The 144,179-nt window shown below is 40.4% G+C and overlaps 1 protein-coding gene across 4 annotated transcripts; it reads left to right on the forward strand.

Annotated features, from left to right (window-relative positions):
• Positions 1-4,906: 4,906 nt before the first annotated feature.
• Pcmtd1 (protein-L-isoaspartate (D-aspartate) O-methyltransferase domain containing 1) lies at positions 4,907-76,622 on the forward strand. 4 transcript variants are annotated; one of them, XM_087897095.1, is made up of 7 exons: positions 4,907-5,038; positions 38,777-38,890; positions 39,117-39,539; positions 54,366-54,468; positions 66,912-67,083; positions 67,713-67,836; positions 73,504-76,622. In XM_087897095.1, exons 3-7 carry the CDS (start codon positions 39,233-39,235, stop codon positions 73,869-73,871), a joined length of 1,074 nt encoding a protein of 357 aa, XP_087753221.1. In that variant the 5' UTR covers positions 4,907-5,038; positions 38,777-38,890; positions 39,117-39,232; the 3' UTR covers positions 73,872-76,622. The 4 variants fall into 4 exon arrangements, with proteins under 4 accessions (XP_087753221.1, XP_087753224.1, XP_087753223.1 ...); XM_087897097.1 differs by lacking the exon at positions 4,907-5,038 and adding an exon at positions 12,230-12,479; XM_087897096.1 differs by lacking the exon at positions 4,907-5,038 and adding an exon at positions 23,222-23,486.
• The last annotated feature ends 67,557 nt before the right edge of the window (positions 76,623-144,179 follow it).

Here is a 144,179-nt window from a genome sequence, read left to right on the forward strand (position 1 = left end):
GTTGGGAACAAGAGGAACAGAAGTTATGGTCATAATCAGACATTAGAGGTCAAAGTCAGTTTGGGTTATATGAGATTTTGTTTTTAAAATCAAAAAACAAAAACAAAACCAATACATAAATGGTAACACTTTCTAAAATGTGATGGTAAATCTTGGATCTGGGGGATCAAAACACTGGGGATATATTTCCCAGGTCTACTTCTATGTTCCCCCACCCCCACCACAAGACAGGGTTTCTCTGTATAGCCCTAGGGTCCTGGAACATGCTCTGTAGACCAGATTGGCCTCGAACTCAAGAGATCTGCCTGCCTCTGCCTTCTAAGTGCTGGGACTAAAGGCCTGTGCCACCACCACCTGGCTCCCAGGTCTACTTCTAATGTAGAAAATATCAGTATTCTGGGTTGAATGTGTGAGCCCCTCAGAACTCACATGAACCTGTAGACAGGGGGTTTATGTCCCACCAGGTCCTGCAGTCATTCCATCCCAAAGAAATACACAGAGGTCTATATTAATTATAAACTGATTGGCCTAGTAGCTCAGGCTTCTTATTTACTCTTATAACTTTTATTAACCCATAATTCTTGTCTGTGTTAGACACATAGAATGATACCTTTTTCGGCAAGGCAGTCTCATCTTGCTCTGTGTCTGGGTGATGACTGCAGACTTAATTTTTCTACTTCCTAGAATTCTCCTGTTCTCCTTGCCCTGCCTCTATTTCCTGCCTGGTCATCTCACCTATACTTCCAGGCTACTGGCCAATCAGCATTTACTTAAATACAAGTGACAGGGTACAGACCATGGTTCCACATGAACCTTCATTTTAGGGTCTGTGAAGGTAGATCCATAGGGAGCTCCATCAAGCAAGAACTGCTCTGCTCCTGTAACTGTCATGGACGAAGCAGGAGATGAGCCCACCCCAGACTCTTCATCTAATCATGGTACGATCTTGAACTCCCAGCTTTAGCATGACGAGAAGTAAGTTTTGTCTTCATCGGGTATAGTTTATGGTACTTTATTGTAGTAGCTCTATTGGACTAAGACAATTATTATCTTCCCAACAAACTATACTTATGTCCTTGAAAATCAGGAAGAAAACGATTGCATTTATCAAACACTGATAAATAAAACAGAACAAAAAAAGTTTCTTTAGAGGGAAAGTGTGTTTATCATGGGTTTGGAGTTGGGGTAGAGAGGGAAAGAGTAAAATAGAGCAAGGAAACAAAACGACAGAACAAAACCATTCCAGACTTAGTAGGGTTCTAGTTCGCGCCTTTCCCAGGCTTTGACTGTGCAATGATGAATATGAGCAAATTTTTCAGGCTTTAGGGTAGATTTGGTCCATAAACCATTACCTCGGGCTACTGTGTAACAGTGGTACTGGAATAAACTTGGCACCAGAAGGAAGCCTCCAACTTTGAGGCTGGAGAAAACACATGATAATATCAAGGTCATGCCTGCATCAAATATGAGCCACCAGGAGGATGAGACTAGTTTGTACTTTGAGTATAATACATTTTGCTGAATGCCTTATCAGTTAAATGACAGAACATTTCCTTTTTCTTTTTCTGGGAGGATGGGGTGGAGTGTTTTAAGCTGAGTCTCGAGGAGCTCATGCTGCTTTGAATTCGTTATCTAGCCAGGGATGGCTTTGCGTCCTTTCAAAAGATATTTTTGAGATTTTATTGTAATGTGTTTTTGAGTGTTTGCCTGAATGTATGTCTGTATACTGTACACCTTCCATGTCTGTAGAGGTCAGAAGAGGTTGTCAGATCCCCTGGGACTGGAGTTATAGATGGTTGTGAGCACCCACGTCGGTGCTGGGAATTGAACCCTGGTCACATGGAAGAGTAGCCAGTGCTCTATACCACTAAGTTATTTCTCCACCTCCTGGCCTTGCACAGTTTTTCTTTTTCCTTTGGGAATCTCTCTCTGCAGCCCCAGCTGTCCTGGAACTCAATATCTAGACAAGGCTGTTCTTTTTGAACTCCCGGAGATCCACCGGCCACTGCTTCCACACAGATCACGCTGCATTCACTGCGCTAGTGCTAGGATTAGAAGAAGTCTTCACACTGGTGGAGACCGGAAAATGTCAGCCTATTTCCACTTTGAACAAAGGTTGGAGAGTAGGAATTTAGCTCTAGTTCCTTCAAGGTTAGTCTGCTTCCACCTCAAACAAAGGTCCCACCTGGCATTCCGCTCTCTATTGTCACCAGGTGTGGCTAACAGCCAGACCTTGTGTTCCAGGAATAGAGAAGTAGATCTGTTCCTAACAAAAATAAAAGTCTAAGAACCCAAATAAGTTCATTTCCCATAAGGAGATAACACTGGATTCCGCCCAGGGAGTGGTTTGCCTTCAGAATGTTTTGGTCTTGGAAGTGAGCTTGAATTATTTTGTTCTAGCAACAGAATGCTTAACTGTGGGCGTAGCCCGTGACCTTCAATTCGCAAGTCTATTTCCTTGTATCATGTTAATGCAGTCTTTTGTCTTACTCCTACCTTTTGGGTCAGGGGTATTTCAAGCACTCGGCTATCAAATGTGGACAAATTTCAGTGCTCACTGGAATACTCTCCCGGTACTATGTTCTATGTTTCTCCGTTTTATTATTTTCATATTCTTTACTAATGTTTTTTTTTAAACCCCACGCCTCTACCCTGGCAAGAGGTATTTTTGTTGAGGCTGGTCCCCGACACATACCAGGGTGAACATTTGCGATATTAGAAGGCTTCTGCCTATATGGTTTTGTGACCAGAGTGCCATGCCATATACTATCCTGTGGTATTTCCTGCTGAGTAATAAAGGTAAAGCCACCTGGTATAAACAATGAAATCATTACAGCAAGTGTTACTCCTATTCCCAAGACCAGGCTTTCTCCAAAGATAGATCAAGGATGCCAAGAACAAACTGCCTGTAGGCTATGTAAATTCTAAAATCTTTAAATAAATTTAGATGATGAAAGAATTTAAAAATTGACCAATATAACAGTTTTGGAACCAGCCTGGCACCCACAGCACTCAGCCTTCCTAGATTACAAATCTGTGGGGACACACATACAAACATAATAAATAATAAACAAAAAAAGCAAGACACGGTACATGATTAAAAACACGGGTGGGCATCATGTGTAGACACAGAAAGTTATTGCGTGATGATGGCAGCTCAACACAGCAGAGCAGGCCCTGGTCCTTTTAGAAACAGAGTACATATTTTCCTCTTGATAAACATGACCACTGGCACACACCTATAATCTCAGCACTTGGAAGGTGGAGGGAAGAAAAAAAAAGTTGTCCAACTGTAATTCAATAGAAAAAAAAAAGGCCTATTTAAAAAACAATTCCCACAGGGACTGAGAGGAAAGGTAGAAAAATAAGAAAGTTTTCTAGTTTGTTATTTTAGAACAGGTGGCATGGAACACATCTGTAATTTCTCCCAAGGCCGAGGCTTGGCATGGTGGATTTCAAGTTTGAGGCCTGCCTGGAGACTGTTAAAGGAACTTCTTCGTATTTATATTATCATATGAATTTAATTTGTTTATGGTACAATTCTATTTATTTATTTGAGGCAGTCTCATATTACGCAAGTTGGCCTTAAATGAACTATGTATTTGAGGGTGACTTTGGACTCCTGATCTGCTTTCATCTGTGGAGCTGCTGGGATTACATGGCATGAGACATTATACCCACTTGGTAAGTGCTCAATTTTCTGTCTGGAGTATAGGAAAACTAATCCTGAAAGACTGTGATCCCATCACGATGAGGTGTGCTTTCATTCCAGGCAAAAGTTCCAAAGATGGGACTAAGGACTCTAACCCACAGTCTTGGACAAAAGAACAGAATAATGCTTTCCAGTTCAGAGCTAAAAACTCACTGAACAGACCGTTGTGATTTAAACGCAAATACAGAGACGCTGTTAAGTTCAAAGTCAAGTCACCGCAGCAGCAACTTCACTGTTTTCTTCTGATCATTTCGTGATCGCATGCTGACTTTACCAGTTTGTTCTTTCTAAACACTGGACACTTTGTAAACACTGTACACTTGTAACCGAGGCGTCAAGACAATTTTGTTTTTGGGTAGGGACCTGATGTCTGTCTGCAGCCAGACAGGCCTTGACCATCCCAAGTGCTAGGATTACAAGCAGATGCCACGACACCAGGCATCCAATGGTGTTCTATTTTCTTTAGGAACCCCATTAAGGTTTTGAATCATCGCAATGGTTTGGAGGGAAACACATGATGGAAATAAATTACAGCATTTGAGAGACCATGTCTTTTATGCGCTGGAAACGAAAAGAAAAAAAATCCACAAAACCACTAAGTCTCATAGTTGGAAGAGATGTGTTTACGCGGAGGCCCATCGGCGGCGGGGTTCCCCTGCTTCTGATCCTTCCCGTAGAGGCGACACCAGCGTCTGCCGAGGGGACCGCACCAGATGGGCAGGCATAGGCTCTGTCAGCCGCCACAGAGACACTGAGAGGAGAGGGGTGAGAAGCCCTGGTACATGCAGCCCGTGCATCACCCCACACTGTGGGGAACACGATCACGGGGCTGTCAGACGCACCGGACCGGACAGACGCAGCAAAACAAACCTTGGCAAAACCCAGAGCGGGAGTTCTCGCGGGATTTGCGTGTGCGGCCGGCCGCCTCGGCAAGTCTCGCGTTGTTTGGTCAAGGGGCGGGGCGGTCACCGAGGGGGCGGAGTCCACCCGGACTGAGGGTGGGTGAGGGGGCGTTCCCGGCCGTGTTGACACTGGTGCCTGTCGGGGGGGGGGCGCCCCGCGCATGCGCAGCTCCCTGGCGGTCCTGGAGGCCGGGACAGTCCGGCTGCCCCGGTCCGCGGGTCGCCGGGTCGGGCCCCGCCCTCCGCGCGGGCACTGGCGGATGCCGTGCCCGGCCCTGCCGGCTCTGTCTGCGGCGCTCCGCCCGCCGCCGGCCTGCTGCTGCTTTGGCCTGGAGGGTTCCCGCCTACGCAGGTCGTGACGCCGGGACTGGGCTCCGCGGCCGGAGCGGGCGCTGCTGCTGTCTGAGCGTCTCCTGCGTCCAAGGTAAGTGCCCTGCGCGTCTGCTGCTTTGGCATTTTAGACCCCGGCGGGGAGAAAAACGGGAGAAGCAGGGCGAGCTGTCTTGCAGAGAGGCAAGGTGTTTTTCAGCTTATTTCGTTTATGCTTGTCTTTTGAAAATCGTGAAACCACAGCTGTACCTTTACAGTTCTGAAGAATTTGGGCTCGGAGGAGGAGGAGGAATCCTCTTAGCAATGGAGTTTTTTCATTACTAAAGTACTGCGTGCTCTGTAAGAAAAAAGAAAAAGCTGCCAAACAATGAAGACCCACGACTCCTGCCCTGTTTCAGGCTTCTGCTCCCCAGTCCCAGTGTTTATTCTCCTTCTGCTCAGGGTAACCCAGTTCCAAGTGTATGCAGTCAGCCATTCAGGATTTTGCCGGTGCGTGTGGAGAGTGTATTTATTGACAACATTGGAGTCGTACATAGAATATCGATTTTTGGGCCAACAGTGTAGGACCCCTCCACTTTTTTTTTTTTTCAATACTTTATTTTTAAATGCCACTATTTAAAATGGGCTTCACACTTTCAATAGCAAGTCCCTTAAAAACTGATTGTGTATTTTGTGATTTGAGACTTTGTCTTGTAGCTCAGGGTGATCTAGAACCTCCTGTGTAGGGGAAGCTGACCTTGAACTCCTGGCTTCTGCAGCCTTCGCCTCCGAAGTGCCCGGATCAAACACGAACTTGCCTGGCCTGGCCTATGAGCCTGCAAGCCCGTGTTTTGAAACTTAGTATGCTGAGACTGCCACAAAATCTAAGGCCACATGTGATAACTTTCTAATGAAGCAGGTCGAATAGTGTTTACATAGAGCTCCGTCAGTGTTTACATGAGGGGTTGCCTGCCTAAAGATTACATAAAGCTTACTTTTTCTTTATTGCATGTTTTAAAGTTTTAATACCATATGGCAGCTTTTAATTCTTTAAACTTGAGGTTGCTTTTGATGAAGTATGATACAAAATCAGTGCCTAGAAGTCTGTACTGAAATAAGAAAAGAAATCGCGGATGAAATGTTTTGCTAGGTGACCCCTAGGGAGAAGTCTGAAAGTGGAAGAATATCGGTTCTGCACGACTTGCTAGTAATAACACTGTAAGGGAACAGGTTCATGCTGCAACTAACTTTATTAACAATGTATTGCTTATGCTAATCTTGATAGCTTCCAAGGAAAACGCTACTAAAGTAATCACAGGCAACCATCTTGTTCTTAACGTGCCTTTCCTTAGACCATAGCCTTAGTTGTGAGCGTTTTATTTAGAAACTGGGTTTAAAAGACACGAAGAGGTGGTTCTATGGTGCCTTAGTTATTTCTGGCAACAATATGCTGGTGCTGTTTTTCATAAAGGCTTAAGTAGTGTCTTCCTGATTCTGTGGTCAGTCAGAGGAGGCCCGGAGCGCCTGCCTCTGGCCTTTCTGGGGCTGCTTTGCTTTTGTGGGTGCGCTGAGTACTAGAACTGCATTTTTTTGGGTTCTGCCTTGTTCTCCTGAATGGAACGACCTTATCAGAAGTTTCTGGAGAGGTGTAGGAAACTATCATGGTGTTGTTGTAGATGAGGTTTCTGGTGGTTTCTTATTAAAATAGTTGAACCTCTGTAAGTTGAAAAGCATACAAAGTAGAAATTAAATTTTGCTTCTTTCATGGGTGTTAAAAATACATAACTCTCTTGTGGTATATTAATCTTTATTTACAGCAGGTGCAACTGCTGTAGTTTAAGGAAATATAGCCAATAGTAAGATGTAAATAAAGTATAATTGTTATGTATCTGATGCGCAATCCACGTATAGTCAAAGATTTGAGCTGTTCTTCCCCGTGAAGGATGACAAGTTATGAGCGGAATATTTCAGCCTAGGAAAATACTTTTAGTGGCACATAAAATCCATTCGCTTTTAGTTATTGAAGCAGGGAGGATCGGGAATGTACTGAGTGTGTTTTCAGAAATTGAGAGTAATGGCTGAAGTTGGAGCTTAGTAGTTGTCTGAGGCCCTCCAAGATTCCTACCACCAGAAACAGGGCAGTCCTATGGCTGATGGGAAAGCTTGCTTTATAGTTTAACCTGGACACATTCCTTCCACTGAGTAGTCAGAAATAAACAACTCTGTTTTGGATCTTGTGCGTTTTTCCCCCCTTCTTTTTCTTTTTTTTTTAAACAAAAAGCACAAGGGATTAGATTATATCACCAATTTAAATTATTGTTAGCCCTCTCTCTCTCTTTTTTTTTTTTTCATTTGTTTTCTGTGTTTTGTTTGTTTGACTTTGGTTTTGTCTTGTTTTGGCCAGGGTAAAGAACACAAAACTTACTACATACCAAAAATGTGAGAGTACTAAAATCCCAATTAGGGATTTAAGAATAGTCGTTTCAGATTTTGCCAGGAGTTCTTCCAGAACTGGGATTAGAGAGAGAAGGCAAAGTGCGAGGAGTAGACATGAAATTGAGAATTGACTGTCAGTAAACAAAGGGAGAATAAAGAGATTCCCTGAAGTCAGCTGTGTGGGTTCAGAAGAAGATGAACTCAGTTCTCCTAGTTTTGAGATACTGGAAAAATATCTAATTATAAGTATTCTTTATTAGTTGTATCCTGTTGGGAATTGAATTAGAATAATCAGTAGCTTTCAACACCTTGCGAGTTTTGCATACTTTGTACAGCAATCTCTTGTGAGTTCAATTCATAATTGGAAGTTATTCTGCATGGGAAGGGCTGTCCCATGTGAAGGACTGTGGTTTCTTCCTGCTCTGAGCCAGCACCCCAGTGCTCCTGCCTGGCTTGGGTCTTCGTGGTTTCTAGCTGTGCCTGCCCGCTCTCCCCTCTGTTCTGGTCTTGCATTACCAGCTCATGTTCTTTAACCTTGAGACTTGCTGCTGCTTTTCTCTCTGATCAGTTCTTACTGGCTGCCATTCTGTTATTTTGAATCGCTGTTCCCCTCTCTTTATCCTAATAACCTTAATATTTTCTTAATCACATAGGCACCAAATTAAAAGGTCACCCCAAATTTTCCACTGTTACTCTCAATGGTATTTTCTGTCACCATGCCTTTTTTCCTTGTTCTTCTAGCAGCCGTGTACGCAGTAAGATCCTCTAATCCAGGGTTTCCTTTTCATCCAGTTTACTGATATTTGTTGTCGTAGAAAACCCGGATTGTGTTGTCAGGTGACAAGTAAAAACCCAAAACACTTTGTGTGTGTGTGTGAGAGAGAGAGAGAGAGAAGAAAGCACCATTGAATGCTTTCTTCTCAACTGATCCTTGTGATGTATGTTAGGTGCGGCTAGTATGTTGGAGGGGCTGGGATTGATGCTCCAGGCATCATTCCTCTGTGTCATCTCTATTAAATGGCCCCAGTGCTTTTTTAAAAAACATAAATTTATATAGTTATAGACTTTAGCATTGGCCACTGGCTAAAGAAAACTTCTTTTCTCATGCATTGTTCATTTCTTGGGATCTTTTTCCTGTTTTCATCTTCATCTTTAAAAGTAAGTCCTGTGTAAAGACAGCTCTGACCCTCTTCCTGGTCAGTGTGGTAGTGGATTCTGCCTGTTCACGCTTCAGGATGATGTGATGCTGTCTCCTCCCAACGCTCTAGCCGCTGTAATTGGCGTGCGACGTTCTTGGAGCATAGCCAAGTCCTGTGTTATGTCAGAGTTCAGAATTGACCAGTGATGGAAAAACTCCTCTGCTTCAACATGTAAGAAATACTTCATTTTAGCTGTGGCATCTTTGATTCTGTTTGCTGTTCTGTATCTCTTTCTCTTTCTGGCACATAGACACACATTGCAACAGTGAGTTTTATGTATCAAACAACCTGATTTTCTTGTTCTAGATCATGTGAAATCTTTATTTAAATGATTAGGAAATGGTAAAGTGCTTATATAAAAGTCAGTTTATTTACATATTTGGTTTCTTGATATTGTATCTATATTTGTAAGACATCAATGTTTTGGAATTTGAATTACACCCACTTTACAGTTTCTTCTGTGTGTATGCAGATAGAAAAGATGGAGCCAGATCATGTGTGTTCCATTGTTTTCACTTTGTTATATCTGGAAGCTCCAGTTGTCTGGATACCAACACAGATTGGATGCTGCATCAGGCTCTGGGTTCAATCCTTAGGACTGCTCTCGCCACCAAAACAACACCCAAACCCAGTAGATGAACTTTTTTTTACTGGAGTGGGGGGAACAAATTTAAAAACTAAAATAGAGCAGGTTGGTGGTAGCACAGCCTTTAATCCCAGCACTTGGGAGGCTGAGGCGGGCGACCTCTTGCATTCATGGCCAGTCTGATCTACAAACCAAGTTCCAGGAAACAGTGATACATTAGTAAAACCCTATCTCAATCCCGTCCCCTCAGAAGGAAAAAAAAGGTGAAATAGACATGTGGGAGCGAAACTCCTCTTTGCATGTGATACCCTACAGGAGAAAAGCGTAGTGCACGTATGGATTAGTGTAGTAGATTGTATGACACAGGAGGTGTGTGGATTCAGAGGGTTTGAAGAATGGCTAGCCCTATAGAAGTGTAATTAGACAAGAGGTGTGGCCAGGTGCGGTGGTGGAAGGGCAAAGCCAAGCAAACTTGTCTGCAAAGATTCTTCCTGGTGTCTCTGTGCCTTCCACTTGGTACAGGTCAGTATGCCTGAATGAGAGCGATTGGATCCTTCAGAAAAGGTTGGTCAGAGTTTCATTACTGGCTCTGAGTACAAGAGTTAAAAAAAATGCCAGATTTTCTGGCTCACGTTTGTGGGTGGGAACTATAATTTCTATAACCTGCTTTAGAGAAGAGGAGTACTGATTTTGGAGTCCAGCTGTGGAGGGAAATGGAGCAGGAGAAATAAGGTAGGCACTCAGAGGGCCAGCTTCTGAGGCTTTTCCAGTACGTTCTCCACGTTCAAAGTAGCCAGCGTCCTGGAGCCCCATGCTTTGGGGAACTGTGGTTTGAACCAGAGCAAATGTTTCTTGTTTCTTTTTCTGCTGACCTGATGGTTCCTGGCTGGTGAGTGAACAGTAATGGATCATGTGCCTCTACTTGCTAGAGTTCGTAGGAATTGGGAGAATGGGATGCTAAGAGCTTCCACACCAGCTTTTCACTCTGAATGTGTTTAGTAGTTGAACGTTTAGACACGCTTCACACCTAGAAACTAGTCAGTGTTCTAAGACTGGTACCCAGTGTGGCAGTGCAAGAGGTGGTAGGGAGGTCTTAGGAAGGTCTTTGGGTTTGTTGGGTTCAGACCCTGGGGAGTCATTAAAATAAATGGTGCTCATTCCCAGGTAATTCTCTAGCTAGAGGCAGTTCTAAAAGGGAGCCTGCCCACCCAGCTCTCTGTACTCCAACACTGACCCTCTTCTTTGCCATCCACTACCACGTGCTACAAACAAGAGGGCTGATTTGAAAACTGAGAACATGGTGTGGCATAGCTTTAACTTTTCCAAGTATGCAAGGAATAAACCTTTTGTTCTTAGATAGTTTGCCTCTGATAGCTTGATAAAAAACTGGCAAATGCAGCAAATTGTAATATATTTAACAGAAAACCTGTTTATGGAGCAAATGAGGATTCCCCAGTAGTATCACTAACGAGAAAATGCCGTGACCTCTAGGACCATCTGGTCTTTTTGTTTGTTTGTGTTTTTCCAGACAAGGTTTCTTTGTGTAGCCCTGACTGTCCTGGGCTGGCCTTGAATTCAGAGATCCACCTGCCGTTGCCTTCCACGTGTTGGGATTAAAGGCGTGTGCTACCACCACCCAGCTCCATGTGGTTTTTTTTTTATTGTGATCATTAATGTAAATTGCATATTCAAATGGGAGGTTTAAACTACTGAAATCAGTGAAGTTAAAGAAATTTCTCCTTCAGTGGGCCTTTCTCTGCTCCTGGGTTGCTAGTCATTGCTCAGGCTTTGATGTTTAAACAAATTTGTGCACCTTAAGAATTTGAGAGGGGCTGCAAAGACAACTCATTTGGCAAAGTGCTGGTTGCACAAGCAGGAAGTAAATTTAGATTCTCAACACCCATGTGAAAACCCAGGGGCAGTAGTAGCATGCCTGGGATTTAGCAGGGGAGGGGTGGAGCGGGATGGGAGGGTCCCAGGGACTAGCTGGCCAGCCAGTTTAGCTGAATTGGTGAGCACCAGGGTCAGTGAGAGACCCTGTCTCAATAGGGTGGATTGATGAAGACACTCCAAATTTACCTTTTTGGCCATCTTATTCATGCATGTGCATGCACACCTCCACATGCATGCTCATAAATACATGCATATACACATGTACACCGCACATCTGAAACACACATCATATCAGGATACTCTTGAATGTCAAGGCAGTGAAGAACAGTGAATATCCATATCTTATAAATACATGATAAAAGTGGAGCCTGTAATTCTGGTATTTGGGACGTAGAGGTAGAAGGATTCAGAGTTCGGAGTCATCCTCTCATATATAATGAGTTTAAGACCAGCCTAGGCTCCATGAGATCCTATTTCAGTGATGTAAACTCCCAAACAAGTGGTTACAGCGATGCTGTGGCAAAGAAAATAGTGAGTGAGTAGTCTTTGATTCCTTTAGACTTAAGGGGCTAGAAATGTAGCATTATGTAAATCATAGCAGCTTCTTAGAGTCTGTGTCTGCAAGAATAGGTTCCCCAGCCTATGTATTTGTACATATTTATTCATACATATTTTTATACATACTTGTTTGATTTTTTTAAACAAGGATTATGGATTATTTTCTCTCATTTTTTTAATAAATAGAGATCTGCAGGTTTTTCTGGTAGATATAAAAAATTAACTTTTTTACTTTTTCTTGAGACAGGGTATCAGGTGTCTCAGGCTGGCCTCAAACTCCCCACCTAGTAAAGAATGACCTTGAACTTGTGATCTCCCTCTGCCACCTGGTGTGTTACATTCCACGTGTGCCCCTCCACTACTTTGTAGTGTTGGGAATTGAACTCAGGGCTTCATACAAGTACTTTACCAACTGAGCTGTCTCTCAGCCCAGAAAATCTGTTTGTAAAGTTTGTTGATTATGCCATTTTGTTTTAGACTGCACTGTGTGTGTTTCTAAATTTGGTTTGAGATGTGGTTCATTTGTGTTTGCGCATGTTGAACCAATATTCTTTCATTTCTTCTTTTCATGCAGTGCCCGCTGAAGTTCTTTTTGGCCTGGAGCTCCCTGTGTAGGTCAGGCTGGCTTCTTCCTCAGAGGGATCACCTACCTTTCTCTCAAATGCTAGTAGGAGGCAGATGCCACACCATGCCTGGCTTCTTTGCTCTTCTTATAGTCACTGTTCTTCATAAGACATTGTAAATAACATAATAAACCAAAAGGCATTTTGTTTAATTTTGCTTCTGCGTAGTATGCGCATGGGGAGTCTTTGAAGAAGTATGAGAAAGTGTAAGGAAGTTCACAGTGATTGGAGCAGTGTTACTGTCCGGGACCATCATGCCAGGTAATTGTGAGGGGTCTCTTCATAAAAAGCTCAGCTTGATATTAGCTCCCATGTCACAGATAGTGATGATAGAGCTGTGGACAGTGAGCGCTCAGATTCTCTTTGAAGTGGAACTGTGTCATGAGGACATGGTGCGTTCAGAGTCCAAGCTGCCCTGAGGCCGTAACTGACATCAGGAGATTTTCTCTGCATGCATGGTCAGCCAGTTGGTGACTTCATTGTGGAGCTGTTGGCTATGGAGCCGCAGGTAGGTGGATCACCCAGCGCTCTGCTGTTGTTACCTGTGTCTTGCCATAAGTCTAGTAGAAGGAAATAGACATTCTTCAATTCCATGGTTTGTGATAGTTGTGAGGACAGTTTATTTTATCCTGTGACTCCTGACTCCTGGTATGTTCAGTTTTCATTAGTATTCTCTCTCTCTCTCTCTCTCTCTCTCTCTCTCTCTCTCTCTCTGTGTGTGTGTGTGTGTGTGTGTACAGTCTTACTCTGTAGCCTAGGCTTGCAACTCTAACACTCAGACTCACTGTTTTTCTGCCTTATGGTCTAAGTGCTGAGATTACTGCTGTGTACCACCATGCCGAGCTCATCACTGTTTCTTGGTGACTAGATTGTATGTATGTATGTATGCATGCATGCGTACATGCATGCATGCTTTGTGTTTTTGAGACAGTCTTATGTAGCCCAAGCTGGCATTAATGGACTATGAAGCTGAACATAATTTTCACCTTATCTTGCTGACTCTTTCCACTTCTTGAGTGCTGGGGTTATAGGCATGGCTTATATGACAGAATTTCCCTCCGGCCTTAGGCCAGCTAGGAGAGTTTGACTACATCTCTAATTCCTAGAGTCAATTTAAAAATTGTAGTTAGTAAAAAAAAAATGTAGTAGTTTTCATATTCACACATAGGAGCAAATTTTGGAAAACAAAAATAATCAGTTGGATTTTAGTGTCAAGAAAAGCATTCTGTGGTTTCTGCTGGTTCAACATGCATTGTAAATCCTCTCCTAAAAGAGTAACTTTTAAGTCATTTTAATGGAGTTGATTTGATTAGAATGATTTAAACACGTTCTTTCGGGAATCAAATTAAAAATGAGATGTTATCTGTTCATCATAATTGGTTATTAAATTATTTTGGCTCTTAAAAGGATGAAATGCGTCGTTACTTACAATGAGAGAGAAGCTTGCTTTTCCTGTACTAAGAACTTGTGTTACCAATATTTAGCAGTCATTGGTTTTATTGATTCACAAAAGCATTTAACAAAGTAGATGTAGTTGGTACTAATTAAATGTGTGTACACATGTGTACATACACACACTACACACCAGGTATGGTGGAAATAGCCTCCCCCCATGTGCTTCAGGAAAATGACAATTTTTATGTGAGGGCAGTGCCCGGAATTGGGACCCTGATATTTTTGGTATTGTTTCCCTGGTGACACTTTGATCTTACTCTAGGGAAACCAGTGTCAGACTTGTGACTTCCACAATTACAAAATAACAGACTTGGTGGTTCATTAAGGCAGTGGTAGAAAACTGTCATTACTGAGTATATTCTAAACATTACATCCCTTCGGAAAGTGAATGGTCCAGGATGCTTTAAATATATATTATCATAACCTAGCAAAAATTGTTATAGGTAGTGATGGAGACTTTTATCAAAGCCACTGGGGAGAATTGCAGAGAAAAGATGATTTGAAAGGTGAGGGGCTAGGTAGGACAATTTGGTTTTAAATGTATTAAATTTGAAGTGCATAGTGGGATCCACCTTCCCTGTGAATTAATCTAGAAATTTACTAGCTACAATGGAATTTTTGTTCAATCAATAAAGCAGAAGAAATAGTTATTCTGCCCTAAAACCTTTCAGACCAGTGGTTCTCAACCTCCTTAATGCTGCAACCCTTCAATCCAGTGGTTCTCAGCCTCCCTAACACTGAGACCTTTAATACAGTGGTCCTGAGCCTTTTTAATGCTGCAACCCTTTAATATAGTTCCTTGTGTTCTGGTGAACCCAAAGATAATATTATTTTGTTGTTACTTCAAAAGGATAATTTAGGTACTGTTATAAATCATAATGTAAATATTTTTGAAGATAGAGGTTTGCCAAAGGGGTTGAGATCCACAGATTGAGAACCACCATCCCAGACTGTGTTGGAGGTTAAACAACAACAAAAAATTAACCAGCTAACCAACCAGCAAAACAAAACAAAACAACAAAAACCCCACAGCTGCTTAAATTGCCCTTCTGGCAGATGGAAGCCACAGTTCTTGTATATTTCCTGTAAGGAGTCGTCTCAGTTTGTACTGGAAGAAATTGTTTGTACTGGAAGAAATTGTGCATATTTACTGTTCTTAGAGAAAAACCTGTCTTGTGAGCTCTAGGCATGTGACAATACATTTCTACCCTGGACCAGCCAGCTGTTTAAAAAAAGTTAACTAGTTTGCAGCAGTGATGTTGAATATCACAAGTTACTAAAAAGTGTCATTTTTTTTAACGTTATTATTCTTAAGCCTGTTGTTTTAGTCAGGAAGGGTAGTTTCTGCCTGTAATCTCAGCACCGGGAGAGCAAAGAGGAAGACTGTCACAGTTTGAAGGTTGAGGCCAGCCTGGTTTACACAGTGCTTTTAGGGAGTGGGGGCTGTAAAACGGACCTGTTTCAGAAACAAAAACAAAAATCCCCAAACTTCCTATGTTTGGTTCCTGTAAAACTTTTTTTTTTTTTTTTCACTGAGAACAAACAGCAGAACAGCCCTGTGTGTGGTAATAGACTTTCTGGCACTTAGCACACGTCTGTGGAGTGCGTTTTTTTTTCTGTTCATCTGTCAACTTGAAATGTCACAGGAAACGTTCTCAGGTCACAGTAGATGTTACTGTTGTTTATGATTGACATTTGTGTCATCAAATTCTTTGTTCCCTTACTCCTTTGAGATTTCTATATTTTGCTTATTGTTCTGTTTGCCCATATATAGTTGTGTTAATGATTATGGAGGTCTGTAGAGGAGAAAGGGAGTAGAAAAATCATGTGCTTCAGTTAACACTGTTCAAGCTGTCACTTGATGAAAGCCCTCAGGTGCTTTTCTAGAATCTGACAGTGTGCTTTCTGATTAGAGCTTCGCCACTCAGTGGGAGACTGGTGCTCTAGTACCCTCAGTAACTCTGGGCATCTGCCTTTCTAAGATCAGAGTAGATCGAGAGCTCTTTGAAAATGGAAGCTGGTAACTCTTCCTGGACCTGAGGGAAACCCCTGAGTACTAAAGTTTAAACCAGACAAAAGGAATGTTTGTGTTTAGTAATGAAATCAAACTGGGTGTTGTGGATGCTTTGTCTGGGCAGGTGTTAAGCCAGGTGTTAGTTGCATCCTAGGTTCTTGAAAACCCTGAACACTGCCCCCATAGTTACCATTCTGGCTTTAGGGTTCTGTTTCTCTGACCCCAGACAAAGAGGAGAAATTATAGTAATTCGAGCAAAGAATATTTGGAGAATTTCTTAGTTTAAGAAGTTGGCTAATCTGAGAGCAGGGACACACATGTGAGGTGGAGGCAGGAGGATCAGGAGCAGAAGGCAGTCCTTGTCATTGGAGAGTTGTAGCTCTCCTGAATTGCATGGAGCTCAGTCAGGGTGAGTGGGGCCTAAAGCAGCAAGAGAGAGAGATGTTGGCACAGCCGTAACCATGCCTTGTTTTGTTTTTTGGGACATAATGCTATGTAACCTAGGCTGGCTTCATCCTCCAATGCTATGTAACCTAGGCTGGCTTCATCCTCCTGGCGATCCTCCAGATGACAAGCAGGTGCAGCCATATCTAGCTCAAATCTGCACAAGTTGAGGGTTGTGGTTGAGCAGCACCCAAGCAAGAAGCAAACCTGGGGCCTGAGCTCCAGGCCTTGGAGACATTGTGTCTTTGGCTGATGGGATAAGTTCTCAGTAGAATTTGCCAGGAATCTACCTATAGTAGCAGCAGAAACAGTTGTTCTTGTAGATAATTTGTTGAAGACTTCCTTCTCCATAATTCACAGGGGAAGCCTGTGGGCTTTGGTGCACTGTGGGAGGCTGGTGTTTGAAAAGCCTGCCAAGACTGCTGCTCCAACGAAGAAACAGAGCCTTTTGCCTCCTGCGGTATCTTTAGTGTCATCTGTTAAACATTAACTACTAGTTGACATCAGTATAGGAAATAGTCTATTCTTCCTTTGTCTGATCCACTGGTTCTTAACCTTCCTAATGCTGTGATCCTCATGTGATCCTCATGTTGTGGTGACCCCCAACCATAAATTTATTTTTGTTGGTATTTTGTAACTATTATGTTTTGGTACTGTTATGACTCATAATGTGAATATTTTTGGAGATACAGGTTTGCCAAAGGGGGCTGAGCCACAAGTTGAGAACCACTGATCTAGTTCCCAGTTCCTTAAAATGAGGTAACATGCTCCTGCTCTAGGCTCTCCTTGAAACATGTCTCCATAGCTTTTGTCCCGTTTGCTTCTGGGTAGAATTACGCTGAACTCTTTTTGATTTAGCGACTAGTTTCTCCTTTACACAAGGTTCTTCCCATTCACCTTAGATACAGCTTATTTTCTGTTTGCCTCCTGTATGCCCACACATAAAAGTGTGAAAATAGTCACAGTCTTGGGGCATTATTATTTTTTTTTATAGATTTATCTGTTGTTTGCATGTGTGCCTGCACGTCAGAAGAGGGCACCAGATCGCATTATAGATGACTGTGAGCCACCATGTGGCTGCTGGGAATTGAACTCAGGACCTCTGGAAGAACAACCAGTGCTCTTAACCTCTGAGCCATCTCTCCAGTCCCAGGACATTACTTTTTATCATTTCCCCCACATCAGTAAGATTAAAGGCTCTCCCTGAATCAGCAGAAGGTACTACACTATCCTTGAGTTATTTTTAACAAGAAGTGTTTTATTTTATAAACAACACACGGAAAGCATTTCATCTCTCAGTACCACTTCTTGTGGCTTTCATTTTACAGTGAATTGAAAAGAAAACCAAGATCCTGTAGCCAGTTGGTTCTGTCACTGTGACCCTGAGTGAGTAGCTTTACCTGAAGAGAGGGCCAGCTTTTACAGTTAAAGCATTTATATGTGTATGGATGTATGTGTGTCTCTGTACCATGTGTGTGCTTGGTGTCTACCGAGGCCAGAATCGGGTGTCAGATTCCCTAGAACAGGAGTTGCAGATGGTTGTAAGCCATCCTGTGGGTGTTGGGAATGAAACCTGGGTCCTCTGGAAGAGCAGTCAGTGCTTGTAACCTCTGAGCCCTCTCTTCCATCCCAATTATGTTTCCCCCTTTGTGATTATTTTTCTTGATCTGCTTTTCAGAATGTTAAAGTACTCTATTTTGGTTTGCACACACAAAGAAGTAAAATAGGTCGTAGCTTTTCCTTTGTGCTGCAGTTGATTTCAAAGTTCAAGAGAACAGTTTCAAATGTCAGTAATGACTGTTTTTGACGTAGTAGTCTCACTTTATTGTCATTGTCACCATAATTCAGCAACACAGAATTCATGTGCTGGAAAAAGCTCTTGGGACCTTAGGCAAGAAGGCGAGAGGATTGGTTTCTGAACGTGCTTTAAATCTGTGTGCTGTCCCTAAGTTTTGTGTACTCTTTCTGCTTAGAGTGGTTTATAGAACTCCACTGTTGTTCTGTGAAGTCTCTGGAATTTCTTTTCTCTTGTACTTCTGTGTGTCTCTGTGTGCACCTTTTTCTGCTAATAATGATCAGCTTGTGAGCTCGAGGACACAGAGCTGCTGTTTCCTCTGCCTGTACTGGGTGTTCTTGCCTGTCCACGGCAACCTTTCATAAGAACCCTGAAAATTACCTACGACTCTAACTGTGATGTAAGCACTGCTTTTGCTTCCAAGGAACTGTAGCGTGTTTATTCTGAGCCAAATCTGAGTGATGTTGCTCATAAGTGTGTATTTGAGCAGTGTACTCCACTGTAGAATGCTGTTCAGTTCTGTATTAACTAAATACGATGGTGAGGGGAATTGGGTTTAGTAGATGGAGAGAATCTTACGTTCTTAGTGTTTTGGTGGAAGCTAGTGGGCTGCTAAGTGTTGGAGCCCACAAGACTAGACAGTGAATGCACAGCTGACGGACCAAGAGGTAGATCCACGGGAAGTGCATGCGTCCACAAGTGCATGCATCCACGTCCACATGGAGCAACCTGTTTTGCAGAGCTGCGGGAACACTTGTCTTTTGGAAGAGTCACTGTCATATCTGTAAAAATCTTGTGAAGTCCTGATTCTTTCCTTTGAAATGGGATTTGTTCCCAAAGTACCTCAGCAATTTGACTTCTGTGCTAGCAACAGAATGACCTTGCTCCTTTTCCCCTCACCAAGAGGCCTGGAGCGATGGCATTCACTCTTTGTTCTAGCAGTCAAATTTACATAGAGTCAATCCCACAAAATTACCTGCTAACAGACCTCATAGAAATTTCTGTAGAAGATAGGCACAGAGCAGGAAAACAGCATGCCCCTCCTTTACTAATAAACAAATACTGGACATCCCTAAAGTTGGTTATCACCAAAGAGATTAAGATGAGCAGGGGTGAATCCAGGGAGTTTAGTAGCTTTATCTAATGGTCTGGAATGTCAGGTACTTTCTCTTGGATGCTGGTTCTTTCCTGGGTTGGGTCACCTGTTCCTGAGTACTGCTTTGTCAGATTCTACCTGCCCCTTTTTTTGTGATTTTAATATGCATATTGTCATTGTCCTTGCCTATGGAATTTTCCAACTTTGTCTATAAAAACTAGAAACCTCGCTGAGGTGGGCCCTTCCATCTCAGGCAGCAGGCAGGCCCTCGAGTTTCTGTTGAAGCTGAGGAAAGCGGCCATCTCCTGGTCACTGGAAATCAAAGACCTGATGAAAGTTCTTGTGTATGTGTGCTGGTGTCACAGACTTGGGGATCACCACCACATTCCACTGGATGTGGAACCGAATCAGAACCTGGGCTGAGGTTTCCTTGTGCTTTGCAGCAATCTCTATTTAGTCTTGGGGTCCTCTAGTAGTGAAAGGTCTTCTGATTTGGCCCAAGGCCGCCTGGAGAGCCCAGGGGGCTGTAGGCTGTGACAGTGATACCCTTGGAGTGACAGTACTGGATCAGTTTTTCCTGAGTGAGGTATGGGTGGCACTCGACTTGATTGGTCACTGGTTCATGTTTCAGTCCAGGCTTGTTCAGGATCCTTTCAATCTGGAAGTGGTTGAAGTTGGAGAACCCAGGGCTTTCACTAACCCTTCATCCTCCAGTTCCTCCATGACCTCCCAGGCATCCAAAAAGGTTATTTTACTGGTGAGGAGTTTGCCTTGATCATCTTTGCCTTTCCGGGCTGAAGTCCCTGTGACCAGTGAATAAGATAGAGGTCCAAGTAGTCCATTTTCAGATCCGTCAGGGTCTTTTGAAAGGCTTCCTTCCCATAGCAGTTTTCTCTCAAAGCAGGTGGGCCACAACTGCTAAGTTTAACAGTTGATTCAGTTTTCCGTAGTGTCAGGAGAATGTTAAGTTGAATGCAGAGCTTGAAGGCTGCCTTAGAGATTCTACTGCTGTGATGAAACACCATGGCCAGAAGCAGCTTGGGGGCAGAAGGCTTTATTTTAATCTTTCATATAATAGTTCATCATTAAAATCAGGAACTTATGTAGGGTAGGAACTGGGAGACTAGAGCTGATGCCGAGACCATGGAGGGGTGCTACTTATTGGCTTGCTCCTTATGGCTTGCTCAGCCCAGGGATGGCACCACCCACAGTGGCCTGGGCTCGCCCCCATCAATCACCAGGTGACTTTGTATCATCTTGACAAAGAAGTAACCAGCTTATGTGTGGACACAGCTGAGTTTGCTAAGTGGGGATGGCTATTGTTATTAATACAATGCTTTTCTTTTTTCTGTTTTTTCAGGAGAAGTCTATGAAATGTAAATTGTTTCCTAAATTTGGCCATCTAGCAAGTTGTGGAATCAGCTCTAAGTTAGATACACATTACATAATTACTATTGTTATTTAAATGTTTGTTTTTATTTATGTAGAATTGAGTGCTTTCTGTTAGAGCATAACTCATAATGTATAGAAAACACAATAGGAAGTTATAATCTGATACACTTATTCATTTAATACAGCAGTTCTCAACCCTTGGGAGTCAAATGATCCTGTTACAGGGGTTGACTAAGATAATCAGAAAACAGATTATTGTGATTCATAATGAAAGACCCCCGTGTGGGGAGACTCTCACTCAAGTCTCGGGATAATGCGACACCCCCCCCCCCCCCCCCAGTAACTCACGAGAGACCGCCCTTGCTGCAATCACACGAGGTTTATTTGGCAGGACAGGAACTAGTGCACTGGGGCCGAGATTCATAACCCACCCAGGGGAGGAGTTCTACCTGAGTAACTGGGAGAAGGGTTTTTAAGGGAAGAAACCACAACCCAGTAATCCAAAGTGGGTAGGGAGGGCGTCATTGAAAATTCCGAAAATACCAGTGATAATCACAAGGGGGTAACTCCCTGTTTCTCAAGATTATTCTCAAGATTATAATCAGCTTGTTCCTGAAACAGTATTCCAAAAAATACTAGTGATAATCACAAGGGGCTAACTCCCTTTTTCTCAAGATTATTCTCAAGATTATAATCTAACTTTATCTTCAGCTGGTTCCTGAAACAGAGACACTGAATCTAGATTTTTGGCTCTATCCAGAGGGGTCTGGATTCATCCAGGTCTTTCAATAACAATAGCAAAATTACAGTTATGAAGTAGCAACAGAAATATTTCATGGTTGGGGTCATCACCACACGAGGACCTGTATTAAAGAGTGGTGGCATTAGGAAGGTTGAGAACCACTGGTCAAACAGGACTAGCAAATTATTAAGGTTGCATTCCTATCGACATAAATCTTACCAAATTCTTACCAGACTTTTACATTTGCTAAGTGTTGTAACTCTATCATAACCTGTGTAGGTTCAGTTGAGATACCATTTTTTTGGAGCTTGATAATTCAGAAACTTTTTGTACAATAATTTTAACAGAATTTAAAAAGCAGTAGGAAAAGTGGTTTCCTGTTCAGGTTTTGCAATAACACACACACACACACACACAAACACACACACACACACACACACACACACACACACACACACACACACAGAGTTTTAAGAAATTAAAAGAGTAGGTAGGGCTTGTCTCCTTACATTCCTATTGTCTACCGTTTGACTCGGCCTTCTTACGCTATGATGCCTTCTAATGACTCGCAAAGATTGGATTTTTTATTTTCTACCTAAAAACCTCTTCCTAACTGTCGTCTCGGAGAAGGCAACTGCTAGTTAGCTCAGTTTGGTTCTGACCTTTGAGGACTCTTGGAATTGAGCTCAGCTTTGGGTGTGTGCTCTCTGAGTCTTTACCGGGCATTGTTCTTGAAGCATAAATAGGAAGTCAGTTTTGTTAGGTTAAAAAAAAAAAAGTGAACTTTTTCTTTGCAGAACGGCTCAACTATCCAAATAGGCAAAGTTTAATATCTTATTTATTTATTCAAAAATTTTCTTTTTTAAAATTATATTCTTTTAGAAACTGTTTTAAATCACTTTCATTGATGGCACGTTCAGAATTTTAAGGTGCACCATGAAGAGTAATTTTGTCCACAGCGTATTGTTGATGTGAAGACCAGTCAAATTCATACAAAATAGTTTTGGGTTTTTTGGTTTTTGTTTTTTTTTTTTTTTTGACCAAAAAGGGTTTCTCTTTAGCTTTGGAACATATCCTGGACTAGCTCTTGTAGACCAGGCTGGCCTTAAACTCACAGAGATCCGCCTGCCTCTGCCTCCCGAGTGCTGAGATTAAAGGCGTGCACCACCACTACCCGGAACAAAATAGTTTTTTTTTTTTTTTAACATGGATACTAATTTTCTAGAACAAGGACCTGAAATCATCTGAAGTTCTTTCCTTAAAGAGTTTGTTTCTACTGAATGCGCTGTACCGGTCTTGTAGAAGATCTAAGTGCCGGTGCTGAAAGCTTTGGCAGCATTGGGTGGTGTGCTGTCACATGCCCTCAGTGATCACAGCCCCTGGAGCTAGAGGCAGAAAGACGTGTTAGTCTCGAGGTCAGCCTGGTCTGCATACTGAGTTCTAGGACAGCCAGGGCTACATGAGACCCTGCCTCAAAAATAAACAAGCTCACAAATAAACAAACACAAATAAATAGCTTTGAGAAACATTTTGATTGTTTGGTGAGGGTTTTCTAAATGAATATGATTTCAGCAGAGGCATTAAACTACTGATGACAGATTGATCCTGTTAGATGACCCTAATTAGCAGTTAGCTTTAAGGCCTGAAGCATTATTACTGTCTGATACCATGTTGAGCTCCTAACCATCTGTAATTCCAGGAAAATCCAATGTTCTTCCAGCCTCTAGGTACCTGTATTACTCATGTGTCCTGAGTACATACATCATTTGTGTTTATCATTGAATATCAAGTTAATTTGATGTTTTTTGTAAGCCAGTTGTGAAATAGCCTAGTCTTTGCTTTCCTTCTTAACTCTTTATAATTTGCCTATCTTAGGAAGAAAATAGTTTTCTCTGATGCAGTTGTCACCAAACTCAAAGCCGCCTTGATCCTCGATGCCAGGGACAGTAGCTCTCTGGGTGTTAGAGTGTTCTGTTTATCTCTTCAAACGTTGTGTTCTCTTGGGTTACATTCTCTTGGATTACATTGCACTGGGGCCTGCTGAACTTTGTTTCCTTTTTTGCAGAAAAGGAGCAGCTAGGAGCAGTCATTGGCTCCTCCTTCCAGGGTTCTCAGGGAGGAAAGTGGGTCAGCATTCATTCTCTTCCCCTGCCCTGCTGCATCTACTCTCCACCTCCTGGACTTGTCAGCACTAACCCTCCAGGTCATCCCCAAGCCGTCCCAGACGCCCTCATGCTGTGTGGACCCTCAGCTGTTCTCCTGTAGTTCAGGTGCATTCAGTCCACGAGTCTAAATTGGGAAGACTAGCAAGTCTTCCCTAATCCCTTCAGGTGAGAATGTGTGAACAGCAGCTTTGATTCCCACCCTCCCAAAACTGGAGAGAAAACCAGCATTGCTGTGGCTTGTAAATGGTGATGTTCTCATCAGACTCAACTGCTAGGTGCTTCAGCTGTTGAGTCCTTCGTTCTGTCACTCCTTTCCTTTTCTTTGCTTTTTTTTTATTATTTAATTGGATTTAAAACCTTCTAAAAGTTTTTCTTCTCTGTGGATGAGGAAAAAAAGGCATGGATAATGCAAGTTGTGACCAAAGTAATAGAAATACCAAGGTTGGGCAGAGGAGACCCAACTGTGATAACTGGGAAATTAGAGCCAGGAGAGTCCTGGGAAATAGTGCCCCACTCACAGGTACAGAAATGACACCATAGGGACTCGGGGAGTTATCAGTGTCCTCAGACAAGTGTCTCTTTTAAGGTATATTTGACATGTTTTCTTTTGAGATGATTAGTATAGAATTAACAAATAATCCTTTTATAGTACTGACTTATAGTGCTATTTAATACTGTTCAAGTTAGAGGATTATTATTGAAACATCAAAATAGTCTTTTTAATACAGACAGAACGAGCTTTGGTGTAATCAGTTCATGGTCTGGTTCTCTAGCAGTTGGATTTTATGTCCTGCTATGTATGCATGTGATGGAGCGTGATGCCTTTGGACTTTGGAAGAATGAAATGACTTTGGTATGAAAAAATGTTTTATTAAGTGAAAATACTAGATGATATTGTTAGTGAGCTGATCTTGGCTTCTCTCTTAATAAGATAACTTAAAAATGAACTTGGAAGCTTGGGGACCATTTTACTAGTGTTTGAGGTAAAACAGCAGTACAGATGAGCTGCAGATCTGTGGAAAGGAAGGAGGTGGAAAAAGAGAGAAAGTCATGACTTTTGAGTTAGGATCCAAGACAGCAGGGGTGGCATGTTCTAGTGCTTAGCACGAGGTGGGAGAGTGAGTAAGACAACCGAGAGCGTCAGGAAAAACATGCTCTGGCTTTTAGAAAAAAGCGTAGAAAGAAAGAGAAGGAAAAATTACGTTTTCTGGATTCAGAATTCAAAATGTGGGCAAATTTATCAGTGACTATGGCATCAGAGGGGCTTTTCGGAAGCCCCTGGTCATTTCATTATGAGGCTAGTTACCCCCACCCCATTTTTTCATCTCCTTAGCATATCTTCAGATGAGCCGACTGTCCTGGGGGCAGGTAGACTCCTGGCTAGGTGATTAACAGGTTCAGTCAAGATTAAATTTTGTTTTGTTTTGTTTTGTTTTTAGAACTCAGTCTATAGACCAGGCTGGTCTGCCTACCAACCTCTGCCTTGAGTGCTGGGATTAAAGGAAGGAGTACACCAGCTCCCACAGTTTGAGATTAAATCTTTTTTTCTTTCCTTTTTTTTTTTGTTTTTGTTTTTGTTTTTGTTTTCCTAGACAGGGTTTCTCTTTAGCTTTTGCTGTCTTGAAACTCACTTTGTAGACTAGACTGTTCTCACGCTTGCCTCTGCCTCCGGAGTGCTGGGATTAAAGGCCTTTTCCACAATGCTTGCTTTACTGGATTAATTCTTAAGGGAGGACACAATACTATATAATGCTCAAAGCCTATGATGGGGGTAACATCATCAGTGACTTCCGGGATTGCCAATCCCTGTCCAGCTCTGGCGGTACGGGCAGTGCTGTCAGTGCTGTGTTTAAACAGCAGATAGTGTGCCCAGCCAGACTGTGCAACAGGAAGAGTGTCTGGCCCTGAAAGCCTTTCAGCCTGAGTTTGGTCCCTGGATTCCATAGGTTGATGGAGAGAACCTGCTCTCAAAGTTGTCCTCCGATCTCCCAAACATGTCCCGTGTCACACTGGCATCCACATATGTAATAACAACAACAGTAAAGTAAAGCATGTAGGTGCCTAGGAAGTCAACAGAAGTGGCTTTGGAGCACTGCTGTTCGCCTCTCTGTAGAAATGCTGGTAGAGCCAGGTCAGTCAATATTATACAAGTGTTTACATTCACTGTTTCAGGAACTGTAATGATACACATTAATAGTGTAAAAAGAACATTACTGAAGTTCTAGTGTTACTCGTGTGATCTCTGTTTTGTTTTGCACTAGATTCTTGTTAAAGATGCATTTATTCCTAAAGAAGTTATTCTCCACATGACTTTATCATGTCCCTGTAGTTTCTTCATGTGACCTTCAACCTACCAATTTCATTTCAATGCTTCATATAAACCCTTTAGGAGCTAAAGACGTAGCCTGGAGCTCTCTGGCTTCTTCATGTTTGTATCTTTTGATTCACACACTAGAGGGAACTTGAGTTTACCTGTTTTATAGGTATTTCTTCAACACCGATAATGAACATGCTTCTGCTTTTGCTCTGGCTGTTATTTTTGGATGGTATTTCCCGTCTGTGGTCGTTGATGAAGTTTCAGTTTCCAATAGAGCTTCTCGCCTCTGCTCTCCTCCTACCCTTGTGCTGAGAAGACTGTCACATTAAATCAGGTGCTGGCTTTCCTCAGTTTCCCTACATGAGCAGTGCCACTGCTGCCCCCTCCTACAAGGAACACAGCAAAATTGTTGAACTTGTCTTTGACCGTTCTGTTTTTTCTTAACTGTTTTTTTTATTAAATATTTTTATTTGTAATCAACAAGCAGTAGTTCTGTATGTCTATGGGTTGTTCTGCTTTGAATGTGAAATGTCCCCAACAGGTTCCTGTTCTTAGACATTGGGTCCACAGCTGGTGATTCTGTTTAGAGGCTTTGGAACCTCCAGGAAGTAGGGCCTACGTGGAGGGAGTGGGTTGTTGGGAATGAAGTACATTTTAGAGGTGATAGCTTGATTGCTTGTCTTCCTCTAGCTCCTGCGTCTTGTCAGCCCAGTGTAGCGGCCTCCTCTTGCTGCTCCGGCACCATGGTTGGCCGCGATGGCCTGCACTTCCTTAGACTGTGTAGTTGTTTAGTCACAGCTCTAAGAAAAGATATTAATAACAGTTATAATATGCTATTTTTTATTTAAAGCCAGGCTATTTAATAGATCTGTCACTTCATATACTTAGTACAGAATGTATGTTCACTATATTATGATTCTCTCTCTCTCTCTCTCTCTCTCTCTCGTGTGTGTGTCTGTGTGTGTGTGTCTGTGTGTATGTAGACAAAGGATAATTTTCAGGAGTCAGTCGTCCCCCCATCTTGGGGCAGAGTCTTGTTTTTACGTACTGGGTTCTATGGACTGACTGGCCAGTGAGGGTATGGGCAGTTCTCCGATGCCTGTCTCCTATCGTTGTAGGAGCACTGGGTACAGATGTGCATCAGCACTTCTGACTTCTTTTCCATGGATTCTGGAGACTGAACTCAAGTTTTTAGGCTTCCACAGCAAGTTTTTTGTTTTTTGGGTTTTTTTTTAATTGTTTTTTTTTTTTTTTTACTTGCTGAGCCATCTTACTGACCTACATTGTTTTTAATAGTACATATCATTTTATGCAATGGCATTACCATTATGTCAAATTCTTTGGTCAACATTTTCCCTTTTCCCACGGACTTCCTTCTTAGCTCTAGTAATAATCATTTAGCTTATTGCTGGAACATCATATTTGTAAATTCCATGTAGTGTAAGACCTTGCAGCATTTCTTTTCCTGTGTCTGACTTACTTAGATTGCACAATGTCCTCCATGCTTACATGTGTGTGAACAGTATTTTGTTTTGAGACAAGATCTCATGTAGCCTAGGCTACCCTCAGATTTACAATGTAATTGTGCTATGAACTTCTAATCACCCTGCCCCTGCCTGCCAACTGGTGGCATTGCAGGTATGTACCGCTACACTCAGGTGGACACATTTGTGTATCACTTACCTAAGGACACACATACCCCGTAGACCCTTTGAATACTGTAGTAGTGACTGAGAGTGCAGATACCTACTCGGTTATTGATTGCAGTTCTTTTGAATGTATATCTGTAAGGGGGATCACAGGACCATTTGGTAATTCTGTTTTCTAAGGAGCCACTACAGTTTTTCTGAAATGACTGTATTATCGTTCCTACCAGCAGTGAGTGCTAGGGCTCCTATTTCCCCATACTCTCATCAGCACTTTTTATCTCTTTGAAAAAATAATAGTCATTCTTACAAAGGTGAGGTGATATCTTCCTATATGTGTTTGTATATGTTCCTGTGCGTGTGTGTGCGTGTGTATGTGTGTTCTGGGTGTGTTTTGAATAGGGTCTGGCCAAGTAGCCCAGGCTGACCTTAAACTTGTGTTCCTTTCACGTCAGCCTCCCTAGTGTTGAGATTACAGGTCTACATGGCCTTGCAGTAGTTTTGAGTTTTTCTGGGGAGTCATAGTGAACATGTACCTCTTGGACATATTTGTGTGTTCTTCTAAGAAGGCTCAGTTTGGCTCCTGTTTCCTGGCTGGGTTCTTTCTTGCTCCTGAGTTGCATTCCTGGCTGTTAGTCTCTTCTCAGATGGATGGTTTGAAATATTCTCTTTTAGTGTGTCATTTGTCTTTTCATTATCATTTCCTTTGCTCTGTAAAACTTTTCAGTGAACTCTTACTGTGTAGCTCTTGGTGGCAGGGAATATTAGCTATGTAGACCAGGTTAGATCAAACTTATAGTAACCCTCCTGCCTCTGTGCCCTGAATGCTGGGACTGTAGTTGGAGCCCCTATGTTCTATTCCTCCATTTTCTTCTGGTAATTTTACGGTTTGTCAGTCTCATGTTTAAATCTTTGATTTTACATACATTTATGTATGTCCTCGTGTGAGTATTCCATGTATATGTTGGTTCCTCAGAGGCCATATGAGCATGTTAGATCCCTTGGAGCTAGAGTAACAAGCAGTTGGAAGCCTTGTGGGTGCTTGAACGGAACTCAGCAAACTCTTAATTATGGAACCATCTCTGTAGCCCCTTATGGTTAAACTTTTAATCCACTTGGAAGAGACCTTTGAATGTAGTGTAAAATAAGGACTTGATTTAAATTTTTGTGTGGATACCCACTTTTCACAACACAGTTTACTGAAGAGATTGTACTTCAGTGTGGTGGCGTTGACACGTTCATTAAAAAATAGTGCATGTTTATTTCTTGGGCCCCTATGTTCCTCTGCTTGTTCTATGTCAGTGCCTTTCGATTTTGCCTACTGAAGCTACTGGAGTATGTTTCGAAATCAGGTCATGTGGTGCCTTCTGGACTGCTCTTTCTGCTTAGCATTGCTTTCTTTGGCTATTTGCCATCTTGTGGTTCCATTTGCGCTTTAGGATTGCTCTTGTTTTGTGTGTGTGAGAATGGCTTGGGATTTGGTAGAAGTTGCACTGAAGCTGGACATTCCACCCATATAATCTACGATCAGAACTCCATTCCTTTATTTTATGGTACAGTTTCTCTGAGTTTGTAGACTTTCCTTCTTGCTACTGAACATCTGCCTGAGACCCTTTTCTGCACCTGGGTAGAAACTGTGTTGGGGGGGGGAGCTCTTCAGGTGCTAATTATGCATTCTTGTATTCCTGGGCTTTTGACAGAAATGCGTGGTGGTTGCAGGTGGGTGCTCTCTTGTGCAGTCCTTGTGTTGTGAGATTCTCGTGTCTACATACATGACAGCTCCTGCACAGGCCTAGAATGTTTGCATTCCTTACATCCTAGCAGCTGTAGTAGTCAAGGCCTGGGGTCCTCTGAAGGCCTCTGTCCTTCAGACCTCAGCTCTGCATCCTGTTCCTCTTCTTCTTACCATAGCCCCTTCTGAACTCTTCAGCTCGCTCTTAGGCTGTCAGGTACGGCCTGCTCCTTGCTTCACTGCACCGCTCGCTGCTCTGCTGTCTGAGATGCCGCTTTCTTTATACCAGCCCACACAGCTAAGAAAGTAGGTAAGAGGTGGCCCCTGAAGAGAAATCATTTATAGGGCCTCATGTTGCAACAGGAGGAAAGGCTCAGGAGGGTGGCCCCCAGCCAACTCTTTTAGGTCAGCCTGAGTGGCTGGCTTGTTTCTGCAGCCAGAGGAAGGATATTTGCACTAATTACAGCAGATCTCACATGCAAATGAAGTTTTGTGTTCCTATCTTCAATAACAGTGATAGTAATCCTTTGGACAGCTCACCAGGGGAAGTGCTTCCCATCAGGCCTATGTGGGAATGGTTGTAGGATCATCTAGGACTCACCAATGCTTGTGGTAGTGAAAAGTTTGGTATAAACTATTTGAAATGGTGCAGGCTGAGGAGCTGTAGCAGTATGTTTTATGCTATGATGGTTTGAATGAGAATGACCCCCATAGGCTTGCATGTCAGAATGCTTGGTTCTGAGTAAACAGAATTATTTGGGAAGGGTTAGGAGGTGTGGCCTTCTTGGAGATGTGTCACTGGGAATGGGCTTTAAGTTTTCCAAAGCCCATGCTAGGCTCAGTCTGTCCTTGTCTCTGCCTCTGTCTCTCTTTCAGATGTGCTTCCAGATGGTATGCAGCAAGGAGCCACTTGTTGGTTCCTGGCTGCTCAGCCCCAAAATAATCACACAGAAACCATATTATTTAAAACACTGCTTGGCTCATTAAAACACTGCTTGGCTTCTTATTGGCTAACTCTTACATGTTAATTTAACTTATTTCTATTAATCTGTGTATCGCCATGAGACTGTGGCTTACTGGGAAAAGTTCCGGCATCTGTCTCCTGTGGGGCTGCATGGCTTCTCTCTGACTCAGTCTCCTTTCTCCCAGCATTCAGCTTAGTTTTCCCCGCCTACCTAAGTTCTGCCCTATCAACAGGTCAAGGCAGTTTCTTTATTAATGAATGGTATTCACAGCATACAGAGGGGAACCCCACATCATTAGTATATCTGTACCATGAACTACCTTTCTGAAACTAAGCTAGCCCCCTATTAAATGCTTTATTTTATAAATTGCCTTGGTCGTGGTGTCTCCTTACAGCAATAGAACAGTAACTAAGACATACACAACATGTTCAGAGCAGCTGGTGTTGGCATAAAGTCTGGCAGACTAACAGTCCGTTTGCTCAGGCAGCCAGGGCAGTTCTAATAGCTACTAATTAGGGAGTCAGATTGTCCCATGCCCCAGAGTCTCTGCTTCTTTACAGAAAAAATGAATACCACAAGATCCCTTTTGTTGTCATTAGTGGGTGCTTCATGCCAGGGGCCTTTGTCCAGGGTTAACATTTGGTATCTAGGCCAGGCTGCCATGAGCTGGACAGTCCCTAGTCTTTCTTTTATGAACTGCACCAGCCTGTTTAAAATGCAAAGGTGAGCAACAAGACCAAGATTAACAGAGGTCCTAAGAGGGAGGAAATTCAGATAGTTAGTCAGGGGGAAGAATTAAACCAAGACTCAAACCAGCTTTGATTTGTTCCTCGTTCTCTTTTTTATTTAGCCAGTCCTTCATAGACTTTGGCCATTGAGTCTTTAACGACTTCTGAATGGTCCACATAGAAAAGCAAGGTCTAAACACGTTGGTTTTGTAGGACTACTTCAGCTAGTGAGGTTAAGAAGTCCTGTAAAAAAATAAAAATACACTGTGAAACATTAAAAAAAAAAAGAAGTCCTGTAAATGGGAAGTGGCATTTTTCATTCTCTCTATGTTTAGGTCTATGGTTGCACTCAAATCAGAGTATTGTCTTCTTTAGGTGACCAAAGCAGCTGTCTCTGTCCCTATTCCAGCCTAGTTAATGCCTCACAATATACTCAAGGTCAGGGAGGTGATGTGTTCCTTCTTAACAAGCCTGGAAGGTGGTTGTCCTAACTTGGTGAGCATCTCAGTGTCTGTGCCTGGGGACTGATCTTACAAACACACAGAAACCTTTAGTGCAATCAAGACTCCCTAGATGTGTACAAGGGATGAGTCCTGTGAAGCAAGCCCACAAAGTATCATTTTGAGGAATTAAGTAATCTTGGGTATTAGGCATGTTTAAAGTCTGATTGCAAAGTACCTGCTGTTTTTTCTGGTACGCACCCCAGGCAGACCCCTTTCCAGTAACATATTGAAGAGTTAGTTGGGCCTTAGACTGCCAACGACATAGACTGGGTTCAGCGGTGTTAGTATAAGTTCCTGACACTGTGGCCCCCTCATAGTATGGATGGACTGTGTCATAACAACGCCAGCAAACAGTGGTCAATTTGGACCTGGAAGCGTTCAATAGGAGAAAGCTTGGTCTAGGAGAGTGAGGGGGCTGAATTTCTTTGGGTAGTCTGGGGTAAGGTAAGGGCCTGCAACTGGGTTGGTTAGCAGAGTTGCAATGGGAGGGGCCATAGTGGGAGGATGTACAATAGAAGGGATTGTGACTGGAGGAGGTTTAGTAACTGTGTCAGCACTCAGTTGGACCCCACTGCTGGACGTTTTGAGGTGACCACCTGCAACCAGATACCCCAGAGCTTTCCCATATCTCTATGAGTGAGCTGGCTGCTTTTGTCATAAAGCTTAGTGCCCCAAATTAATCCCTCTTGCCAGTGTTTGGTAAGAGTCATTTTGATCAGGTTACAATGACCATGGGTTCCTTGAGGGTATAAGGGTGAGAAAACTTTTTTTTTTTGACAGGGTTTCTCTGTAGCTTTGGGGCAAAGAAATTCTTTTTATTGAAATTAGGTCATCTGATCTTGCAGTTGGCCATTAGATGTGTCCGGTGGACACACGGTCCCAGGACTTACAGTAAAAATCCTTGGTCCCTTCGCAATTTGTTTGCTGTTGGGTCCTCTCTTTGTGACCAGGATATACATAGAAGTAAAATCTTTGAAGAATTGCATTTACATGGTTGCTTGGATTCATGGCTAATAAGGGGAACGTGTGACAAACAGGTCATAGAGTATACCCAGGTCAGAATACAAATCTGGGAACCAGGACCAAAGGGGAGCAACTCTGGGACTTGAGCTCAAAGCCCTCCCAGTGACCAGGTCATAAACTTGCCAGTTCTGATTCACTGAACGGGAAGGGTTTGAGGGGGATGCCGCACTGACCGACAGAAGCAGGGTGATTGTTAACAGGGTCCGAGAAAGCAGAGTCACTTGCGGTCTTATCCGGGGCCCTTGATGCCTCCCATCCTTCACCCTGATATCCTCATTGAGAGTGTAGAGATCAGCAAGTCGAGCATGGGTGTAGTGGGTTCACCTGGCGTCTCAGTCAGCCTTGATGGTGGTGGGCGAGGTCAGTAGAATAACATAGGGTCCCTCTTACCGAGCTTCTAGAAACTTTGGGTTGTCCTCTTGACATAGACCCAGTCTCTTGGGCGGAACCAATGAGGTTTAGAGGGTGCGGGGACACCAGAGCCTTAAAGTGCTCTAAGCTTAGGCCAGATTTGCTTGTGAACCAAGGCATCCGAAAGATTCTGGTCATTCAGTTCAGCCAGGATTTCTTCCTGTAAAGATGGGATGATAGTAAGTGAGGGTTCCCATACAGGATGTCAAAGGGGTTAGTCCCATTTGGTATGGGGGATTTCTCACTCAGAATAGGGCAAAGGGAAGGAGCCCCACACCCAGTCTGCGCCAGCCTCTGAGATTGATCTTTCTGTCTGTCTGTCTGTCTATCTATCTATCTTTATCTATCTGTCATCTATTCTGAGCTCTGGGCTTGGTATGCACGATGTAATTTTCAGTCAATTCCCAGAAAGGTGGGTAAGCACTGATGTACCTGGGACACGAAAGCTGGATCATTGTCTTGTCTGACCTTATTCTAGTAGGGAATCCATAACTGAACAGAACTTCCTCTATCAGTTTCTTGGCCACCACCTGTGCCATTTTGTGCTTAGTTGATAAGACCTTGATCTATTCTAAAAAAGTGTCAATAAAGACGAGATACTTATAGCCATCCTTGCCAGGTTTGCTCTCAGTAAGTCTGTTCCCTAATAGGCTCCAGGTTTCTTGCCCCGAGGACGGTTCCAGGAATTGTGGATGGTGTTGGTGAGCTGGCAGGCCTTGCATTACTCAGCCTTCAGTGGGGGGCTGTTTAAAGACTTGAGTGCATGACGGGTGGTTGTGATGAGATTTTGCTCCAGGATCAACTTGTCAGCGTCCTTGATCAGCTGATGAGCCACTGCCACTATTATGGGGAGGCAGGGTGACCAGCGACCAGCCAGCTGATAGGGGTTCCAATTTCTTTGACATGTAAGCCCCAGGCCACTGCCAGGGGCCTAAGGTCTGAGTCAGAGCTTCTTTAGCTCCTCCTGTGCTTTCATCTGTGTGTTGTGGGATGATTTCTACACATCTGGCAGGCCCAGTGCCAGGGCTGAGAGCAGGCTCTGTTTCAGTTTCTTAAAAGCAAACTGGTGATCCTTAGTCCAAGTAAAATCTCATTATTCCTGGTACAGTGGTTTAGCCAGTTCGGCAAAGCCTGGGATCCATAGACAACAGAAGCTTGTGAAGCGCAAATATTCTCTCACCTGTCTAGGGAACCACTCTTCAATAAGAGCAGGAATATTGGTGGGTTCTTCTGTGGGGCCTGGAACCAATTTTTCCTCCTCCAACTGGATTCTTTCCTTCTCTTCAGTTGTGAAGAGGAACTGGAGGAGGTTTTGACAGTCATACCAAGTGGGCTGGTGGGTAAATAGAACAGTACTGAGAAGGTTACTGAGGTCTCGGGAGTTTTTAGAAAAGGGCTAGTTTTGTGCTTGCCGGTTATAAAGATCACTGGTGGCATGTGGAGAATAGAGCCGGGAGACCCAGCTGGTTGGAGGGACAGGGCCGCCGACTGTGCCTGTTCAAAGTCAGGGGTGTTGGACCCGTGACTGTGGGTGCCTAGGGCTGGGCTGGTGCCCTGAGTCCCAGGCAGAGGAGCAGCTGGTTGTGGGGCAAATGGGCCAGATGGTCCTGTGGGTGAATATGGTGGGGTGAAGTGTCTTCTTCTGAATGACCACCCTGGAAGACCTTGGTTTCAGTGCCAGAGGGGTCTTTGGTCTTTTCTCGGCAGAGATAACAAGAATCTTGACCAGTCAGATAGAAGGGCCTTAACCCAGGGGAGAGAGATTCCTCCAAACAACTAACTAGAAGAAAACTAATTGGTCAGGGTAACCAATTCAGGGACAACAGATAGCGATTCCAACCACCCTGATGATGTTGAGATCAAAGGTTCCCTCGGAGCGCGGGGGTGGAGGGCATCCTACATTGAGGGTTGGCTATTCAGAGCTGCAAATTTTGACAAATTTCTTTTGGTTTTAATATTAACAGATTTATTGTGGTACAAGTGACCACGTCCTTTCAGTGAGTCAGGCAGGTCTAGGGGAGAAGAGGAGGACTGTCCCATTGTGTCCCTCACATTCAGATACATATTACAGAGAATAGAAACAAAAAGAGAAGACCCCAGAGAACAGACAAGGTTTTTGACATTATGCAAAACAGAGTTTCTTTCTCAAGGTCTTCTTGTGGGCTCAGCTCTCTCGCTGTGGACATGCCCAAAGTCTGTCAGTTTCTGAGGCATTTTGTCATCCTCAAGCAAAATTTGGAACACTTGCCAGAAAATTATGAGACTCATCCAGGATTTGAGGCACTCCACCCTCAAGTACAAACGTAGGGCTCCTCCACCCACAAGGTGCAGAACGTCTCCTGGACCTTTGCAATCAACAGCTTCCTAGTGCATCTACTCTAGCCATAATTTGACTGCTCACAGACCGACCTAGGCACATCTTTAAAAAGGAAGCGAATAGATAGACAGCAGGTAAATTCACAGTGCACAGAGTTCAAGAAAATTTAAGTCGAATTCCTTGCTTAACCATTTCCTCATTCAGGTGATTCCCTTCATCCCCAGCTCTTAGGATGCGTCTCTCAACTGGCCCATGGTTTTAGGGTGGTTGGTAATCTTCAGATACTCCAGCACCTTTAGGGAGGGTGGCTGTTTCCCTTGTGCCAGTTGATCTGGCTCCTCCTGCTTTTGCTGCGTCCAAGTGGGGACTGGAATCTTCCACTCTGGGCACTGTTGGCTTCATGGTGTACCAGACTGCTTCACCCTTCTGAGTGCCTAAGTCAGCAAGTAGGCTGGTTTATTGGCAGAGCAGACAGACAGACAAAGAAGATCTCTTACTGGTTAGCTGTGAGCCCTGTGATTTAAGGGTCCAGGAGTTTGCTGGGGATCCCGAATGAGCCCCCAGATGTTATGCCTGTGTCATGAAACTCCCTTGAAGACGGCCATTCAGAATTTGAATCCAATACAAACACAACAGGGACTTTATTGAAGCAGGTCTGGACCTGGACCACATCTCAGCAACCAGCACAGTGGGAATAAGAGCAGGGTTAATAAAGGGAAAGAACTGCAAGCAGGATGAGATATCTAAAAGGACAGCTGGAACAGTCAGGTTGCTTACGAAAGCTGAATGGTCTATGCCCAAGGTAAGGCTCCGGGCCTCCATACAGGCACAGTTTTTGGTTTTTCTAGGATCTGAGCTGTATAGAGTGAAAGGCGACTCTCTAGTCACTGGCTTTCTATAAGGTGCTGTTTAACAAAATGGAGTTAGTCTAATTTTATTCTTACAACTCAGTGTTGCCTATAGTAGATTTTTCAAATTAGAAGTGCCTCTCCTGGGTGTTGAGGTGGTTTGAGAGTCTTGTTAAGTTGTATGTAAAAAATTTTGATTTCTTTGCGTTTTCAGTAGGAGTTTCATAAATTTGCTGAGACCATGGAAAAGGGTTCATTGCCAAAAATGGGAAAGGAAATCACTAGTCTACAGAGAAAGATTGTTAAGGCTCTAGAAAGTGCCAGGTGTGAGTCATTTTTCACCATATGCCATTAGCGAAGCTGTTCACAGTTCTACTTTGGGTCCAGGTCTCATTTTGTGTTCTGCCAGACTCCTTTGCAGTACAACACTCTATCCTTTAATGAATGATTTTGTTCTAAAATGTGAACATAGTCATAGATGGCCTTCCTTCCTTGTTGACTTATTGTGATATTTAGTAATAAAACATGAAAGAGTTCTGCCAGTAAATAGTGGTAGTTGTTTATTTATTGATACTCGCCGCTCTAACCAAGAGGGGCTGGAGATGGCGCAACAGACCCAGCAGGTTACAGGTACTGAGTGCTCTGGCTGAGATCCTAGGGGTTTGCATTCCATGGAGGCACACAGCCATCTATAACTCCAGGCCCAGGCCCCTGCATGTACATGTACACACACGTACACACAGAGTTGTGGAATATTAGCTTAAAATGTGTTATATTTGAATGTTTATGCTGTCAAATATTTGTTTAATGATGCAAAGATGTGTTGCATTTTTTTAATTCTGAAACTGTTTTACTTTGCCTTCCTAAAACACCTGATTTGTCTTTAAAAAGAGCCATATGGCCAATAGCTGGGCAGGAGAAAGACAGTTTAGGCGGGGCTGCCAGACAGAGTGAATAAATAGGAGAAGAATGAGAAGAGGGAGGAGTGAGAAAAGGAGAGGAGGACACCAGGGGCTAGCTTTCCAGCCTCGAAGCCAGCTAGGAAGTATAAAGGAAAGAGGTGTATAGAACAGAGAAAGATCAAAGCCCAAATGCAAAAGGAAGATGGGATAATTTCACTCCCCTGATACTTCCAGTTTTGCATAGCAAGAAGGGATATGGAACAGTGCACAACCAAAAAGTCACGTACATCCCATCACTTAAAAGTTAACTCAGCTCACATCAGTTGCTGGTCATGAGTGGTCAGGGGGTTTGCAGAAGGCCGCTTGAGCTATGCAGACAGAACTATGGGTTGTAAATCAAAGTAAGTCACTGTTAATAATTAATCCTTCAGCTGCTGAGAAAGCTGCTGACAGTCTGCTCTCATTCTCTAGGCTTACAACGTTATATTTATTTCTACATTCCTATTTCTGGAACCTACATTTCTGTATTATTCTTGGGCTCTTCAGATGTACTTAGAGATTAAATAACCCTGGGAACTGGAGAGATGGCTCAGTGTTGAAGACACTTTCTATTCCTCCTAAGGACTCAAGTTTTGTACCCGTGTCAGGTGGCTCACATCTGCCTGTAACTCCAGCTGCAGGGGATCTGGCTTCCCCAGGTAGTTAGGTGTTTTAGTTAGGGTTTCTTTTGCTATGAAGAGACACAATGACAATGACAAATTTTATAAAAGAAAACATTGAAAACATTTAATTGGGACTGGCTTATAGTTCAGATGTTTACTCCATTATCAGCATGGTGGGATGCAGGCAGACATAGCTGGAGAGGTAGCTGAGAGTTCTACACCTGGATGGGCAGGATATCTGGAAGAGAGAGACGCTGGGCCTGGCTTGAGCATCTGAGACCTCAAAGCCCATTCCCAGTGGCACACTTCCTCTAACTAGGCCACACTCCCAGTAGTTCCAGTCTTTGTGAATCTGTGTGGGACATTTTCATTCAAACACTAGCATCTTTGAGTGGAAATCTGAGTTGATCTTGATAGAGAATCGTACTAAACATACTATGTAAGTTGTATACAGTCATGAGTATATTCAATTCAGAGATACTCGTGGGTCAGTTTCTGAATTGTGAATGCCAAGGAGGGAAGTGAAAATGAAAAACTGTGTTCCCAAAGAAATGATGCCAGCCAAACCTGGTAATATTGACCCCCTATTCTTGTTAAAGTAGGAAATCAATCTGGGGCTTCTGTGCCCTTAGAGTCACTAAGGAACCCTCTCACCCTACATGGTGTCCTCATTGTTCAAAAGATGTTGAAGTATTTCATTCAGCTGTCATTTATTCAAATTCATGATGAGATGAGTGGTCCTTGCCCCACCTTTATCTCCCTAATGAAAAGAGTATACTGCGTTTACAGTATCCTTTTCCACAGAGATTATTTTGTGTAGTGTTATTGCAATGAAGAGATGTCAGTCTGCTGTTAACTTCCAGAAGTCTCATTCTGGAAACCTTTATATCTTAAGCATCTAGACATTCCTTTCAAGAGGTTTTTTTTTTTTAATATTTACTTTTAAGCATTTGTGTGCATGGTGTTCCAGTGCTAAACATTAAACTTGTTAATAAAAACTAATAGTGTCAATATTTATTATAACAAAATTATCAGAGTAGTTATTATGTTTGTGCATGTGTTAAAACAGTGAATCTGGCTTTTTTTAAATTTCGGAGTCTAGGCTGGCCTTGAGCTCATGAACCTTTATCTTTTGCTTTCTTAGTGGTGTCATTACAGAAATGCATTGTCACTATGCCTGGCTCCTTTTTGTTTTTGTATTTTATGTTTAGTGTTTAGGTAATATACATATATATTATTATTGTATTAAATATTTAAAATGAATACCATGTAAAATTATTAGATCAGGAATTTTAGTCGTTAAATTAGGGTTACTCTTATTAGAAATGTGACTAAGTGATTTAGAGCCATACTTTGAATCAGAAAGGCCTGATACTGAAATGCTACCGTCTCATTCTCCAGATCATCACTATCCTATAAAGCCAGCCACCTGTCAGCTGCCTGTAAGAGCTGCCGCAGGTAGCTGTTAAGCACATGGACTCTGACTAAGTTGACTAATTGAATTTTAAATTGCATGTAAGTATGATCATTTAATCTCTGGATATGTGATCATGGTCACCATGTAGGACCAGTACTAGTTAATTTAAATTCCCAGCCCCAGTTTTCTAACTTCCATGGTTACAAGAATTAAGTGAAATAGTATATTTAGATTGTTTTAACACTATGACTGGAACAGAATATATTCATGGAAAATATCATAATACATATTAATTTAAACTTGTTTATTTTTACTCTTTTCCAGGTTTAATTTATTTTTGGAAATCAAGTCCAATATTAAAAAGAAAAAGCACACATTATTGGAAGCCATTTCTACTAATTCCGATACATTTTAACTTATGATTTGATTTGAATACTGTCATGGGAGGAGCTGTGAGTGCTGGGGAAGATAATGATGACTTAATTGATAACCTTAAAGAAGCGCAGTACATCCGCACTGAAAGAGTAGAGCAAGCCTTCAGAGCCATTGACCGTGGAGATTACTATCTGGAAGGCTACAGAGACAATGCTTACAAAGACTTAGCCTGGAAGCACGGGAACATACACTTGTCCGCACCTTGCATTTATTCTGAAGTTATGGAAGCTTTGAAACTTCAACCAGGATTATCTTTTCTTAACCTGGGAAGTGGAACCGGATATTTGAGTACAATGGTGGGCTTAATTTTAGGTAATTTTATTTTTGTAAATTTCTATTTATAAAGTGAGCTGAGTTTGCATGGCTCTTAATGACCTACAGTGTTTGTAACTGTACCTAGTATGTCTGAATGTGTCTGTTTAAAGCAATGTAGTTCTTACTTAGGTGTGGAAACACACAGCTGTAGTCTTCTCTTTCTCAGCCCTGAACCTAATGGTTGGTCAGCTCTCATACTTTTCTGTCTAGTTATAGTAGATATAGCAGTATGTCAGTATTTGAAATCAAGCAACTGAGCCTGGGTCTATAGCTCCGTTGGTTAGATACTTACGTACCTGGCATGCACAAAGCCCTGGTTTTGACCCAGTACTTCACATACTAACACAGCAGTGGAAGAATCAGAAATCAAAGTCATCCTTAGTAACTTACTGCATAGTGAGTTTGAGGCCAGCCTAAGAAACATGAGACACCTGCCACCCCAAGAAAACAGCTGGTATTTCAGAAGCTCAGGAGTACTGGGAGATGTAACGTGTTCTTTCTAGTGATACTCAAGTTTTGACCGTTTTATCAGTGTTCCACTTTAAATGGAAAGGTGATTGTGTCAGTCTTATAGACAGGAGTGTGGGAGTTACACATGTGGCCTGGTGAGTCCAAGCAAGAGACTGGGGAAATAGCAGAGAAAGCAGCTGTGGCATATTTTGGGTCTGTTGTTCCAGCCACTGGTGTAGGTATAGAGCACGGATCAAAAGGGACCAAGATTTTTGCCTCTGAAGAGCTTAGTGGACACTCAGAGTGAGTGCTAGCGCTTTACAAGGCTCTGCAATTCATTCAGTGTTCCCAAGAGTCCTTAGAAGAATATATTACTAATCTTCTTATATGGGTGAGTGAACTGAAGTACAGAGAAGTTAAATCTGAAATCACTAGTGAAGAAACTGGAAATCCAGATAACTAGTTGTGGCATGAATAATAAAAAATGGGAGACAGATACTGGGGTTCAAGTTGAAGATCAGAAAAGCAAAACAGCCAAGCCACTAGAAAAGTTGTAACCTCTGTCAAGACTGGGCCACTGCAGACTGATCCTTGAGCCTTCGTCTTCGCCAGTCTTATATTTTTCTTTAGTGCAGGGATTAAAGGCGTCAGCCACCACCACCTGAATCTCCTTCTGCATTGATCTTGTATATCCCAGATATTATGAAACCACAGAGATCCATCTGCCTCTGTCTCCCAAATCTTGGGATTAAAGGCAGTGTGTAACACCACTGCTTGGCCTCCAGTGGCTTAGTTTTACCCTCTGATTTTCAGGCAAGCTTTATTCATTAAAACATGAATAAAATATCACTATAACTAGTCAGATTTGTGGATAATATGTATAAGACATACTGAATAGAAAAGGAGCATCCGTGAAGTCACTAACCTATTCATTCACATAACCTCCATCACACTGACCGCGCTGTGTGGTAGCACTTGAGGTGTACAGCATTAAGATGCATAGCATAAACCTTTCCTCCGTGGCTGGGACTGGTGGACAAGAAAGAAAGGGAATAGTTCTCATCTACTGTGATGGGTGCAGTAGTTGTTAGAGGGCTAAGACTCATGTTACAGTTACCCTGCAGTAGTGGGTGACACACATTATCACAGGGTGGCTCTGTCCACTGTGCTCAGGGACATACAGTTTCTCACTGTCAGGCATTTGCAGGCTAAAATCTCATTTCTTAGGCAGTTGGCTTGTTCCATGCTTTCCTAGTCACTTGATTTAGTCATGGAATCTGATTTGTTTCATTAAAACATGTGTGAGCTTTTCTACAACTGAATTACTTTTTGATAATGAGTTGGTCAAAGGATGGCATCAAATCACTATTTTTTTTCCACAAAAGAGAAACTTAGACCCTTATATTGGTTTGATGTTCTTTTCTGTCCTCTGATAGGAACAGTCTATTCTGTTTAGTAGAGACTCATTGAGAAGAGGATCTCTAGGTTTTGAGACAATTGATATGTTTCCCCCATGTTCTATCGTTCTGACACCTGATGGGGAAACTGTCCGATGAGAGGCAATATGAGGTGTGTTTCATAGCAGGCTGATGAGCCCCAGCACCTGAAACAATTATGTTCTATGGCTCTATGGCCAGTTGTACTTTTAAACAGACCTCAAACTATGTTATCTTGTTTTAAAATTCATGGTCAGGGACTTGTGTGGAGGAAACAGACACTTGTGTTCCACAGTGCGTTAGATATTTTCCTCTTGGTATCCAGCAAGCTATGGACCTGTAGCTTACTACATGATCACAGCATAGTGTAGTGATCACACTACAGATCACATGGATACTGTCTCATGATGTATTTGTCATTCTGTATTATTAAAACCAAAGTATCTTTTTATTAGAACTGTACAGTTGGGGAAAACAGTAATACTAAAATGGAAGACAGAGCATGTGTGAAGCATGTGTTTGGTTCTGCCTTGCGCAGCGGCCACATTTACAGAAGCCCTCCCCTCGGTTTGTGCTTGCCATGGTTCTGTTACAAGGATCCAGGCAGAAGCTGGGAGAGCAGGGCATCTTTAGTGTGGTAATATGCAGCAAGGGAAAAGATATTGCCTCTTGGGGAATTCCTGTCTCACTTCTGAATCTGGAATATAGAACATTTTGTTTAATGAGGGAAAGTTAGAGTTTTGTGATTTTTTTTTTCAGAATCTTTTTTTACAATTAAAATATACTTGAAACAGTTATTTAAATTTAATTTTGCCCCAGATTTGGAGAGTAGATTACCTCAAATCCTAATATGTTGCATCATTTCCAGTTTCAAATTAGAATAAATTCCGTTCTGGTCACTGGATTTTTCTTAGTCCCGTGACCAATTCTCTAGTTAGCAGAAGTGACTGAGGAGATTCCCAGAACCATTCCAGTCCTGTGGATACTGACCATGGTGTTTGCTACAGCATGCACTTCTAAAGGTGAAGTAGACCATAAGCTGGCAACTCACTGCCAGCTTGTCAGAGGATTTGCTTAGTTAAGGTGTGTGCTGCCATTTTGTTTGGTTTACATCCTCTCATCACAGGATGCTGACTGATCCTAGTTCAGAATGCTTATGTTGTCTTTGCCCTCAGATGGTCACACGTTCTCTCTCTGCGTTTATGTCTGTGCGTGCTCTCTCCCAGTTCCTCTTGCTTTAATCAATTATGGTTTATGTACTAGAAAGCTTACCATTTTTCCCTTTTATTTTTATTTTATGAGTGTTTTGCCTGCATATATGTCTGTGCATCACATGTTTGCTTTTGGAGCCCAGAAGAGGGCGGTGGATCCCCTGGGACTGGTGTTAGGGAAGGTTATGAGCTGCCAGTGGGTGCTGGGAAGGAATTGGAAGAGCATCCAGTACTCTCACCCAGGCCTTCTCTCCAGCCTCAGTTGTTTACACATTTTTAGGTCGCTAACTTGAGTTTTCAAAAAAACTGTAGAGTCTGTAAACTTTGTCACGATCTAAACTTTAAGAACCTTTGTTATATTCACTTGAATCTACTCTTGGCTCCTCCCATAACCTTGGCACTCAGTTGCTCCTACAGACTGCCTTTCTGGACCTTTAATAGCAGTGGGATCACACAGTGTTCTTTTGCATCTTGTTTCTGTCACTTATCTGTAGCTTCACAATACACATGCTGGAGTCTGACTAGATAATAAATGTAACTGCATTCACAATTGACTGCTGTTTTAGCTACTGGTTTTGGTTATTTGGAGTACTGTCATGGTAATCCTGTAGCAACTGCATGCGGGTTACTTTTTTCTCCGGAGTAGATCTTAGAACTGGAATTGTTGGGCTGAAGGTAAAATTATATTTACCTTTTTAAGACATTACCAAACTTGTGTGGCCTGAGTGTTTTGATTTTTACATTCCTGCCTACATGGTAGAAGGGTTTGGTCTTCCACATCCTCACTGACACTCAGTGCTATATCTGTGTCAATGGGTGTGTATTTCCATCGCTGCTAGGTGCGGCTTAAACTTAGGGCCTTGGGTATGCTATCCATGCATTTACTCAACCACCAAGCTACACCTCCCTTCTGAGAATCTGAACCTGGGCTGGAGAGATGGCTCAGAGATTCAGAGCACTGACTGCTCTTCCAGAGGTTTTGAGTTCAATTCCCAGCCACCACATGGTGTGGCTCACGACTATAATGAGATGGTGCCCTTTTTTGGTGTGAAGGCAAACATGCAAACAGAACACTATGTATAATAAATCTTAAAAACAAAATTAAGTCTTGTTTTTTGCTCTAAACTAAATGTCTTGCTTAAATGTCTTATTTAAAAAGCAAAACAAAACCATGTTTTAGTTGGTCATGGTGGCACATGCCTATCCTCCCAGTACTCAGTATTCAAGAGACTGAATGATGCATAGGGATGTTAGAGATCAATGATTGAAGTCAGGCTGGTCTATACAGTCAAATACAGTCTCAAAGTGGGAAGGAGGTCTATTGGTAGAATGGTTGCCTACTATGCAAGAAGCCCTGGACTCCATTCTTAGCATCCTATAATCTAGACATGGTGTTGAAAGCCTAAAGTTTAACACTTGGGAGGGTGAGACAGAGAGATCAGAAATTCGAGGTCATCCTTGACTACACAACAAATTCCAAGCCTGCCCTTGATACATGAGACATTGTTGTCCCTCCTCCCCCAAGAATCTGAGCCTCTTTATCTTTTAGTGGCCATCTAAGTGAATGTAAATTGTCATCTCATTGGAGTTTCAGTTTGACACTTCCCTAATTAGTGAAGTGAGCATTTCTTCAGTACTAGTTGGTTATTTAGTTGCTTGTTTGCATAGCTTTGCAATGTCTGTGCAGAGTTTTCCCATTTGTTGCATGCTGTTATTGTTTGTATTTCTTTCTGCTTTGAGTGTAAGCATTTATTAGTATAGAATTTTATCTTCATCTTTTTATAAGGGGTTCTCTAAAGTGGTCCCAGTTCCTGGTGAGATAGAACATGTTCTGTATATGCCATGTTTCATGCTAATGGAAATTCTATTTCCTACATTAAGCATTAATTTTAGCCTTGATCCTCTACCCTGTGTTTTAAGAAAAGATTTCTGGGGGACTGGAAAGATGGCCAGGTGGTTATGAGCACTGACTGCTCTTCCAGAGGACCCAGGTTTGATTTCCAGCACCCACATGGCAACTGTGTGTAACTCCAAGATCTAACACCCTCACACAGACATACATGCAGGCAAAACATCAATGCACATAAATTAAAAATAAATAAATTATTATTTTTTAAAGTAAAGTCTAATTAGTCATTGTGAAGATCATTCCTGATAAGTGACTTGCTTTTGGTTGTTCAAAAATCCCCTGAGGATGTTGTCTCTTAGACTTATTACACTTAAGCTGCCTAAGTGACTTGCTGTCCACACTTTACTCTTCAGATACCTATGGTATCTGTGCATCTTGTTTTCCCTCCTAACACCCTTTATTGCATTATTAGCATGGTTCTTTTTTTAAGTTTAAAAGTTAGTTTTTAAAATAATGGACTTCTTTCTGGCATTTTCATACCTACTTTGTTTGGGTTGATTTTGCTCCTGCCATTTCTTTCCCCACTGCTCTGTTGCCATCAACATTCTCTTGTCAGTTTAGTATCTCATGTGTTCTACTGCCTTTTCTACTCCCCTCTTAAAACCGCCTATTTCCTGTCTCATGGGCCCCTTTTCTGGTTTTGGAGCCTATATTCTACCTAGACGCATAGGTTTAGCACTAGAAGTTAAGAGCCACGTATATAAGAGAACACAGCGTTTCTTTCTGATCCTGGGCTACCTTGCTTTACACTTTCCATCCATTTTTCTGCAGATTTTATTTTTCTGTGCAGTTGGATAATTGTCCACTGTGTATCTTGATTTTGTTATTTGTTGGTCTGTTGATGGATGTCTAGACTTGTTCGATTTGCCTGCTTTAGTGACTAGAGCATCAATGAACATGACTGTCTAAGTGTCTCTGGTAGCATATTGAGTCATCCATGCGTTTTATTGCTGCTGCCTCTAAAGGTTGGTATGCTGGTGATTTCTTAATGGTTATTACTACTGTCATTTACAGTAATAATAATAGCAAAGAGTATGCGGATCACATACCATCCAATAATTCATTTTCACAGTATTTGCTTCTAGTTTTATTACATTAAGCATTGTTACAAAGTGTGTGGAAATCTCAGTGATAGGAAAGTTTTCTAAATGGCTCACTTGAGTATCTTTAGAATTGACATCTTTCCAAGATGGATCATCTGTATAGCAAATGGTCCTTTCTTGCTTTTTGTGAATTCTATGAGGATTTCTTTGATTAAATTTAGTTATAAGCCAGATGAGTGCACTCCTTTTGGGTTTCCCCATACCCTATGAATGCAGTGTTTTTGTAGCCCCATAAATGTAATGCTTGGTTTTTTGAAACAGGTTTTTTTTTTTTTTTCCTATCTAACAGCCCTGGCTTTCTTGGAACTTGTTTTGTAGACCAGGTTGCTCTCAAATGCACAGAGCCTTCCTAGTGCTAAAATTTAAGGCTTGTGCCACCACAGCCTGGCGAATGCAATGCTTTTCTAGCCTCACGAGGGCAGCAGTGCTTTTGTAGCCCCTATGAGAGCAGCATCTTTTGACCTCACAAGTGCACTGCTGCTTTTGGTGTCATTTGTGCATAGGAGCAGAGATAGTGAGTCCCTGTTGTGTGTTCCTAGCAGGAGTATAGTAGGTTTGACCTCTCTTCCCTTGCTTGTGCTGGGCAAGAAACTGCATTGTACTGAGGCCAGTGAGCAAAGCTTCAGTCTTAAGTCTGGCAGCACTCCCTGGGGCTCTTAGGCACATCACAGTCTGTGCTCCTGTTAGATGTAAAGTTAAGTGAATTCTACCAGCATGAGTTTTAATATGTTAAGATTATATATTCTCTCTCTCTCTCTCTCTCTCTCTCTCTCTCTCTCTCTCTCTCTCACACACACACACACACACACACCCCTAGGGACAGTGGTTTGGTGTTTATCTGTACCTGCTGAATTTTACAAAATATAACTACCAGTAGATTAGAATAGATACTTTTAGAAATTTTTGTTATTTTTTTCCCTGTGTGTGAAAGAATTTATGAACCAGTCTTGTAGTATCAAAGCTCACAACTGTAGAATTGTTTCTTCCCTTGTGGTACAGTTGTCTTTAGGCTGGATTCAGTGTTGGGCTGAATGAATAGGTCAAGTAGAGGCAGAGTTTATTCTACAGGGAGGTTTTTGTCTACTCTGGAACTGGTCTACACATTCTGTTTGAGTCTACCTTCTGACCGAGTTAGCATGTTCCATTCTTGGAATTTGTGTGTGTGTGTGTGTGTGTGTGTGTGTATGTATGTGTTTGAGAGAGATTCATGCAATCTATTGTATTCATATTCATTCCTTCACTGCCCTCCCTTCTGCTTTTGTTGAGTCCTTTCTTTTCATTAGTTTTCCCTTCTTTGTCTTTCTTTGTTTCTTTCCCCCTCCACCACTGATTTTAAGTGTGGAAGCTTCTGGGTTAAGTATGTGAGCACAGTAGGATCAGATACATGGGCAACTTTGCAGTGGCTACACCAATGAAGAAAACAACAACAACCGGTTCCTGATAATAGCTCATCGGGGAGGGTTGGGGCCTCAGGTGCACCCCTCCCCCATAACATAATGGTAACAGGAGCCGTCGTATATAGATCTTGTGCCTGCATGTCCACAGCTGCTGTGTTAATGATTGTCAGGCCAGAACATGTCATATCCTGAAGTCAGTGTGTCATGGCACACCTTCCCCCTCTGCTTTAGTTTCTAATTTCCAGATCTTCTGTTGTTCTGTAATTGCCTTGTCTGTCCATTTTGTGTTTTCTTTGACTTTAGCCTATAGTGAAGGGTAGAGGTCTCTTTTGAGTATCCTCGAATTTCCACAGCTTTACGGTGTACCTACCAGGTCTGGGCGTGGACTTTGGAGAGTACTTCTGTCTTCATTCTAAACATTCCATACCCTATTTCTTTAGTGTATATAAAAATTTACCCCGTCTTCAACTTAATCTTTCTCTCGGTTTTTTCCACGCAATACAAGAGTTTTGTCATATTCTTTTTTCCTGTTTCTCTTCTTGGTGAGAGATGGAGTTTTCTTCTAAACTACTCAAGGTACAGAATTGAGTATCAGCTTCTTTAATCTTAAGCTGTTGAAGAGGTAGCAGACTCATTTCCAGGGCTCAAAACTTCAAAGTATCAAAAAGCATGCTTTTAAAAAGCTTTTTTTTTTTTTTTTTAAAAAAAGAGATTTTCACTTACCTCTCCACTTCCACAGTAACATAAAACCCCAAGGACACCTTGATTTTTCAAATAATATTTATGTGATGGATGTGTTGGCTTAAAGCAAGAAGAGAAATTGTTTCACAGATGAAAAAAATATTTAATATGCTGCAAAAATTTTATATTAAATTAGTTTTGAGTCTAATACATTGATTTGTAAGATTTGCTTACTCTAATATTTTATCATAATTTGCAATTTCTGTCATCATTTTCATGAAGTATTTACTTTAGATCTTATACCAACTGCTGAGACTGCCCAGTAGAGAACCATAAGAATGCTTTCATTAGCTCTTCTTCCTTCTGCTCAGTAAATCCACATTCCACTTGAGTCGGTCATTGCTGGCCATGGTTGCCTTCAGGTGCAGTAAATGTAAGGTAGGCATTGTAGTGGTTCCTGTAATCCCAGCACAGATCAGAAGGATTAAAGTTCAAGACAAGCCTGAACTACATTACAAGAGCTTGTCTCACAAAAAAAAATGAAGAAAAAAAAAACCAAAGAAAATGAATTCTTGGAAAATAGATTTTGTTAAAAATAATTTGGGTTCACATCTGAAGCTGTGCATATTGTATATGTGAGGTAGAGACAGGAGAATCATTAATTTAAGAATTCTCAGTTACATAGCAAGTTCAAGATATCAAAGCCAGCCTGGACTACAATGAGATGCTGCCTAATAAAACCAATAACAACAATAACAGAAAACCTCATGAGGCACTGTCTCAACTAACAATAACTAAAAGGAAGTAGTGGTTATATCAATAGACTTAAAAAGAGTCTAGTGCCTTTCAAGATGTTACTGGGAAATTCTAGAACCTTTTCATGAAACTTCGCAAACCTAGAGAAGAGAGAAAATTAGTTTTCTTAACTTTAGAATCACTAAAGCAAGACTTAGGAAGAATTGGGCAGTAGTTGTCTTTAATCTGTATTAGATAGTATGTGAGGGGAGGACCTTTGAGAAACACACACACACACACTCACACACATACCTATACATATGTCTACATTTATTTGGAACATGTAGCCCGTTTAGTTTAGATTGGTTTTTAGTGTAGCAAGCTCTCTCATCAGACTTTCTTTGGATCATCAACCTGCAAATAATGACACAGACAACATATTAATTATGAAAGCTTGGCCTTTAGCTTAGGCTTTTTCCCAACTAGCTCTTAAATTAACCTGTGTTGTAGGAGGCTGCTTGTTTGTTCCCTGCTGCTCAGCCCCGAAATTATTACACAGAAACTGTATTAATTAAATCACTGCTTGGCCTATGAATTCTAGTTTCTTATCTGCTATATCTTACATCTTAATTTAACCCATTTCTGTTAATCTATGTATCACCATGTAGCTGTGGCTCACCAGCAAGGTTCCGGCATCGGTCTCCAGTGGGACTATATGACTTCTCACTGACTCTGTCTTCTTTATCCCAGTATCGTTTAGTTTTCCCCGCCTACCTCTATTCTGCCCTGTGCAGGCATAAGACAGTTTCTTTATTCATTAACCAATAAAAGGAACACATTTACAGAATAACTTCCTGTACCAAACCTTTTTCTATTAATCTGCGTTCTTTCACATTGCTTTTTATCTCTTCTCCATTCTATATGTGTGACTTCTCTGTCTCACGGGCATCTCCCTTGCATACTGAGATTCATCTGAGTTCTTCTCTATGCCTGCAAGTCCTACCTTACCTCTCCTGCCTCGCTATTGGCTATTCAATGCTTTATTACACCACTTAGGTGCCTTAGGCAGGCAAGGTTAATCAGCAGTATATCTTTACACAGTTCAAATATCACAATGAGACATTTCCCTCTCTATGTCTAAATAAAATTTTAATTCTAACACAGTACAACTATATACAGTAAGAACAATTATCATGTAAAGATTATATTCACAATGTCCACTCTATTTATATTTCACTAATTTGGAGAAACTATTCTCTATCCTGTCTTGATGAGTTCAGAGATTTATACCTACACCACTTTGTATCATGACTTGTATTACCAGATTAAAAATAGCCTTTTAGACCTTATTTATTTTAAGCTTTTATGTTTCTCAACCTTAAAAACTTGATACTTCTTTTGTAAGTTTCTTTTCTAAATTTAGTAACAAAGAAGTGGTATAATTGTCTAGTCTTCAACCCCATCAGAGACTTGAAGGATAAAATAGTAACTGAGTAAATAGAAAGCACAGAACAACTTTCCAAACTATAGAAATGCTAGAGACATCTGGCTGCTAGGACAGTCACCCAAAATTCCACTGCAATGTTGGTGCATTCATTTTTGGCCTACAGGCCTAAACTATCCAATATACTTTTTTTGTGAAGCAGGAATTTTGAAAGACAGTCCTACCTTGCCTTGGCAAAGTTCAGCAGTCACCTTTTGTGTCCGGTTTGGACAACATACTGTCAGCCATCAAGAAAGCCAACTCGACTTTCATTGCCATCATCTTCTCTGCAGTAGATTGGTGCTGTCAGAAGCAGATGTATCTCATTGTCACGAAAAGCCTTATGTTATTAAAACACCTTAAATGCCATATTTTGTAGATTTTCTGAAGTGTTTGAAGGCTACCTATGTATCTAGAATATATCTGTTCGACCCTGAAAAAATACCTAACGTGACTGCAAGTTTGTTATAGATGATTAACTACTATTTTACATTTCTTAATTTTTTTTCTAAACATTTTGCAATAATAACTTTCAAGGACTAGAACTTCACATTAAAATTTTAAATTAGTTGCCTAGGTACAATACCTTAAACTAGAGTAGAAACATATACACTATGTTCCAACAGAGATAGCCTCAGTTTTTTTTAATCAATGTACAAAAATCCCTTAAGAATAGAAACATATATAGTTAAAACAGAAATAGCCTTAAATTTGTGTCAAATACAAAAATCCATACCAATGTAAAATACTTGAGATTATTAGTTCCCTTTTAGTTTAAAAGTAGATTCAATAATCTAACCTTTTATCCTGTCATTCCTATATTCCCCTTTTTAAAATCTTTTCAGAAAGAGATCCCTAACTCTAACCATCTTTACCTAGTCTTCTTTCCTTCATCTTGACCAGTAGCAACTTTCACCCAATCCCCCAAAAGGTGATAAGCATCCATAATTCATGGAATGACTAAATACCAATCACCCCACCTCTTGGGAATGTGAACATCGTGTTCTTAAAAGAACTTCCTGTTGCCTGGGAGCAACAACATCCTTTGGGGACACTGAGAAAATTAAGACAATGGTCAAGTCTTGGGAGAGCTAGCTGTTGTCCAGTCTCAGTGTGATGGGATTTACACTACTGGAGTAGTCTGTGAGGCTGTACTATCTCAGCTAACCTGTTTGAAGTTTTTCAGGATATGGAATTTTGAGGAAGCTATAGCAGAGGCATTCTGAAAAACTGGATCACTTGGGCTACATGTCTGTATTGGTGTCTCTTCCTTTTTTTTTCTTTCTGAAAACATAAACTTTTAAAGGATGCACACATGCCTGCATTAACACAAGTTAGACTAATCCAGAGTTTCTTCTCTGCCCAGAAGTTCTGTCTAACTTCTGCTTAGTTATGGGCTATTCATAAATCAGTTGGGTGCCTTTGGCAGGTAAGGTAAAACAGCAACACATCTTTACACAGTTTGCTCAAATATCCTGCTGCTTAGCCAAGAGTGACCTTGACCTCCTGCTCCTCTTGCCATCACTTTCTAGGTACTAGAATTATGTGCATGTGCTACCAAACCTGACTGGTTATGTTTTGATAGATTATTGCTTTTCATAGTTCACTTTTTACCTGTTGTGATCTACAAGTTGAGTTATTTACACTTCCTAAAATCTTATCTTACATAACTAGAGTTATTAATAACTTTTTAAAACATATTTTAATGTATACTTTAATATCATTTACTTTATATTTGTTTCATAGAAACCAAGTAACCAATTCAGGTATCCCTGTTGTGGTAAATATTAGGTTTAGCCAAAAATGCTTTTGTGTTAATAGTTGTTAACTCTTGGAATTACTTTACAAATGAGCATGGAGATTTGAATGGTCCAGATCATTTTTAAGAATCACTCAAACTGAGCTGGGCATGTTCTCCCATATTTATAGACAGATCAGGAGAACAAGGTGAAGATTACTTTTAAACAACTTCACTTACTGTTGACTGCTGGTGTGGGACAATTCTGTATTCTGTCAGTTATGTTTTAAATAAATGCTGATTGGCCAGTAGCCAGGCAGGAGGTACAGGCGGGACAACCAGACAGGAAGTAGAAGTGGGTCAGTGAGAACAGAAGAGTTCTGGGAAGGACGAAGCCCATTCCTCCACAGTCCTGTCCAGACACCGAAGAAGCAGGATGTAACCTGCCCTACTGAAAAAGATACTGAGCCATATGGCTAACATAGATAAGAATAATGGGTTAATATAAGTTATAAGAGTTAATAAGAAGCCTGAACTAATGGGCCAATCAGTTTATAACATATGTAGACCTCTATGTGATTTTCTTTGGGGCTAAGCAGCTCTGGGACCTGACAGACAGGACAGAAACCCCAACGAGCAGGCCCTCATGTTACAGACTGCCATTTTAAAAGTGCCATTTTCTGACAGGTAGAGGAGAACACCAGCCCAGAGTTTTCTACTCACCAGCTTCCATTATAGGTGACTGTCTGCAAGGCAGCTTTAACTTGAACAACGTTTAAAGCAAATACTTGTATTATTATTATCTTATTGTTTAGATTGCACACGGCCATTTTTATGCCTTATAATATACTTTTAGCATAGTCTTTCCTTTATCTACATTTACTTTCCTCTGAACTTTTATGCTGAACTTTCTCCCACATGTATTTGTTTCTTTGGAAACTGAAATTTTCAAGATGCTCAGATTGAGTATGTGTTAAAGAGTAACATTACCATGTAGAGTATTTTTTATGTAATTTTGGGAGGAGGTATTTTTTGTTTGTTTTTTAATGATTTGTCAGCTTACTGTTTATAATATTAGGAAGTACTAAATGATGAGGAACTGAAGTCTTACTTGTCAGTTGGAAGCTGACCAGTGTATAAGTAAGGAAACAAAAGAAGTACTTAGGATCATTTCACTTTGTCCACTTTTAAAAACATAATATTTTAAGTTAGTTGGCATGGTGATGTAATCCCATTACTTGAGAGGTCATGACAGGACCAGACCATGAGATCATTCTCCATTGCGTACTAGTTCAGTGCCAGCTTGGGCTTTCCGTACAACCTTGTCTCAGCACCATGCCCAACCCCTAAAACAAAACAAAACAAAACTCTACCAAACTGGAAAAAAAATTAATCTGTATTATGTTTGCTGAGTCAGATTCTCTTTCCTTAAGATACTTGTCTAATTACATTCTCTAGGTAGAAATCAGTTTTCTGTTTTTTAAAACAACTAAAAAGCATGAGAAAACATTATATACATTTGATATTTGGGTTGAAGACTGTATGAGTATTTTGTTTTAGTTTTTTGTACTCTTGAAACATCTAAATTTGATCATTTGTAATTGACTGTTTTCTGTGACTTTAAAGTTAGAGGTTAGTAGAAACAAGTCTGATGGGCATTGTATCGTGATAGACCATAGAGGACACAGCTAGTTACAGATTCCTTAAGGAAAATTAATAATCTGGGCATAGTAGCACATGCCTTTAATGCCAGCATTGCAGAGGCAGAGACAGAGACAGGAGAATCTTCAAGGATAGTTGGGTACTACATAGACTCTGTCACCAAAACAACAACAAAAAAGCACAACCTAAGAGACTGTAGAGCACAGCACATTGATTCCATTTCAGACGGTGAGAGCTTGTATTGTGAGCTGCAATCAAGTATGGCCTTTGTGAGGACAGTGGGCACACAGCATGTGCTGTAGGAATGTTAGAAAATGTCAAGTCCTGCATTTCAGTAAGCGTCGTCTGCCAGTTATAGGGAGCACTGAGAAATCCCTCTCCTCCAGCCTTTTTTTTGGGGAGGTCCCCCCAGCTATCATCATCTGTAAAAAGAAGTATGGTGTGAAAAGCATGTGGTTTGCTGGACCTCTTATTTGCATGTCTGAGAACCATCAGATTTTGATTAAATGATAAGTGAAGATTTTGGTAAAGACTCAAACTTCAGCAGCATGCGTATTTTCCCTTGCTATGCAGGAAGTGGAGGCAGGAGAATCTGACTTCAGTAAGCTGATTAGTAGCAAAACAGTGGGCCGGAGGTACAGAGTGCTGATTAGGACAAGGTCTGGCTCTAGTTTCAGAACCGCAAAGCAACACCACCACTCCTTAAACCTGGGGATATGTGATTATTTTGATTGTAGTGTCCTGCCCAAAAAACTGTCTTTGGAGACCTGTAGTTTCCGCCTTATAATCGCTCTCGCTTTTGTGCTTGCTCCCTCTTCCCCTTCACAGAAAAGGTGAATTCTACCCCCCACATTACTATACCAAAGCAGGTTTCCATTCGACTTATAAATATAACTAGTACATGTTTGCATATTTCTTACACTCTCTTCATGTTACTTGATAGATAAGTGCACAGAAATTAGGACTTGGGGGGGGACACATCTTTGATATTTTTGTAAAAATACTACTACAATTACAGGTCCTTTTGGAATAAATCATGGGATTGAACTTCATTCAGATGTGGTGGAATATGCCAAGGAAAAACTGGAGAGCTTCATCAAAAATAGTGATAGCTTTGATAAGTAAGTATTTATACTTGTAGTTTTGATGTGAGAACGATTAGTGGACATGTGTAGTGTGCCTGTTCTTGACCAGTATCAGCTTTTTGATACTGGTTAAGTGAATATTGCAGAAGTCTGTATACTATGAGAAAAAAAAATAGGTGTTACCATGTAATTTTTTTATTAAATTACAGATAGATAGTATGTGTTTACTTTCACATATTAAATGTCATATGGGTATCCTCTGGAGAGAAAACACAATGTTTGTGCTCACAGTGTGTTGCTGTAACTGTTCTTAAACCTTGTGCATAGTAGTTTAACAGTCTGCCCTCTGTTTGTACCTTAATTTGTATGTCAGTATTTAAAGGTTCCTCTTTACAGTATTCTGTTACTTTCTTTAATTTAGTAGAAATTACTGTAGAAATACATCTTTGTGAGTCATTGTGGGGTCATGTTTGAGAAAGCCATTTTATTGAACTGTTTTCTTCCCAGGTTTCCCTTTCTAAGATATATTACATAGCCATTGATACTTGGCCAGCAGTGAAAGTGAAGATTTGGAGTATAACCACATTGAAATTCTCCCTATGGAACAAGGGCTCTTATGCTTGAGTTAGAGTAAAGCCCATTAATTGAAATATCCTACTACAGTATAGAGCTTTGGCATGTCATTTTTCTGTGTGTGTCATAGATTCCAATATAGAAAGGCTTAAAAGGTGTAGGAAGCATCTGCTTAGATAAACACAGTCACTATACAGGGTTTCAATGTAGAAACTGACCCAGACTTCAAACTTGGCTTATTGGCAGGGGTCTCTCACGCACCCCATCCCTGGCTGTAACTGCCAGTGTGAAAAACTGTGTGCATGTGTGTGTGTGTGGGGGGGGCGGTTTCTGGGCCACCACAAGGGGTTTCATCTTGAGAGAGCACACCTGAAGGAGAGATCCAGAAGCCAAGAACACCTGGACTGTCATCCAGGACTGTATTTTCTCTTTCTTCCCCACTTTTGCTCCTCTTCCTCTTCTCCTTGTCCTTTCATTTTTACCTCCTTCACGGTTGTGGGATTTTTGTTTTCCCTGGTGTGAATGATGCTTGAACTGGTTCAAGAACACAAAACTCAGAATCCATAGCAAAATCCACAGCCCCTGGAGTCCAGGCAAGCTTGTGCAACACAGGTGTGACTGTAGTCAGATTATTCAGCACTTGTGCAACACAGGTGTGACTATAGTCGGATTGTTCAGCTCTTCAGGCAGGATTGAGGGTGTGCAGATACTCAGGTTTTGTTTTTTTCATAATAAACACAACAGATTTAAGTCAGCCAGTTAAATGATCAGTTTGCTGACAAAACTGTTGCAGATTTATTTTATATGTATGAGTGTTTTGCCTACATATCTGTGTGTGCACCATATGCATGCCTGGGGCACAGAGAGTTCAGGAAAGGTGTCAGATCCCTTGGCACTGGAGTTACAGACAGTTGTAGCTGCCATGAGGATGCTGGGGGTCCAACCCCAAGAGCAGCAAGTGCACTAAATCACTGAGCTATCTCTCCAACCCTCAAACTATTCTTTATAAATAATTAACACTTGATTCATACTCTCAGCCATTTTCAGTTATCTACTGCATTCCAAAAAAAGAAACATATTTAACAGAAACTGAAGTTTTTAGCCCAAGTTATTTAATAAGAAATTGCAGTTAAACTTTAGAATCTATTTATGTCTTCATTGTTTTCCTTATATCTAATGACTAATGTGGTCGCTGAGTTTTGAGATGTGGACAAGATGAATTTTTATTTAGTTATGGGATTTTTTTTGTATTGTTTGATTGCCTGCAAAATACGGCTTTTGATATTGAAAATTAATCTGGCCATAAGAACTTTTTGAATATATTTTAACTTAGAAAGTGTGAAGGTAATGTTAACAAATGCTCAAAGTCTATAGCAAGATCTGTTACATATTGCTAATACATTTCATCTGCTGATACATGAAGGTTCAGTTCCTAATCATTAAGCAGAACAGGCTTAAGGAAGACAAGTCACTAAACAAGTAGTTCTAGATAACAGTAAAACATGCAATGATTTTTATTTTGTATATTTTAGTTCATAACAAATCATTTTGAATGCTATTTGGTGTGTGTGTGTGTGTGTGTGTGTGTGTGCGCGCGCGCGCGCGCGCGCGCGCGTGTGTAGTCTATATATTTGTTTGCTAGTTTGGGCATGGAGGTGTATATGCATGGGTATATGTGTAGAGGCCAGAGATTGATGTAGGGTCTCCTTCCTTCGTTGCTCCTTATCTGTATGTTTTAGATAGGATCTCTCAAGTTGAAGCTCATCTACTAAACTAAGTGCCTGCTGCTATGCCAGGTTTCTTACATGGTTTTTGGGGGTACAAACTTAAGTCCTTACTTGATTGCAGGCATCTTATCCACTGGGATATCTATTCAGCTCTTCTCTGGCACACACACACACACTCCCACACACACACAAAATTGTTACTGTTACACGTTTTTAAACCAATTCCTGAACTTATGATCATTCAGTGAAGAATCATCTAAACAACATTGGGACGTTGGATGTCTTTGCTAGGCCATTGATAACCGTTAACTAGGTGCTTACAGCTTGTTTTGGAAACTTTTTTATATTAATCCATTCAAAAGAAGACAGTATGATCAATTTTATTTTACTTCTTAGGCACTGGTTTTGTAGTCAGGTTTCTATTGCTGTGATAAACTCTGACCAAAACCAACCTGGTGAGTAAGGGCGTATTTCTGCTTACAGTCCATCACTGAAAGTAGTCAGGGCAGGAACTGAAGGGAGGGCTGCTTACTAACTTGCTCCCTGTGGCTTGCTCAGCCTGATTTCTTATACAACCGAGGACCACCAGCCTCATGGTGACAATTCCCACAGTAGTAGGCCAGTCAATCAAAAATCAAGAAAATGCCTCACAGCCTTGCCTACCTGTCAGTCTGCTGGAAATATTTTTTTTTCACTTGAGGTTCCCTCTTCCCTGATGGCCCTAGCTCATGCCAAGTTGACAAACTAATCAGAACTGGTATGAATTAATACTTACTGTTCAATATCTTAATTCCAAATGGGTCTCATATTCAAAAAGTGGCTAGTACTAGGAAACTGTTTCTTTTTGCATCAAGTACAACTGGTGGAAAGTTAAGAAATCAAAGTTGATTCGTTGGGCCAGTGCTTTATTCTTTTTACATAGTTTGGTTTTGCTAACCTGTTAGAGGATATATTTTTCTTTCTGTCATTTGTATTTTATGATCTTTTAGGTTTTTTTTTTAATGTTGGGCATATTGTTGCAGCTTTGTTTCAACTAAAAAATAAAGCATTTATAAAATGCAAAGTTCTCCTAAGCAATTTTATATTTAATTGTATATAGAGGTATAAAGACATTAATAAGTAACAGTAGATATCAAGGAAAATGGGTCATTAATTTTGTATTGGTATCTTGTCATCTCTAGAACTTAACATGGAAAGAACAAGTGTTTAAAATCAGTTCTGTTCTTCACTCAGGGAGTCCAGAGCCTTCTTATCAGCTCCTTCCTCCAAAAATATTGCAATGTTTTATGTGTTTAAATCTACACTCCGAAGGTTTTCTTACATATATCTGCTTCAGGACAGGGTGAACTCTCACATATGAGAGGGTGAGAGGTCTGTTAGATAACCAGTGTTAGAATATGTAATGCATGATGTAGTATGTGTGCTTGTGTGAGTGTTTTTTATGTACAAACTTGGATCTTTCGTGTCTTAAATCATGTTTTTTGAATAGAAGCGTTCTTAGTGTCTGTTGAACTACGTCAGCACTGCATGAACAAGTGCATTGCTCAAAGCAACTTCTCAGAGTTCGTTGTACTTGGACATGGGAGCTGGAGTGAAGGACTTTCCCTTAGTGATAGTGTTCACTGAACTTCCTTATGAGCTAGTCCGATTTCACGTCTTTCTAAATACAAATGACCACATGGTACTTTAGGATTCCTGGGCTAAAAGATCTCTTACAGCAGCCAGCAATTTTTACCCCTGCAGGAAAAGGTGGCTCTGCTACCAGGAAAACGATTGGACTCGACGTGTTCTCGTCGCATGGTTCTGCTGTTGCTAGTTTATTAACCTCAAGCAGTCTTTACAAACCACAAAATGTTATTTTCATTTATTGAACATTTTCATTACATGTATTTATAGGAGTTTATTCTTACCTCCCACTGCGTGGGTCCTGAGGGTCAAACTCCAGTTGTCAAATGTAGCAGTGAGCAACTTTACTCATGGAGCAAAGAGTTCATTTGACAGTCCCAAAGATTTTTTGTTGTTGTTGTTTATTTTTTATTTTTATTTATTTTTTGAGACCCGGGTTTCTCTGTAGCCTTGGAACCTATCCTGAAACTAACTCTTATAGACCAGGCTGGCCCTGAACTGAAGAGATCTGCCTGCCTCTTCCTCCTGAGTGCTGAGATTAAAGGTGTTAGATCTAGACTAGTCTTGGGGCCTTCATTGGTGAGGTTTTTTTTTTTTGTTTTGTTTTGTTTTTTTGAGAAGATTGGGTGTTTAGTTGGGGGAGGGGTCTCTGCAAACAACAAGAGTGGCAGAGTAATGATCTGTGTGAGGCAGAAGGAAAGCAGGTTCTGTACAGTGCAGTAGCTGGTGTTGGGTCAGCCTTTCAGAGTCTGACACCAGGTGGTTTATTTTAGGCATATTTAAGCGCAACACATTTTTGGAAAGTTTTCTGGTGTAACTAATTCAATCTCATGTGTACAACAAAAACTTAAGACATGTTTACATTGAAAATCTTTACAAAATACATGTGACCTTTCTCATGAAGATGGGCTCTATTCACTGAGAAATAATGCTTAATATCAACATCTAGGGAGAGTGAGATAAATGTAAAAGTTTGTGGGAGCCAAGTGAGGCCTGGCAGTAGGGATAACATAACCCCCCAGGCTGTTAACTACCTCGGTTCCCAGTTTCCTGGGATAAAAGGAGGTTTCCGTCATTCTGTTGAAGAGACAACCTGTGTATTTAACATTCCTGGTTTCCCTAGTGCTTGTCTGTGAGCATCAGGACCTCATGCCCTCTACATTTAGTCAACAGAGGAGGAGGAGGAGGAGGGTGAGGAAGTCAAATTACCTTAATTCAGTAATTATGCAGTAAACAAAATACATCTCCCCAGCTGTGAATACTTGGGTGAGTATCTTAGCTAAAGAAGCTTGAATTATAAACTTTGACCTCATGGAAAAGCTTGTCGTTAGTAACACATTTACTCATTTGTGCATATGAGTTTACTTAGCAAATATGTGCATGTACAGTTGATTTGACTCTGGAATCATACGTCATAAAGTTCCTATAAGGTCAGCAGATTATATTTCATTCAGAATGACTAGAGAGAGAATTTTTCTGAAATGTTCTTTTATGTATAGCCAAATGAGCATAGTTTGCATATCTGTATGTAGAGAGTAGATTTTTATTTCTATGTAAATGGGCTCATAAAAGAGTTCCAAGCGATGAAAACGGTAATGGGTAGTCAGAGCAATAGGTCTTGTGTTCGGCCAGTAATTCACTGCCTGTTTGTTGTGATCCCTGGGTGTTGAACAACCCTTTCATAGGGGTCACATAGCAGATATCCTGCACATCAGATATTTACATTACTATTCATAACAGTAGCAAAGCCAGTTGAGAAGTAGCAATGAAAATAATTTTATGATTGTGTGTCACCACAACATGTATTAAGGGTTATAGCATTAGGGTGGTTGAAAGTTGCTGGACTCTGGCCAGTTAAAACGATTACTTTTTTTCATTGTTTATTCCTAGAAATAAGCTGCTACCAATAAACTGTAGGCTTGCAACTTAGCCCTGTTACAAAGTGTAAAGCAGCACTATCATAGGTATCATGTATATCCTTCAGAAAAGAATCAGGCAACACTGCTGATCTGGTATACACACTGCCCAGGACAGGACAACTTGGCTTTATTGGAGGGGAGGTTGAGTGAAGACAATGCCTTCTTCATCAACAACTGGTACCCTGGTTTTACTTCCAAGTAGTTAAAGGTTTATTTCCCACAGGTGATTTGTAATTGAAAACTAAGTGCTTCTGTGTTCAGTTTTGTCACTGGAGCAGTCTCTTCTTGTCATTCTTAAGAGAACTGTACTGAAGTCACTTTGCTTTTGTAATTAATCTTAGTCAGTATTTCTCAATACTTTTTTGATGTGGCTTAGCCGTTGAGAGCACTGCCTGCTCTTCCCAAAGGTCCTGAGTTCAATTCCCAGCAACTGCATGGTGGCTCACAACCATGTGTAATGAGATCTGGTGCCCTCTTGAGGAAGAGACGTCAAGAGGTCAGTTGTCCTTGTCAACTTAGACCATGGAACCCAATACAGACAAGTTCAACAGAATGGCCACATACAGGTTACCTATGCATGCTTTATCATTGCCAGGGCATAAATTTCATTTTCTTTCATTCAATCATTCATTCATTCAAAAAAAGTCTTAATACAAATTATTGCAGATTGTAAGCCGGTTTTTTCCCCCTCTCTGGTACTGAGGATTGAACCCAGGACTTTATACATGCTAGATCATTCAATCACTAAACTGCATCCTCAACCCCTTTAAAATATGCTTTTGAGCTGATCATAATGAGGCATAATTGCAATCCTAGCCCTTGGGAGGATAACACAGGAGAGTCACGTAGCGTTCCATGCTAGCCTACCTAGGCTAGGCTATCTCCCTTTTTGTGTGTGTGACAGGAACTTGTTAAGTTGCTCAGATAGGTTTCAAATTTGTGATCCTCCTGTCTCCGTTTCTAGAGTGCTGGGATTGCAGGCATGAACCACCACACCTTGCTATACAAATTTTTATGTGATAAACAATCAGATGCTAGGAGAGGGTCCTTCAAAATAGTAAAAGGATTATCAGTTACACATGTTAACATCTATGTGGAAAAATTGAGTGGCTTTAAATGACTTGGCTGTCAGGTTTTCTAGAAAACATTGAACAGCCCTTTCAGTATTGTGGGTTTCTACAATGTTTTTATTCAGGGCAAACAAACATACATACCACTGTATTTACTTACAACACTCTGTTTCAAATAATGCCTGAGTTGTCCTAAGATGAGTTTGATGCAGTTGGAAGGAAAACCATTTGAAAAGGTAAAGTCTTTGCTTTCTTATTTTCATTCACCCGTGTAGACCTGATTATAAGGTATCCAGTGGTCTCTTTCGAGATCAAGAGTTTAATACATCCTTTGCTTCTACTCCAGCAGACATGTTTCAAGTTTTCACTTATTTTTAGCAAAATGGTTGTAACTCTTAAGACTCAGACTGTATTTTAATGAAATGTTTTAAGAAAAGGATTTTGTGATTCATTTGTCAAGTTGCTTTGGATGAGGTATGAGAACAAGGTAGGACTCTTTTCCAGGTCTTGAAATTCCCTTATTCCCTTGGAATAATTGTCTACAGTTTCAATGACAGTGTCCTCTGGCACCTTAAACAACTAGCTGCACACTTGCCGGCCCCCCTCTTGACAGCGTATTGAAGGGGAATGTTGTTTTTTCTGCTCTCAGTCAGCTCCTAGACCTAGACTATCCGTCTAAGAGGGAAGCTACAGGGCAAGGCTAGGTCACCCTGCTCTCCTAGCTGCTTTTCAAAAGAATTATATGGGCAAGTTGGCAAGGTCCGGGCTGTGAACGAAGTCACCTATCCGTCTGAGATGAAGATAGTCCAGCATGCACCCTTAAAGAAAGCCACTGCTGAGGTAAGTGACTGGAATCCTGGCCTCAACCAAATGTCTGTATGTTATGCATTCTTCCATAAATGGTTTTCAGTACACGGCTTAGTAAGAGGGAGTGAAATGTGATCCTATGTGGCAGTCTCATAAGAGTCACTGTATTTTCAGGTTCATTGGTGAAAAGCCTCATTCAAATGAATTTGTGGATGTTTTACAGTACTTTTATCTGGTAGTATGGCTCCGGAAAGTGAGTTTGAGAGATTCTCTTTTGGATTTTTTCAAAAAGAAAAAAATGTTTGCTAATTCTAACCTAGGTATAGCTTTTTAAGAAACATCTAATTTTAATGTAAGAACTAGGGAAAGATAACCTGAGCCATTTGTAAATATGACCACATATTTATCATTTTGGTAGATTGGTTGCATTTCCCAGGTTTTATTTGATGTGTGATTTCTATTAAAAAATAGAATTTGGATTTCCTTTTTCCTTATATTCTAACCTGAATTGCATGTATAATTTATCAGTGTACATGTGTAATATATCAGTTTATATACAGAATTTCTGGAAAGTTTATTGTCTTCTAGATTACACAGAAAATTTTGTTCAGGGTTTGATGTCTGCTTTGTTTCCGTGTGTTTAAAGAACAGTGTGGAATAGCTTTTGGAATAGTCAAGAACTAAGAATTGAGTATTTTATTTTCTACTCTCTTTGGAAGAATCTATAGGTGTTATAATTTGCTAGTCAGTCACAGGTAACAGTTAACAGCCCCCATCTATGTCTCAATTTAGTTATTTAGTTATTTTATTCTGCATATTAATAAGTATATCTATAAACGTGTGCCACCATTTAATAGGGATATTTTAAATGATAAGAATTTTGGAAAAAAAATGTCAGCCATGGAATCTTTGTCATTCTCACAGGTGCAATTGTAAAGGTATTGTGACATTACTAAGGCATTTCCAGTTCTCCACTGCATGCTACTCAGAAGCACCTACAGGTGCTTTAGAAAATTAATCTCTGTCCATATATAAGGCTTTACAGTTTGAACAGTAAATAATTTCAAAGTTTTTTCCTTAACCAATTGTGAAAAATTTATGTATTACTGGTAGCAAAACTTAAGCTATAATTATAAGTATAATAAATAATGGTTGAATAGGGAATACTTTGGGAAGAAATTTTTATTTCCTTTTTTATTTAATATTGTTATAAGGTGCTGGTGACGTATATTTGGCTTACAGGTTCTTATTACATGCTTTGCCATCATTATTTCACAGTTTTAGATATATCTCTTTTAAAATTTTTATTACTAGAAACAGGACAGTACTTTTGGGATTTAAGTTTGTTTTTCTTAATACGTTTTTATTTATTTTGTTGTGGGTGGGGCACAGACTTGGAGGTTAGAGAACAGCTTGTGACAGTTCTGTTCTTTGTCCTGTGGTCCTGAGGACTGAACCCAGATCATCAGTCTTGTCAGCAGGTCCTTTACCCTCTGAGCCCTCTCACCAGCCCTAAGATGTTTTCTAATTCCTCTAGGCTCTCAGATTTAAATGTTCTGTTTAAGGACGTTAGTATATTAAAAGTATAGTTAGTAAGTGAATTAGGAGTCTATATTTCATTCGTATTAGTAGACATCAGAGATTGGATCTTTTTTCTAAACTAATGCTTTTATCCACACATTGAGGTAAATAGACTTCATCCTATCTCCACCAGAAGGGAAAACATTTAGGTTATTCCTAGAATAGTGAGCTTGGTTCCAGAGACTCAGTTATGACATTAAAGCCAAGAGTTATCTTGAATTTTTTCATGTGTTGGATACATGATGCTGCAGTTACCAGCTAGTATCATGACCTTTGAACCATTACATAACTATGGGTTCAGTGGGCATTTACCAACCAGCATCATGATCTGAACCATTGCATCACAATAGAGGGCAGTTGGCATTTACCATTCAGCATCATGATCTGAACCATTGCATCTCTGTAGATTATAGTGGGTATAGACTTTTGTTGTATCTGTGTTTCTAGGCAAATTTCTCTTCAGATCTTGAGATTTTTGTGATCATCATATTTAGTTTGTAATTTGAGTTCTTATTCAAAGTTGGTGATTAGAAAAGATATAAAGCATATGTATTTCTTACATGTTTATCTTAATTGAATAAATGCATTTGGGGGTTGTAATAGACATGCAGTTAAATTTAGATATATTCAGAGATGATAAAAACAGAACAAAACCAACTAAATGAAAAACAACCAGAAACCAGGAAAATACTGCAAAGGGAAATAAGTATGTTAAGGAGAAAGTTCTTGCACCATCTATCTGTCTGCCTGAGACAAGCAAATGACCAGTTGTCTGGTATTTTTGTCCTTTGATGTAACTGTGTAAACATTGTCTTATTGGTATGTAATGTCAAAGAATTACTTGAATAGTTTAAAAAGTTATAGTTGTAAAATGTCTTTGAAAATTTATATGAATTTTATACATGGAATACAACTCATTGGACTAGCCACATTTTAAGGTCTCAATGTCTGTGTGGTTAGTAAAGGCCATCTTGAATAGCATGGCTCTAGACAGTCCTGTCTGACCTTTCAGATCACAGCTTTTAAATTCACAGGAAGCCTCTGATCTCCAGAACTGTTTGTTACCTTTCACCTTCACACTTAAGGAATCACATTCCTTTCCTCTAGCCGCCTTCTGCACCAGGCATGCATTTGACACATGTATATCCTCGCAGGCAAAACACCTTTACATATACAATGATAAATAAATCTAAAAAGACAATACATTTTGACCCTATCTTAAACAATCAGAGGTTGGGCTGTTTAGTTTTGTCTCTGAGAGAAGCTAAATATCCCTAATGTAGGTAAGCTATACTTTTAGAGATTAAGATTTGATTGTGAAGTTGATATGTTAAGTGTTATTAATAGAAGATGGCCAGTGAGGGAATTTGGGGCAAAGGAACAGCACACACAGACACAGGAATGCTTTCTCATGGTTCTCACATGAAATTAGAGAGAAGTAATTCAGTTTAGTGTCAGCAAAGTATGTACGGGTCGCTCTAGACTAGAAGCCTGTCTGTGCTACAACAACACAGCTGCCTTGGTGGGACCTCCTGATGCATCAGGACATGGCAGACAACTTCTCATGTTGAACACATATTTGGGGCTACTGTACAATATTTTTGGGGTGATCTTGCTTTGTAACAACTGATTAGTGTTATGAGTCCTAACCTACCCCTGTGACATGGCAATTAATCCCTTTGGATGGTTTCCTCATGATCTAGTTACTTCCTACTCCAGCTCCCTCCTTAAAGACTTTTCTGTCTCTCAACATTGCCTCCTTTGGACCAGCTTACAACACTTAGGTTCTTTGAAGGAAACATTCACACTAAATCCAGAACATAGCAACCTCTTATTTTCTGCAGGAGGACAAAATGATGGAAGGAGGTTATAAAAATGTAAACAGCGAGGTGGTGTTTATAGTTAAAGAAATGACAGGTCTGCCTGGCTCAGCGTGAAGGTGTGGAGAAGAGAGTACAGTGTGTACTGTTTCTAACTCCTACCCCCAGCTCTTTCAACCCTTCCCTGCTTTCAGGGCATAAGACTGGTGGACTCTTTTGTATATCCATTGATGTATCTATGGTCTAATAAATTTTAATGATAATTTAGGATGAAAGAAGTTCACTGTTAATTATAAAAAGACAGGATATGCTTTCTAAAGTAAAATTAGTTCTGATTGAAATCATTTGGTCATCCTCCAGTGTATGCCATGTTCCTACTGTAAATTATTTCATTTCTAAATATTGGCTTACTCTTGTGGGATGATTTTATTACTATCAGCTTCAAAGGTTAAGAATTAGTTTCAAAATACTGGATGTGGTTGAGAATGGGTGCTCACACGTGTAGTTAAAGCATCTTAGATGCTGAAGTAAGACTTCAAGGAGTCCGAGATCATCTTGGGCTGTATAGTGAATTCAAGGTCTGAGAGGAAAAAGAATTGTGTTTCCGTTGAGGTTTTAATTTTATGTTATATAATAGTCTTTTTTTTAACTTTGTTGACAGAATTTAAAAAGTAAAGTAGAGTCTTTATTGGATAGTTTATTGATATAAAAAAATTTACCAGTGTTGTAACCAGGAGGACTTGGTTGAATGAAACTTGAAACCACATCTCCTATTGTATTGCTTAAGAAAACTATAGGAGCCAAAGCTACAGTTCAGAAAGTACCACTCACTTGCTTCTGTCCCATTCTTCTAAGTTGCCTAGCCACAATTTTTATTAAAGCCACCCTAATCATAGTAGTTGCAAGGGTCATGACCAGTAAATCTCTTGGCCAAGGCTGTGCTGCTGCCGTTTCTGTCGGCAACATTGTCAAGCAGAGAGGAATCCTTGAAGAGCTCTCCTCCTTTCTTCCCGTCCCACACTGGGAAGAGAGTAGAAAGTGAAGCCTTTTTCTGTTGTTGACTTTCTTCTTCAAACATCATCATGGGGGCATCTCAAATTGTCATTGATGGGCTTTTCATTATGTTCATTTCTATGCCCTAAGCAGGGATTGTCTAGCCCAGAATAGGTTAATTCTTTGTGTGCTGTATCACGTATAACAAAACAATATCACATATGTTATTTCAAATTTCCTAATTGTATTTTATCCTTAAAATTAATTTTGGTAGCTTTGCTGTTTCAAGGACAGGGTTATGGTGATTTGTCAAAGAGCTATTTATTTCTTTTAACAAATTTAAATGTTTGTTTCTTCACACAGATTTGAATTCTGTGAGCCCGCATTTGTGGTGGGTAACTGCCTTCAGATAGCTTCTGACAGTCATCAGTATGATCGAATTTACTGTGGAGCTGGAGTGCAGAAAGATCACGAAAACTACATGAAGATCTTGCTCAAAGTTGGGGGAATACTGGTCATGCCTATAGAGGATCAGGTACCTTCTTGTCCTGCATTTGTCATAAGAGAGACCACACAGTTGTGAGATTGGCAGTTACCATTCTACTACAGGGAAAGATACACTGTAACCTTTGAAGCAGAAAAAAGTCATTATAGATCTACATAGGTGCACAGAAAAAAACTTGAAAGAGATCTGTAAGTAGTTCAAAGGGAAGCAGATGTAGAGAGGACATGTAGTTCGAAGACTAGAGCCCACTTGACCAGTCAGCTCACCCAGGAAGTCAGCTAGCTGACCCTGGGTTCATCATCTGGAAGGTAATTAGTTGAATGCATGGACTCTACCTGTAGCATGTTAAGTCTGCTTTGTGACTGGCTTCAATTGCCTAACTTCATAAATAAAACCAGAGGCTAAAAGCAATCATCACTGCGGGATTGAAAAGATGGCTCAGTAGATAAGAGTGCTAAAGATTATTAGACGTGTTTCTAGAAGGACCAGGGATGTGATTTGAGTCACAGAGGTCTTGCCTCTTAGTCGAGGCTGTGAATTCCATCTCTAGCAACACTCATGCGCACACACACACGTTTTCTTCTCATTGGCAATTATTCCTTTAAAACTTCAACATTAAAGGTAACCACGTTGTTTCTTTCTCATTTTACTCCAAATAGTTAACGCAGATTATGCGGACTGGACAAAACACTTGGGAGAGTAAAAATATCCTTGCTGTTTCTTTTGCACCACTAGTACAACCTAGTAAGAACGACAACGGCACACCGGATTCTGTGGGGCTCCGTAAGTAGATCCTTGAACTCAACGAATGATTGTCCCTGGTATTTCACTCACCATTTGCTTAGGGGATCATAGAACTATAATGAGTTCAATGCAGCAGTACTGCAGTGAGTAGACTGATTCTGCTGCTAAAAAAGGTCTTTAGGCACTGTGGCTTCCTTTCTGGAAACTAGAAATAGATCATACTGACTGTGAACTTACTAGTTTGTGATAGGCAGTAACTATCTGGTGTAAGGGTGGAGGGAAGAAAGGTTTGTCTGCTGAGGCAAGATTTGAATGCAGTCTAAAAACCTATTTGGTCAAAATTTTGTGGTAGCATCTTTTGTTTTGCTTTTTTTTTTTTTGAGTCAGGTTCCCTGTTCACTAGAAATCCAAGGATAGCCTTGAACTCCTGCAGCCCAGACCTCCCCTTTCCGAGGACTGGGACTGTAGGCAAGTCCACTACACTGAGTGGCAGCATTTTTCAGAGATAGTGACTATAAAAGGTGTTAGGCTACTTGGGAGCCTGAGAGGTTCAAGGGCAGGAGCATACTTGGGGTCCGTGGAGGATGGATTGTCACCAGGAAAAGGGAAGTAGACTAGTTAATGTGAAGGTGGCTGATGTGGGTGTGAATAGAATTGTTTAAAGGCAGAAAAATATCCCACTGTTGGAAATGTGGGTGAAAGAAAAGAATTGGTTTCCCCTTTATGGTCCAGCTGAATGTGTCTGTGTTGCATTGTTTGGGAGGAGGTGTAGAGAGAGCAGACATTTTCTTTAGGCTGTGTTTGAGTTGCCTATGAGCATACAAGTGTTGTGAGATCATCTGGGTGCAATGCTATACAACTGAAGGATCGGTTGAGATTCTTCAATGTAAAGATGACGTCGTAAGCTTGGACAAAAAAAAATAGATGAATTCACGTTAGGAGAGTGGAGATGGAGGTAGAGAAGATGGGTTTGAGTTGAACCTGTGACCCACATACAAATGTAGAGCTAAAACAGGAAAAATCAATGATAAGGAAGGGATCTAGATGTATGGGATTTTGGATACCAAGAAAATAGTCTCAAGGAGAGTATAGTGGGCATCTGACGTGGGTACGGAAAATTTTGGAAGAGAAAGAGGGAAACTATTGCTAATAAGCTTTGAATCTATCGTGGCTTTGTTAACCATTAAATAGAATTCTTCAGTATAAATTGATCTCTGGTTTAATTTGCTTTTATTTCATATGAATATAGCTTTTTACAGAAAGTTCATTTTATTGTTAGTATTTATTTTATTTTCTTATGAGTCATCTGATATTGGAACTTCTTGAAATGGTTGCAAAAATTATGGAGTATATTTCTAAAGTGCTTGACTTAGTGTGTGGCTTGTAATGATGATCAATAAAAAACAGTGTTGGTTGTCTTGGGAAATTCATTGTGTCTTAATATTTCCCCAGTTCTTACCATTTGAGGAATGGACTCCCGAGGCCAGATAACTTAATGATTTTTGTGTCAGCTTGATTACCAAGCAGGATCGATGAGAGGAAAAGAGCTTAGATTTTCATAGTTCTGTTAGACTTGTAACTGCCACCCAGTTACAGGAGGCATGCACATGGGTGAGCAGAACCTAGCTGTTGGGTATGAGCTTTATGGCAGCATCAGAGACGCAGGTGGCCAGCAGTTTGTTTGTTTTATACCCTCAAACTATTCCCACCTGAAAATTAAGAGAGAAGGTAGAGAAGGTGCAGAGACCTGTGGGACTGTGATGTCACACTCTGGAGGTGTCAGTGGCTTGAAGGACACCTGGACCTCGGAGAGTGCTTGGGAGATGTGGTGACAACTTTTAAGGGTTTATAAAATTTTTCCGTTTTAACTCCTGTGTTTTTATTTTCATCTCATTTACAAAGAGATTAAACTCTCAGTTATAAAATTTTTCATAATTTAGAAACTATTTTTACAGCTTTTAATAATGTGTTTATTGACTTTATACTTTTGATAATACAGTACAGGAGGCAAAGCATATTCAAGATATCTACATACAAGAAAAAAAACTAAAAATAAGAATGGGCTAAAACAAAAAGAGACAAAATTTGAAGTTAATGGGCTGTGGCATTCACATCCTTTCAGACTACTTAAAGCAAGACTATGTGGTGCCTAGCACCACAATCAAATGAGTGTTCTTTAATCTGTTTTATGGTGGAAGTCTGCACACCCTTGCCATTCTGTACTAACTGAACTGACCTAAATTACTAGCTAACAAGAAATAATAACATAAAAATAATTCCATTTTTAAAAACAGAATTGTGGTTATTTTTACACTTTAGTTATCATAGCCCATTGGAAAGTAATGAAGAGCTCTGTGGTACATGCTGCCTGTGCGCATGTCCGTACGCATGTGCAGCAGACGCTTTGTGTGTAAGCACGCTTCTTTCTGTGAGGCTCTGCAGTTGCACAGTAGCCATGGAAGTGCTTAACTCATGAAAGCATTGTAGTTGGAGAAATAGCTATTTTCTTTTATCTAACACTTCTTTTAGGTTATCTTTTATGAGTCTTATCCGTAAATATGATTGCATGCTAATGAAACTGATGATTGATGTGGGTAGTGTACTTCAGGGGATCTGATTCCATTCCCCTACACAAAAATAGAAAAGTCAAATAAGACAGTTCGATATTTGGTTGAATACATACATACATACATACATACATACATACATGAAGTAGAAATAAACTCAGCAGGGACTAGCAAGAAGGCTCAGTGGCTACAGGTATTTGAAAAACAAGCCTAATGTCCTGAATTTGATCTTAAGAACCTACAGAGGAGAAAACCAATTCCCGAAAGCTCTTCTTTGACCTGCATATGTTTGCTGAACATCATACACACAGGAAGGCATACAAACAGACAGATATTTAATGAAATAGGATCAATTGAATATAGAGGCTCCAATTAAAACAGTTTATCTTCCCCCTGAAATACATTTTCAATAGAAATAGCTTTGGTAAGGATGTTAAAGGTGAAGTTTGACAAAATTGTATTGGCATGAAGAGATAGTTGTTAATTTCAGGTCAGGGCACAGTTTTGCTATTTATTCTTTCTGTATGTAAACAGGAGTCTCCAAAAACAGGTTGAGGATTCTAAGTGTTGTTAGCCCCCAACCCAAAATTTCTATAATAATCACACAGTGAAAATATTTTAAAAGTTGCTATTTACTAATATTCCCTGAAAGAGTGGGGAATAACAACAAGTGTCTGTTTCTACTAAAGTAAGTCACAGTGCCTCTTTTTTCATAGAACATTATTCTATAATTACAGGGAATTAGAATAGACTAGTACACTGGCCACAAAATCCCCTGAAAACAGTACATATGTAAACCTTTTCTCAGATGACTCTGTTAACATTAAAACTGTTCGTAGACAATAGTTTATTAAAATGTGTAACATGAGGGCCGGCTTGTTGGGGTTTCTGTCCCGCCCAGTACCCCAACAAACCAGTAAATCCCAGAAAATCACACACAGGACTCCATAAGATTATAAACTGACTGGCCCATTAGGTCAGGCTACTTATTAGCTCTTATAACTTATGTTACCCCATTATCCTTATCTACGTTAGCCACACGGCTCAGTACCTTTTCCAGCGGGGCAGTTTACATCTTTCCTCTCTGGTGGTCTGGGCAGAACTGTGGAGGGAGCTTCCTGCTTCCCAGAATACTCCCAGTCTCTTTGCTCCACCTCTACTTCCTGTCTGGCTTTCCCGCCTATACTGCCTGCCTGGCCAGTCAGCGTTTTATTAAAATATGATTGACAGAATACAGACAATTCTCCCACATCAAAAATGAAGTTACAGTTTTTCTTCAGATTTACCACAATTTTATTTGACTTAAAATCAATTTTTATGGCTTTATGTTTATGTGGTTTATATGCATGTGAAACCATAAAAATGTGATTTAAAATTTCAAAAATAAGGGTATATTGTTTTAGTTCAGGCAGGGGCAGGGAATACATAATAAATTATACAATTTTATCTTTGGTTTCTCAAATTTTATTTAATATTTGAAATTAGTTTTTTTTTTTTTGAAAACCAAAATGTTTTTGTGTGGTTCAACCTAAATAAATGACTTTTCTCGATCTTTCCCTTTTTGTTGTTGTAATTGTTTATTTTTATGAAGTAGAGTGTCACTCTGTAGCTCTGGCTGTAAAAACATAGGTTTTTTTAATGTTTTTTTTTATGTTATGAGCATATGCATGTGGTGTTGCATGTACCAATGCACACACATGCAGGGGCCAGAGGAAGTCCCAGCAACTGCTTGTCTCCTGTACTTGCTGATATTGTTCCTGAAATGGCTTCCTTTGATAACGGTGCCTATCTCAGATTCAATGCAAGGAAACACGCTTGAGAGTCCTCTTATTCTCTTCTCTGTGTCTACTGTTTACATCTGACACTGGCAACTGTCCAGAAAGTCAGCCTGGACACTGGATGCTGCAGTTGATACTTTGGCTTTTAGTCCCATAGCCAATTTGTTCCTGTTCTCAGTTACGTATCAGTGTTTTGTCTGTTTCTCTCTTCTGTCCTGCCCCTTCCGGTCATTTTCATGCCTGCTAGGTGACTGGGCTCCTTTAGACGCTGGCAGAGCCATCTCCTCAGGGAGCCTTTGCCCATAGCTACTGGAAAGTTGCTGTATGTGTAACCAAGAACTTCCAGTTACATGATTGCTGTTTTCTTTTCTTCATTTCCCCTGTCTTTATCCTTCTTTTGTTTCTTTTTATCCCTTCTGGGTCTTTTTACCCTATCCCTTCCGCGAATGTGAGCTACCAGGGACTTTTCTAGTTTAAACCACACATGCATCTAAATGTGTTCTTCTGTGGCTGACCTGTTGTTTAACAAGTAGTTTGTTAAATCAGTTGTTGAACAATTTTGGATCAAAGGCACACTTGGTATTTTGTACAGTTGAGTTTATGGTTCTTCTTCCTCCTTTTTGTGGTGCATTTGATATAAGTAAGCATTAGTGTCTTGAAACAGTGGGTCTGTATGGCGGGGGTGGGGTGGGGTGGTGTCTGTGTTAATTCACCGCTGAGGTACCTGAGGGTTCTTTGCCGTGAACTAGTGTGTGTATTTGCTTACTTTCTCTCTGCTGCCTCTCTTTCTGTCTCTTTCTCCTACCTTACACACATACACACACATGTCCGTTTGTGAACACTCTCAGAGTTCAGGCAGCTATTGAAATGTTGCTTTGAGTTTTTCTGCTAAGTCTTCATATTATTTATTCACTTTCTTAAGAAAATTTTTTATTTATTTGTATGAGTGTTTTGTCTGCATGTATACATATGCAACATATGCATGCCTGGTCTCTCAGAGGCCCAAAGAGGGTGTCATATCCTTTAGAATTGGAGCTATGAGTGGGTTTCTGATCAGCCCCCTTCATATTACAAAGAAACATAAAAACAGTATAAAATAATATGCAGGGTAAAGTTTCTCATAATACTTATCACTTTATCCTTACCCCTTTTCTAAATTATTATGTATTCCCAAGATTGCATGCATGAAGATAGAAACATGGGTGTTCACCTCATTTTTGCGAGCTGCCTGCTCTGCTCAGTGTACATTTAGTCATTGCGTACTAAGCACTCTCAGTTTAGTTTCTTGTAGTTTGACATTTTCTACAGATTGTGAAGAAATGAACAATGTATAATGTTTTCATTGTTGTGCTTGTTTTTAGCCCCATGTGCTGTCAGGAATCTCCAAGACTTGGCTCGTATTTACATTCGACGCACACTTAGAAACTTCATCAATGATGAGATGCAGGCCAAGGGAATCCCACAAAGGGCTCCACCCAAGAGGAAAAGAAAGAGAGTTAAACAGAGAATTAATACTTACGTATTTGTCGGTAATCAGCTTATTCCTCAGCCTCTAGACAGCGAAGAGGATGAGAAAATGGAAGAAGACAGCAAAGATGAAGAGGAGAAAGATCCCAGCGAAGCTGTGAAGCAGGAGGAGCCGCCTCAGAACTTACTGCGGGAGAAGATCATGAAGCTGCCTCTCCCCGAGTCTTTAAAAGCTTACTTGACATATTTTAGAGACAAATAACTTACACCAGGGAAGAATGCTTATTGATAATTCCCTTGCTCTTGTAAATGTAGTGTTTATTAGGAGTTAGAGAATTAATTCATTAGAGTGAATTATTGCAGAAAAAAGCTTAAGTTATTTCTCTTAATGACAGAAATGATGTATTCAGTGATTTAAAAGATTCTCTTTCCTAAAATCTATTTTTCTTAAATTTTGAATTTTGAGGGAATGCTGTTTTAGCTCAGTGATCTCAAAGTGAAATGCATCAATAGTCAGGACTTTGTGTATAGTAATTCTATTCTGGTTCTTCACTGATTTGTAGAGTTAGGGTTTGGATTTCATTTGTAAGAGGTTGATACATCGTCACACATATATAGGCTTATTCAAATTGCAGTTTGCATTTCCTTTGTGTGAGCTTGCTTATCTAATAAGGAAAGCAAATGTTTGTAGACCTGCTCACCTTACTTTGTTGTAGACATATTCCGGGCAACATATGAGTGCAATAATAATTCAAGATATTGAATAATTTAGCTTTAAAAACTACAGACATCACGAAATTTTACAGGCCTGAAACTTTTGCTTCTGATTCTATTGCCAAAAGATACAGGGAAAATTCCTGCTTCTCTCATAGAGATTTTAAGAGCACAGCAAGTGAATATTAAAGTAGGAGATGGCTACTTAACACAACCAGTTTGTGTAGGCCCATTATGTTTTCAGTATTTAAAGATAATGGGGTTATCTTAACGCTAGAGTTTTAAAGATAGTATATTTAGGATTGCTTTTCTGTAATTATCAAGTATTAGATTCGAAAAGACATTCATTGTCCCGTTTGCCTCTGAATGTAGACAGTGAGTCATTTTCAGTTACCCTCACTTATTACGTACCTCAAGTAGCAGGGGTAATGATGTAGTCGCTGAGTCACTTTACGGGACTTTTAGTTACATGTATATTTGTCTTTGACGAGGTAGGCCGTGCTCGCCTCATCTGTTTGGAATTCTTGTAGTGTAAACAGTCATGGAAGTTGTATGTAGATGCCTTTGCATTAAAATTTGGTTCAGAATCAATGGAATCTTTGGGATCCACACCAAACTCATTTCTTCCGTTCTCTGTTTTATTACTTTGGTAAAATGACAATAGTTTTTATTTTTTGCTTAATGTTACATTCTTAACCTATGTAGGGCGTCAGTGCTAAAACAGGTAGTGCATGTTGTTGCTGGCTTTTTCCTCGTCAGGCGTGCAGTTCATTGTTAAGATGTAAGGTGTGAGCTTACGTCTTTGTATCACACAGATTATATGTTTTTAAAGGGAAGATTTCAAGGGTCTCACGTATTCTCACCACAGCACTGTCAGAACAGCTACTCAGATTTGCCTAAGGAAATACAATCATGATGATTCAAATAGTTTTAAATAACTCAGCTCCAATAATTCTGCATACACTAATCATTTAAAATAGTTTAAACGTGAAATTGACCCAAATAATTCATACTGTTTTAGTAATGTGAGAGACAGTGTTATGGAAAGAGCTCATTTGACTCTTGTTGGAGTGGGCATGTCCAATTTTTCTTACATAATTAGCAAACTATTATTGAGAAATGCCCTATCTTGTTTCTGTCCAAAAAAGGAAAAAGTTATCCCCCTTCCCTGAAGTGTTACTGGGTATTAAACCCAGCCTTCTGTGACTAAGATTTACCCCCAGAGCCAAAAAACCAGTACATTCAAAATTCTGGTTTAGAACTTTAATCTTGAATTCCTGATACCCATGTAGTTTTATTTGGGAAGATAAAACTTACCTTCTCATTCTGTCCCCCACATCTCTCTTATTTTTTTCTTGGCGCTGATGTACAGATATCTGAAAATCCATGTTCTTCAATGATATTATTTAGGAGAGTGTTGTAAGTGATATGTTTTAAATTGGCTGTTCTTATACTGTCTTCTATCGACTTCGATAAATTGTACAGTAGATTGGATCATTGCATTTTTTCTGTCTTTGAAATGTATATTTTGTCCTTGTAGATTCTTTATTTTTCAGGCGTGACTTTATGGTTGGCTTTTAAAGGTAGGAATCAATGAAAATTTAAGGAAAGCAGTCTTACCTATTGATCTGGGTGCATTAGATTGAGAATATTTGTGTTCATGCTTATTTTTAATGAAGTCATGTTTGAGTGTGGAAAGTTATGCTTTATAGGTAAAGAAGTAGCAAGTGCAGGTGAAATAAAAGCAAATGAAAGAAACTGAAAAGAAAGAAAAATGCAAGTCATAGTAAAGCATCTATGATGGATGGCTCACACCTGGAATAGCACTGGAGGCCGAGGCAAGAGGACCATCCGGGGTTACATAGTAAGATTAGGCTTTGTTCTTCACAGAACAGAAACAAAAGAGAATATATAAAAATGATGGGCCATCGTCTCGTGGACTTACCTACAGACAAAAAGTTTACAGTTTGAAGACCATAAAGAGGCCGTGAATGGAGTAGTGTGCTGCTTAAGTCTTACAGCAGATTGGAGACAGAGCCTGAAGGAACAGCCACCATCACCAAAATCCCAAGAATCCAGAAATGAGACCATGCCTACCAAGGATCTAATTGAAATCTATACTACTCATTGTACAGTGTATTGAAATCTGGTTCTAATAAAATGTCAAAATAGCATACATGGTTAAAATAAAATACAAAAGTATGTTGATTGTTTGAGGTGGAAGTAAAAGAAAACCTGCTAAATCATTGGGCAAATTGGGAAATCATTTTAAATAAACAGATCACATCATTACACAGCATTATCCAGTGGCCTGTCTTTTTTTTCTCTTTATCTTGAGTTCAAAAAATTACTGTACATGTTTTACCACAGTTCTCAGGAAAGACATTCTGACTGTTGACTTAGTGTAGCACTCAGTTCCTGACTAAACACCCCAATTAAAGAAGTGGGCATTGAGGAAATCAGAAAGGGATTTATTCAGTGTGACCTCATAGGCAAAAAGAACAATCCCCCCACCTGTCTTGTCTTAATGTATCAAAATGAGCTTTGGGTTGAGAAGGATTCAGTCAAGGAGCATGGGTAGGCATAACTGAGCAATCCTGGATAAAGTGTGGCCCTAGAAGGTGGTCCAAAGAAGTCATTCAAAGGGGATTACTTTGGCAGTTATGACCTCGTCTATTAACAGAAGTTTCTATCCCATCTGGTTCCACACCCTTTCAATTCCAAAGAAGCAACCAGAGGCCTACATTAATTAAAAACTGGTTGGCCCATTAGCTCAGTCTTCTTATTAACTTACTCTTACATCTTAAATTAACTCATAATTCTTGTTATGAATTAGAGTTAGCCACGTGGCTTGGTACCTTTTTTCAAAGAAGCATTCTCATCTTGCTTCCTCTGGGTCTGGATGACAAGTGCAAACAGCCTTCCCTCTTCCCAGAATTCTCCTAATCTGGTTGCTCCACCCATATTTTCTGCCTGGCTACTGGCCAATCAGCCTTTTTAGTAAACCAGTATAAGTCACAAATCTTTACAGGGTATAAGACCATGGCCCCACAGTAGTACTCTCTCCTCCTTTTTTTTTTTCTTTTCAAAACAAGAACTCTAATCTTCGTTTAGTTTTTTTCTTGACCATTATTCATAAAAACTTGTAACCAACACTCTAAACAAAGACAAACATCTATAATCCATTTTTTTGGGGGGGGGAATGTGGATGTAGTTTTCTAGGCTACTTCCTGCTGATTAGGGGCACTAATAATTTTATGGGGACCTAAAGAAAGTGTGGGATTATAGTTTAGAAGTTGTTATTTTTTTTGGTCTGAATCTCTTTTTACTAACTTTAATCCAAAATAATCACACAGAAACTATATTAATTGAAACACTGCTTAGCCCATTAGCTCTTGCTTCTTATTTGCTAACTCTTAAATCTTATTTCTATTAATCTGTGTATTGCCATGTGGCTATGGCCTACTGGCTAAAATTCCCAACATCTGTCTCTGGCGGCTCCATCGCTTCTCTCTGACTCCACCCTTCTTTTTCACAACATTTACTCTCGCTTTTTCCCGCCTAGTTCTGTTCTTCCCTTGCCATAGGCTCAAAGCAGTTCTTTATTCATTAACCAAAAAAGCCACACATAGACAGAAGTACCTCCCATTCCAATAGATGAGAGCATACATCTGCTCCACAAACATGAGAGCTAACTGAAAATAACGTGGGCTATTGAAGCCTCAAATCCTACCCCTAATGACACTTCTCCATCAAGGCCATGCCTAATCCTTGCTAAACAGTTCTGCCTACTGGGGACCAAGCATTCAAATCTAGAAACTATTCTCATTCAAACTACCACAACACTTCTCGCACTCCAGTTCTTAATTATTTCTGCCCCATTTTTTTTTATGTTTCTTGAACCTTGGAGGAGATGATGTAAACGACCCATTTAGGGCTGAACAATCAACAGCCTCTTGTTCACAGTACTTCTCACTGCAAGCCGAAGGTCTTCTGACCAAGGCTGAGAATAGTACATACAGATTTAGAAGACAGTTTGACAGCATGTTCATTTACAAAGACAAGTAGAGTGCCACCTAAGCCCTCTTACATACTTAGCTTAGGGTTTTTGTTTAGATTTGCAGTGGCAGAGTTGAATTATCTCCTGTGAAACATTTCTCAGATACAATTATAACACTTTATTTCTATCATACCATCCCTGCCACTATTATACCAACAGAAATAGTCACCTGGGAGGATGAGATTGTAGTTTTTAGGGCACATAGCTGGTAAGAAGTAATGATTATTCTCTCCCATATAACAACTTTTTGCTCTAGCCTACAGGGAGGAAGTTTCCCAATTAGTTCTAGCCTGATTTATCTATGTCCTGAAACCAAAGCATAGGGTGTTTTCAGCAGTTGAGTCTTATTTCGTTCTAGAGGCTAAACAAGAGTAGTGGTGATAGACTATATTTTCTGGAGGTTTCTGTGACAGACTTTGTGAAGGTTGTAACACCTGGCACTGGGGTTTTCATTAAATGACATATAATAGATTTGCATGAGGCTTTTACATGATTATTTAGGTTTGGTTAGTTATCCCCTCCACGTCCCTGTCCTCAGAGCTCCACTTACAACTTGCTACCTTAAATCCACCCAGTTACCTATCTTACCCATCAAATGTGTTCTACTGTTTTCTTTCCCTTGAAAGCATTTCCCCAGGGTCCAGTTATAGCCCCCTGGCCTCTTTAGGAACTCCAAGGTAAGCATCCAAATGTTAACATTGAATTTAGGACCAGCATAGGAGAGAGAACATGTCATATCTCTGTGGTCCCAAATTACCTAAGTATATTTTCAGTTCCACTTATTTTTCTGAAAATTGAATAACTTATCTTTAATCTTCTCCCTCCCATCCTCCCTTCCTCCCTTCCTCTTTCCTCCCTCCCTCCCTCCCTCCCTGACAGTATCTTACTATGCAGTATCAGTATGTAACCATAACTGTCTTCGAACTTGTTATATAGATTAGACTGGTCTTGACCTCACAGATATATACACCAACCTCTACCTCCTGAGTTCTGAGATTAAACCCATGTGCCACCACATCCAGCTCACACTTTACAATTTTTGAAACTCTTATGTGTGTGTATTATTTCATCTCCTTAGGATATCCTTAGGTGAATCTGCTTTCTTAATGTGTGGTCTCCTGCCCAGGTGACTGATGGTCTGTAGTGATAGTTTATGTTTTAACAAAGCTTGCCTGAAGATCTGAGTACAGAGCTTAGCTACTAGAGTAAGGGAGTGGTGGTATACACCTTTAATCCCAGGACTTGGGAGACAGGCAGAGAGATCTCTGTTCAAGGCCACTCTAAAAGAGAAACAGCTTACACAGAGGTGATCCCAGCACTTGGGATAACATACATTTAATCCCAGCACTAGGGAGGTGGAGAGAGGCGCATAAGGCAGATGGGGGCAGGAACTCAGGCAGTCTGAGGCTTGCTGGAGACAGTTGCAGTCTGAGGATCTCCCCTACAGTCAGAGGACAAAGTCTGAGGAGTGGAGACAGTCTGAGGACAGGATTGCCCCTTCAGTATGAGCATTTGTAGAGGAAAAAGTTCTCTCTAGTGACTGGCTCCTCTGATTCTCAGCATTCACCCCTATATCTCACCGTGGGTATTTATTATAAAACTAAAATTTGTGTTATAATGGTCCAATTGAATTAATTTTTTACCGTATTACTTAAAAACAAAACCTTGAAAATACATAGAAGCAACACACACAAAATTTACCAGACTATATTGAATACATATGGAGAGAATGACCAGCCTTGTCTTGTTCCTGATTTTAGTGGAATTACATTGAGTTTCTCTCCATTTAATTTGATGGCGGATATCAGCTTGCACTGAGCCTCCATTATATTTAGGTATGTTCCTTGTATCTCTGATCTTTTCAAGACTTTTCAAGACACATGGTAGGGTGGACCTTCCCAAATCAATCATAAATTGTGAAAATGTCCCAAAGACCTGCCTACAAGCAATCTGATGCATTTTCTTACCCGAGGTTCCTCTTCCAAATAACTCTTGTGTCGGTTTGACAAGGAAACCAAAATGCGTGTTAATGTGAACATTTTGTCGACAGAGGGCAGTATTCACCTACAATTGACTATAAAGAGCCGGGGAAAGAAATCACTGCAGTAAAGGAGGAACTTATTTTGCCTCTTAAGGTTTGTAAATTTGACAAAATTAGCTCTTCATTCCCTAGGAACTGAGTATCCAAGTTTTTCCTTTTGCATATACATTTTTGATGCTTGATTATATATAATTATATCTTATACATAATTGTACATTAATATACACTATATTTACATATAAATCATATATTTATATAATCATATATGATTTATACATTCATATATAATAAATTTATATATACATAATCACATATTAATCTATATAATTATGTATGGGAAATATATATTGAACACACCATAAATTATATGTATAATATGTGTGTGTGTGTTATATATAACAACACCATAAGCAGAAAGCTTTAGTCTTTAAACATATTTTTAAAAAGTTAAAAACAGATTATAATAATCAGTGTTTAGCTCTAAGGCATCCATTTTCAGGGTTAGCTGCTATCTTGTGCTTGTGCATAGAGAGCTCATTGCTGGTGATTTCACGTAGCCTGCTGGTCATCGCTTGAAGGCTGCTCAGCCAGTGTCTTTGCTGATAGGCTTCCACTCATGCTGTCAGGCGGTTCCTCTACTGGCAAGGATGGAGCTGCTGCCTTTAAACAGACAGCTATTGATCATTAGTAATGAAAGAAGCGAACAGGTGTGACGACTTGAACTCAGATGTGAGTGAGTGAAATGCATGGTTTTCTAGAGAAGAATAGAAGAACGTGAACATTTTTTAAAAACATGGTTTGCAGTAAGGGGGGAATGTACACCTAGATGAACTAATTATAACCACCTGCCCTTTAGGAATTGGTAATGATTCCATATATGAAGAAGAAAAACTTCTCTGTCTGGGTTCAATAAATAATTAATTGAGCTTCAAACGGCTAAGGGCTAAGAGGCTGGGCCTTGCATCAGAAGCGTAGCAGAAGCATCTTTGGAAAACATTTGACTTGCATTTCTCTGCCTAAAGAGGGCAGAGCTTTGGTGTTCATAGCTTTTTACTTTACTTTCCTGTCTAGTTCATTGGCCCCATTGTTCCTTCTCCCTGGGGATGACTTCCCTGTTCCCAACTAGAACTGTTCATCTCAGCCCAGTTCTAGTCAACATGAGAGCTGCTGTTGTTGGGCTGGCTGTTACTTTCCTGCCGAGCTTCTGAGGGAAGGATGGACTGCTTTCTTTCTCGTGTTTTCCTGGTGGTTGACGATGCTGTCCTGTCCCCGATGCTGTCCTGTCCCCGATGGTGCCTTTGCACCACAGCCGTAAGCACTAGACCAGGGATTCTCACCTTTCCTCAATGCTGTGACCCATTAAAACAGTTCTTCATGTTGTGGTGACCCACAACCATAAAATTATCTTTGTTACTGTTTCATAACTGTAATTTTGCTACTCTAATGAATCATAATGCAAATATCTGATATGTAGGCTATCTGATGAGACCCCCCCCCCCAGAAAGGGTTGTTTTTCAGTCCTCACAAAATGTTGCAATGCACAGGTTGAGAACCATTGCACTAGACACAGGACTGCAATCATCAGGTACCCCAGCGGAACACAGCCGTGTAAGTTAGCCTGACTTCCTGACCCTTTCCATGTAAATCTTTGCTCCCTGCTAACACCAAGGCATTCCTCCTAATTCAAGGCTGTTGATGCTCTCTTCCTCCTTGCCTTCTTGAAAGAGACTTTTCACTTCCAAAAAATGTTCATGACTTGGCTCTGTTGGCAACAAAAATGTGATTTAATGTAAATATAGTTATATTTGTTCTAGATATGGTTACTTTTTCCTAGTATCTCAGAACTTATCGCAGAAAATTACCTTCATTCTCAGTAACTTTTCTGCAATATTTTGATGATTTATTCCTTTTAAATTTTTGTTCCCAAATCCTTTGGTTTCTTAGTTATGTCAGCATACATCTATTCTATTTAGAAAGACTAAGTTTAACTTGAGAATGAGGCACCAGTTGATAATATGTGAATTGTACCTCCTAGGAATGGGATGTGCTTGCCCTCAGCAGACCAACAAAAGGCCTTGTAGACTTCTGGTTGCTTAAAAGTCTTGTTAGACTAGTCAGTATTGAGGAGGTGTTAAAAACATACAGAATAGAGTCAAACAAACAAATGAGTTCAGATTGCCCTCATCATTTTTTTTTGTTTGCTTTTGTTGTTGTTTTTCTAGACAGGGTTTCTCTGTAGCTTTGGAGCTTGTCCGGGAACTAGCTCTTGTAGACCAGGCTGGCCCCTCGAACTCACAGAGATCCACCTGTCTCTGCCTCCTGAGTGCTGGGATTAAAGGCATGTGCTACCACCACCCAGCGACCTCATCATCTTTAATATGGGAAAAAATAGCCCTATATAATTTAACTGTTAATTAATTTAAATTTAAATTAAATGTCTGTTAGATAATTGAGGATGAGAAGGTCAAGTCTGCTGTTAAAATTTGCAAACTTTTAACTACAAGAAAAAAAAGAAGAATATATATAAATGCTGAAAGACCATGCTGGGTGAGGTGTTTCCTGACCTTGTTTGTGAAAAGCCTGCTTTAGGGCTTACCGCTTATTCTTGGTCAAAGTAAAATAGCCCTCTCTCTAGAATTTAGAGGTATAAACGTTTAGGAGGTTCATTAGACTTTTCCGTTGTAATCACAAAAGGCGGATGTTACTTGTTAATTACAAGTCCTGGTTGCCTAAGATATGGCATACACGGTTCATAGATTTTCATTGTTGTGAAGCGTTTTGTAAACTTCATATATGTGTAAATATCAAGTATGCCTTGCTGTCAAAATGGATAGAATGGATTCTGGATCCTGGCAGCATTGCTAAACGACTGTTCAAACAGAGCTCTGTAGCTGCCAATCCCTTGTGGCTTTGTGGTAACAGTTTTCTTGAAGAGAATACCAATACCTCCGAAAAAGAGCCAAGTGTCTCCATCACCAGGAAGTGCAATAAAATGCCACCTAAGGTTCAACTGCTATCCAAACTTGCCTTCTTGTATGTTCGAAGAAGAGAATTGCATCTATTGCACACACACTTCTGAAAACTCTGAGAAGATATGTGGGTCACAGAGAGGATCCTTCATCTGTGTGCAAAATTATCACTTAGTGAGGGTTCCCAGGCTTTGAGCTGGATGCCTGACTGTGAATTGGGTGCCGCTGCATACCACATGGGTGTTGCCTTGAGAAAATTCTCAACTTCTTGTTTTCTCAGCTTCCTGATCTGTAAAATGTGTGTTCTTATAACAACCACCCTACTGGTCATTTTGAAAATGAAGTGAATTGCTGCATTTTAATAGGTGTGCAGATTGGAAGGTTAATAATTAGAAGGTTGTCTAACCATGCTGACAGCACACGAGTTGCACACTTAAATAACTCCAAGAACCAAGCCGGTATTTTGGGGATGTGAATGTGAATTGAATAAGGTAGAAGCACTGGCCTCCAGTGTAGAGTGTGGGATATGCTTGGAAGCGTGGAGGACAGTGACTGAGTAGAGGTGCGTCTAGCAAAGATTAGTCAGTACCATGTGACCAATCCTGTGCCATTAGTCCCAGTATGGTTAATCTTACTATGCTGGTGTCAAAATATAGATGTCAAGCAAATGTTAAAATACTGAAAGAGAAAAATTATCCCCTCCCCTAAGATCTCCCCCGTCTTTCCCTTCTCCCTTCTTCCTCCCCCATCTCCTTCCCCACCCCCACCCACTCCCATGCTCCGACCATCTTGTTTGCTTCCAATTTCCAGGAGGATCTATATATGTTTTTCTTTGGGTTCACTTTGTTATTTGGCTTCTCTAGGCTTGTGAACTATAGGCTTAATGTCCTTTGTTTATGGCTAGAGTCCACCAATGAGTGAGTCCATATCATATTCATCTTTTTGGGTCTGGGTTATTTCACTCAGAATAGTGTTTTCTATTTCCATCCATTTGCATGCGAAATTCAAGATGTCGTTGTTTTTTACTGCTGAGTAGTACTCTAATGTGTATATATTCCACACTTTGAGATGGAGGAAGGGCAGATATAGGAGCAGGGAAGAAGATACCTACATTAAGGGAGCCATTTTAGGGTTGGCAAGAGACTTGGCTCTAGAGGGGATCCCAGGTGTCCACGGGGATGTCCCCAGCTAAGTCTTTGCAGAGGAGAGGGTGCCTGAACTGTCCTTGCCTCAGTATCACACTGATGATTATCTTGAATATCACCATAGAATCTTCACCCAGCAGCAGATAGAGATAGAGACAGAGACCCTAATCAGAGCAATGGACTGAACTCCCAAGGTCCAGTTGAAGAGCAGAAGGAGGGAGAATATGAGCAAGGAAGTCAGGACTGTGAGGGGTTTGTTCACCCACTGAGGCAGTGGTGGGAGCTCACCAAATCCAACTGGACCGGAACTGAATGAGCATGTGATCAAATCAGACTCTCTGAATGTGGCTGACAATGGGGACTGACTGAGAAGCCATTGATAAAGGCACTGGGACTTGTTTCTACTGCATGTACTGGCTTTTTGGGACCCTAGTCTATTTGGATGCACAGCTTCCTAGGCCTGGATATAGTGGGGAAGGCCTTGGACTTCCCACAGGGCAGGTTTCCCTGCCCTCTTTTAAGGAGAGAGGGGGAGAGAGGAAGGGGAGTGGGGGAGCAGGAGGGGAATAGGAAAAGGAGAGGAAGTGTAAATTTTTGAATGGAAAAAGAAAAAAAAGAAAAAGAAAAACTATTCAGGTCCCATCACATCTTTTTGTGGGTTGTTTATTGGCTCAAAACCTTGGCAAAACCTGGAACGCAGATGGAAAGCTATTAAAAAAATTTTCTTTTTTCTGCTCGTGGGCCACTAAATGTTGTTGACATAGGATTATATTCTGGTCTAAGCAGAATCATTATGTACTGAAGTTGAGGGGGCTGGAATGATGAATCAGTGAGTTAGAGCACTTGCTACTCTTATAGAGAACTGGAATTCAGTTCTGTCCTGGTTAGGGTTTCTATTGTGGTGAAAAGGCATCATGACCACGGGAACTCTTAAAATGGAAAATATTTAATTGGGGTGGCTAGCTTACAGTTCAGAGGTTCAGTCTATTATCATATTGATGGGACATTGTGGCATGCAGGTAGACATAGTGCTGGAGAAGGAGCTGAGGGTTCTTACATCTTGTCCCACAAGCAGCAGGAAGTGGCCTCATACTGAGCATAGCTTGAACATATATGAGACCTCAAAGTCTGCTTGCACAATGACACACTTCTTCCAACATGGCCATACCTATGCCAATAAAACCATACCTTCCAATAGTGCCATTCCCTATGCACTTTTGGGGACCAATTGCATTCAAACTGCCACATTCCACTCCCTGGTCTCCATAACTTGTAACAATGCCATTGTGAAAAATACATTTAGTCCAACTTCAAAAGTCACCATAGAGTATCACAGTCTCAACAATGTTTTAAAGTCCAAAGATCAAAGTCTCTTCTGAGATTCATGAAATCTCTTAACTGTAATTCCCTATAAGATCAAAATACAGATTGCATACTTCTAACATATAATGGCGCAGAACTTTTACCACCATTCCAAAACATAGGGAAGGGAGGCTAATGAGAAAATACTGGATCAAAGCAAGACACAGCAACACCCCATTCTCTGGTACAGACTTCTGTTTTGTTATGGTTTTTATTCTCATGAAGGAAAATGTTTAATCAGGAAGGCTTACATTTTCGGAGGTTTACCATTGTCATCGTGGTGTGCCATGGTAGTATGTGGCAGACATGTGACTGGAGGAGGAGCTGAGATTCCTACATCTTGACCCAGAGGTAACAGGAAGTGGTCTGAGATACTGGGCATATATGAGACCCCCAAGCTCATGACCGCACTTCCTCCACCAAGAACACCCCTCTGAATATTGCTATCCCTACGAGCTTATGGGGGTCAATTATGTTCAAACCACTACAAGTTCTCATCTTTCACATTAGGCAGTTTACAATACCTGGAACTCTAGCTCAAGAGGACCAGGCATTCTCTTCTGGCCTCTGTGGGCATCGTACAACATTTGCACATAAGCATACACATGTGCACATCAAAGTTAACCCTTTTAAAGAAGAATTAAATCTTCAATAGTCTGTGTTAAGCAACAGGAAGATACACATGTATTTTATCATAACATGGGAACGTATAAAGAGCATTTTAGTTCTGGACATGACTAAAAACTTAGTAAGTACTTTAAAAAGCATTTTTATAATCTTTGACTTTTTAATCATAATTATTATAATTTATATTATATTTAATCACTATAATTTTATAATTCTTTGACTTTTTAATCATTTTTTAAATTTTGTCATGAATACAGAAAATATTTCATCAACCATTAATAAGAAACATCCTAACATTTAGTGATTTTGATTGATCAGTGTCCCTACATTTTAGTTTGGTCCCATGTCGTCATTATATCCTCAAAGCTAATAGTTTTGGAACAGGATTCTACCATTTAGAAAAGCTCACTTTTCACATGTGTATAGTAAAAGCTCGACAGGGTGGATTATGCCTCTATTCCTGGAACTTTAGAAGCTAATGCTGGAGGATTGCTATGAGTTGGAGGCCAGCTTGGTTAACATAGGAATTCTAGGCCAACCCAGACTATGTAGGAAAGCCTTGCCACAAAGACCAATAAGAGCTAAAAATACACATGGTCTAAATAAAGACTTATGAAGAGCTAGGGTTGTAGTCCAAGGCAGGCAGCTAGCCCACCAGGCATGAGAATGTGAGTTCTGTCTTCCGCACTGGAAAAAATTCACTGTGAAATCCTAAACATTTCATCATCTTTTTCTGTTTTACTTTCTCTCACTCTCCTTTTAAAAATCAACATACATTAAGTATACACAATTTTTGCTTTCCTATGAAATTTTCACATACGTCTATAATGTGCTTTGGTAATACTTTTTCTCTGTGGTGTTTTGAATAAGATGTTTACCCATATTCTTGAGTTTTGGAATACTTGATCCCCAGCTGGAAGTGCCATTCCGGGAAGCTTAGGAGGTATGCCCTTGATGGAGGAAGTGCATTGCTGGACTCTAAGGGTCAAAAGCCTCCACTATCCATCCCCAGTTCATCTTCTTGCTTCCTGTTTGTGGTTGGAATTGTGAGAATTGTGAGCTCTTAGGTCTCAACTTCTAGATTCCAGTGCTGTCCCTACCTGATGCTATACTTCTCTACTGAGGCAGTGATGGACTCTTATCCCTCTGGAACCATAAGCTTCAAATAAACCCTTCCATAAGTGGCCGTGCTCATGATGTTTTATCACAGCAGTGGACTCCCAATTTTCTCTCTTCTCTCAGCCTGTCTTTCTTCTTTTCTAAAATACCCTACCTTCTGTTTTCATGTCTTTTTGTTGTTTTTAAAATCTAGGTTCCACATATGAAATCAAACATTTGTTTTAGTTTGGCTTATTTGTTTGACATGGTTATCTCCACCCATTTCCAATGATTTTCCTGGAAATAGTAATTACAGTTTGTGCTTGTGCCTGAGTACTTTTGTCTCTCTCTAATGTGATATATATATATATATCACATATATATATGTTTAAATGGAATATGTATCAAAATTTAATATATCAAAATATAACATATATCAACATGTAATACATATGGAGAAAGTTGTGATATATTGAAAGGCTTTATATACATACATACATACGTGTATGGAGAGAGAGGTCATATATTGCTGTTTGTTCATCTGTCAACAGGCACTTAGCTGGTTCCTTATCTTGGGTACTGTGCATAGTGGCACATAAACATCACATATGCTGACATCTGTCTGATGTGTACTTAGGAGTGGTGTAGCTGGGCACATGGTAGTTCTAGCTTTAGTTTTTCTGATAACCCTCCACACTGAGTTCCACAGCGGCTATACAAGTTTGCACCCCACCAGCAGTGTGCAATTTTTGTTTCCCTTTCTGGCATCCTCACATCACTTGTTGTGTTCTTGATGACAATCATTCCGACAGGGGCGAGATGGAATCTTAATGTAGCAGTTTCTTTGATTGTTGTTGTTGCTACTTTAATTAGACAGGACCTCACTATTACTAGAGTAAAGAACAAACTCCTTCTGATCAAGAAAATAAAATCTCTGGGAAGAGACCTAACATTTATCTTGTGCTGGTTCCAGCACTAGCAAGGTGGGCTCACCTTATGCCATACAAAAGAGTTAGGTGAATAGTTAATCATTTAATGAGATACTGTACTTTCCTTCCCAGAATCCCGACTCCTAGTCCAGTAGCTTTTCAGGACACAACTGTGCAGCTATGTAAATTTGAATTCTCAGAAAACATAACTTTCCCTCTCTTCTGTCTCCTTTCTATAATGCTTTCCTTACCATAAGCATGCCTTCCTTAGCAGGCTGGATTTCCCCAACATTTTGGCCTTTATTCTTTTTCCAAGTCTCCTTCACCACCATTTGGCTGCTTGTCTGAGCCCCCTGCCGGCTTACACAGGGTGGTCTCATTTCATCTTCTCTCCTTTAGTTTTTAAGCAGCTGTTGAATTTGCCTGCTGTGGAGTTTTTCTTTTAAATGTTAGTAGAACTATGTCTGTTTGTTGCATTCTTTCATTAAAGACACTAAAAACCTTACAAAGAGACCCCCATTTCTCCAGTATCACTATGTAGTTTGAGCTGGGGACTCTTCTTCTTCAGTCCCCAAGATCTGGGATTACAGGTGTCTGCCCATTTCTGGCTTCAATGTGCTTTTTAATTTTTTTTTCCAAATTTTTCACTAGCTTATCAAGTATCAGAATTAAATGTACTTTTTACTTGCCTATCCCTGATGGCTATAGATAAAGAATTTTTTTTCATGAATCTATTAGCCACTTGTATTTGTTCATTTAAAAATTGTTTATTCATGGAAGAGAGTAGAAGTGGAGGAAGGAGGAAGGGAGGGGAGCAGAGAAAAATGTATAGCTCAATAAGAGCAATAAAAAATAAAAGAGATTTAAGAAGAATATAATTTTATTTGTATTTTTGACCATTATATTATTTAGAAAATATATTTTTAAAACTTTTTTATTTTAATTTACTGTTTGTTTGAATCCTTACTAAGCCTATTTACATTGTTGTTATTTTCAAAATTTTTTATGTTGTACAAAAATAAAAATTTAATAATGAATTATTAGGAATAAAAGGCTAGATAAAATTTAAAAAACCTGTTTATTCCATCACTTGCCCATTTATTGATTATATTGTTTCATTTCTACTTATTTATTGATTGATTTATTTTAGTTCTTTATATGTTTTAATATTAATTCCTGGTCAAATGAATAGTGAACGAAGTTTTTTTCTGTTTTCTTTTAAATTCTGTAGACTGCTTCTGCACTTTGGTAATTGTTAGGCCTTTGAATCACAGATGTTTCCTTTGTGTAGGAAGCTTGCATTGCCCTCCAAACAGTGCATGACTGAAGGGAAAGGCTAGGGTGGGGGTGGAAAAATGATTTATGTTTGGCCGTGGAAAAACTTATTTAAATGATAAAAGTTCCCTCTTATTCAGGAAGGAACTGAGTTTCTTTTAGTTCTCCCAATAGTGTTTTTTTTTTTCTTTTAGTAATTTTATTAAATTATAAAAAGTTTCCATTTACGCCCCTCCTCCCAACGCCCTCCCACTCCCCCCTCCCTCTCCTCCTCCCTCTTTGTCCCCAAGGGAAGTCAGGGTCTCCTGCCCTGTGGGAAGTCCAAGTTCCTCCCCCCTCACTCCAGGTCCAGGAAGGTGAGCATCCAAACAGACTGGATCCCAAAAATCCAGTATATGCAGAGGAAACCAGTCCCAGTGTCATTGTCAATGGCTTCTCGGAAAGACTGCAGGCCAGCCACATTCAGAAAATCCAACCACATTCAGAGAATCTGGTTGGATCACATGCTCGTTCAGTCACGGTCCATCTGGCCTTGGTAAACTCTCATTAGATCCGACCCCTTGTATCAGTGGGTGATAGTATCCCTCGCAGTCCTTCGTCATTTTCTTCCTCCTTTTGCTCCTCGTTTGGAACTTGGGGGGCTCAGTTCGGTGCTCCAACGCGGGCCTCCATCTGTATCGTCATCCAACGCCAGGTGAGGGATCTATGGTGATAAGCAAAATATTCATCAGTATGGTCACGGGCCGAGTGAGGTAAGCCAGACCCAAAAAGAGGAACACGGTATGTATTCACTCATAAGTGGATTCTAACCATAATTAAAGGTCTTTGAGCCTATTATTCGTGATCCTAGAGAAGCTAAATAAGAAGACGAACCTGATGAAGATTATTTACCTATCCGCCAGGAGGTAGGAAATAGTCAAGAGTCCCAGGTAACCTTGGGTGCATGGGGGGGGGGTGGGAGGGTTGTTGGAAGGGGAGAGGGTTAGAGAGAAGGGAGTAGGGGAGGAATGGAGAAAGCTCGGTTGACCGGGATGGGGGGAAGGGAGGAAGGATGAATGTGGGATCAGGGAAGAATATATTTCAACTAAGGGAGTCATATTAGAGTTTACAGGAAACTTGATTATATATGGGATCCCAGGTCCAAGGAGAGATCCCCAGATTGTTCCCAATAGTGTTTTGTCTTTTTTCTTTTTCGGTTTTTTTCGAGAGAGGGTTTCTCTGTGCAGCTTTGGAGTCTTTCCTGGAACTCACACTGTAGACCTAGCTGGCCTCGAACTCACAGAGATCTGTCTACCTCTGTCTACTAAGTTGGAATTAAAGGCATATGCCACCACTGCCTGACTATGCTTTGTCTTTTCAACTTAGCCTTTGAGGTTATTTTGATCTTTGAAATGGGGTTTCTCTTAACTTTGTGATAATGTGCTCAGCTCCCTGGCTAAGAGTTATGCCTTAGCTGGAGAAAATAGGCCTGAATATTGCTCATTTCCCCATCTAATTAGCATTGAAGTGAGGAGCCGAAAACTCAGTTGAGGGCTGTCGGAATCTTAACCCACACTACCGTTGCCCTGTCTTAGGGACCGAGGGAAGTTGAAGCTGAGCCACCTTCCTTTTATTCAGAGAAAGTAACTTCTATAGCAAACTACACCAACTTCGTGGCCATCAAAACGTCACTGGGTCACTGATTTAGGTGGGCATGTGTGCCCCAAAAGGGCTGGGATGGACGGCAGGTGGGGCAGGTAAGTGCTGATGGGTGGTTATAATCCAGTGGAGGGCGGGGGGAGTATGTGAACTGGAAAGGCCAGTGGCTGATAGCCCTACTATTCCTGGTAGCCATCTTTCCAGAAAGGATGTCAGGAAAGCAGTGCATTTGGAAAGGGTAGGAATGCCAGGCCCAGCACAGAGAGCTCTGGTTTTTGTAAGCGATCTGTATTGCAAGATGTGAGAGGGTAGCTATGCTTCTCTCTCCCTGGGAAGCTAGCACACCCCAGGAGAGTCATGCATCAGGACCACTCTGCTGTTCAAGAAAGAGAGAAAGAAAGAAAATAGTTTTATTTTGCATTTGTGTAGTAAGCAGGGATGACAGATGTCCTTGCTTGGCAATTGTGATGTAGGTGGCTACATTAACTAATAAGAGAAGGGGGCAAAACTGAAGAACAGAGAATATGTAAATTTCCCTGGAGCATCCCACTGGAGAGAATAAAGGCTCAAAAATATGAAAAATTCAAGAGGGAAAAATGGGCAAAAGATACAGTTGTGGAGGCTGCTGGGGAGAAAGAGTGTGCATTAATTAAGTCAAATGAAAAAGTGAGATTTTTCCAGAGGGAGATTCTCCAATTAAAAAAAAAAGATTGTATAGGATAGAACGCTGGAAGGGCCCACTGTCAAGGAAACATCAAGAGAGAGGCAGGAGCGATATGGACAGCTGTATTGGTTATATGCTAAGTAAATGCAAACCAGTCCTCCTGCAACTGTGAAATACATGACCACGGGGCGGGGGGGGGGGGGGATAAGAGAAAGCAGGTGCAAAAAAGGGTACAATGGCCAAAACATGGGAGGAATATTAGAATGGAGCATGCTCCGTTTCAAATAGGAGAAGGATGATAAACTCTGACAGAATATAGCAGACTTCAAGTTTCACCTCAAAGAACTCAAAGGAGGAGGAGAGAGATGCTGAGGACCACTGACCTAGCTTGACTGTGTGGCGTGCACACAGATGCTGAAACAAGACGATAACCTCCCCCCAAATCCCCTAGGCACATGAAACAAGTAGGACGAGGAGCTAATGCCAAAGATAGTGCCAGACAGTCATTATATATTTGTATGTTGATGGGTGTTGGGCAAGCCCAAGGCTCTCCAAGACTTAAGACTCTCCCTTGACCTAAACCACAACTGTGGGACAGACAATACAACTGAACTCAGCCCTACAAGAGCTCTTCCACTCCTGGCCACCAACCCTGCCTGACAGGACTGTTACATAACAGGCTGTATTTTGGTCGGCTGATTATCACAGTTGAAAAGCTGTAAGCGTGTTGAGAATTAACTTTTTAAGTGTTTTAAGTGAGCCAAATGCAGCCAAGTGAGGACTGTAGTTCAGACTGATGGAGACTCTGACATCCTACCACAGTGTTGTGGCCCCAGGAGGCTTGAGTTCTTAAACTTCCCAATGCAAGGATTTGGTTTTCTTATTTATGCCTTAGGTTGGCTGGTTGAGAATCTCATGTTGGGGGCTGGAGAGATGGCTCAGGGCTTAGGAGTACTGGCTGCTCTCCCAGCGGACCCAGATTCAATTCCCAGCACCCACATGGCAGCTCATAATAATCTATTATAACTCCTGTTCCAAGGGACCTGACACCCTCACACAGACATATACATGCAGGAAAATACCAAATGTGGTTTTATACAAATTAATAAATTATATATAAAAAAGAATCATGTTGGATGGTGATGTGACAGAATTCATTAACTCCCCATGGAGTTACCCTCTCTCTGAGGAACAGATGGGGGCAGTGGGAGGAGGGGAAGGTGGAAGGAGCAGGAGGGGAGGGAGGAGGAACTGGGATTAGTATGTAAAAAAAAAAAAAGAATTCATGTTGAGGGTGAAGAGGTTGACTCAGCAGCTAGGAGCACCTGTGCTACCCTTGCAGAAGACCCAAGTTCAATCTCCAGCATCCAAGTCAGGTGCCACACAATAGCATATAATTGCAGCTACAGGGCATCTGTTGGTTCAGACCTCTGTGGGCACCTACAGTCACGTACACAGACCCACACATAACTTAAGAAGTTTACAGAGTGCTTGACAAATGTCTTTCAAACCTAAAAGGCTGCTTTTGTTAGAAAGCACCAGAATAGTCATGTTTAGTATAACCACTAAGGTATTTTTGTTACTTTAGGTTCACACGAGGCAGGCTTGAAGCACACCTGAGGTATTCCCAGGTGGGTAAACAGAACACTATACACATTCTGTTGTCATGGTTTCCTGCTCAGTTTCTGCTTTGGTCACACCCACGCTGTGTTTCAGAATCTGTGGCTATAGAAAGCAGGAAATCCTTCTGATTTCTTCAGTGCTGACATGCTTGAGATGCGTGAATATTCCTGTTGTACTTGGTTATGGACATAACTGTTTTCATTGGTTTCATGACTATAAATGGTAATTTTTCCTATGTCTAGATTGTACCCTTCAGGATCCTGAGGCATCCACTCATTCACTTGGGACTTTATTTTTCTGTCTTTCTCATGGGGGCTGGGTGTAGGGTGAAGGAGAAACCCAAAGCCTCTTGAACTTCTCTGCACACAGTTTTAGGAACTTGGAGCTCTAGAGTTCTCAAAAGTAAGAGGATTCCTAGGAGGGATTGGAGTGGGGTTGTAAAGTGTTATATATGTCTAGTATGAGGTGACACCAGGTAGTTATTCTGAGGTGACCACAGAGGTTACAATTGAAGATGGTTATGGTCATGGCCAGCTAGATCCATACAAATAATAATGGAGTCACATTGTGGCTGCACGGCTTAATCCCGGGAGTCTGACTGAGGCAATGAAGTGATGAAGAAGGGACAGACCCACAGTCATACAGAAAACCTGGGATAGGATGGGCCCTGTGTGTTCTGATAGAGATGTACTGCCACCAGCAATCCAGAATCTCGTTTATTTTATTTTATCTATCTCAATTGAAGAGGCAGGTTTATTGTATCCAGCTGAACAAGGAGCCTGGTTTAGTTGATTTCTGAAGGAGGTCTTTGTAGGGGAGCAGTTTCAGGATGCAGTCATCCACGAGAAAGAAGCTGTGTTTGGTGGCTTTTGCACACAGTGGTCTGTTCATTCTTAGACACTCAGACTCATACCAGAGCAAGGCTGTGTCATTTCCATGGGTCTTGAGACATTGGAGTCCTTAACATGGCTGCATGCATGTCAACAACATGCATTTACTCAGGACTTCCTCCTCTCCCCATAGAGACAACAAGTTGTCTTTACAATGTGACTTGATCTAAAGATAAGTAAGCAAAAGTTTGTTTGATAGTCCAAGCTCTAGACTCTGTGTATTCTGCTTGTGAACATTAGCCCTTTGCCAGTTCAGTTTGCTATCTATTCTCACAGAGAAAGTAAAAGCAATCAGGAGACAGTCGTGTACATAGTTTCTTCCTCATTGTTGTCTGTTTATTTTTCTGTGCTTGTGATCAAACCCAGGGTGTTGTAAACGCTAGACAAGTGCCCTGCTAAAGAGCCACACCCCAACTCCATCTTAACTGTTTGGATGTTGTACAGGCACGCTGTCATGGAAAGCTGGGGAGCCGGGCAAAGCCTGTTGTTTTCTGGCTCCAGCAGATTGAGCTTATCCTTCAAAATCCTACCAACCTTCTGGATTTGCCTTGATTCCTGGTCTATAGACTGAATCTTATATTGATGATTGTTCTGGTACTTCTGAGTACTTTTTTTTTCTATTTATGTGCTTCTTGAACTCAACACTATCCTTCCCTGACAAGAGGAAAATGAATATTACCTTCCAAGCAGGACAGAGATTTTGAGAAAAATGTTGTCTCTAAGAACAACAAACACACACACATGCACGCATGCACATACACACACACACACACACACACACACACACACATCTTTGAGCTAAGATATTGCCATACGATGACATGAAGACAAATACTGAGTCCAATGTAAAAGAGAAAGCCTGGATAATTCTCATAACACTGCTCTGTGACCATCAGGCCTCTATAGCTTGCTCTATAACATGAAAACATGGGTTTATGCTAAATATGGCCATCCTAAAACTGACAGGTATATGGTACCCTTTCCAGAGAAACAAGAAATAAAAAGAGAAGGGAAGAGGAGATGTGACAGTGTGTGAGTGTGTGTGTTTCTCAGACAGAAGTAAGAGCCTGAGTTCCAGATCCAAGGGAAGAGGATCCCAGAGTCTCCTTGATTTGGAAAAAATACAGGACACAGACACCTGCACCCCCAGAACCACAGCCTGGACACTTTCCTCTCTGACCAACAATGAGAAGGAGAAAACTTCCAGGGAATCTAGCTCATCCCTGAGTGCTGCACACTTAGTTTCAGTGATAATTATGAATAGCTACAAGACACAACAAAGAAGGGGCATATGTTACAGAGACAGCCCTACTACCTCCTGCTGAGGAGTTTTTCTGTCATCGCAGGGTTGGGGGAACAACAGGAAAGCAGTCCCTGAGGTTTTGTTTGTTTGTGTCTTGAGGCACAAACTCATCTTTATCAATGATGTTTTTGTTCCTGCTTTCTTCATTTATTTCCTGAGATGGAGTGACTTCCTGTGGGGGGCCGCAGCCACATTCTCCATCATCAAGATGGCGCTGACATCCGGCTTCACCGCCAGGTGAACGCCCACGTGTTGGTAACTTTCCACTACTGCGTCCCCGCCTACTCCCGAGGCATCACCTAGGACTGGGAGCAGCGGACCAATCCAAGAGTGACACGTCCGAAGCAGGGTCTGTTTCCTATATTAGGGATGGGTTCCATCATATCTGGGTCTCCGCCATGTTGGCTGATGCTCGCTCTCCCAAGGGGCATTAAAGCTATTTCTGCAGGAGGATCCTGTGTCCCACGTGGTTCTTGCAGGCGGGGCTGAGCGCAGGACAACTTCCGAACTCTAAAGGCTGTTCCATAGAGGGCAGAGTGGTGGGTTGGTGGCCTTCTGCCTCCTTGCCACCACTCAGCAAGGAACTTGGAGAGTTTGCTCTGCCTCCCTTCTTTATTTCACATTCTGGGTGAGAATAATTCTACTCCTGACTCCAGAAGAATGAAATTTCCTGGCCCTTAAAATTATTAGCAATCTTCAAAACCATTAGCCAATTTTCACACATTTACTATTGATGTAATTAATTTACTATTACTATCAAATAATAGTACCATCCTCATTTGTTGCTTTGAACACATATGTTCTCAACCACTCGGGAACAAGCTATGTTGGTTATATGCCAATCAACTCTTTTGGTTGCTATTAATGGCTGGCGTTATATTGCCAGTCAGTAGATAGTGGATTTGAAGAGGGCATGGGACGATTGCATTGTAGAGGCAGCTAGTTTTACCTAAAACGTTCAGCTCCACGAATGCTCCAGATAGTTTTCATTTGGCATAGTTTGCCTGAGAGGAGTTGTCTTAGTTAGGATTTCTATTGCTGTGAAAAGACATTATGACCAGGGCAACTCTTGTAAAGGAAAACATTTAATTGGGGTTGCTTAGTTTCAAAGATTTAGTCCATTATCATCATGTATAAAGGAAGACGTAGTGTTGAAAAGGGAGTTGAGGGTTCTACACCTTGAGCTAAGGCAGCAGAAGGTGTCTGTGTCCACACTGGGCATAGCTTAAACATAGGAGACCTCAGTCTTCACCCCCATAGTGACACACTTCCTCCAAGGCCACACCTACTCCAACAACACCACACCTCTTAATAATACCACTTACTATGACTGTATGGGGGACATTTACATTCAAACGACCATAGGAAGGTATAGAAATTGATATTTAAAATGTGTCTTGGTTGATTCTTTGTGGTTTTGTGATCATAGAAACACCGTATCATGGGGACACTTACACTATTTTATTAAGAAAATAATAAAAATTAAAAAAAGATAAATGCTACTTAAATCTTAATAGTAATATAAGCTTTCTTGCTATAGAAGAAATAAATAAGTCATTTTGTCCCTTCTGTTGTTTTGGATGCTAAAGCATATTAGCTTTTCTATTTGTTTCAGCCTCTGATCTGAAATTATAGTAGTGTTATGAAGGGAGGTAAGCGGAATGGTGGCTTGGACCTGCTGAGAAGAATTTCTTCGCTTTCTAAAAGGTGCATTTCTTATAATATGCTTATTGTGTGTGCTTTATCTTTTATTTTTAGATTCAGGTTTCATTTGTTCTCATATAATACTGATGCAATTAGGAGGGGCTACATTATACATATATACAGAGGGTGCTGATAAAATGGGCACTTGAATCAGACTGCCTGCCTGTCCTGTTGTCTACTTAATGTGTTCTGCAGACAGACGTCCCCTGGATTATCTTATTACTGCAAAGGTGTTTTATAAGGTCTCTAGAACAACTGTGAACCAAGCATATACATTCTGCAAATAAGGTTATCGTATTATCCTAATCTGGTTATGAATTTATAGAAACAATAAAAAGCATCATTTGTCAAGAAGACATAATTATATTTTGAATGGTAATATGTATAGTTTGGTTCTTGGGTAATTTCACATGAAATTTTCACACTTTAACAAATACTGAAGTCAAGAACTGGTAGAAATTGCAGGATTATTTAAACAGTGGCCACTTCTTACTGTTAAAAAAACAAAGGAGACTCTTAAAGACTTGGTCTCATGGTGGTTGCTTACGCCAATAATCCCAGCACTTGGGAGGCAGAAGGATCTCTGCCTCTGAGGCCAGCCTGGTCTACAGAGTAGGTTCCGTGATAGCCAAAGCTATACAGAGAAATCCTGTCTTGGAAAAAAAGGAAAATAGAAAAAAATATATGGTCTCACAAGGCCTCACAGTTTATTAAACCAAGAACTGATGAGCAGAGATGACTGCTACTTTACCTGTTTTCTGAAGTAATTTATTGAGAGAAAGAAAATAGTTAAAAAAAAAAGTCTATGTATCTTCCAGGAGAGATGGAGTGCCATGTCACTACTTTGAGATCTCATGTAGTGATCAAACTGGAGATGGTCAGAGTTAAGAGCTCTTACTGCTCTTGAAGAGAACTGTGGTTGGTTTTCCCAGTACTCATGTTGGACAGCCCATGAACTTCCCAGGATCCCAGTTCCAGGAGATCTCCTGCCTTCTTTCGGCTTCTGTGGGTGCCTGCATGTAAAAGGTGCACATACAGATAAGCTGGCACACACACACACACACACACACACACACACACACACCTAAATAAAATCATAAAATAATGAAGTAAAAAAAAATCTAACATCTAAATTACCTAAGGCACATAACTTGCACACTGTTCATTTACAGTGTTCATATTGTATGTGGCTACTGCCTTCCCAGGAGACTGCTTCTAGCTTTCCAAAACCAGGTTACATCACAGACAGGGTTCTCTGTTAATCAAACCACTTTGGCTCAGAATTCTTACAACCTGTGGAGTTTCCCCTACCTCACAGACACTTTTCACCCAAATCTCCAGATGTGTGTCACATTTATCTAGGAGGTTTTTGTTAATTTTTCTTGTATTTCTCTCATATCCAGGATACTCGGGCTATTTCTGTGTGTTTTAGTTCAGGATATCCTGTGTTGTGTTTTGGTGTACTGACTTCATATAGTTTGAATAGCTTGGTTTGAACACTGTAGGAGGCTAACGCAGCCAGGGTAAGTTATTCAACTTCTATTCTCTGTTCATTGCCCCAGGACAACTATTCCAAAGCACTTCACTTTCTATTAGAAAAGGCATTAAGCGTTATTGGATTCATCAACCTTAAAAGATTTCCTGCAATATCCAGGAGTTACGGGCTGTGCATGCATCACAGGGATTAGAATAAAGCAGTTTACTCCTTGGTGTTGGGGGTGTGCAGAGCTACCCAGGGCCACCCAGTTCTGAGTACTAATTGCGCACTTAGGAACTCATCTATTAGCAAAAGTATTTGGAGTCACATCCCAGGCCGTCTCCAGCTAAACTAGACCTGTAAGGACCAATATTGGCTCAGGATCCCCAAGACCATGTTCTCAGCATGAAAGAGATTTTTATTTTTGTTCCAGAAGAACAAAAGGCACAGACTAAGAACTAAAGACAGGAGACAGAGGACAAGGGAGAAGGGAAAGGGGTTTTTGTCTGGTGCCACTGTGTAGTGAAGAGATAGATGTGGCTTATAGGCAGATGATGGTTTATTAAGGTAAAAGGAGAAACCCTGTGTGAGGATGAGGTGTTTAATTTAAATTGGGCATATTAATTAGGTGAGCCAAAGTGGACTTTTGTTTTCTGGACTTTAATATTTTGATAGTTGGACGTTGGTAGTCAACCTCAGGAGAAGAAAATGGCCAAATAAGAGAATAGACCTTGGCGGCTAGTTTTAAGTATGTCTTCTAATGGTTTCTAGAAAGGCAGAGGAAATTAGGGAGAAGGTCAAGGCTTGCCATGCTTGGGCTGACTAGAGTACCTTCAATACTTATTTAAGGAACTCCCTGACATTTTTGCCCAAGAAGCTTTGTTTATATTGTTGCTATAGTTTTATATTGAATGACCCTTCAGGTTCACATGTTGCAGGTTTGTCACTGATGGAGCTGTCAGTAGATAGTGGAGATTTAGGGGGTGGAATTTAGTAGGAAGTAGACTGCAGTAACTACAAACTTGAGTGGGCTATCCTCTGTCATATGTCCAAGTCATGGTGTACTATGCCATCATAGACCCACAGCAGGGACCATAACATCATAGACTGAACCTCTGAAACCAAAAGTCAAAATCAGTGTTACCCTTTGCAAAAATTATTTAAGCAAAGTAATTTTTAAAGACAAGATCTCCCTATGCAACTTTGTGTGGCCTTGAACTCCCAGATCTGCTTGCCTACATCTCAGAGTATTGTTTTAAGGTTTTTGCCACCACATCCTGCAATATTACCTTTGCACAGTTTGATTTTTCTCAGGCATCTTGTTATAGGATTGGCAATACAGCTATCACCCCCATATTTATACAAGGCTGCTTGAAAAGGATTCTTTCCTCTGTGTGTGACAGGATCTTTGTATATAGTCCAGAGAAGGCTGGCCTTGAACTCAAGATCTTATTGCATCAGTTTCCTGAGGGCAAGGATTACAGGCAAGTGCTATATCTTGTACTGTATTTTAAACTCATGTTTTGAAATTGCATATGTATTTGCATCAGCTCCCATTTGTGAAGGAAAGTGCTCTGATCTTCTACTAAGGCAAAACATTTTATTAATATTAATACTAAAATCTCATTTGTCCAGTTTCTTCAGTCGAGCACAGAGGGAATGCAATTGTCTGACATAGTCAGGACATTTATAAACAACTGAAGTGAATTTTTTTTGCCTGGAAAAAATGTTCTGGAATAAAGTTACGTTACCTCTGAGGGTTGTTGTCAGGTGAAGCCTAGTTCCATGGTAGGTCGCATGTCTGCAAGACGTTGGCTGAATGCTGTGCCTAATGGACTGGAATTCTTTCTCCTTTTTAGTCATTCGTGTGGGAGTGTCCATATATCAGAGAGCTCACACAGCATCAGGAAATACACTAGGGGAGAGACAAAACCCTGCAACATTGTGGGAGACAACTTGTTCAACAGTTATGTGAATGATCTCTTCAGATTCTAATGTGGAACAATTACTCAACACACATTTGATCCAACATTTGACCACTGCGCTGCCAGAACTGTAGTAAGAGTGAGGATATGGCAAAGAATTAAGTTCTGCGAGTTTCTGGTCTTGGACAAAAGGGGAAGACAAGCTGCTGCGAGGCTTTTGAGCCTGGGGGAGGCATGGAGAGGGAGGACAGGTACTTTGTGCACGCTTGTTAGGACTCTGCTGCCATCGCTTTCCTGATGGCTTAGGAGCATGCTGGATGATGTTTCTGGTCATCTTGAGCATTGGAGTTCGGCTTTCTCCATGAGCCATGATACACCATGACTGCATCAACCATAAAGGCAGGAGCCACAGGAGACCCTGTAGACAGCCAACACAATGACTTGCTGTGATGCTCACTAACTACAGGGACTTGTAGGACCCTGTACAGACCCTGAGGAATTAGTTACTGGTACTCATGGGCTTTCTGTTTTCACAGTCTTGGCCTGCAGGGCACATAGTGTTTTCACTGCATACATTGTGTGCCAGTAAAAGTCTATGCATGCCAATACAGATAGTGCATCTTTATCTGAAGTCTGACTAACAATATTATCTTTTTCCTCTTTCCCCTTTATTAGTGGCAATTTGTTCTAAAATTGAGATTTGCTTTTAACAATGAATGGATACAATATCTTAGAATCATATGAGAATTAAGGTTTGGCGATACCCCTGAAATGGAAAAGTCCAGGTAAAGCATTTTAAAGATTTTACCTGCTGTTTTAATTTGGCCTTTTTGTTTTGTTTTGTTTTTGACATAGTGTCTCACATAGCTCGGACTGTCCTCAAGTTTGCTATGTAACTAAAGCTGGCCTTGAACTCCTGATCTTCTTACATTCAGATCCCAAGTGCTGAAAATATAGGCATAGACCACCATACCTAGCCTACCTATCTTAAAGTTCTCAGGACTCTTAATAGAAAATTCAGAATATTCTTTAACAAGTAAAAAAAAATGCTGCTGGAAGAGAATTTTATAGGAACTGAGTCATAAGTAAAGTATAGCTCTGGCAACCACCAGAATACCAAAAGAAGCCCCACAATCTATTTTAAGAATCACCATTATCTTTCACTTGCAAATGCCAACGAGGTGTCTGCAGAGCAGAGCAAAGAGAGCTAACTTGGAAGGCAAGCTGGCACCAGCTTGGATCTTCGCACTGCCAATTTCTTGATCTGACCCCTCCGGCAAGATACTTGCAGCCTGTTTTGTGTACAACAATGCTAATATATAACTTGGCAAGTTCTGATTGTTGAGTGGATAGTGAGCATGAAGTGTCAGAAATACTTTATTCCACAGTAACTGCTCAACTAGCAAATTACTGAATGCTTTCCCCATTTCTTTCCTTCTAAGAGGGCCTTACTGTGCAAACTGGCTTGTAATCTGTAATTCCTTTAGCTCAGACTCATGCTGAGATCACAGGCATGCACCTCTATATCTCGGTCTCTTTTTTTTTCATTATTATCATTTTTCCTTATTCTTTTTAATATGTGTAAAGCAGTGTGGTGCTCTCACGCAGGGACCTGAGGACTGAGGCTGGAAGACATCAGCTACTGACCAGACTTGCAAAAACAGCCCGTACCCAGCCTCTCAAATTCCACACCTCAGAAAGTTGATAGGAGCCAACAGAGCTCTAGGAAAATGGCAGATTGATGTGTTCTATTGTTAATATATTGATGAGTGTTCTCTTCAGGTCTTGAACTCGCGCACAGGTCAGTCAGGATGGACGGTGACCATCTCTGGCTTGAAGTGTCTGTTCCTTTGTGTTTTCTACAACATACTGAAAAATAGCTTCAGTCTGTCTGAGCTAAATTTAGAAAGTCCATATACTCAGAGCTGAATTGATGTTGTAAATGTCAGTAATAAACTTGAGACCTGAATGTAAATTTGGAGGATAAATTTGATCATGTCTTTTTAATAATAGTTATTAATATCTTGTTGAGGATTGTTGCACTCCAAATGTCATCCTTAGCACTGGTAGGCATTGCTGCTTTTATTCTTTATAACCTTACAAGGTTTAGATAATGATGCTGTCACTAATTTAGGCTGTGGGAATCGCTCAATAAGTAGGTAATATTAAATGCATTATTAATATATTTTATATGAATCTATCTAAATAAGCATGTAGCTAGCTGTAAGACATGATTCAGGGATGGATAGTTACTACATATATTAGTCCATTTTAGATTTCATTTAATGTGAAAATATTGAGGTTTCAATCGAGACTTGTGTATGTGTTATATGTGAGCTGTGGAATGACCATATACTATGGAATATCTTTGTCTACACTTGTTGCTAGGTTTATCAACACTCTTCTTTTTGCTTTTGTTTTGTTTTTTGACATAGGGTTTCTTCGTGTAACTGCTCTGGCTGTCCTGGAACTTGGCTTTCTAGACCTAGTCCTAGACCAGGCTAACTCTGAACTCACAGAAATCTACCTGTTTTTGCTCCGTGAGTGCTAGCATTAAAGGTGTGTGCCACCACTGTTCAGCAAACCTACACTCTTCAAAACAGAACAAGAGAAAGGAGAGGGGTTAGTCTGCTTTCTGTTACTGCAACAAATGCCTGAGATCATCAGCATGTAAAGAAACTTATTTTGGTCTACAGCTTTAGAACTTACAGCTTCTGGTCTTGTCATGTGGTAGCATAACACGCCCATGACTCTGTGGTACAGCAAATGTTTTTCCTTCATGGAGGTTTGCCATGGACTGGCTCAGGGGAGCCACTCAGACCGTGGGAGAAGCAGGGTCTTGGTAACAGGAAGGCACAAGTTCGGCGAATGACAGACAGACACAACACACAAGAAAGTGGTTGGAATCTGCTGCAATTTTACCAAAATTCAAACATCACTTTTTTGAGATTACAGAAGGAAGTTGGCAGACATAAGAGCTTACATAAAAAAATGATTTCAGGCAGTTGATTATTCTCAGCAAGTCTTGTGGTCAGGGTCAGGTGGGCAGAGCTTTTCTTTGAAATTTGTCTCACACCACTAACCAACTGTGCTTTCTCATGGCCCTAAATCATATCTGCCCTCAAGGTAGCCCAGATACCATTCTATAAGATTCCGCCCCCAGGGTTTGCTCCAATATTGAATGGCTGGCTTCATGTTGTCAAGAATAGCCTGACTTTCTTTCCTATCTAAAATACACCAGGGGTTTCTCACTCTGGCTAGCCTCTCCATAAATGTTAACTCATGCCACTCCATACGTTCTCCTTCATAATTTACCCCTCTTCTACCATCATGAGTTCTTTCTGTTCTAGGGTATCTATAAATTCCCCCAGAGAGCGAGCCGGAGTCTTAATCATCACATTAATGGCCTGAATCAAGGGAGGGGACTGACGCATCAGTTCCTCCGTGTTCAAGGAGCCGTTGGGAATGTTTCCTGGTTCCTTGAACAGATTAGGTTTTTGACAAGAGAAAAGTAGAACAGAAGAAGAAGATAACAGAGCCAACGCAAGAAACCATCGCCAGGAACAAAGTAAACGAGGTCGTTGAGGCTGATCAGGCACCACAACTCGCAGGCTGCCAGGGAGCCGCCGGGGAGCCAAGCTCCAGGAAGCACGAGCCCCTCATTTCGAGCTGGCCACCACCTGAGAGGCATTTTGTCACATAGGCGAGACAGCCATGGATGTGGCAGTGGTTGGGGAGTAAACTAAAGACGGAAAGGGGTTGATTCTAACTGCTTCCCACAGTCATACCACCAATGAACTAAGAACTTCCCTTTGGCTCGATTTGTTAAGTGTTCGAAAACCTTCCAATGGTGCCATGGGCTAGGGAACAAACCCTTAACTCCTGGAGTACTTTTAAGCAAAACATGGCAGGGATATTAAGAGAGATATTTCACAATTGCAACAGTGATTAAAAGATGAATATACTTGATACTTGTGGTACTACACCATTATGAAACTCTCTCTTAAATTCTAAGAGACTGGAACTTTTACTAGACCTCACAACCAGTTAATAATACAGCTGTAGGGCATTTAAGATTTAAGACTGCTATCCTACTGTGTATGTGGCCTGCTTCTTTAACCTGTCATTGAGAGGAGAATATATCAATCAAACTTACCTATGTTAGGTTTCACATGGAATTAACTTTTAGAACCTAAACCAATGCATAGCTGTAATTTTTTCAAAGTTTATTAAATTATAAAAGTTTCCATTTCCGCCCCTCCTCCCAACACCCTCCCACTCCCCCCACTCCCTCTCTTGCTCCCTCTCCATCCTTAAGAGCAGTCAGGGTTTCCTGCCCTGTGGGAAGTTCAAATTCCTCCCCCCTCCCTCCAGGTCCAGGAAGGTGAGTATCCAAACAGACTGGATCCCAAAAATCCAGTATATGCAGAGGAAACAAGTCCCAGTGTCATTGTCAATGGCATAGCTGTAATCTTAACACATGTACTCTTCCATACCCCTACCCAGAGTAATGCATGTGTATCATTTGCTGGGAGCAACAAAAATAGAGGTTGAAAGCAACATTATGAAATGAATATCCACCATAAATGTTGAAGGCAACTTCTATGGATAATGCTGAACACAAAATTTGAATATTACTTGATAAACAATGATACTTATAATTCTGTTTGTTATCTACGTCAGTTGGATTGAGTTGGAGTAAGTGACTTAATAGCTTGTGCAATTCTGTTAAATGTTTCTGTGGACTATCCCTCATTTCTTCCCCCATGGGATGTTTTCTGTGTTGTTCACAGAACAGCTGAGGTAAAGCTGTTGCTAGAGACACATACCCACAATCACACACAGGGACAGACAGAGACACATATTCATAAGACAGTCTTCAGGCAGGCACAGATTCAGATTCATGCAACAGAGAGAGGCACATTGGAGACCCACAGAGTGAGGTCAAGCCCAGGGCATTGTCTGCTTCCTTGCCTTTGCTCTCAAACACACTGTCAGGACATGCTGCTGCCCACCCCATGTATACCCTCACACAACACAGGTAGCATGTGATTTGTGAAAGGTTTTCACTGCCCACAAACCTCTCTGCCGATGCAATAATCCAAGTCAGACGGACCAAACCGAATTAGAAAAAGCCCAGGTTTAATGGACGCCAGCACTCCCGGGTGTCCCTCTGGGAAAACACAGAGAGGGGAAAGGAGAACGGGGAGACCACATGTTCATTCTCTGGGGGATGTTTAAATAGCTTGTGGGAGTGGTTTTTACCTTCTCTAGGGAGAAGTCACTGTGGGCTTTCTCAGAGGTGGAGTCTGGACTTAGGGGAGGAGGCTTGAAATGAAGCTTTCCACCCAGACATTCCAAAACGGATGCCAGGGTCTGGGGTGAAGCCCACCCAAACTATTTGTCCTAATGGGATCACAGCACAATATGTCCTTAGTTGATTGGGTAATATATGCATATATGCCAGCCAACATTCACATTACACTAGGTCTGTACCCCAAGGCTGGTCTCTGGAGTGCGATTCCCAGTTAGTGCATTGTCACTCTGTGGCCCTTAGCCCCAAGCCGCTGGCACAAACCCCCACGAATAATGAAAAATATACATATATTTTAATAATTAAAGTAAAAAAAGTCCATTCTTTGCTTCCACTGTATTCACAGACTTTTGATTTTCTATGTAACGAGAAGGTATACAAGGTTCGTTTAAATGTTTAATAAATCTGAAGTTGTAAATGTTTTAATATTTCTGTCATGGGTAATTAAGAGAAAGTAGCATGAAGAACACTCCTCTGGAAAACAATTAAGATTTGCCATTTAAAAATAACAGTTAATAAAGATTTAATTAACTAGTAAGTACTGCTGGGAATTGTGCTCCTTCTAATCATAACAAGCCTCCATTGTTGCTGTTACATTGGGGAAAATTCTGTTACTCTTTTAAAGAATCTTGCTTTTATTACCATAAACAATCAAATGTTCAGAGCGAGTTTCAAAGTACTATACTACAGTCACTGGAACCATCACACACGGTACTCACTTGATGCTCTTTCTACACAGTAACAATATTTTTGGCCTATCATTTGCATCTTGCTGCAATTTTTCTAAATGTTATTCCAATGTGAAAGATAATCTTTTTGAGTTAACTTTCTTCTTTCCCCTTTCCCCATCCAGGCTCTCTTATGTATTCAGGCACTGACTGTTTGACACAGAACAAGCAACTGGTGTAATCTTCTTTGGGGAAGGACACCTCTCCTGATCTGACTTCCTCAGTTGTCTATAGTTCTTTGCACAGATAGGGTTGAGGTACCAGGAGTTTTTCTCTGCTCAGTTTGATGTGCCCATTGGTGTCATTCTTGTTCAGATGATGTTTGGGCAGTCATGCTGATGAGACTTTATGGGTGCTAGGAGATACAATCTTACACCATACTCCTTGGTACTCTGACTCTTAGAATATTTCCACCTCCTTTTTTTTTTAAATGTTCCTTGAGTCCTAGATATGGCAGTGTTGTATAGATGGATCTATTGGCACTATTTTACACAACTCTGCATTTTTATTGGTTCTGATTTTCTGTAATGATCTCCATCCATTACAAAAGAAGCTTGCTTAATGAAGAGCGAGAACGATACTTAACTGTGAGTATTAAGAGAGATGTTCATAAATTTTTACTGGGGATTATTTTAGTTTAGGAAATTAGTGGTTATAGATCCTTTCTCCAATAACTATGACAACTTACACCGAGTTACCTTGACTTCCAGTACTAGGCATGATCTCTTGTTGAGCAATTGTTAAAAGCCAATTAGAGAGCTGTTGGTTACTGTCAATGCATGTGTGCCACTACTGCACCCTTAGGTTTATCAAGCCGTGCTGGTTGTTGATGTGGGTCACAGGAGTCGTAGTTGGATAGGACTATTGGTTGCCTCCCTCCTTTGAAGTTTGAGTGACACCTTCTGGTACCACAAAAGCTATTTCTCAGGTATGGGGCTTTCAGTCCATTTCTAGTTCAAGGGTCTCTGGTCCCTGTTCCTAAAGTGCAGTTTGTGTTTTATTTATTGCGTCTGTTGCAATTTTCAAATCTTAAACCCGTTTGAACTGTTTCCCTCACCTGTTCCCCTGCTTTTTCTAGGTTTTCTTCAAGGAATTTATTGATTTCTTGCATTTTTTTGTTTGTCTTTTCCTCTATTTTTTTAAGGGAATTTTCCATTTTTTTTCTTTAAGGGCCTCTATCATCTTCATACAGTTATTTTTAAGGTCAGTTCCTTTTGTTTCATCTGTGTTGTGCTGTTCAGGTCTTGCTGATGTAGGACCACTAGTTTCTGGTGGTGCCATATTGCTCTTTGTGTTTTTCTATGTGTTCTTACACTGCCATCTACCATCTCCAGCTGGATCTTCAGTTGGGCCAGGTAAAGCCTGAACCTCTGGGGATCCGTTTTCCTCTAATTGGTACAGGTGGGGCTTGTATTACAGATGGTCACTCTTCCTCTGTGTGCAGTTTTTGCCTCTTCCTCTGGGGACAGTTGGGACTCGTGGCTCTGTGGTCACTGGTGCTGCTTCTCCAAGTGCAGTTGGGGTTGGTGGTGCTGGTGGTCACTGATGCTCCAGGTGCAATTGGAGTGGTTGGTGCTGGGGACGCTGGTGCCAAGGTGAAGGATGGTTGGAAGGAGGGGGTGCTGCTTCCTGGTTGCTGGGGGTGCCATGGGTGGGCATTGGGAGGGGGCGGCTAGGAGTGAGAGAACAGGACTCTCCAGCCAGGATCTCAGACACTCACTTGTTCCTCTTGGTGCAGACTGGGCCTATGATTCCAGTTGTAGCTGTTGCAGTGGGAAATGTTTGGCAGGCAAGGATACTGCTGCCTGGTCACTGACCGTGCTGTGGGTTGGGGAGGGGCAGGGGCTAGGACCTAGAGAGCAGGTCTTTACAGCTGGATATCAGACACTCACCTCTTCCTCCTGGTGCAGGTGGGGCTGGTGGGTCCTGTGGTCTTTGTTGTAGTGGGGTCAGTTGGAGGGAGAGGATGTTGTTGCCCAGTGTGATGGGTAGAAGAGAAGGGGGAGGGGAGCAGGGGGATAGGGCCTAGAGAGCAAGGATCTCCAGCAGGGATATCATACACTCACCTGTCCCTTCCCAGATTATGAAAATAAAGCAATAAGTCACAAAATATGCTATAATTAAGGCTTGATATCTATGATACGTAACTAAGAAAAATAAAATTCTGTAAAATTGTTTATTAAACTGACTTTAAATACATGTTCAAAACTGAGTGGGAAGTACAGAGTGTAACCATCCTCCTTCCCCCTCCTTTTCATCCTTTCGTGGGAGACTACTTGTTAAGAATGGCGTATCTGTACTGCTGCATCATTATGTTAAGTTGACAGTTTCAATTAGGCATTGTTCCTGGTGCTGTATCTTCTCTAGGTTTTGAGCATTAAGTGATGGTATGTGCCCATTGCCTCTCTTGTACTGACAGGACTCTCCACTTCATAAATCATCTGTGCTCTGCTTACCAATCTTTCCTTTACCCTCAACTGTGGACACTACTTATCTTATTGTGTTTTTGGCATTTTTCAGAGTGTAACGTAGTTGTACTCACAGTATGAAACCTTTTTCTTTAGCTTAGTAATACATAAGTTTCTTTTGTCTTATTTCAGGGTCTGATAGCATCATTTTATGTCAATATTACATTTTTCACATGCTAAAGAACAATTTGGCCTCCTGTAAGTTTTATTATTCTATGAATAATCCTTCTATAAATATCTATATTAGATTTTATTTTTTGACAGTTTTATGCTGCTAAGACTGGCCTTGAAGTTACCATGTGGCTGGGGATGAGATTATACTCCTGATCTTCCTGGTTCACCTCTCAAGTGCTCAGAGTGGACTGTGGTACAATGCTCAGCAGGACCAGTATCCTTGTTGACACAGTTTAAAACTCATTTGGTGAATAACAAGCATCTGAGATACTAGAGTGTATGGCAGAATTATATTGGCTTTTTGAGAAACTGCCACATTATCTCAATGTGGAACTAACATTTTATACTCTGACCGTTAAGGTATGGACCTTACAATAGACAATTTGTTGGCATTTTGAACAGATTCATATTGACTCCTTATGTATTGGAAAACACTAACATCTTGATAATTTTATATGTGAAGGTGAGATATTTCTAGTTTATCTTTCACTTGTGTCAGCAAAAGTTTTCTCATGAAAATCTTTCACATATGTTTTAGATTAACATTAAGTATTTTGTTTTGGAAATACTAGTGTAAATAATACTGCTTTTCATTTTAAACTTGACTTGCTCAATGCTAGCAGATATGAACGTAGTTAGCATTGTATATTAGCCTTACATTCTGCAACTTTATTGTAATTGGTCTCAGAAGTTTTTGACTTAATTTTCTTTTACTTTTTTTTATGTAGACAACATTTCCATCTAAAATCAAGTTGATTTCCTTTTTAGTTTTACTGATTTTTTTTATATCTTTGTAGTTCTAAGGATAAATATTAGGGACCAAACATGTTCCAAGAAAACAGTCTACCCTTAAGCTATATCAGCCAGTTTATGATGAACTTTTAAATAATATTTTATTTATTCTTGCAGAATTTCATACAATATGTTTTTTATCATATTTGCCCCAACTCCTTTCAGATTCACCACTACCTCCCTACCCCCTCCCCCCCAACTTCATGTTCTCTGCATCTCTTAAGCCAATTGAGTCCAGTTTGTGTTGGTCAACTACATTTGGGTGTGGAGCCTACTCTGGAGCATGATCAACATTCCAGAGATCACACCACTAGAGAAAAGTGGCACTGCTTTTACTAACAGCTCTCAAGTGACAATTTCTTCTTAGTTAATGGAGGGACTACATGCTCACTGCCCACCCCTAATGATGGATTTACGCAGATCTTGTTCATACTGTCACAAGTGCTGTGAATTCATATGTGCATCTACCTCAACTGTGTACAGGAAACACAGTTTTTTTGAAGTCATTCTACACTTTTGGCTCTTACTATCTTCCTGTTCCCTCTGCTTCAAAGAACCGTGAGTCTTGAGAGGAGGAGTGTGACATATATGCACCATTTAGGAATGAGAATTCCAAATTCTCTTACTCTCTGTGTGTTGACCAGCTGTAGGTTGCTGCGTTAATTGCTGTCTACTACAGGTAGAAACTCTTCTCATAAGAGCTGATCATTTGCTGATGGTTGTAGCAGTAAGTCATTAGGAATCCTTATAATGTTCTGTCTATTTAGTAGAGTAATAGTATTAGACTTTCTTCTAGAAACCTTGATTTGTCAACTGTGGGTTATTGACCTAATTAACACAGATTAATCCAGGTTTGGATTCTACCTTGTGGAGTGGGTTTTAAAGCCAGCCAGATAGTGTTTATCCCTATATTTGTGCCAGTATTGCACCAGTAGGTTCTTGTCAGGTAGGTCATTATTGTAGTTCATAGGGCTCATAGTTGGGTGATATGGTAGCTGCTTTTCTCTTGTGGGAGCGTGCCTAACGCTTCTCAGCGTTGTGAAATCAATTTGGGATGAAGCTTCCAGATCGATATCTGCTTGACTTCTCTGTTTATGAGTCAGGTATATATAGTCTTCACTTATGATGATTTTTTTTGTTTGTTTTGAGAGAAGTTCTTAGTCTGGAGACCAAGCAAACTTTAGCTCATGTCAGTCATCCTGAATCAGCCCCACCCCCCAAATGCTGAAGCTGTAGATGCCATCATGACCAGCATTTTTATGTTGAGATTTAAAGAAATGCTGGAAAAGCACACGTGCTTGGATAGTGAATTTTAAGCAACCACCTCTCCATAGAAAACACTGCTATAAACATTTTTTATTGCAGACCCTTTTTTTATTGACCCTTTGGAGTCGTATATTTTCCCTCTTAAAGGTTCTTTGCTTACCAGTTTCCACCTGTTCTATAATATGTATAAAAGGAACATTAAGGACAGTAGCTAAATACCTTAGGTATTTATAGCAACATTCTATCCCTTTCTAAGGGCCTTATAAAAATGTAGCAGTTGAAAAAAAATGTAGCAGTTGGGCTGGAGAGATAGCTCAATGGTTAGGAGGACTTGGATTCCTTGTCTAGTTCTCAACTGTCTGTAACCAGGTCTAGTGGATCTGACATCATTTTCTGGCCTCTGCTGATGGAGGAGGGTCATCTGGCTATGTGGTACTTTCATTGGTTAATAAAGAAACTGCCTTGGCCTTTGATAGGACAGAAAATTAGGTAGGTGGAGTAGACAGAACAGAATGCTGGGAGGAAGAAGGGAAGTGAGGCAATCGCCATGACTCTCCTCTCTGAGACAGATGCAGGTTAAGATCCTTCCCGGTAAGCCACCACCTTGTGGTGCTACACAGATTAATAGAAATGGGTTAATCAAGATGTAAGAGTTAGCCAATAAGAGGCTACACATAATGGGCCAGGCAGTGTTTAAATGAATACAGTTTCCGTGTAATTATTTCGGGTAAAGCTAGCCGGGAGCCAGGCGGGCGGGAATGCATCCCGCCGTTCCTTACTACTACACTCTGCAGGCACTGGACACATGAGGCACATATGAACATGTAGGCAAATACATACACATGAAATAAATATTATTTATAAAAGGAAAAGAGAAAATTATAAAAGGAAAAGGTTAGAGTTAGTATAGGATTGGGGTTAGAGTTGGAGTTGGGAATAGGGTTAGGTTAAAGCTAGGATTAGGGTTAGGAAAGAGAAAAGTATATAAAAGGAATGTATAAATAAATAAATATAAATATATAAAAGGAAAATATCATAGAAAATATTATGGGGGATAATTCTAGGACCTTCCATAGTTGTCAAAATTTATGATGCTCAATTTCATCATATAAATATGCATTATCTGGGGTTGGAATGTAAAATAAAAATTTTTTAAATAAAAAAATACATTATTACTTGCCTGTTGTATATATATTGTCTTATATGTTTTAAACCCTCTTTAGGTTACAATAATATACTGCCTATTTTAGTGAAAACATTTGTACTGTCTATTTAGGAAGTAAGCAAGTGTCTGCATATTTACCACATTTGGATGGGTTATTACTGATCCATCATTGCTAGAATCTATGTAATTTCGAGAAAAATTTCTTTCTTGATGCAAAATATTTATTCCAATTTTTACAAAATACTAAAAGACTAGTTAAAGATATACTTGATAATCTCAAGCAGGGAGAAGATCAGTCAAAGATAATGGGTATTTTGTTGTTCATGAGATTGTCAAAATGCTGTGTGAACTACAGGAAAATACTTTATAATTCTTCTCAGGATTATGTAATATTTCATGGCTCTAAAATTTTAGCACTGCTTTGTAATATATTAAGTGGAATTGTCTACAACAATGGTAATTCAAATCAATATTTTCAATACAGTCTCTTATTTTCAAAATTTGAGTTTCCTTTAATAGCTCAATGTAATGAAAATACTGGAACATGTTTCATTAGATTCATTGGCTTTATAAATTATGTTATGTTTTGCTTATTTTAAGTGAAACATTGGGATTTTAGCTGCTGACAGTTCATGAATTTGTTCTCCCATGACCTAGAGTTTGGGGTGAGCAAAGTTAGGTGTGTGGGAAAGACAGCGGTCGGGTTGAGTGTACAGGTAAAAGGACCTATCTGTCTCTCTTTTCACTTTGACTTTTCTTCCTGGTGCCAGGTGGTTTCACGAACTCAAAGAGATGTAGAAAAGAAGTGGTAGTTGGGGAGGCCTTGGGGACATTACCTAAATTGTGTTGTTCTGGGGTCACCACATTCTTAAAATGTCACGACTGGGAATGGAGCATTCGTGTACTGCCCAAGGTTGTATGTGATTTGTCCCTCAAACGTTAATGTGCTGCAAGCTTGATCCATAGTACCCCATGAGAGTCTGGTGATCCTTAAGGAAGTAGTATCTTATGGGAGGTTGGTGAATGTTGAAGAGTGATGAATGCTTTTCTTGATAAAGTGCACTCTCAGTCTGAAAATTGAAGACTCCCTGGCTTTCCCTTGCTAGCATCTTGACTCCTTTTCATGTTCTCCCCATATGAAGTTATCAGTGACCAGGTTCCAGAACCATACACTTGAGTCTTCAGAGATATGAGCTAAATAAACCTCTCTTTCTTATACAGAGCTATGCCCTGTGTTTTTCTTTTATACCCGTGCAAAGTAACAAGATAAAAGAGCCATTATGTTATTGTACTCAACACAGGACTTTGGATACATAGGTGAGGAGTGTTGGTTTTTCTCTCTGTGGGGCTACAGAGGTGATGAGACTCAGTCATGCTGGCCTGGAATATTCATAGTGGGAGAAATGAACATATTTGAACATGGTGAAGCTAAAGCTACAGGTAGGATACCCATGGTATATCAAACATGATTTTTTAAGCCTAAAAAATCATTGTTGGAATGCCAAGAGATTCAAGATAGTCTTAGATGATTTTTCCTTTATACTTGAGATTGAAGTGATTATGTCAATGCTATATAGTTAATTAGAGACTCAACTTAAACACAGATATATTTAAAAGCCTAATAGTCTAATTTAAACCTAATAAAGTACATTTTGGGGAACTAAAGCCCATGAAATCAGATATGTACTACATTTTATCTGTGCTTTCATAACTGTCTGCTGGCTAGTTGCATTTGATTACTTATTATCCATCCATACTTAAAGCAAAGAAGTTAGAGAGTATAGTATTAAAGAAATCTGGATTCTGTCCCCAGTTAGAATGTTCTCCGTTGTCTCATCTTTTTCAGGACTCATAGTTTTTGCCTGGGAGCACTTGGCAGTATTGATACTTGACAACTTCTTGCTAACGGGATGTGGAATTCCAGAAGCCTGAGCTGGGAAATGATCTCCTTTTTGTATGTAGTACAGGGCAGGGTTCTCAGGAAGGTAGAGAACACTGGCTTTGACAATGTCCTTGGAAACATTATGTTCTGGAAGCACTGCTTTTAGTGTAGCTAAGAATATTAAACAGCAATAAGTAGAAATAGAAATTTTCAAAAATAACTAGGCTACTATATCTATTTACTTAACCTATCTTTTGTTTAAGTACTTATGGTAAAAACATAGCCTTTATTTCCAACCCCAACCTTTTTACTGCAGAGAAAACTGAGTAAGCCATATGCCTTACATGGCAGCCCTTTTCCTTTTGTGACCTTTTAATCATCCTGGTGCATTGCAGGTGAGAACAATGTCACTAATCCACCAAAATTAATTAAGGCCTGATGCTTTCAAGGCATTGTTGTACATATTGTGGCTCCAAAGCAGTTTTTAAAGTTCTGTATTTAGTCCCTGGCATGATATACTTCAACTTATGATTTGAAGAGTGAAATGTCTTCAGGAGATATAATTGGAAATTAGATTTTTAATCTTTCCTTGAGCTTTAGTCACATATGGTCCAGTATCCTCTAGATTTGCTGGCAGCAGGTAGGAGTTCCTGTTTCCATCAGCCACACAGTCAGTCATGAGGGAAATCAGTAACAAGGACAGTGTAGTAAATGGTTAATATGTTATGTATAGTAGTACATTATAGGTATTACAAAGATGTCACTTTTTAAAATTATTTTTAATTATGTCTATATGTATGAGTCTGTGTGGGTATGTGTACATGAGTGCAGGTACCTGCAGAGGCCAGAAGAGGACATCAGATCCATCCAGAGTGATTGTGAGCTGGCTGTTTTGAGTACTAGGAACCAAACTCGGGCCTTCTGCAGGAGCAATATGGGATTTTAACTTCTGAGCCATCTCTGAAGCCTTGTACATGACATTCTGACTTGAGAGATTGTGACTCATCATGAGGTTATCAGGCAAAACCATCATAAATTGGGAAACAACTGAAGACTGAATATAAAAGGGGTCAAATTCCCAGGAACTGGTGGTGTTAAACAGAGTTCAAGTGTCCAAAGAGTAGAGATGGAACCTGTGAGGGTTGGGGAAACCTAGCCCCTGGGGTGATGAACAAGTAGGAAGGGCTCCTGGGTTAGATCAGTGTAACATGAGGGCCGGCTTGTTGGGCACCGCCCAGCACCCCAACAAGTCGGCAAACCCCAAAGAAAACCAATCACACAGAGATCTCTGTAAGTTATAAAGCTGATTGGCCCATTAGGTCAGGCTTCTTGTTAACTCTTATAACTTATGTTACCCCATTATTCTTATCTACGTTAGCCACATGGGCTCAGTACCTTTCTCAGTGTGACAGCTTACATGTTGCCTCTTTGGTGGTCTGGACAGGAGTGGCAGAGGAACTTTCCTGCTTCCCAGAATTCTCCTGTTCTCATTGCATCACCTCTACTTCCTGTCTGGTTTTCCCGCCTATACTGCCTGCCTGACCAATCAGCGTTTTATTAAAATACATGATTGACAGAATACAGACAATTCTCCAGCATCAGATCAGAACCAAATGTGACTTCTGACCTGTTGGAGAGAAGGGTAGAGCTGACAATACTCACAGAGAGGGCAGGGCGGGGTAACGGCAGTGATGGAAAACCGACAGGGATGAGATGAGAGTTCAGATGGAAAATTTCCAGCATCCTGTGGTCCAACATAGCTTCTGCACAGTTGGAGTGAGTGCTCTTGAATCCTGTCACTCAACTCTAGCTACTATTGTGGCTGTGGTAAAGTGACCATGATACTTTCTTGTCTGAGATGTGCTACTTGTTCTGAGCCAGTGGTCTGCTTCAAAGAGGCTGTCACATCTCCTTCAATTACTCAAGTTTCAGGCTATCTTGAGAACACCCTCCTTATGAGATTGGAGATTCCCTTAGCTTCTTCAGTAACACTGAATCATTCTGTTATTACTAATAGCCTTGTATCTTGCTGTCATATGGCCTGTGACATAGCTCTTCTTGCAATTTCACTGTGCTCAGGCTTGATTCCCCATTAATAATTTTACTTTTATCCCATCTCTTCTAGTTACTAGCAAAAGTGACATTTCTATACAGCAAATCTGACCATACCCTTGTTTTATTTTAGGCTTTGTGACCTGATCCTCCTTCCAGGTTTCTTGTCACCCGGGCTTTCTTCTCAGCCTGGATATCCTAGGGCAGCATTGGAAGATACAGGAAGCATAAATGTCTATCCCAGGCTGCACAACACTTTCTGTTGTTCTGCTGTGTTCAGAAGAATTGAACATTTTTTTAAAATCTTATTTCCCTGCCTGGTACTGGGAAATTACATAGAACCATTGGAGATCTGGCATCAAGAGAAAAGTTCAATTCAAATTTTGCCCTGGTTTATATTTTTACCCTTCTCCACAGCATTTGGGTCTTACATGTTCACTCAACAACCAGTTGGAAAGTATGTGCAGTTTTTTATACTTGATGATTAATTTGACTTTTCTTGAATTCAGAACTTTCCTTTTTGGTTTTCAAGACAGTTTTTCTGTGTAGTTCTCTCTGTCCTTGAACTCGCTCTGTAGACATGGCTGGCCTCAAATTCAGAGATCCGTCTACCTCTGCTTCCTGAGTGCTGGGATATACCACAACCACTGGGAAAATTTAGGAATTTTTAAGTGAGAATTCATCTTACCTAATTCATAAATAGTAGAGTTATTCATAATAAATTTTCTAAATTTTATTCATAAACAGAGCTTAAATAGCCATTTAAGAAAGACTTTTGTTGGGCAGTGGTGGTGCATGCCTTTAATCCTATCACTCGGGAGGCAGAGGCAGGCGGATCTTTGTGAGTTCGAGGCCAGTCGGGTCTACAAGAGCTAACTCCAGGACAGGCTCCAAAGACACAGAGAAATGCTGTCTCGAAAAACAAAAAACAAAAAAAGACTTTTACATCTACTCATAAAATATACAGTATTTATTAAAAAAATTTGAGTTAATAATAACTACAGTATCTTATGTACATTCTCAATACATGAATATTTAGCCACATGTGATCAGCATAAAACACATCCTCAGTATCCCAGGTCAGTCTAGTTTGTAAGTAATAACTGCTTTATGAATAACAGCTGGCAAGAAGGTCTGGGAAATAGATATGAAAGAAAATCTCATACTTATAAAGACATTTTCACAGAATCATAAAAGTTTACTGAACATTAAACATAGCCCATTAAAAGTAGTTCAGGCACAAAGTAGTTCATGTATTATCAAATGGTTTGCAAGAATAACTTTATTTTTCATACTTATTCTCCAGTTTAGATAAAACATTTCTTTGGTTCATAGCTAGTTCAAGTTCCCAGAGAATTAAAAAGCCCAACATGTAGAGTCACAGCTCCAGGTAAGAGCTTTAGCAGGAATGTAATATAAGAATGACATTTACAAATATGTACAACTCTTCAGTCCTTGGGTTCTCATAGCTTTCTGCAATGAAAGCTGTGAAGGACAGAACCTTGAACCTTACACTGCATAAGAAACATCACATCATAACAGAATTGCATCAGAATTTGTAAGTGAAACAAAGATGACTAGTAACAAGGAAAGAATGGGCCCTTCCAGGACAATTTGTGAAAATCCAGGAAAAGGCAAACTATTAAATTCAGCTGTCATTGTTATTTCTTGATTCACTCTGGTTGACTTTTTGGAAAAAGAAGAAGAAAAAAATCTGGGGCCAAAGGATTGTAGTTCAGTGCTAGAATCCTTGCCTAGTATATGTAAGGCCCTTGGGTAAATTCTCTGTACTGAAAATTTATGAATGTTTAAATAAGAAAGAAAATTGAAATAAACAACAAACGACCTGGAAATTGTCCCGTCAATTTCCAGGTATTTTTCCTGTCTTTTGTGCAGATGTCACTATATCCAGGTAACACCCAGAGCTTCTTTTTCCTTTATGGGATGAGGTCTCTATATGCCTACCATGATTTCAGACTCAATTCTGCTGCTCTTCCCCCAAGTGTATCACTGCCAGGGTATTTGTACATTCCTCCATCCTCATCACCCACATGAGGAGCCCCTGCTCTGACCCAACACTATAGATGAATCCTGCATGGTAACTAGAGCCCTTAGTCACCCTCTCCTCAGCTAGGCATTCTCTTCTTCTATACCCATGAAGTTGTGTGAGACTTTGGCCTTGAGGTTGACTTGGGACACTGAGGCTTTGTTTATCTTCCTGTATGTCAACCACCCAACACTGTTTCTCCTTCTGTGCATGCTGTTTCTCCTTAACACCAAGGACAACTCATTTAAGAGATTTGATGACTGCATGATATGAGATGTCCTTTTGTATATGTGTTGCTTTTACTGATTGATGAATAAAGCTGTTTTGATCAATGGCTTAGGAGAGCAAAGCCAGGAGTGAAATTTGAACAGAGATTTATATAAAGAGTAGGGGGAGTCAAAGAAACACCATGTAGCTGCTGAAGGAGCCAGATGCTGAACCTTTACCAACAAATCTCAATCTCATGCCCATACACACATTAATAGAAATGAGTTCATTTAAGATATAAGAGCTATTTAAGAAGAAGCCTGAGCTAACAAGTCAAGCAGTGTTGTAATTAATATAGCTTCTTTGTGATTATTTGGGTCTGGAAAGCTGGGAAATTGATGTACATACTCTGCTTACATACGGGCGCCCAACATGGGGCAAGGATCTACATGAGACCTAAAACGCATAAAAAAGAAAAGAGGGCTTCTAGACCCACAAAAAATGGGAGACAAGTACAACTTCTTGGTAACTGCATTCCCCCCCACCCCCAGATAGGCTCTGTTTATGGGCCGCAAGTAGCGGCACGTTTTCTTCAAGAGACAGATTCCTAGTTTGTACTGGTGACACAGACAGCTCTGATTCTTTAGGGGAGGTCTGGCTATGGACCACTTGGGATTGTGCGCAGAGTGCTACAAGTTGCTTAATGGCAACATAGGCCCACTGTGTCCCTGTAGCTGGGGCAGTGAGCTTGGCTCACAGACACATGAACATGCCTCCTTCATGTTGGACTGGGTAGAGCAAACAGGCAGGGACTCTAAGGCCATACCCACCTAGCATTAAAAAAAGGTGCTCTTAGTCAAAAAATGATCACAGATATGCAATAAAGACAAATTCAGACACAAATAAAATTCAAAATGGATCATTGTATGTTTGAAAAAAATGTGTGTAGGTTTGGGAGAAGAAAAAGAGTATAAAAGAATACAGTCAGTAGAGATAATAAAATAAATATTAAAAAGTAATAGTGTAAAAAACCATATTAAGATGGGAAATACGCAGAGTCTAGATTATGTATATTATTATGTTTTCTTTCAATTTTTTGACTACAGAGAGCCATTTGATTTTGGGGGCTGATAAGTTAATCCAACATAAACGTATATTAATTTCAAAATTTGAGTCTAAGGGTATGTTACTTTGGAAAAGAGGTTCTGCTTTTGTTTCCATAGAGGATAGGAACCTGTGGATTCCTTCCAGGCTCATGTGGTTTGATGGAACAAGATCCTCTGAAAGGTCTCTATGAACCCTAAAAATACTGTGCCCAACAAACAGCAAAAAGCAGTGTGGAAAAAAAAACTATGCCTAACTTCCCAAAATTTACACTTTAAAAGGGCTAATTATAAATGATTAATGGTCACAGTCAATTTCTAAAAAAATGAGGATATGATATAGAGATGAATACTTTCATTGGTATGGACCTTGGTCTATTGATACATATCTTGTTATACTGTGTATATGTATTTCCACTCTTATTTAAGGTATTGTGTTTGTGCAGCCCATTTAAAATGTAATGTATAGTTAAGTAATACAGATTAATAGATAGTCATTATAATAGTCAAACTCTAGTCATGTTAGTTAGGTTTTCTGGTTGTATAGAGATATATTTCAAATAGCTAAGTATTCTTCAAACACTACAAAGAATTGTAAAATATGGCATTTAAATAACAGGATTCTGTTGATGTGAAACATGATTGCCAGCGCCCTTTGCTGTCCAATAGGATCCTTCCAGTAGTGCTGACTGATGTACTCTGCTTCCTCTCCTGCTACTCCAGTGCCCGCCAAGTGCAGTGCCTCTTCCAGCTGCTCTGATAACTGGCACAACCTGTGTCCTTCGCTAGGTGGCACTGTCAGTCTCTCCTGTGGAATTTAGACTCTGTGACGTGGGTGAGCAGGTTAATCAGATATGTGGCACATGCAGAGAAGTTTACTTCCTTAATACATCGCAAGGCTCATGACTGAGAGCCCTGCAGCAGGGAGATATGATTGCAGTACACTTGGGCATTATCCTCAGGGCAAGAGGAGGTCTGTGCTTCAAAGATTAAGCTCAAAGTTTATGTAGTGGAATGTTAATTCCCAATGCAACAGTGTTCAGATGCAGGAACTTTAAGAGATAAATTAATGATACCATATGAGCAATTTGCTGTCTCTTTCACCCCTGTCTCTCTGATGCTTTCTTGTTTTTCTTCTTTCTACCAGAGGATGATATAGTAGGGAGGGCCTCATTGTATGCAGCACCTTGGTCTTAGGCTTCTCATTCACCAGAGATAAACCTATGTTCTTTATATTGTTTATCCCGTGACAGTTGCATCAACACAGAATATACTGAGATAGCCCAATTGCTCTGATCTTTCTTGGTATCTGCACTTTCATTCATTTCTTTCAGATACAGGGCTCCAGGGGTTTCTCAGGGGACGCCAAGCTAGATCTCATGATCTGCTTTTGAAGAGAAGGAGCAGGTGAAGTTCCAGTTTCTATGATCTGCTTCAGAGAAGGAAGTGCACAGAGGAAGATGAGATGCCTTCACATTTATGTAGCTTTCTGTTTCCTTCAGCTCTAAATATTCCATATCTCAGGTTAGCCCTTTCCCTGCCTTTTGGGATGTTGACACTCACTGAAGGAACTGTAATTAAGAGATTGGGAGCCAAAGGGTAGACTCCTGCCCTCACCTCTTCCATTAAACAAAGACTGTATGCAGGAAGTATCCTGTAAAGCCAACAAAAACAAACAAACAAATAAACAACAAAATCACACTTCCATCCTGTGTCTTTCCTGCCTCTCTATCATCTCTTCATTCCTCTTGGTGTCATCGGAAGCTTCTGTGTATCATGCCACGTACCGTTTTCCACTCAGCTGTACTTGCAAACATTCATTGTATAATGTGTTGATGGTCAGTTTAAAGGCCTCTGACTTCTGGCACATCATCAATACAGGACCCTCACTAAATCCCCTCTTGAGTAAACTGCAGTTCTCCTGAGTCATGGAGTTCCTGCAACTATGGTTCTATAGGATCAGTCCTTTCATGCCCTTCAGCAAGTAATAGATGGGGTAGATTATGGGGAGTGCCTACCCAAAGTTCTGGGTATATGTCTCATGGTACCTGGGTTGTTATGACTGGGCTGCTGGAACCACCACATCAGTCAGATGAAGGGCAGAGCCATGTCCATCATGAAGGGTGGTGGGGGAGAGTTTCCCCAAGTAGGGGGCAGCAGAGAGAGAAGCTACAACCCTTAATCCTTTCAAACATTTCCACTCATTGATAGCTAAGCATTCAAACATATGAACCAATGGGGGGGCCATTCTTATTCACACAAAAATGGGAACCAAAGTTGTTGCTAATTAATAGAGTAGAAAAAGTTATCTGGATTTACAAATATTGCGATACTGATTAAAATATTGTCTAAGTCATCTTGCCTTTCTTCGTCATGTATACCAGGAGAACTTTGTGAAGCTGGTTCTATCTTCCCAAATGGGTCAGGACAGTTGGTACCCTTCTTTACATGCCCCTGTCTCTGCCAGTGTTTGACTCTTACGTTCCTTTACTTTTTTATATAGCCATTCAGTTTTTTAAAGTGGGAATTAGACACACACCAAAATAACCTAAAAAAATTATGGTCTGCATTCAGAATTCTTACACCATTGTCCTTATTTTTCACAAGATGTTTTCCAGCTAAATATGTTTGACTTTCATTTATTTAGTTTCATTTGGAAGGCAGCAGTTTGCAGAAATGCAGAGAATCAAGCAACATTAGATATCGACACATAAATGGAGCTACTTTGTTTCCTTGGAAGTCAACTGCATTTCAAGGAAAAAGCCAGAGCAGTTGTGCTTTTTATGCACTTGAGAACATTTGTTTTATGATTTTGTCTTGTTGGAAGGTAAAACAATATAGCTAGAACTGCTATGGCCCCAAGACAGAGTTCTAAAGAAAATCACCAAAAGGAAATTGCTTCATTAAAACCCAGCTTTCTTTTGTTTGTTAGGCTGTAACCAGATGGAAATTCAGTGTCTTTAAGCAGACACTCATGTGGATATTGTTTTTGACATTGACAAATGACTGCCTGGATTCCAGGATGGAGGTTTCCACTCTGCACACTGACTGCAACTTTTGTTGATTTAGACACCAGCATAAGCCAACCAGTACACAGCTGAACAGCCACAGTAGTAAGACACAGGTGTCTTACTGCATTGCCTTGAGAAAACAGACAGGGCTGAGGCAAAGCCTGCTCAAATTACAGCACTCTTAACTGCTACAGATGACTCTTCTCTGCTGTCACCAGCATCCATAAAGTTGAATAGGAACCCATTTCAGTTATTCCTTATAAGGATCATTACAGACTCAACAGAGTAGTTCATATTTTGGCATTTGAAGTATTTTGTTTGTGGTGGTGTACCACAGGAATGTAATGGTAGATGTTTATAATCATACAACATACGGCAAAGGGGATGATGCATTCTGGGAAATATATTGGTACTCAGCTCCATCAGTGGGCAAATTTCAGAGTGTATTTATCCAAACCTGGATCAAAGATTCTTGAATTTGCCTACACTAGGAAATACAACTCTTTGTTCTAGGCTACAAAGATGTACAGCATATCACCTTCCTGAGAAACTGTGACACAAGGTCACGTGTCTATGTTTAGAAATATGTTGAAATATGTCTAAAACTAGGAAAGACACAGTGAAAAGTGCTGTGAAAGTACTGTTGACATCATTGTCAACTTGAACCTGAGAAGGGTGAGTTGTACTACATCTGAGGCAATGGAAAGTTTAGCTCTGTTATAATCTATGGCTTCATTTCTGAATGTGTGATTGACTGAAGCATAATCATGAATCCAAATGACTTAGATATTTGGAGAAAGAAAAATTAGTAATTTTTCTTGGTAACAATTTCTTTTGGTCACAGTAAGAAGTTTATCTGACTTGAAGCATTTTTTTTTTTTTGCTCTTCAGTAGATTTTAATGTAATGATTAAAATTGCACTAGATGGAGTCAGTCAGAGCAGGGGTAAAATACTAGCTTAGCAGTGACTAGCTCCGTGCTTGGCCTATAACTCATTTCCTCACCTTCATTGTTTTGTTACAAAATCAAGCAAATGAAAACCTGTAGCCCTCCACGCCTCTCTGTGCTCTATACGCTACCATACAGTTCGTGAACCAGGCAAGGGGTGGAGAATGAAACACACAAATACTCACAGACAGAGACAGGGGTCATCCTTGAAACAAGAATGCCCCCGTATTGTGTACCAGAGCCACTTATATAGAGATCCTTAACTGATAGCCATGCCCCAGCCAACCACACCAGAAACCACTCTCCTGCCATCAGTAACTCCTGAGGGTCTCGTGCTCAGAGCAGCTGTAGTCTGTCTCAGAGCAGAGGAAAACAAGTTGGTTACAAGAAATTCAGGATCTGGGGATTCACAGCTCCAACAAAAACCTAAGCAAATTCAGATGTACCTTAATGTGGCTTTGGTTTGCATTTCTGAAATGATTAATGGTGTTGTGTATATCTCTTTACTCTGTTTTTAAAGTTTTTATTTATTTTACATACCAAGAATATTTTCCCTCTCCCCCAACTCCCCCTTTCCTCCTTTGTTTAGCTTTTTTCCTGGCCATTACCAATAACAACTTCTAACCAACTCCACTAAATAATGACAAATATCCATAACCCAATGGAAGACCAAAGAACACCCACCCCACCTCTTGGAAATATGGGCATTGTATTCTTTAATTTACTTCCTGCTTTCCAGGGGTGACGTCATCTTCAGTGGATCCTGAAAAGAATACTTTGAATTAGTTGTCAAGTCTGGGGAGAGGTAGCTGTATCATTTGTTGTCTAGTCTGTGTACTGGGACAGTTCAGGGCTGGTCTTCTGTCTCGGCTAGAGACAATCAGACACAGCTGGGAGTCGGGTCAAGCAGGAAACTCGTTTATTTCCTTACAACACGCAACTTATAAAGCAGAAACCCCACGAATCCCTGAAGAAGCAGAAGGGAAATTAACCAATCACATCAGCAGTCACGTCACGTCTACATGAACCGCAGCTCCTTCAGCCCCTAATGGGGATCACGCTGGCATCAGGCACTTTATGTCATCTTACCTCATCTCTAACTCCCATCACCTTCTTGTAAATAAGTCAGATCTCCTCCCTACTTGCTCCCCTTCAGCACCAGGTACTCCATTATTTGTGATCCAGGCTCTAAAATACCTTTAATTAATTCTATACATTCTTTAGGGATAATTCTATTACAAAGTGACTACAAGTTTAACATTTGATTCACAAAAGATGAAGGCATGTCATATGAGATTCTTGTTTCCTTGAACCTCCTTAAATATAACACTGGCACAGGAGTCCAGTTAACTGTATCAGAGCCTCTGTCATTTGGCAATTCCTGTATTGTTACTGGATATATTAAGTTTGGTTGTTTAAGACCTTAGGATGTTCCTCTCTATTCTTAAAATGCAACACTGAAATTGATTTTCCATTAAATTCCTCTATCTGGATTTGAATATCTCTGTGATCTGTTTGATTAGGTTTTTCTAAGGCCTGTACTTAGCACTCAGATTACCCAGTTATTTTTAGTGATAAGACAACAATGATAAAGCTAATGTTTACAATTTACATTCTTTAAATCCCATATAAATGAGATATTCTCTCATTTAATCACTCCATTTTCAAACTGTCTAGCATATTATCATATAGAGACAAAAATACCTCCATTGTAATTTTTTTTCCATTTTTTTAATGTGGGAAAAAACTCTACCTTTTAACTAATTCCTCCTTTTAAGAATTCTCAATTGTCGTAACAAATCTACTGACAATGTTGATGAAGATGATGTGAGGCTTATTACTCCTGCATAGAACAGTACAAGCCAGATTGGATTTCCAGGCAGCTACCTAGTTTGACAGCAGCCTAAGAAGGCAGTTCAGGGACAGCCAGAAAAATCACGAGAGAGAGAGAGAGAGAGAGAGAGAGAGAGAGAGAGAGAGAGAGAGAGAGAGAGAGAGAGAGTTGTTTGAAAGATGTACAAGTGGCAGAGGGCTGCCTGAAGGCAGAACCAGCCAGTCTAGGGCGGCTGAGTCTTGTGTCATTTGGAGTCTAGGCACTTCTGGAGTTTGTGTGGCAGCTGGAGGCTGTTTCAGAGAGGCTAAACCAGAGAAATCTCCAAATTACTCAGAGATTTGTGGTAAAAAAGAAAGAAAACCTAGTTTGGTAGGGCTGGAACCTCATGTGCAGCTCCAGCCTGTGCTGGTGGCTAAAAGGCCACAGGCAAATGGCTTTTCCATGAATTTGCACTGAAAACATTGGGCACCAAATATAGCACAAGCGTTATAAATCTAGAGACAGGTATTAGGGTTCAACCTGACGGTCAGAAAAGCCAATCAGTCAAACCACTAGAAAACTCTTACCTCTATGAAATCTTCAGACTGAAAAAGAGTGAGTTCCTGTCTCATCCCACATTATATTACTCTCTAATGCAGAGGTTAAAGGTGTGTACCACCACTACCCAGCCACTGCCTTGCCTGTATGGCTGACTAGCGTGGCCGTTTTGCTTTCTGATATTCATGTAAGCTTTATTTATAATACAAATGGAATATCACTACATCACTGGGAATCGCTGCTTCCCACTTCTTGACACACGTCGCTTTCAGTCTCTACAGGGGGATTATTCTCTGTGACAATAGCTTGTACTTCCTTGGTTCTCCTTTGAGAGTTGGTTGATATTTTGTAATCACTTATTTCGAAAAACACAAAAAATTAAAAAATAATAAAGCAAGGAAAGTTTTTTTTTAATGTGTGTATGTGTCCATATAACTGTATGGGGAATATTCCAAACCTTTGGCTGAATTCTGTGCAGTTAGTGGGAATCCCCCACTGTCTTCTTCGATATAAGAGTCTCAAATTGAAGAATCTTTTTTGTGCTATTAAATTATACTTGTGTAGAGTATGTTTGATTAATGTATTCAATTTATGTTACTTAGATGGCACGGAGAATGAGGAGATGTTCCTGAAGAGCTGAAAAACTAATGACACATGCTACAGACTCAGCAGCCCCAGGCACAGCCCACCTGCTGTTACATATTTGATTAACTGCACTGTGTTCAGTTAACAGTGGTTGCACAATATCAGAAAGAATATAAGAACAATTAATGTCACTGTAGAGGATGTATGATAGTTGGAATGAAATCGTGAAAAAAATTGACTGAGACTTCAGAGTCTTATAATTCTCTAGGAGATTTTAACACACAAAAAAATATAACTGGCAGGAAATTTTTTCTTTCCGCTGTTTTTCTACACATTTCTGGATTATAAGATAAATATATTAATAACCGAATATGGGGCTTCCAACTTTGATACTAAAGTAAGGTGCTAGAAACACAGTATAGTTTATAGCAATTCTTTAAGTTGGGTCATTGTATATAATCTTTGTATTGACAATGCTTGATAGATGGAAAAACTGAGGTAAGCCAGTCTAAGACATTTGTCTGATGTCCTACCACTAATAATCTGTAAAATAAAATTCGTGTTCCACTATCTCTGTTCTATAAGAAAGTTTGGGCTATACCCTGGTCCACTTGAATCACAATTGCAACAGCTTTTGTTTGTTTTTCGTTTCTAGGCACAGAAAATTTCCTTTCCCAATTTGGAAACTTATGTGGACTGAACCTTTCCCTGAGGGTACCTTTCCCTTTATTTTAATGCATGTTTGGCCTCTCTTTAGTGACAGTAATTTTTTTAAACAATAATATCCTTTTTTTTCCAACCAAGCATTGGTTGGACTGTTAAGATTCTAGTGTCCTTTGCTACTCCAAACTGTACATTTTGTGTCATTTTCTGATCCTGCTATTTTTCACTGTTGCCCTGCCTAAGATTGGTTACTGATGGGGAGCCTCCTTTAGTCAATGGCCTTTGAGAGACTGGACCAGGTTGGGCATAGCTTTGGGTACCAAAAGGTGCATGCTTGCCACCCCTCCCAACCCACCCCCACCCCGCTCTCATAACTGAATACCTGTTCCTGTTTCCCATTGCGATCTGTGAGTTCCCTCTTAAATAAAGAACCCCTTATTATAACTTATTCAGAGCTAGTGTGGGATTGTTTTATTTGTGTTCCCCTTCATCTGAGTGCATTCCCCTTCAGGTTACTAAGTGTCTTTTGGCAATTTGAGATTCTTTTGAGAATTATTTGTTTAGATCTGTACCCCATTTTTTTAATTGGATAATTTGGTAGTTTGATGTCAGTTTACTGAGTTCTTTGTATATTTTAGAGATCAGCCCTCTGTCAGTGGGGTTGGTGAAGAACTTTTCCCATTCTGTAGGCAGTCATTTGCTCTTGTTGATAATGTTCTTTGCTTTACAGAAGCTTCTCAGTTTCAGGAGATCCCATTTATTAACTGTTACTCTTAGTGTCTGTGTTACTAGTGTTATGTTTAGGAAGTAGTCTCCCATGATATTACATTTAAGGGTACATCCCACTTTCTCTTCTATGAGATTCAGTATTGATGGATATATATATATATATATATATATATATATATATATATATATATAGAGAGAGAGAGAGAGAGAGAGAGAGGTCTTTGATCCATTTTGATTTGAGTTTTATGCATGGCAGTAGATATGGATCCATTTTAACATGTCAATATCAAGTCATAGCAGCACCATTTGTTGAATATGCTTTCTCTTTTCCATTTTATAGTTTTAGCTTCTTTTTTAAAAAATCAGGTGTTCATAGGTATGTGGGTTTATGTCATGTCTTTGATTCAATTCCACTGGTACACCTGCCTGTTTTTATGCTGATCAAAGCTGTTTTCACTACTTCTAGCTCTATAATAGATCTTGACGTCAGAGATGGTGATGTTCCTGTTGTGCAAGTTTGTTTTGGCTATCCTAGGTTTTTTGTTTCCTCTTTTAAAATGGTACACTAAGGTCAAAAACACTCTCAACAGCTTTTGTTGGAGAGGATGTGGGGTAAGGGTAACACTTCTCCATTGTTGATGGGGGTGCAAACTTGTACAGCCACTGTGGAAATCAGTACGGTGATTTCTCAGAAAATTAGGAATCAATTTACCTCACGAATCATCAATATCATTTTTTGGCCATTTTCACATAGGAAGCAGACTCACTACAAGGACATTTGTTCAACTATGTTCATAGCTACATTATTAAAAATAACCAGAAGCTGAAAGGAACATGAATGGTCCTTAACTGAAGAATGAATAAAGAAAATGTGGTATACTCACACAGTTGAGTACTACTCAGCAGTAAAATCAATGACATCTTTAAACTTTCAGGCAAATGGGTAGAACTAGAAGAAACCATCCCAGATGAAGTAACCCAGATCCAGAACGACAAATATAGTATTACTCACTCATACGTGGATACCAGACACAAAGCAAAAATAAAGAGCCTACAGTCCTCAACCCCAGAGAAGCTAGAAAACCCTTCCAGAAACAGATGGAAGCAGATGTAGAGATCCACAACAAATCACTGGGCCAAGCACCCAGATTATAATTGAAGTGAGGCAGGAGTGATTATATGAACAAAGGGATCAAGACCCTGATGAGGAAACCGAAGAAAGCAGCTGACTTGAACTAGTGGGAGATCACTGCCTCTGGGCTGACCACTGGGGAACCTGAGTAGGACCAAACTAGGCCCCCTGAATATAGGTGACAATGGTGTGGCTTGGGCAGTATATGGGGTCGCTGACAGTGGGATCAGGTTCTAACTCTAATGATGAACTGACTTTGTGGAGCCCTTTGTTTATGGAGAGGTATTTTGCTAAACTTAGGAATGGGGAAAGGGAAGGAAGGCCCTGGTCCTGTTTCAAGGAGATGATGGGATAGACTTAGTTGACTTCCTATGGGAGGCCTTTGCCTCTCTGGGGAGTGGATGGGAGATGGGGTGGTGAAGGAGGGGAGCAAGAGGAGAGGAGGAAGGTGGAACTTGGATTGCTATGTAAAGAACAAATAAACACATAAAAGTAATTATTAAAAAAAATGAAAAGACACACTGCCTGTGAAATCAGATCTGTGATGTGGTTTTGCAATGTATTAAAATTTATTTACTCGTAAAAATGCAACAATGATATAACAGAGTGGTTACTAATGACCACAGAATGGAGCCAATAAGTCTTGAATTTTCTTCCATCAAGGAAATTCATTCACTACATTAAAATTCACTCTCAGGCAAGTTCTTAGGACACAGTCAGAAATCAGCAGCATTTTTTTTCATTTCAAAATATCACAAGAACTCTCACTAGTCCTGGTGGTAATACTGTTGCCTCCTGAAACCTCTTGAGCAGGACCTCAACAGTCTGTATTGCTGCTATAAATGTCTTTCAAGCACCTAGTAATGACCCATTAAGTTCTGCTTGCAACATTTAACCACATTTATAGTCCACAGTCTCATATTCTTCCACATTCCTCAAAAAAAAAAAAAAAAAACAAACCTCAAACAAAGACCACATGGTCAGATTTTGACAGCAAGCCCTCACTTCCTGGTACCAAATTCTATATTAGTTATTTTTCTTCTGCTGTGATAATATACCACTACCAACACAGTTTACACAGTAGTTTATTTTGTGTTAGGATCCATAATGGAAGGGAAACCAGGGAGCAGCCATGGTGGGTGCAGCTGGAAGCAGAGAGCTCACATCTCAAGTCATAAGCCAAAAACAGGCAGAGCCAATTAAATGGCATATGGCTTTTGAAACCTCAAAGCACACTTAGTAGCACACTTCTTCCAACAAAACCTCCCCAGATAGTTTCAACAACTAGGGACCAAGTATTTAAATGCCTGAGAATTGTGGGTGGCATTATCATTCAGACAACCATAGTCTTGTACAGAAATTTTCCTAATATTGAACATTAATTTTTCCTCAAACCTACATGATCATAATCAAGAAAGTATGTTTTAGGATTAGCTAATTTATGTGTATTGTGCTGTCAATTAGTTATCAGTATTTCACATATACCATTTTAATCTTGATCACATTTAAATCATGTTCTGTTTTCATTATATATGAACATTAAATAGCAATATTTGGCAAAGATTAATTCTGCATTGCAAGTTCATGGGTCCATCATCTAGTTTGCATTCGGAGTTCCTCATCCAAACTCAGTAGGTCTTCTAATATTTCCCTGAATAATTTTTGGAAACTATCTTTCCAGACAAAATTTAATGTGTTACTTAATTATTCCTCCCTATTTTAGAGAAAGATGAGATAGGAATCCCAGTGTTTAGCTTTTAGGCCAAGCCGTCAAGCGTATTTCCTCTGCCACGCTGCCAGCACTCACAATCCTCTCCAATATTAGTCCTCAGTGCCTAATTAAGATTATTAGAGTCACCTCTGCAATCATATATTGCACAGCCTTCTTGACAGGGTGGTAATTAAATACAGACCAACATCAGTGATTTACATTAGTAATGACTATCTTTCCCACTAAATTTCCCTATTTTAATTCCATCAGAACAAATCTCAGCTGCCTAAATGCCTAATCTTTACCCACACACCAGTGAAGTACTCTGTTACATCTTAATTTAAAATCAAAAATGCAAATTTTCAGAATCAAATATATTTAAATGCAAACCATTTAACAAATTGGAACCAAGTCCCATGTCTCATGTGGATAGTGTGGTAGTTTATATGAGATGTTTCACATATTCTTGAGCATATGAATACTTGATTTTCAGTTGGTAACAGTATATGATAGGTTTAGTGGTGTGGCCGTGCTGGAGAAATTATGCCACTGGGGATGAGTTATGGATTTTGAGGTTTCAAAAAACCACATGTTGCTTCCTGTGTGTTTTCTCCGATTCGTGTTTGTGGTTTGACATGTGGGCCCTCACCTGTGGTTACAGCTGCCTGTCACCTGCTACCTTTGCTCATACAGTATTGTCCCGTGGGAACTGGAAGTCAAATGAATCCTTTCTTTTATAAATTGCATTGGTCATGATGTTTTATCACAGCAGCAGAAAATCTAATTAAGCTAGAAGTTGGTACCATTTGCATTATGATATGATCATGAGACAATGGAGATGGGGGTGGCATGTGGTGATTTGAAAGAGATGTTCCCCCTTAAGTCTCATGCATATAAATACCCTGTCTGCAGTTATTGGTACTATTTTGAGAGTCTTAGGGGTACCTCCTTGTAAGAGGAAGTGTGTCACTGAGCCTGGACCTGTGTGGTTTCAAAATTCACAAGATGTTCCCAGTTAGTACTCTCTATTTCCTGTGGTTCAAGATTTGTGAGATCTCGGTTTCTAGTTCTGTCTGCCGTGTCTGTTGATGGCTCCACTACTATGGATCCTAAACCTCTGGAAATACACTCTTCTGTAAGTCACACTTGTCCTGGTGTCTTATTACAGAAAAGTCAGTAACATACAGAGACTCAACAGATAGTGAACTTTGTTTTACACTGTGTATTAAATTATATTACATTATATTTATTTTTATAAGCATACAACACAGATATGCCATTAATCCTTTGATGTGTATGTTCTAACAGAAGTCAGTGCCTCTCTTTTGTATTTCATTCTGACTGTGCTGAAGTGATAATCTGGAGGGGTTCTTTCGGCTGTGACTGCTCTCATGCACGCACAATTTTTGTTGGTTTTTACTTTGAAATAATAACATAATAAGTCAAACATGTCCCAAAGTTGAATGTGCATGTGTGTTGGGGTATGCATGTACATATGTGTGTGTGGGTTTGTGAATACTTGTGTTTTCTATTGGCACAGAGAAGGTTTGAAGCCCTAGGCATTGTCTAGTAAGGACCAGGTGCAATATTCTGTTTCTAGAAGTTCCTCCTTGTTGAATCCCAGTCTTTGCTAGTGGGTGTTGTCACGGCAAATACAACAAAAGGTGATTAAGTGACAGAGTTGCTCTTCTCACAGTCCTGGAGGCAAGCATGTCACGGTACTCATGTGGTCCCCTTCCTACCTGGGAGACAATAGCCTCCTACTGTTTAGAGGCCTGAATCTAGAGATTTTGACATGTCATGCCCTGCTATCCATCCTAGAAGAAGCAAAAATAGTGATGAGTAAGCATGGCAGAATTTTAGTCAGAATGAACATTTTCGGAAGACAGAAAATAATAGGCATTTAAAAAGGGATTCATTTATTTTTATATATAAGTGTTTTATTATATATATGCATATATGCATGTGTACCATGTAATATGATTGAAGCTAGCAGAGTTCAGAAAAGGGTGTCAGATACCTTTGAATTGGAATTACAGGTGGTTGTATGACTTCCTTTTGGATTCCAATCTTGGCTCTCTGAAAGAGAAAACATTTCTTTTAACTGTTGACTCATGTCTCCAGTACCCCCTAATAGACATTTATTATTTGTGAGACTTTCCCTGGATAGATACAACACACACACAGACACATGTGCACATGCATGTGCATATGCACACAAGCACTCACACACATGCCTACTCATCTTAGGAAGGAAGGGGTTCTTGTGAACCTTGGAATCTCATGGGCTCCCCCACCCTCCTGGAGGGAATATTTCTTTTCAGTGGAAACAGTTGTGCAATACCATCTCAACTCATCCTTGGGAAACTGACAAGAGATTTAGGTTCAAACAAAGAAACTGGGAACTGTGAGGGGGATAGGTAAGCAAACAGCTTTGACTAAACTATGGTCTGGATGACCCTTCGCAGCCCTTCTACAATATTGTCAGGAGAAATCCTTACTGCTTTTGAAGAAGAATCTGGTCGCTATGACATACTCCTTTCTGCTTGGTTTTTTTCTTCCTTCTGTCCATCCATTCATTCTTCCTTCCTTCATTTCTTTCTTTCTTTCATCCATTTCAGTGCATATCCAATTTAATGCGTACACAGAAGCACAAGGATAATGGAAGGTCAGTCTTACATTCTTCTTGTGTGGCTTTTCTTAATTCCAAAATATGTTTGATTCTTGTGTATCAGGCCATTTCATTTTGTTATTGGAAAAGAATGGAGGCAGAGTCCTTTATTCAAAAGAAAAAATTCACTGCCTTTATAAGACCAAGAACAGGCAGAGACAGGAGGATTTGTCTTTGTCTCTGATCATGACATCATTGAAGATGTCATGATGGCTAGATGCCTGCTAGAGAAATATATTACAGCAAAGAAGGAACCCAAAGATTGCCTCAGGTAACACACTTTACTCTTATATAAGCCTACTTTTCAGGAGCTTAGAGGTTCTGATACAGCTAAGTCCCTTCCAATCTCAGATTACACTGTGACCTAATAAGATCTCTATAGGGTCCCTTACTGAAGATCTCTCCACTTTTCAGAACTGCTATACTCTAGGCGACTCTTCTACCATGGTCACGTTTAGGGTATGTGCTCAAACTATATTTATGCCATAGCAAAAAATAAGATCCTCCCACAGAATGTATTTATACTATATAGTACATATATAAATTTATACATAACACATAATAAATTCCTCCCACAATCCAAAGTACATTTCCAAGAACCAGAAGAATAGCCTCAGAATATTTACGAATATTTACATGTTGCAATATTTGCACAGCTATTTAAAGTTTACTTGTGTTACTTAATGTTTTAAAAATAATGTGGATAGATTTTTTAATATTTTTTCTTTTATTAAATATAGATTCTTTCCCTGAATACAGTTTCCCCTCCCTCTACCCTCCAATTCCTCCCCGCCTCCTCTCCCTTCTGGATACGTTACCTTTCTGTGTCTCATAAGAAAATAACAGACTTCTAAGCGGTAACAGCAAAACATAGAAAAATAAAATACCATAAGATAAAACAATCATCATACTGAAATTGGCAAGCCAACAGAAAAATAAACGAGCCCCGATAGAAGGCACATAAATCCGAGACCTAATCATTCACACATCCAGGAGTTCAATTAAACTACTAAACTGAAAGCTATAGGATATGCACAGAAGACCCAGTGCAGACCTGAGTAGGCCCTGTGCATGCTGCCTCCGTCTCTGTGAGTTCATGTGAGTTTGTTCAGTTATTTTAGAGATCCTTGTTCTTCTGGTGTTCTCCATCCCATCTGTCTCTCCCATTCCTTCTGCCTCCCGTTCCTTGGGTTTCTGAGTTCTGAGGGGGTGGGATTTGATGGAGATATTCCATTTAGAGCTGTGTGTTCCATGCTCCATCTGCTGTAGAAGGAAGTCTCTCTCATGATGGCTGACTAAGGCTCTGATCTTTGAGTATAGCAGAATATCATTAGGAGTCATTTTATTGTTTTTCTAGACCAGTAGTATTGAGTTTTATGATAGGTCTCTGGGCTATCTAGTCTCTGGTTCATAGTCACCCAAGAAGTGTCAAGTATGGGCTCCTTCTCACAGAGTGGACCTTAAGTTAGTCACTTTGGCTGGTTATACCTATTGCCCTAGCATGTTTTGCAGGCAGGAAGATTGTAGTTCAAAGATTTTGTGGATGGGTCGGTATTTGCCTTTCTTTTTTAGTTGCCTCCAGAGTATTGGAAAGCATAGTTCTAATGAGTTTGTCATAGCAGTATACAAAGCTGTCAAAGAGCTGAGGTGGATCACCAGGAAAGCTGGTCCACGGTTACTTCAGACATTTATCCTGAATCGGCCATATTTTCATATGGTCATTAGAGCTAAGGTTGAAGTCTCCTCTAAATGTACTTCTGTCAGCTCTGCCTCTCAGAAGGAGATACTGGTCCTGCAGAAGCAGAGGGATTGAGCATTGGAGATCACAGCTTCTCAATTATCAGCTCCCCTGGCACTCAATCTTTGGAGCTATTATCCAGTTCTCATAGTCACTTGATTTGAATCTCTCTTTCCTTTCACTACCAGAAGAAAGTTTACATTCCCTTAAGTGAGGGTACCACTTTATGGGAAAGTGAATGAGAACCAAAAGTAACACCTCATACAAATGGCTGTGTTATTATCTGTAATAATGGGGAGCGGCAGCGGGCTGTGTCCCAGCCACCCAGCTCTCGGCTTGCTTATGCCTGAAATAATCACACGAAGATCTGTATTAATTAAATTACTGCCTGGCCCATTAGCTCTAGCCTCTTATTGGCTAACTCTCACATCTTGATTAACCCATTTCTAATAATCTGTATGTCACCACATGACTGTGGCTTACTGGGAGAGATTCAGCATGTCTGACCTGGCGGCCGGCTCCATGGCGGCTCTCTCTGCCTGCCTTCTTTCTCCCAGCATCCTGTTCTGTCTACTCTGTCCACCTAATTTTCTGCCTATCAAATGGCCAAGGGAGTCTCTTTATTTAACCAATGAAAGTAACACATAGACAGAAGATCCTCCTACACCAATTATCTTTGAGAGACAATAGCTAATGAGCATATCAGTTATTTGCCCTAAGAATTATTGACTCCAAACATCTCACTCATTCAGCACATTGATACTAGTACAGGCAATGGCAAATTAGTGCTGGGAAGATGGCTAAGCTGAAAAAGTACCAGCCACACAAGCATGAGGACTAGTGGCTGGATCCTCAGAATCCATATGCAAATCCCAAAGTCTCCACCATTTCCTAAAATCCCAGAACTTGGAAAGCTTAGATGGGGGGATTCCTGAAACACACAGGTTGGCTAGATTAGCTAGAATTTAAAAGATCTGGAGAGAGAGAGAGAGAGAGAGAGAGAGAGAGAGAGAGAGAGAGAGAGAACTTGCCTTCAGAAATAAAGTGGAAAGTGATTGAGTAAGATACTTGATGTCTGCTTCTCATGTGTGACACATGTGCAATCCCTACATGTAACTGGCACACACACATGCACGTGAAACTAATTGTCCTGCATGGCTATTTACTGCTTCTAGGCTATGAACCTACATAGCATGCTCCTCTGCTCAGCACTGTAGGCAGCTTTAACACAGTGTGCCTTCATATATCTACACCTTTCAAAACAAAGATGATTACATGCTCGTTCAGTCCCAGTCCAGCTGGGTTTGGTGAGTTCCCATTAGATCAGGCACATTGTTTCAGTGGGTGGACCAACCCCTCATGGTTCTGACTTTTTTGCTCATCTTCTTCCTCCTTCTGCTTTTCAACTGGACCTTGGGAGCTTAGTCCGTTGCTCTAATGAGGGTCTGTGTCTCTATTTCCATCTGTTGCCGGACAAAGATTCTTTGCCTGGTGATCTTGTTTGCTTCCAATTTCCAGGAGAATCTATATATGTTTTTCTTTGGGTTCACCTTGTTATTTGGCTTCTCTAGGCTTGTGAACTATAAGCTCAATGTCCTTTGTTTATGGCTAGAGTCCACTAATGAGTGAGTACATACCATATTCATCTCTTTGGGTCTGGGTTATCTCACTCAGGATAGTGTTTTCTATTTCCATTCATTTGCATGCAAATTCAAGATGTCATTGTTTTTTACCGCTGAGTAGTACTCTAATGTGTATATATTCCACACTTTCTTTATTTGTTCTTCCATTGAGGGGCATCTAGGTTGTTTCCAGGTTCTGGCTATTACAAATAATGCTGCTATGAACAGATTTGAACAAATGCTTTTGTAGTATGATTGGTGTGTGATCAAACCAGACTCTCTGAATGTGGCTGCCAATGAGGGCAGATTGAGAAGCTATTGATAATGGCATTGGACCTGTTTCTACTGCATGTACTGGTTTTTTGGGACCCTAGTCTATTTGGATGCACACCTTCCAAGGCCTGGATGGAGGGGGCAGGGCCTTGGACTTCCCACAGGGCAGGGTACCCTGCCCTCTCTTAAGGAGGGAGGGGGAGGGAAGAGGATGAGTAGGGGAGCAGGAAGGAAGTGGAAGGAGGGGTGGAAGTGTAAATTTTTAAATGAAAACAAAGCAAAACAAAACAAAGCCAAAGATGAGGTAAAACTGCAAGCTGGTCTGACCTTAAGGAGTTGCCATTGTAATCATTAAATACACCAAAGATCAATATGCCCATATATAGTATTGTGTACATACCTGTGTGAAGGTTTCATTACTAATGTATGACTTTATCACTGCAGTGACCCAGTGCTTGACAGAAGTCACTTAGGGAAGTGAGAATCTACTTATTCACACAAAACAAAAGTTTTCAAGCATGTGGAGGGGAAGACATAGTGGAAAAAACTATGCTATTCTTGGCAGTCAGGATAAAGAATGGAGTAGCCCACATCAGTAGATGACAATGAGGGAGAGAGGGGGAGGAGAGAGAGAAAGAGAGGGGGAGAAGGAGAGAGAGGGAAAGAGGAAACTAGAGAAGAGGCTCAGTCCTCCAGATTCACTCTACTTGGCCTGCTTGTTTTTTTCATCTAGGTCCCATCTTCTAACGTTCCTGGCCCTCCCCAGCAAGCACAAGAGTTTGTGACAAAGAATTCCCAACATGAACCTTTGGGAGGCATTTCACATTAAAACCAAAACACCAAGGCAAAAATGTATTCTAGACTATTGAATTTTGTCACTCAAGACAAACAATTCTGTTTATTTCCTCATGAGTCTACTATAGTTACCTCCCACAATTCCCACACAGAAGATGTAGTGACACACATAAAACAGGTTAGTATCTGTGTCCTGTGACTTTTTCTCTGGAGGATAACAAATGGGGAGCAATTGACACATAGTGACAGCAACTGACACCACAGGATGCTCATGTACACCGGGAAAATCTCTACAGTGACATAACACAAAACACACTAATTGAGTCAGGAAGTCTTCGGCACTGTTCTCAATGCAGCCAACCTTTATAAACCCACAGTGGTGGGAACTGGTCCAGGATGCTAGGAAGAGGACTACCATTTTCATCTGGAGTTCCCCCGGTGAAGCTTGGACCTCAGCCTGCTGTACAATTGCAACATGGGACATTGAGGTATGGAACCCCATGGGAGATTTTCAGTTATAGAGAATCTGCTCTTGAAGTGAATTGTGGGAGCCTGGTCTCTGTTTCTGTTGTTGTTGTTTGTTTTATTTTTAATTTTGTGCTGTTGGGCATGAAAGAAAGGATTAGCTCCACTGTACTCTCTGACGTGATGTTCTGCTTTCCTACTGGCCCAACAGTGGGACCAACTGTCTAGGAACTGAGACTCTAATCTTCATAAATTGATAATTTCAGGTGTGTATTTTAAAATGGGAATATGGATAACAGATGGATCTTTCAAGGGCTTTATCCATCCCCTGTAGCTTATTTGATGCAATCCAAGTCTGTTTTGATTTTAGTTTCTTTAGTTTAGTTTTAGCTCTTTTGAGTCTACCTATAAATAATTTACAATTTCTGTTGTGATCTAATTGAGACCATCACTCAGAGAGTCATTTGGATCATGCCATTCTGTAGAAATTTGAGCTGCCTCCTTTGAATATCCACTTGCAAGTGCGTGACTCCACAGATTTACTTTTGGCCCTTCTAGGCAGAACCATGGCAGTGCAGGTAAAGAGAGATGATGCGGGTATTGCTCAATAGCACAGTTAATTTGTGTGCATTTGTGTGCAGTTGTCTGGACTTCTAATGACTCCCCTGACATGGTTTTGTGCAGCTTTATACTTTATTTTAAAATTAGAAAATTTTCACATTTAAATTAAGTACCTTAAGTCAAAGGAACATAAATACTGACCTCTCATTTCATAGGTATTTTCTCCAGAATGACAATACTTTCCCCATATTTGCGGTTATCACTTCAAGCTGATTTAATGTAGTTTGAATTTCTCAGAAGAGAAATAGTAAAAAGCTGCTTTTTATTATCAGAAGATTAGAAGGTGTGGTTTACCCTATTAAGTCTCTATTATCCCACAGAGTCTGAGAGAATCTTTTATTCACCACCGGTTGTTTGGGATGGGTTTAAATGTGCTGTCTTTTAATCCTATGGAGACATGTTTTGTGTTGGTGAATCTTGGTGGGTGCTCTCTGTCATAGTGCTAGGTCAGCAGTGTGCCTCGGCAGAATGTCATCATTCTTTTCAGAATGACTAAACATTTTCATAAAACCAGTTTCCTTTTAAATATTTTTTTCTGTATCTGTGTAGCAGGATATAGAGTCCTTTGGATATACTGGAATCCTGTAACAGATCTATTTCTATCTTTTTGAGGAATCTTTACACAGATTTTCGTAGTGGCATCACCAATCTGCATTATCACTGGCAAGTCATAAGTGTTTCCCTTTCCCTAAATCCATTCCATAATTTATCATTTTCTGATATATTTAGTGCTATTATTACCAAAATCACAACCAATTTGTAGGAGTCAAGAAAGGACCAACTCTGGGCTTATTATATTAGTATACACATTGCATCAAAAGGTTGATACTCATTTATGTTGTTCTAAAGGTCATAAGACCAACTCTAATCTGGCCTTACCTCTTGATGGCAGCCCACATAAAAGGATATGGAAGAATAAAGTTTTTGCCTTGTGCCTGTTGGTGCTCACTCTTACTGGCAAGATCATCTATCCTGCTGTTGTTATTAGAATCAACTTCTTCAACCTTGTGAAAAGAACAACTATCCAATTATTGGCCTTTCCATTGAAGACAGCTTTAGGTTCGTAGGGACTCTAAAAAAATTATCTTATTGTGAAGTAAAATCTAATTGCATAATTTCTCCCTCTGCTGACTAGTTTTATGTCAGCCTGACACAGCTATAGTCATATGAGAGGAGAGTACCTCAATTGGGGAATTGCCTCGCTAAGACTGGACTCTAAGACATTTTCTGAATTAGGGATTGGTGTGGGAGAATCTAGTCCACTGAGGGTGGTGTCACCCATGGGTTGGTGGTGCTGGATTCTATAAGAAAGCAGGCTGAGCAAACCTTGGAAAGCAAGACAGTAAGCAGCATTCCTCCATGGTCTCTGTATATGTCCCTGCTTCTAGTTTCCTGCGCTGCTTGAGTTCATGAGTATTCTCTCATTGGCTACAGAAAAGGTGCTTGGCAAAATAAAAGTCCTGGAGTATCCAAACAGAATGGATCCCCAAAATCCAATATATGCAGAGGAAACAAGTCCCAGTGTCATTGTCAATGGCTTTTCAGAAAGACTCCGGGCTAGCCAGACCTGGAGGGAGAGGGAGGAGCTTGAATTTCCCACAGGGCAGGAAACCCTGTCTGCCCTTAGGGACAAAGAGGGAGGAGGAGAGGGAGTGAGGGGAGTGGGAGGGTGTTGGGAGGTGGGGCGGAAATGGAAACTTTTATAATTTAATAAAATTACTTTAAAAAAAAAAAGTCCTGGAGTACTTGCCTGGTGATGTAAACCAAGTCAATAATCTGTGGTCAATGGGGTCGTAGATCCTAAAAGAAAACCTAGTATTTCCTAGAAGAAAAGAACAGGAGCTAGTAGCCTACTTCTTTCACTTCCTTAAGCCTAACTGCATTCTAAATCTGTATCCTGAAACATATTGAAACATATTAGAAGAGTGTAGTCCTCAAACCTCTTCAGAGAAGCTTCATTTTGTAACAGGCAGAAACCACTACAGGAAAGCACAACTGGTCAAAAGGCAAAGAACAGCTGACCATGGGTATCCAATATCAGCTGATTTATTTACAATGCAGTCTCTAGACCTAATGTCAAACACCTTTGCAGCAGCCAACGAGAGAATCATGCGATCTCTGCTCCTGAATCTATATTATATTGTGTATTATGTTTATTGATTTATGTATATTGAACCATCCCTACATTTCTGGGATGAAACCTACTTGATCATGGTGGATAATACCTTTAACGTGTTCATTGATTCATTTTGCAAATATTTAATTGAGAATTTTTGTGTTCAATTTCATCACAAAATTATAATGGCCTATAATTTTAATTGTTTTTTGGTCTGGTTTTGATATAAGGATAATATTGACTTCATGACAAGAATTTGAATAGATTTATTTATTTTCTATCTTGTGGAATAAATTGGTGAGGATTATTTTTAGTTTTTTTTTAGTTGTTTTTGAAGGTGTGGTAGAAGTGTGCCCTGATTCCATCTGGTCTTCAGAACTTTTTAGTTGGGAGGTTCTAATTACCACCTCTATCAATTTAATATCATAGGTCTATTTATCTATTTAATATTTATTTAGCTTTGCAGGACATATGCACTTAGAAATGTATTCATTTCTTTTTTCCCAAGTTCATGAAATATAGATTACTGAGTAGGTCCTTTAAATTTTCTCAGTGTCTGTTGTAATGTCTCCATTTTCTTTTCTTTTTTTTCCCCTTACTTATTTATTTAAAGAATTTCCACTTCCTCCCCTCCTCCCAATACCCTCTGGCTTTCCCCACTCCCTCTCCTTCTCCATCACCATTCCCAAGAGCAGTCAGGGTTTCCTGCTCTGTAGGAAATCCAAGTTCCTCCCCTCTCCCTCCAGGTCCAGGAAGGTAAGCATCTAAACAGACCAGGATCCCAAAAAGCCAGTCCATGCAGACAAAACAAGACCCAGTGCCATTGTCAATGGCTTCTCAGTCAGCCCCCATGTCAGCCACATTCAGAGAATCCGGTTTGATCACATGCTCGTTCAGTCCCAGTCCAGCTGACCTAGGTGAACTCTCATTCGATCAGTGCCCTTGAATCAGTGGGTGAACGCACCCTTCGCGGTCCTGACTTCCTTTTTCATGTTCTCCTTCCTTCTGCTCTTCATTTGGACATTGGGGGCTCAGTCCAGTGCTACAAAGTGGGTCTCCGTCTCTATCTCCATCCATCGTCGGATGAAGGTTCCCTCTGGTTCTGCTTTCCTTGCTCACGATCTCCCTCCCTCTGCTTCTCATTTGGACCTTGAGAGTTAAGTACAGTGTTCCAATATGTGTCTCTGTCTCTATCTCCATTCTTCGCCATATGAAGGTTCTGTGGTGACATGCAAAATATTCATCAGTATGGTTATGGGCCAAGGCCAGATCAGGCACCCTCTCCTCTGCTGCCCAGGGAATAATCTGGGGACCTCTCCTTGGGCCTGGGAACCCCTCCAGAATTAAGTCTCTTGCAAACCCTAAAATGGCTCCCTTAGTTGAGATATAAACTTCCCTGCTCCCATAACCATTCTTCCTCTCTCCCCCCCTATTCCTTCAAGCCATCCCCAATCCTCCCACTCTCCCCTCTCCCTAACCATCTCCCCTTACTTCCACACCTCCCCGCCCCCGTGCACCCAAGTTTGCCTGGCAATCTTGTCTACTTCTAATATTCAGGAGGATAACTATATGATTTTCTTTGGGTTCACCTTCTTATTTAGCTTCTCTAGGATCACGAATTATAGATTCAAAGACCTTTAACTATGGCTAGAATCCATTTATGAGTGAGTACATACCATACTTCTCTTTTTGGGTCTGGATTACCTCACTCAGTAAAGTGCCTTCTATTTCCATCCATTTGCATGCAAAATTCAAGATGTCATTGTTTTTTACTGTTGAGTAAAACTCTAATGTGTATATGTTCCACACCTTTTTTAATCATTCTTTTATTGAGGGGCACCTAGGTTGTTTCCAGGTTCTGGCTATTACAAATAGTGCAGCTATGAACATAGTTGAACAAATACTTTTGTAGTATGATAGGGCATCTCTTGGGTATATTCCCAAGAGTGGAATTGCTGGGTCCTGAGGGAGGTTGACTTCCAGTTTCCTTAGAAACCGCCACACTGATTTCCACAGTGGCTGCACAAGTTTGCATTCCCACCAACAATGGATGAGTGTTCCCCTCACTCCACATCCTCTCCAACATAGGCTATCATTGGTGTTTTTGAGTTTAGCTATTCTGACAGGTGTAAGATGGTATCTCAAAGTGGTTTTGATTTGCATTTCCCTGATTGCTAAGGAGGTTGAGCATGTCCTTAAGTGTCTTCTGGCCATTCGAAGTTCATCTGTTGTGAATTCTCTGTTCTATTCAGTACCCCATTTTTTAATTGGGTTAATTAGAGTTTTAGTGTCTAGTTTCTTGAGTTCTTTGTATATTTTGGAGATCAGACCTTTGTCTGATGAGGGGTTGGTGAAGATCTTCTCCCAGTCCAAAGGTAACCTTTTTGTCTTACTGACAGTGTCCTTTGCTTTACAGAAGCTTCTCAGTTTCAGTAGGTCCCATTTATTCATTGATTCTCTAATTGTCTGTGCTACTG

Source organism: Myodes glareolus, chromosome 16 (assembly GCF_982192425.1).
Source record: "Myodes glareolus chromosome 16, mMyoGla1.1, whole genome shotgun sequence".
NCBI classification, from domain to species: Eukaryota; Metazoa; Chordata; class Mammalia; order Rodentia; family Cricetidae; genus Myodes; species Myodes glareolus.

Coding starts and splice junctions, on each gene's coding strand:
- Pcmtd1 (XM_087897095.1), top strand. CDS start 39,233: ATGGGAGGAGCTGTGAGTGCTGGGGAAGATAATGATGACTTAATTGAT. Junction 54,469..66,911: donor AATAGTGATAGCTTTGATAA/GTAAGTATTTAT, acceptor TTCTTCACACAG/ATTTGAATTCTGTGAGCCCG. Junction 67,084..67,712: donor TCATGCCTATAGAGGATCAG/GTACCTTCTTGT, acceptor TACTCCAAATAG/TTAACGCAGATTATGCGGAC.